At 46.0% G+C, this 140966-nt stretch overlaps 4 protein-coding genes and 1 long non-coding RNA gene across 9 annotated transcripts in view; 2 read left to right on the forward strand and 3 right to left on the reverse strand.

The window, feature by feature from the left end:
• The window catches only part of LOC119703449 (telomere-associated protein RIF1-like), a 29094-nt gene extending 4927 nt beyond the window's left edge, over window positions 1-24167 (reverse strand). The window contains exons 1-29 of one of the 2 annotated variants that reach the window (XM_038143367.1): window positions 23202-24167; window positions 21975-22053; window positions 21134-21230; window positions 19497-19627; window positions 18903-18997; window positions 17147-17336; window positions 16248-16340; window positions 16027-16165; window positions 14915-15066; window positions 14151-14268; window positions 12920-13093; window positions 12584-12694; window positions 12281-12343; window positions 11490-11590; window positions 10568-10654; window positions 9115-9188; window positions 8842-9022; window positions 7107-7214; window positions 6687-6836; window positions 5315-5414; window positions 4423-4687; window positions 3326-3368; window positions 2839-3041; window positions 2562-2661; window positions 2082-2225; window positions 1615-1757; window positions 861-950; window positions 728-782; window positions 1-167 (exon numbers count right to left, since the gene is read on the reverse strand). The exon at window positions 1-167 is cut by the window's left edge and continues 2431 nt beyond it. In XM_038143367.1, coding sequence (XP_037999295.1) covers window positions 1-167; window positions 728-782; window positions 861-950; window positions 1615-1757; window positions 2082-2225; window positions 2562-2661; window positions 2839-3041; window positions 3326-3368; window positions 4423-4687; window positions 5315-5414; window positions 6687-6836; window positions 7107-7214; window positions 8842-9022; window positions 9115-9188; window positions 10568-10654; window positions 11490-11590; window positions 12281-12343; window positions 12584-12694; window positions 12920-13093; window positions 14151-14268; window positions 14915-15066; window positions 16027-16165; window positions 16248-16340; window positions 17147-17336; window positions 18903-18997; window positions 19497-19627; window positions 21134-21230; window positions 21975-22053; window positions 23202-23374 — 3626 coding nt within the window. In that variant the 5' untranslated portion in view covers window positions 23375-24167. The remainder of the gene's footprint in view (window positions 168-727; window positions 783-860; window positions 951-1614; window positions 1758-2081; window positions 2226-2561; window positions 2662-2838; window positions 3042-3325; window positions 3369-4422; window positions 4688-5314; window positions 5415-6686; window positions 6837-7106; window positions 7215-8841; window positions 9023-9114; window positions 9189-10567; window positions 10655-11489; window positions 11591-12280; window positions 12344-12583; window positions 12695-12919; window positions 13094-14150; window positions 14269-14914; window positions 15067-16026; window positions 16166-16247; window positions 16341-17146; window positions 17337-18902; window positions 18998-19496; window positions 19628-21133; window positions 21231-21974; window positions 22054-23201) is intronic. The other variant, XM_038143366.1, reaches the window with a different exon arrangement.
• A 1831-nt stretch (window positions 24168-25998) lies between these two features.
• Window positions 25999-44322, reverse strand: TNFAIP6 (TNF alpha induced protein 6). Its single transcript, XM_038142659.1, has 6 exons — window positions 44220-44322; window positions 34150-34287; window positions 32323-32484; window positions 28414-28642; window positions 27425-27465; window positions 25999-27090 (listed from the first exon to the last, which is right to left on the reverse strand). Exons 1-6 carry the CDS (start codon window positions 44311-44313, stop codon window positions 26936-26938), a joined length of 819 nt encoding a protein of 272 aa, XP_037998587.1. The 5' UTR covers window positions 44314-44322; the 3' UTR covers window positions 25999-26935.
• Window positions 44323-62147: 17825 nt separating this feature from the next.
• NMI (N-myc and STAT interactor) lies at window positions 62148-71530 on the forward strand. Of its 3 annotated transcripts, none has more exons than XM_038143431.1 (11): window positions 62148-62457; window positions 62551-62667; window positions 63621-63671; window positions 65000-65077; window positions 65353-65499; window positions 67023-67118; window positions 67655-67829; window positions 68321-68427; window positions 68537-68732; window positions 69164-69270; window positions 70724-71530. In XM_038143431.1, the coding sequence occupies exons 3-11, from the start codon at window positions 63627-63629 to the stop codon at window positions 70943-70945; spliced, it is 1173 nt and encodes a 390-aa protein (XP_037999359.1). In that variant the 5' UTR covers window positions 62148-62457; window positions 62551-62667; window positions 63621-63626; the 3' UTR covers window positions 70946-71530. The 3 variants fall into 3 exon arrangements, with proteins under 3 accessions (XP_037999359.1, XP_037999358.1, XP_037999360.1); XM_038143430.1 differs by having other exon boundaries at window positions 62150-62457; window positions 67020-67118; XM_038143432.1 differs by lacking the exons at window positions 62148-62457; window positions 62551-62667; window positions 63621-63671; window positions 65000-65077 and adding an exon at window positions 65086-65234 and having other exon boundaries at window positions 67020-67118.
• Window positions 71531-74475: 2945 nt separating this feature from the next.
• Window positions 74476-80810, forward strand: RBM43 (RNA binding motif protein 43). Of its 2 annotated transcripts, none has more exons than XM_038143503.1 (4): window positions 74476-74622; window positions 77497-77587; window positions 79313-79407; window positions 80043-80810. In XM_038143503.1, exons 1-4 carry the CDS (start codon window positions 74620-74622, stop codon window positions 80760-80762), a joined length of 909 nt encoding a protein of 302 aa, XP_037999431.1. In that variant the 5' UTR covers window positions 74476-74619; the 3' UTR covers window positions 80763-80810. The 2 variants fall into 2 exon arrangements, with proteins under 2 accessions (XP_037999431.1, XP_037999430.1); XM_038143502.1 differs by having other exon boundaries at window positions 74477-74622; window positions 77401-77587.
• Window positions 80811-138236: 57426 nt separating this feature from the next.
• The window catches only part of LOC119703572, an 8856-nt gene continuing 6126 nt past the window's right edge, over window positions 138237-140966 (reverse strand). Inside the window, exons 2-3 of the long non-coding RNA XR_005257663.1 lie at window positions 140406-140489; window positions 138237-139170 (exon numbers count right to left, since the gene is read on the reverse strand). This is a non-coding gene — a long non-coding RNA (uncharacterized LOC119703572). The remainder of the gene's footprint in view (window positions 139171-140405; window positions 140490-140966) is intronic.

Raw genomic sequence — 140966 nt, forward strand, 5'->3', positions numbered from 1 at the left:
GCTGAGGCCTCCTGGGGAGCTGCTTCCACAGAACTTGTGGAATCCAACCCCTCTCCGACGGACGTTTCCTCTGCGATCATCTCAGCTGTCTCATTTTTGGCCTCCCCCTCGCTGCTGCCGGCTGGGCTCTCCTCTGAGTGACATCCTTCACTCCCCACGTTTTCCTCCTGTCCCAAAAACATCAACAGCAAAAGGTTTGTCCCTAGGAATCAAACGGAACAGTTGGACTCATCCTATGAATATAATACAGGAGTCAGCTCCACTTCTGGTGCAACAGAACACAACTCACCCACAAGGCTTTTCTAACCACCCTCCACATGATTTATTGTCTGTGTTCTGAATGTTATAAAAGCCACTTTTTAAAACCATTTACTCCCAAGCCAAAGAACTCCAAAAATGCTCCAAGTTATGCAGTATTTCACCTGGCCTGACTGGCACTACAGTTCCAAAAGGAATTCAGGATTTACAATCTTTACCTCAATAAAATACTGGGGGTGATCAGAAACTGCTCGCATAAATCCTCCCATTCTAACATCAAATACCCAATGATCCGGCCTAAATGATATTCTAATTAATGCTCAAGGAATCCATTATATAAAGCAGAACACAGCACTGCAATGGTGTTAAATTTTCTCTCACTTGGTGCTGAGAGTGGAAAACACATCACAAAACCTCTCCTGTTTGGCAGAAACTCTGATTTAGTCCCCATCAGACAATGGGAAGTTACCTGAGGTTGGTCTGCAGGGTCTTCTTTGGCATTTTCTGCTGAAGGTGGCATTTCCCTGGAAGAGAATTACTGAAATCAGTGTTGCTGCCAAAGGAGAACCCTGAAATGACCACAGCTGGGCACCTCTACTCACAAAGAATCCTCCTGGCTCTGGCTGTACTGGGAAAATGAGGTGGTGTCCTGGGAAGCATCCAAGTTGTTGTACATGGCAGGAATGTCAGCCCTGGAACAACACCAGGAATGGAGTCAGACTCTTCTCTGGAATTTATTCTCTCTTTATTTCAAGGCCATTCTTATCAGCTGCATTAAATCTTTGTTTTTGGGGAATAAAAGCTGTGATTGGGATCCCCCTCTGCAAAGAATTGACCACAGCCCAGAGAGTTCCTGCCTCAAGCCCCGCTTACACTGCTGCTGCTGCCTGAGCACAGAAAACACACCAATGTTATCTTCTCAAATCAAAAGAGATCATTCTAAAGATTCTTTTCCAATCAAGATGAGTCTTGGGAATATCCTAATTCCTGACGTGCTGCTGACTCAAGAAATCCTTTCCTCAGATTGTTTAACCCAATCTTTTAATTTCCATGATTTACGAAAAATGACATTTTTATTTCACACTCTGAGTCACAAAGCAAAAATCTGAACTCCAAACTCCAAAGAGTACAGAGAGAGTGTATTTAATCAGAGGAGGAAATGCAATTGCAAGAATAATTTGGCTGCTTTAAAACAGCAAAGCAAGGAACTCTCTTAGCTTTAAACTTCATAACTTGCATGGAAGAACAAGACTCAATGACCTGTGCTGGTGTGAGAAACAGGAACTGAAGTGAAGTCAAGCTCAGCTACTCAAGGAATGACATTGCACATTAAGTTTAAAACAACAAATGACAGACCTCTTTGACCTAAGCACTTCTTTCTGATGTTCTGTCAATATTCTTGGTTTTGTTTCTGGAGGAATAAACACAAAATCAACAGACTTCTCCTCTTCCAGAAGCGTCTCACTTGTTGTCTTAGCAGATGAAAATTCTAGCTTTAACTGCAGAAAGATAAAAAACCCAAGTCCTGGGTTAGGAATGAGAGGAACCGAAAATCAGCAATTTCTGAAGGACATGACCTGTCTCTGTGGGGGATCTGCCAACCCCAAAGCCCACCAAAACCCAAATCTGTCACAATCTCCTCAGAGTGAGGACCAAGGTTCCTTCCTGCCACCCTCCCCAAACCTCAGCACAGAATTCTGACAGGAATATTAAATCTGGGCGGCCCAAGTCGGAAAGAAAAAGATTTCAGCATCCCCAAAGTCCTGATTTTGTCCTGAAGATCCTGGATTTGATTCCAGGACCCCTCTCTGGGCACACTTTACCTTTGCAGGTGTTGCATGCACGTTGCTGGACTTGTCTTTGCCATCGCTTTTGGGGTCAGCTGTCTGTGCCAATATTGAATCCCGTTTCTGTCCCACCTTCACCTCCATTCCACTGATCTTTGCATCCAGCTGGGAATTCTCCATCTGTTCAGACAGAACCACACTGAATGCACTGTGGCAAGGAACTCCCAGCTCACAAACAGTCTCTGTTAAGTTCTAGAATAAAATCATCCCACGCTCACAAATTTCCTGTGAGCTACATAGAGGACAACTTAAATGAATTATTTCAAATTAATTTCTAGAAGTCAAAATTTACAATGCAGGAAGTGGCAAAAACCAGCAGAGTCCTTTGACAGTGCTCACCCAGCAGAGTTTATCATCCTGAACATGAAACCACTGCAGGTCAATCAGGTGAAAAATCCCAGCTGACCTTTCACTCCCCGCTGAACAACCCCCACAAAATCCCAACAAAACATTTACCAGGTCAGAGAAGGGCCCACTGCACTCCTCAGACACCTCGATGCTTTCAAACCCAGGCAGCAGCAGAGGGATTTTCTTTTTGGCTTGGCTTAGCACAGACCTGCTCGACAGCAAAAAATAAAACCTGATTTTAGCTTTATGGGAGGGGAAAGGTGCAGAAGAAGAGCAGCAGCTGGCAGTAAAACCATGCCCCAGCTTGCACAGGGAACCAGAGCGGTACAACAGCACTTGTGAGCTCTTTCTGAGAGGATGCAAACAATGAAAACCCGTTTCTTACTTGAGTTCCTCGGGGTAGGTGAGGGAGGAGGCCTTGGCAAAGGTGCAGTTCCAGAGCTGGGCGCTCTGCTGGCGGATCTGCTTGCTCCTGTGCTGGAAGGCCACGCACAGCACGGGGCTGAGCTGCTGCAGGAGCTCAGTGTCACAGGAGCCCGGGCAGTGGCACTGCAGGCACTGCAGGATCTCTGCCAGCAGCTTCTCCAGCTCGGGGAGAACAAAACACAGGGCTTTTAATGGAAATTCTCAACCGAAATCTGAAATATCTGAATTGTAAGTTAAAAATTAACTTTATTTTTACAGCCCGAAATGCCACATCGCATAGAAGTCCCAGAGCTGAGGGCTCCTCACGTCTAGAATTTAAATTTTAAAGAATTTAAAAAATTAAATCTCAACCCTCACCACATTTTTTTTATTATTATTACAGAAGAAATAGCAGAAGTCTGCTGTTCCACATCCCCCAAGCCCAGTGATTTCTGCAGCAGGTTTACCTTGTTGTTCAGGTTGCTGTAGACTTTGGGTACCTCAGGGAGCCTGCCAAAACAAATCCAATTCATTTCTATTTTGCTGTCTCATTTATACTCAAACATAAACTTTAACAGACAATAGATTCCAGCACTGCACACTGCTTTTAGTGAGTAACTAGAAGGAATCATTTTGTGAAATGAGCCTCAGTTGGGGATTAAACAATTTCCTGATGGAGTTTCCCAGACCTTCCCTTAAATTCCATGGATACTGATATGCTGACTTCAGCAGGAATTAATGGAAAAGTCAGTGGTAATCAGCACAAATTTAAAATTAAAGCTTTTCTTGTAAATGAACTTCTCATTGCACTCCAAATGCTCTCCTTAAACACATTTGCATTAAAAAGCTGAAATATTGGCATTAAAAAGCTGAAGCACCACTAAGCAATTCCATAAATGAAGCAATTCTATATAATAAATATATGAATAGATACGTTCCATGTAAATAAATATATTCCACGTACAAAAAAATCCTTAGGTACAATTAGCCAGAGAACTGTGAGCAATCTGCATTTTTTAACTCATTTTGTAAGCCTGGGATCTCCAAGCTGAAGAGGTTCCTAAATTTGATTGGCTTCCACATGTCCTCCTTCAAAAATATTTATCCAACTTCTTTAAATAAATCTTTTAAAAAAAATGATGCTCAGAACAGAAACTTTTCCATGCTCAGAAAAGAAACTTTTCCATTTTTATGAATAAATGCAAGGAAAACAATGCTCAGGATAAAAGCACCAAGCAATGTTTTTCCCAGTATTTCCTTTTGCTTCAAAACTTCCAGGATTTTGGTGCACATCAAGAAATTATCATTAATTTCCTAGAAAATTTAATGCAAAAAATTCTATTTTTTTTCCTAAATATTTCCATTTCTTTCTCTCAATAAATATCTTCAGTGCAGGGCAGATTACCAGCAGGTGGAAATGAAACCGGAGCCTCGCAGAGACCCGAGAGGGGCAGCGGGGTCACTCTGACGAGCTCCGAGTTTGAAACCCGGAGCTTTCCTCGAGCCCCGCACACCCCGAGCTCCACCCCACGGAGTTTTCCCCAGGCACCCCGGCAACACTGACTTGGTTTTCTGGTAGAAGAGCGCCAGGGGCTGGGAGAAGGTGGCCAGGGCGGCGCCCAGCAGGGAGGGCAGCGCGATGCGGCCGATGGCGGCGTGCAGGGCGCCCAGCAGCGCCGGGCCCAGCGCCAGCAGCGCCTCGGCGTGCTGCTCCCCGCCGCTCAGCTCGTGGAAGGAGTTCAGCAGCAGCAGCAGCAGCTTGAACAGAGAGCTCAGCTTGCCAAGGGGCTCCTTCTTCTTCTTGGCCCAGTCCGTGGGGGTCTGCGGAGCTGAGGGTCAAGAATTCCATAAAAAATTGGGTTTTTTTCCTTACAGCTGAACATTGAGTCCACACCAGAGAAAAAACTCTGTCCCAAGCCAGATCGACATGTGAATAGTTTAAAAATTGATTGAACAACTTCACCACATTTTAATGCATAATTATACATGGTTTCTATTCCTATTTATACTTCTGGCTGCTCAGACTCCGCTTTTAAGGTTTTAATGCCTAATTGAAAAAAAAAAACCACTCCTAAGACAGCACCTGACTCACAAATTCTGTGAGCAGGAGGGAACGAGGAATACATTTTTTTAATTATTTATTTGGAAGTGAAGTTTACATTATGTTATTCCCTCATCAACATTTCCAATTAAAGTATTTAATTCCTTCAGCAGCCCAACACTGCATTTTACCACTTCAACAAATTCCCGTGGGGCAGGTCAATTTTAACTACTTTTTTACCGAATTTTGCTTTTTTAGAAATTATTTCTTCAGCTTTAACAATTTAAGTGGGAACAGGAAACAAACCAAAGAATATTTTATACACAATGACCCCTTCGTCTTCTGTTGAACTCTGATTTTAAACCAACTCTTGAAGCCACACACAGACACCCCAAATTTTAAGTTATTTCCTTACATCTGTTTTTGGGCTGGAATTTCGTGCCATAGGGTGCAAAGTTGATGCAGTCAACCATGACTGACACAAGGTGGGTGAGACCTTCCAGCATGGAAAACACCTGAGGAGGAAAGAGAAACAAAAATCAGCCAGCAGAAACAGAAAACAAGCAGAAAAAACCAAAAATCAATCAGAAAAAAACCAAAAATCAAGCAGAAAAAAACCAAAAATCAAGCAGAAAAAGAGCAACTATACAGAAAAAACCACCCATGGTGATCAGGACAGCAAAGAAACAGCTTTTAATTAAAGGGGGGTGTTGATCTGCACGATCAGGTGAGAGTGATAAAAGTCCATTTTAAATATACACCTCCACTGAGGATGGGCTTCCCAGTCTAATAATTAGGATGAGCAGTGGCAGGCAGCTGGGAGAAGGGGTCACATTCAGCATGAATCAATAAAATGAAGGGTCAAGGCTCCCTGTGTGCTCGAGGACAAAGCCTGCTTGCCACAAAAGTCACCACAGGCACAACAACTAAGCTGCCATTAACAGTCAAAGCACTAATTATTTTTAGTGCATGGAAAAAGATGAGCAAAGCTGCTTTCTTACCCCCTCAATCCATCCACATTTCCCTAAATGAGGCCAAACTTGCTTTAAAAGGGACACTGATATTGTGAGCTAAAATTAGTTGGAATATAACGTCCCACTGAACTTTTAAATTGTTTGTCTTGTTTAGTAATTGCTGATTTTTAAAAGTGGTATTTATCACTTTATTTATTTATCAGGATACAGCAGCACCCAAAGTAGGTTACAACGATGCAATCCTCTCAATTCCAGGTTTTTCAATTCCATTTTTTTTGGTGTTTTTCACAGTATTTTTTCCAAAGTGAACTTTATGCATGAAGGATTTTATATCCCAAACTAAACGTTCATCCCCCTCCCCTTGTGGGGTGAGTTTGGGAATAGGCAATTTAGGCAACAAAACCACTGATTCTTTCAAAAATATTTCTTTTTTATACACCTTTAGGAGTAAAATCCTTTAATTTTGGTGCACAAGGCTGATGGTTCCATGCTCTCCTTCCCAACTGCAGAGCCTGGGTTGGTGCTATTTATAAACACATTTCACCTGACAAATCCCATCTACCTCCACCACGACATTCATTATTATTAATTAGAGACAAATCTGCTTAACTATCTGAATATTTAACCTTCACACTTATTTTCACTCCCTTCTTTCATTTCTCTACCAACTCCTGCCAGCAAAAAGAATTCTTGAAGCTTCCAAGTCTCCCCCAAGCCACTCCACGCTGCAGGAATCATCACAGCAGCATTTACAACACGCATTCTTTGATCTAATTAGAAGGAGATCTGCTAAGTGATCAGTTTTATACTCACTACTGGAGTTTCACCTTCTAGCCCAGATAATATTTTGGCACAAAGCTCTTCACAGCACAGGTTTTCTTCTGCTGTTGCCACCAGGGCAGCACAGCGAGCAAAAGCTCGATACAGGTCAGACCAGGAGCGCAGCAGGGATTTCAGGGTTGGCTTGAACAGAGAGAGAAAAAGTTGGTGAATATCAATATCTGGGACAGAGAAAAAGAAAAAAAAACTTTGTTTTCTTCTGCTGTCAAAACCTAGGGGATTTTTTAGGGTTTTAAGCTGTGGGTTTAGGGTTTTAAATGCAGGGTGTTGTACTGGACCCAAACCCAGCTGAGTGAACCCAAAGTCAGCTCTGAGAGTTGAGAGATTTTATAAATCCCAGAGATTTTATAAATCCCTCGTGGTTTTGAGTTCATTTGATTCATTTTCCCTTACCTGTGGGAATCCCTGAGTGGGGAAAATGTGGGATACTGGCAGCAACAAAGCACTGTACACGGCACTGAAGTTGTGTTCCAGGGCATCCCCCTGGTTCACCTCGTTATTCTGCAACAAGAAAAGAGTTTCATGCTTCAGTATGATTCATTTCTTCAGACCTGGGAACACTTTGCTTGTTAAATGAATAGTTTTTTCCACTCTTCTCCAAGGAGATGATCTCCCAAACACCATTATCTCCCAGATTATCTCCCAAACACCATCATCTCCCAGATGATCTATCTTCTGGGAGAAGAGCTGTTAAAATCTGCTTTTTCAGAAGAGACCCCCTGGGAAAGTCACCTCCCAAATTTTGTCTCAAACTGGGACATTTGAATATTTAAGCTTTATACTTATTTTTACTCCCTTTTATTTCTCTACCAACTCCAGTCAGCAAAAAGAATTCTTCAAGCTTCAAGTCTCACCCGAACCACTCCATGCCACAGAAACCACCACATTAGGATTTACAAAATGTTTTTGTGTCTAATTTAAAAGAGATCTGCTAAATTATGCTTAGCAAAGCTAAAGCTGCAAAATTGGGCTGGCAAACAAGGCTGCCCCTGATTCACTGTGATAAATACAGTTTGCAATCAGATGTTCTGCTATTCCAAGAGCTCAGGAGGATCCTGCTAGCAAAGGGTAAAACGCTCTGTTTCTAAAAGCCAAAATACATCCTAAAATTCAAACCAGTCTAGGAAATGTCTGGTGTTCCTCACTCATTTCAGCTGCAGTAAGTGATGAGCACCCCACAGACCCTAAAACTCATCCCAACCCCACTGATCTCACCCCACACCTCCCACCCTCCAGGCTGCTCCAGCCTGGCCTCGGGCACTGCCAGGGGTGTTCAAGGCATGGAAAGGCAAAGAGGTCCCACAGCCAAGGACCACAAGGAAATGGTTGTTAATCAGGCTGTTGTTAATCAGGCTGTAATTAATTTTTCAGGCTGTAATTAATTTTTAAGTCAGCCTTGTTGCTCCAGTGTGGGATCAGGCTCTGACTTGGCCACAGCATCCCCTCACTGAGCACCCTGAAAATGTGAAGCAGGAATCATCTTTATGGATGTTTTACTTCCTGGACACCAGATTTTACATTTGCTGATCAGTAACACAAATTTCAGGAAGGCAAAGCTCCTCTGGGAATTCCATTCCAGCCCCTTCTCCCCTCCCAGGCAGGAGTTCCCAATTCCCAACATCCCATCCATCCCTGCCCCTGGCAGTGGGAAGCCATTCCCTGTGCCCATGCTGCTGTAAATGGTCACAGCTTCAAGACTTTCTTCATAAATTCTATGATTTTTAGATCTAATAATTAATGAGGAATAATTAATCAGCAACTCCTACATTACAATCAACTTATTTCTAGCAAATAAGGTGGTAAATCTCTTAAATATTCTAATTTATAAGGCTTTTATTACGCTAAAGAGGTCTAACATGAGTAAAACTGAGATGTTCAGGATGTAATTGGACCAGTCTGGGATTTATTTGATTTTTCAAACCAAGCAAATCCAACCCATGGTATTTGAAAATGAACAGGTCCTGGGGGAAACCATTCCCTGGTTTTCACCAGCAGGAATATGCCGAGCTATCCAATTCCAGTATCACCTCAAGACATGGAATTCCTTAAAAAAATTAGAAATGCTCGGCAAAGTTCTCCCGTGGGGGTGGGGAAGAGAACCAAATCCAGTGATGAACGAATGAATTACCTGGTTAATCCAGTCGGTCAGAGGGTTGACAACAATGCTCCACATCCTCCAGAGGTGCTCCTTGCTGCCCACCTGCGCTGCGCTCTGAGCGATGACGCAGAGCACAGACTCGCTGAAAGCCAGCGCAGAGGTGGGCCCGGACAGGGCAAAGCCCACCAGAGCCTCCAGGATCCCAAAGAACCTGCGGAGGGAAATCCCACAGGTCAGAGCTGGCTTTTTCCCAGCTGGAACGAGAGGGGCAATAAAACCGGGGAGGCGTTTCCCGAGGGGTACCTCTCATCCAACACGCAGCACGGCAAGAGGTTGTTCCGGAAGGGCAGCTGGATCAGGAACAGAGCCGGAGTTCCCTGCGGAGAGAGCGGACGAGGCTCAACCAGCACCCAGCAGATGGGGCTGCCCTTCCACAGGATTTCTGACTGCACTCAGCTCTGAGCCACAGCTCACAACTGTCAATATTGTTAGCCAAAAATTCACTATTATCATCGTTATTATTAGCCAGAAATTCACAATTATCGTTATTATTGTTAGCCAGAAATTCACAATTGTCATCGTTATTGTTCGCCAAAAATTCAATTATCATTATTATTGTTAGCCAAAAATTCACAATTACCATCATCATTACTGTTCGCCAGAAATTCACAATTGTCATCGTTATTGTTCGCCAGAAATTCACAATTGTCATCGTTATTGTTCGCCAGAAATTCACAATTGTCATCGTTATTGTTCGCCAGAAATTCACACTTATCATCCTTATTGTTAGCCAAAAATTCACACTTATCATCCTTATTGTTAGCCAAAAATTCACACTTATCATCCTTATTGTTAGCCAAAAATTCACACTTATCATCCTTATTGTTAGCCAAAAATTCACACTTATCATCCTTATTGTTAGCCAAAAATTCACACTTATCATCCTTATTGTTAGCCAAAAATTCACACTTATCATCCTTATTGTTAGCCAAAAATTCACATTTATCATCCTTATTGTTAGCCAAAAATTCAATTATCATTGTTAGCCAGAAATTCACAATTACCATCATCATTACTGTTAGCCATAAATTCACAATTATCATTATTATTATTAGCCAGAAAGTCACAAGTATCATTAATATTATTAGCCAGAAATTCACAATTATCATTATTATTATTAGCCAGAAAGTCACAAGTATCATTAATATTATTAGCCAGAAATTCACAATTATCATTATTATTATTAGCCAGAAAGTCACAAGTATTATTAATATTATTAGCCAGAAATTCACAATTATCATCATTAGTATTGTTACCCAGAAACTCACAACTATCATTAGTATTATTAGCCAGAAATTCAGAATTATTATTAGCCAGAAATTCAGAATTATTATTAGTATTATTAGCCAGAAAGTCACAATTATCACTAATATTATTAGCCAGAAAGTCACACTTATCATTAGTACTATTAGCCCGAAATTCACAATTATCATTAGTATTATTAGCCAGAAAAACACAATTATTATTAGCCAGAAATTCACAACTATCATTATTAGCCAGAAACTCACAATTACCATTATTATTATTAGCCAGAAAAACACAATTATTAGTAGTATATTAGTTAGCCAGAAATGCACAATAATAATTATCATTATCCATATCAGCAACCTGGTAAGCTGGGGATGCCAATAATGGAATAATTTGATTTTTCAAACCTTTCAGCATGAATGAAGCCCCAGAATTAATTGAGACTTACATTTAAAAGATCCATATCAGCAACCTGGTAAGCTGGGGATCCCAACACTTTTGGAGGCAACTCCCTGACAGTGATGTCAATGAGAGACTAAGTGGGGAAAGAGGAAAAAAATATATTTAAATGTATTTTTTTTCTGAGGGTTCAAATATTTTAAGGAAAATGTAATAAATACCAATAAAATAAAAAAAAAAACCCAAAAAACCCAACAAAAAAACCAAAATTTAACAAAAAACCCCCGAAAAATTACAAAAAAATACAAAAAACCCAACCCCCCCAAAAAAAGAAAAACACAAAAAAAGCCCCAACACCCCCCAAAAATACAAAAAAACTCTAAAAAAAACCCCCCAAAAATCCCCCCCAAAATTACAAAAAAATTACAAAAAACCAGAAGATAAAAAAAAGTAAAATACAAAACCCCCACAAAAAAAATATTCCCCCAAAAATACAAAAAAATGCAAAAACCCCCACAAAAATACAAAAATTACAAAAAAACCTCCAAGAACCACCAAAGCCCCCCAAAAACTTCCCCAAAAATGGCAGGAAAAAATGGCAGGAAAAAAATGGCAGGAAAAAAAGGCAGGAAAAAATGGCAGGAAAAAATGGCAGGAAAAAATGGCAGGAAAAAATGGCAGGAAAAAATGGCAGGAAAAAATGGCAGGAAAGGGCAAAGAAAAAGGCCAAAAATGGCCAAAAAATGGCCAAAAAATGGCAAAAAAAAGGCAAAAAAAAGGCAAAAAAAAATGGCAAAAAAAAATGGCAAAAAAAAATGGCAAAGAAAAATGGCAAAGAAAAATGGCAAAGAAAAATGGCAGAAAAAAAATTGCAAAATGAAACAATTTCCTTCAGCTAAAAGGTGTTTTTGCAGCAGAGCAGACCCACGCAGGCAGCTGGGCTGTTCCCTGGAAAGGCTCCCAGAACTCACCAGGACTCTGGGCACAGGCAGAGCGTTGGAGCTCACCGTGTTCTTCAGGGCCTGCAGTAACAGGGTCAGGATCTCTGAGCCCTGCTTCTCCTTCTTGTTTCCTGCAGGAAAGAACAGCTCCAGTCACAGCAGAATGCTCCCTCTGAGCATCATCCAAAATTTAGTGAAAAAGCAAAAGAATTCTGTGGCAATTTGGAAAAATTGATCAAACCCTTCAGAGATTCAGGTACCAATCCCTCAGAGATTCAGGGACCAATCCCTCAGAGATTCAGGGACCAATCCCTCAGAGATTCAGGGACCAATCCCTCAGAGATTCAGGGACCAATTCTGCTCGTGACAGAAATGAAATGCCTAATTTAAATAAAAAATTTTCAAGTTTAATTAGGAAATGGAAACACCTTTGTTTTGTTAAGGATTTGAATTTTGATACATTAATGTTGTTTGATTTTCAATAAAAAGTTTGGATTATTGAGCAGATTCTGGGCTTTCCTTGGATAAAAGATATTTTAAAAATAGGAATCAACTTTTGTACACCTGCAGCCTCTACAGTTTACAATGGAACAGAATCTCAATGAAGAATGAGTAAAAAACTTTAATTTTTGTCTCCATTCCTCAACACTGAAGACTTGAAGAGGGGTTTTCTTCTGAAATTGCTTTAAAACAGAGCAGAATTATTGATTCAGACTAAACCCAAGCAATGAACAATGAACAATTTTGGTCTGGTTTAAAAATAAACCACCTCTGACTGCTGAGCAATGCCAAATTAAAGAAAATGACCCTTTTTTTTTTACCTGCTTCAATTGCTGTTTTTACATATCCATTTATGTCCTTCCAGATAACATTCAGCAAACAATCTGCAAGGTAACAATGGCTTTATTCAGTTTGCAACAAAAATATTCAACAGAACTGCAGCTAAAATACAAACTGTGCTAAAGGACAGATTTGGATTGAAGCCAAAATTAAAATTTCAATGCAAGGCAGAAAAGTTCTACTTTTTATAACACCAGGACATCACACAAAGTGTGGAATTCTTATGCCTCCCTTGCCCACTTGATTTCCCAGAAAATGTTTAAATTTCACCACTGAATTCTTACCAGGAACTTCTTTTCCAATCGCAATAAAGCCATCCTGAACAGCATTTATCAGAGTGCTGGCATGCTTACAAAAAAAAGAAGGGCTACTGATCAGTGGGTACTGGAGAGGCTCTACAAGAACAAAAAAACACAGTCCATAAACCTGTTATTTGCAGTTTACTGGGAAAATAAGCCTTAAAAATAATCAAGTATTTGTGTATTTACAGCATTTTAAACATAAAGAGATCTTAAAACTGATAACACTTACAAGTTTAAATTATTTCACTCGAACAGAAAAGGTTTGAGATGACACGAATGTATTTTTTACAGTTAAATAGAAATATAAAACTCCTATACCTAAACTGAGCACGAGCTTGTTCTGCTTAGCAAAATCCACAACTTGAGGTCCCATGAGGAAGTGGAGCAGCATCTCCATGCCCAGGAGCTGGATGGAAGGGAAGAGCTGCCCTCCTGCTGAGCTGCTGCTCACGGCCATCCTGGGTGTGCCCGGGCTCACGAACAGCAAAGCACCTGAGGGAGGCACACGGATCAGAACAGCACAGGAATTGCAGGGAAAAGCCCCAAATTCCCCAGGAAAAGGACAAATTGTGGAGTGCTGCTGACTGAAAGGCACCTCTGACTGCCAGGTTTCTCAGGTAAGTGGGGTTTGCTATCACAGCCATATTTTTTCCTGTATTTTAAAATATCTGCCCCAAAATTGTCAATTCTGGGGCACCAAATTTTATTTTGGCCACAGAAATCTCCATGGAAGCCGTGGCTACACAGCCACTGAACACCTGCATAAATCTGCTGCTGCACAACAGCTTCCACTGGAAATTGTCCCCTGGAACAGAAATTTAAGAAGTCTTGGCAAAATAGTTTGACCAACTCAGCTGTGATCTCACAGGACTAAGATGAACTTTTTAAAGAAGGGAAAACTCCCCAAATCCAGGGTCCCTGAGGCTCCTGAGTCCAGCAGAACAGAATGGTACAAGCCACGGATGCCAGCAAGGGAAGGAACACCAGGAGTTCCTTACTGGATAATTACATACAAAGCTCAAATCGAGGTGGTTGCACAGATTAAAATTCCTGATGGATCATCATCCCTGGGCAGGGTTTGTGGGATATTGGGAAAGAATTCCTGGCTGGGAGGGTGGGGTGCCCATCCCTGGAAGTGCCCAGGGCCAGGCTGGCCGTGGAAGGTGTCCCTGGATGAGCTTTAAGGTCCCTTCCAACCCAAACCACTCCAAGGTTCTCTACCATTCAGGCAGAAACTAAAATTGCTACAGAAATAAAAGGGCAGATATAAATAGCACATAGACTCACAGATGAAAAAATAAGATTTCAAAGCAGAGCTCCCTTGCAACAGGGAACACAGTTCAGGCCATTAAAACTGGTCCCCAAACTGTGACTGGCACAACTTTTGAAACTTTAAATAATGACTGCAACAGCCTCGCCTTCCCCAATATAAATCATGCAGAAAAATCACTGTCTTGAAGAACAAGCATTATAAATGGAAAAGCAGAACATGCCAAAGAGAAGAGGAGTCTGTGCATGTGACATGGAGCTGGAAATGGTGTTTCAGTACCTGGTTTCTGCCCAGGGGTTGCTGAGCCCAGGCTGGGGTTGTTTGGCCGTGAGGGCGTTCCCGGGAATGCAGCAGCAGGATCCACACTCAGGGTACTCTGGATGAGCGGGACACAAACCTGCAAAGGGACCCCAGCAACAGCTACAACACGTGCAAGCCACAAAGAACTCATTCCCATCACACACGCTGGGCTGCTGCTCACAAACCAGAGCTTCTGGGTATTCAGAATGAATGACAATGCCCAACCAAACAAAAACTCCTGCTGGGTGGAGCATTTTAATAATCCTAAGAAAATACTTTTCCCTCCCTTTACTCCCATCTTGAAGATGAATTTAATGAAATCAGGTGTTGAACAGAAACAGGTCCATTCCACCTACAGTGGGACTAGAAATGGAACACCTGCATCAGTTTTCTTTCCATTTTCCTAAATATTTATGGTCTTTGCACCAGTTTTCCTGTGGCAGCCTTTTCCAAGCCCACATTTCCTTGGAGAAAGGAGAAAAGAGCCTCTATTTAACATGTTTATAAACCATGACTGCACTCAGGGCAGATTTTCAGAGGTGCTCACAGGACATTCCCACAGACTCTCCAATATTTTGGGGCTGTGAGTCCCAAATATCCCCTCTACACAATCTGCGAGTCACACACCAGGACAAATCAGCTCCTTGAGGGAGTCTGATTTCAGCAACAAAGCAGAAAGGGATGAAGCAGGAATATTTTACATCCTGCTGCACAGGGATCAGGACTGTTGTCACCTGAGTTACCTGCTCAAAGTTTGAGGGCAGGTGAGGTCCCAGCCTCATCAGCAAATACCACCAGACCTCCAGCTTGGTCAGGGCCAGAGCCTCTGTCCTCACGTGGATGGAGCTCAGGGGCTGCATCAGCAGTTTCAGCCTCTTAGCACTGCACAGGATGTCTGGGAGGATCCAAAATGTGCATTTTAAACAACACAGATCACTGGATCACAGCTCAGCAAAATCTGATTCAAACATTATGGTTTGTTTTCCCAATATCTTTTAGCTTCAAATTCAATTAACAGTAACTTGCAAAACTCAACCACACCAACCTTTCAAATTCTCTTACTGCTCCAATTATTGCTTAAAACATCTCTGCAAAAATCGAGTGTTTATATTCAATGCAAAGACTGAAATTAAAGTTTCTGCATTCCAGTGTGACCCCACTCGAGAAGGGAGGCTGGACCCAACCTGACCCACGTTGGGATTGTGATAAACAGAAATTCCCTCTTGCCTGCTCTGTTAGGCCCCATCTGCTCCAGGGACAGGAAAATCAAACCCTGAGTTTTCAGAGGAGCACAATCAAGGTAAAAAATATTGTATTTTGACACAAAGGCAGACTAAAAACCTGTCCAGGTTCAGGTTACACCTTTAAAACAACTTTTTTTTTAACACCTCTGGAATCCTGAAGTGTTGCCTTTCTCCAGTTAGACCACACCATCCAAAATAAAATAGACAGAATGTTTTATTCTCTATTTCACTGCTGTTTGGATCATTTATAGCACTACAAACCACAATTTACTCATCTTATTCTAGTTCTAGCATTCCCAGCAGAAAAATTAGGATAGAACAAATGATCAAACTATCCCCTTGCCTCAAAGAGAAACGAAAACAAGGAAAAAGCCAACCAAAACTTGAATTTTAGCTATGCACACAGTGAACTTTTCTGCACCATGATGTGGATATCCAGTGGTAAACAAACAATGCAATGACCACTAACAGATTATTTTTTCAGTTATGTATTAATACATATTTATGAATTCAGGTTAAGTATTAAAGTACATATCCCAGAGTGCACATTTTCCCAGTTATGTATGACTTGTACTAACACAAATCGGGGTAAATATTTTATTTTAACCTACCTGGATTTAGAGCAAAGTTGTCAATGAGGCTCTTCCAGGCAATGAAGGCAATTTTCTTCACCACAGGGGAGCCGCTGCGGAAGCCCAGCTCCTCCAGCTGCAGCAGGGAGTTGATGAAGCTGCCACTGCGATGCAGAGTCTGAGCAGGAAGAAATTCGCCATGAAAACAGACTGCTGCTCTTCAGAACCCTCTGCTAAAGATTGATTCCTGTCCTGCTTACCTTTCCAAGCAATCTGACAAACAGGGGCCACAGTTTTAGCACGAAGGTCTCGTTTTTGGAAGAAAACAATTTCTGAAGTTCGGAAATTAATTTCTGCAGGCAGAAAGAAACAGAATTTCTACAAGAAACCAATTTAAAATATTCTAAAAACTACACGCTCATACCAACGTCTGGGGACACAACCAACAGACAAGATTGGAGATCATGCAGATGTATTTTTTCCAATTAAACACATATATATATATAACTCAGATATCTAAATTAAGCATGAGTTTGTTTTGCTTAGCAAAATCCACAGCTGGAGGAAGTGGAGCAGCATTTCTGACGTTCCTCCATCAGGATTTCATTCTGTACCACACAGCATTTGCTACCACCTGATTCTCTTTTCTGCTGAAGTTTATGGCTCTTATTGGCAGTGGCAACCAACAAAACAAAATTCATGTCTTCAAATATTTCCACTTCCTCCAACTCTGAAGTCAAAACACGCCCCGACCCCAAACACCCCCTTGTTTGGTTGTGTTTTTGGGTTTTTGAGCAGAAAATAAGGTGAAATAAATGAGCCAAGTAAGGCCAGTCCTGGCAGTGAAGGGGAACATGAAGAGCTTCATCAAAGACACCCAGGGGCTGCTGCTGCACAGGATGGGGACTCTTGAAGGACATGGAAAATGCTGAGCATCCTCTGCTTTCCTGCCTCCCTCTCCACCCTCAGCCCTCCAAATCCTGCCTCCCATCCCCTCTGCTGCTGGGCGCTTTTTGGCAGGGAATATTTACATTTCCATTTTTTTCCCACTACCACCACTGGCATCAAGAAGTTGCTGTCAAAGCACAGGAAATGAAATGACTGCTCCCCAGCAGCCCCACGGGCTCCTGCTGCCCAGAGGCCCTGCACTGTCACTCACTGTGGTCATCAGGTGCTCGGTGACAGCTGCCACCTCCTGCTGCTTCTGCAGGAGCAGTGGCATTCCCATCTCCAGGGCAGTGGCACCTCTTAGCTGCACTTTGTGAGCCGAGTGGACAACCAGGGGGATGATCAGCTTTGCCCACCTCACAGCCTCTTCTCCCATCTGGGCCGGGGCTTGCTCCATTAAGCTGGATCCAAAAAAAACCAGGGATTAGAGTTCTCCAACAGACAGCTCAGGCACTCAAGTGATCTTTGGATCATCAAAAAATGCTCTAATTCAATCCAGGGTTTATACAAAACCATCCCATTTTTTTTTTATCAACTGTATTTTGAGGTTGTACTAAAAGTGCAGAGTTCAAGTGTTATTTCAGATAAATCTCTTCAAAAGCACAACAGCCTGACTTGAGAGCTGTGCTTCCCATTTTATCACAACAATTCGGGCACAGGAGCTGAGAGCCTGACAGGAATGCACAATGCCCAAGGAAGGTTTGGCCATGAACCATCCCTGGGAGTTCCCAGGAGCCCAGGCAGCTCCCACACAGCTGGGAACAACTCCCAGCAGCTTCTGGACAAATCCCAAGCCAGGTTTGGACAGGCTCCACGAACACTGGCCTGGTCAGAGCTCTGATTTCTCCTCCTATTCCCAAAGTGTTAGAGCACAGCATGACAAAATTCCACACGTTTCCAGCAGCCCACCCACACCAAAAAACATGCAGAAATGGGAATATCTGGAATATATTCATGTTAGGCTGAATCTAGGAATCCTGGAATTTTTTTAGGTCCCCCTTTTCCCCAGGAAAGTCAAATCCCCATCCCTACAGTTTATGGAGAATTTGCTGCACTAAGGAAAAGTTCTGCCTTTCAAGTCATTTTATTAAAGCCAGAGGACAAGAACTGTTTAAAAGAACTTTTAAAATGGATTTGCAGCTCAAACCAGATGCCGAAAGTTTTCTCTTAAACTTAAAAAGGAGTAAAAATACAAGCTCAATGTACTTACTAGCACAGAAATTAAATTAGCACTAAGTAAAGATGAAATTAGAATATTTCAGTTCTGCTGACCAGAACAACCTGCTCACAGTGATGGTCCCAAAAAGTCACTTTTGGAATTAGACAGGAATTTCAACAGTGTTATGGGAAACATTGCACTAACACGTGCTGCCAAGGAGGTATTTCTAAATAAGGTATTTTTAAATAAACCCCCAAATAATGGCAGAGAATTTCTCAAGCAGGCAAGTTCTGGAAACAAAATGTAAGAACATGACTTGGGAAGCACAGGCGAGAGGGGGGAAGTAATTCCTAAAGAGCCACTAAAAATGAAAGCAGTATTGTTTAATTTCTGCATCAGAATGATGACATTATTATTAAGACAATACTTTAATTAATTATAACACACAAAAGAAGCGGTGCACAGCCCAGCAGCTCCCCAGTTCAGCCCTGGGCACAATTCCATGGAATATCAGCTGTGCCAGCTGTGTCCCCTCGTCCTTGACTTGGAGCAAACTCTGCTCAGCAAGAAGGAAAACACCCCTGGTGTTCTCAACACCATTCCCATCCCAAATCCCACCCACTGCACTCAGCAGCCACCTCCAGCCCAGTGAAAACCAGGGCAACGCTGGAGGAAAACAATCCTCAGCACAACAAACAACTCAAGGAGCTCTGGAGTTTTTCCTTTAGTCCATTCAGTGCCACTTGGGTTTTGTCTGAGGTTTCCCCCTTCAACGAAGGCTGACAGTGGAATATTGCAGAGCACCCACCGGATAATGACATTAAGTGCTTCATATTCGACCACAACTGACTGAACTTCTCCTTTAGTCAGGATTGTTTCCAGGGTAGAGAGAATATTGGACACCTGAGGAACCAAGAGAACAGCACAGTGAGCACCTGCATACAAGTCATTCCAGGAGGAGCTGGAATTGTGACATTTCACTTTCCAGGATTGTGTTTGGATTATCTTGTTTTAAACATCATTTTTCTCCCCTGTGGTATTTCACAGCTTTCTGATAGGACTGCTCACATTACAGGTTTCCCCTCAAGGAGAGCAGTTATTTCTGGCTCAGGCTTTCCAACAACTGATATTTGGCTGTCAGATTTGATGGGGAACAACCTTCAGGTTCAAAAGCTACTGAGAGGAGAGCGACAAAGAATTTGCCTCCTCCCCCTAGGACAGGACAGCACCAAGATGAGAACTGAAGAAAGCCACCTTCTTTTAAACAATTTCTGGAGCCTCCTCTCTGTGAGAAATGAGGCCACCAAAAGAACAGTGAAGAAACTCACCTCCTTTCTAACAATTCTTGACAGTGAAGGAACTCACCTCCTTTCTAACAATCCTTCACAGTGAAGGAACTCACCTCCTTTCTAACAATTTCTGGAGGAAATGCCTGCTTGGAGATGACCCAAAGTGCCCGAGTGCGAGTGTTCTTGTCCGAGGATTTCACAGCAACGCTGTTCACTGCTGCCAGCAGCTCCTGCATTTCAGTGCCTGAAAGAGAGCACACAAAGCCTCAAAATCCTCTTCAACAGGTCACTCTGCCCACTTCAATGAGCCCAGAATCCATTCAGCTGCAAGCCCCAATGATTTATTGCCTTAAACATCACTTTGGAGCAGTTTCTCTCCTACTAAAGCAGCCAGAAAGCTGAAAATGTTATTAATTAACATTATTAATACACAAATCAATACACCAATATTAATTATTAATATAGAAATTATTAATATAATAATCAATACACAAATACTAATAATGCAGTGCATCTGTACTACCTGGATAAGAATCCATAAAATGAGAAGACAGCTTTAGCTGAATACACCTGAGCTAAGGATGAAGTATTTAATTACTGAAAATTTATTGGATTTTAAGTGAATTTAGCAGCACTTTGGTCATAACTTGACATAAATTTATTTTGGAGCCTACAAGAGCTTTTTGTTACTGAAGGTGGTAAAATTGTAGCTCATTACATAAAAATTAATAAGGTTAATTAATATAGGACTTAGATCCAGCTAAGAACACAGATGGAGAAATCATGTGCTCCTTTAAAATTCCAGGGTGAAAAGGTGTGATTCATTGCAATTCTGCACTTTGTGGGTGAACGATCTGACAATGAGAGAAATGGAAGGACACTTCCACTCCTCTGCCCTGAGCAAAAGCACACCCAAAGGTACAGGAGCTGCTTGTCCTCTCTCCCTTTTCAACTCCCCATTGTTTCCAGGGCTTTGTGACTTCTGGAGCCTGACATTCTGTGGTGAAACTGTCATTTATCAACTGGTTAGAAAAAAATGAGAGGAAAGAAAGATCCCACACAGACATTATTAGAAATGCCTCGTTCTCACAGGAAGTCAGGGGGAATTTTGCACAATGGGAAAGCAGAAGACACTGAAGAAATGGAGGAGAACCAAAAAAACCAATTTCAAACAGGAAAAATGCTCTCTCCCCTGCTACCAAAACCCTGTGGTCTTACCTTGAGGCAAAGGTAAAGTTCTCAAAACCAAAAGCTTTTTTGAAAGGGGTTTAGCACTTTCTAGGAAGGCAGAGCATAAGATTTTGGATTAATCTGAAATAGCTGGGGCTGGACTAGATGACCTTTAATGGTCTCTTCCAACTCAAACCACTCCATGATTTGAGGGAACAAAGAAATCTCCAAGAAAAAGCTGGAAAATGTGGAAAAGCTCTACTGTGCACTCCCAAATCCTACAAATAGGCCCTTCACTCTTTTCCCACAAGAATCTCTTTTTCTGATCACTAATTCCACACAACTAATTAGTGTACTAATTGCTACCAAAGCATTTAATGAAACCAGAAGTCAGTGAAACAGAATTGGTGTGACAGCACGAAAAAACATCACCACACTTGTGTAAAAGAATTAATGAGCTGATTACATTGCTCAGATTACAGAAAAAACCTGGTCAAAATGAAAGCAAATGCTAAAAAACCATAAAAAAAGAGCTCTGAGGTATATATTTATAGTAATTTTATATTTATTGCTTGCTTACCAGATAATTCAGCTGTGTTGTTTGAATTAAAAGTGCAGAAGCCCAAGGCCTGCAATGCTGCATTACTGAGCTCCAAGTTTGGACTGGAAATGTGTGCCTGGAAAAAAAAAAACCACAACCCAAATCCACAGAATCTCAGGTTAGAAAAGGAACTGAGAAATATTGAGCTTATTGTCTGAATACCAACACTGCTGGGAAGCTGGAAAAAGCAAAGACTTGGTGAAAAATCCACCCAGGCAGGAAACCCTCCCTGGATTCTGTACACACCAAATCAATACAGCAATTCGAGGTGCTGAAGGCATTTCTGCTCCCTGTAATAAAAACATCTTTAATGAAATAAATCCCAAACATCCCAAGTCTTTCACTTTGGCTGGGTATATTATGGTCTCTCACTTGACTCTCCAATTGTTTTTAGGTTGCTGAAACAGAAGGGAAAATGGCTAAGAACAACCTTTACATCACTCCTTAAACCTCCTCTGCATATTCTGAATTCTGAAATGTTTCTAAGGCAGCCACAACACACTATCTCTCCTGGCTGGAAGATTAGATTTGCCTGTGGGATGCTGCCTGAACACATCCAACCCAGCGTTTTGGTTTTTAATGCAGTAATTCCTCATCACAAGAATGATCTATTTCACCTAAAAACCCCTCTCCTGCTCTGCCACTACCCTGCATTCCCATTAAAGGTTGGATTCCATGACTCGGAGATTTTCCCAACCTTAATGTTTCTGTGACTCCATAAATGAACTGAAATTGGAGTCTTTCAGTGCCCACTGACCTTGCCCACCAAAATAAATCTTTGCTCACTGAAGTGTGAGAGAACGGAATGGAAGAACCATACCTTGAACACCTTGCAGAGCTGAGGGAAGTGTTTCCTGAAATCTGCAGTGAATGCTTTGCCTCCTTCACCACTCAAGCGGCTGCAAGGAGCAGGAGGGAAAACAAACAATATTTACAGGTTAAATACCTTGTAACTGACTTAACTTTCCACTTGTGACACACAGCAGCGTGTTTTCCTGAAGGGAATCGACACAACACCGAAGGACCTAAAGAGCAAAAATGCCAGCACAAGGTCTGACCCAGCAGCAAAATCCCGTGTTACAGCACAAAGTGAAAAATGAATCATTTTCTGCTTCAAGAACACGCATAAAAACATTAAATGTTTCCATGTTTTGGTCAGCTTCTATAAAAACATTAAAATTTAGCATGCAAACTTTAAATGGCTTGCTGCAAATTAGAAAAAAAACGGAAATACAGGAGCTGAAAAAGCACTTTTCCTGAAACAAGCAGTTCCAGAACGCAGGAAAATCCCGGTCTGACAAGCAGCAAGGATGACTTTGCACACACGTGAGGAACATCCTCGCAGAAAAGCTGTAATTATCCCATAAAACATTAATCATCAGCTTCTCGCTGCAAAACCCAAACCGTGCCGAGTTCAGCCATCCAGGGACAACCTGAGAAACCTGTTGTTGTTAACACTTACATCGAGAGGGGTTTTTTGCTGTCAGCTATTTCTAGAAACCTGTAAAATCTGCCACGCGACTAGCTACAGCTTTAAATTCAGCGCAGAACCGAAGGGAGACACCGAAAGAGCCGGTGCCTTTGCACATGGCATATTCGGACAGATGCAGGTACAGGCACAGCCCCACGGGCAAGAAGCGCCTTCCAGAAAGAAATGCAATGGAAACACGGCGAACGCCAACTAAAAACTTCACCCGTCCAACCATAAAGCCGCAAAGCTTTGTCATTATAAGAAAGTTATTATTTCCCAGCGTTTTCTTCACCCACCTCTGACGATCCCCCCGGAATCCAAGGGGAAGGGAGGCTCTGCGGTGCGCAGACCCCGTGGTGAAGATGCGCTCCTTCCTTCCTCCCTCCTCTTCCTCCCCTTCCTCCTCCCTCCCCCCAGCCCCGCATGTCTCCCGCGGTGTCCCCGCGGCCACGCCGCCCCACCGGGCCGGCAGGTCCCCGCTGCCATCGCCCTGCCGGCTCCGTCTCTCTCCACTGCGGGCCCGAGCCCTCAGGCCGCCCGCTCCCCTCCGCCAGCGTGCGCGTCCCCCGCGCTCACCTGACGATGGTGAGGTGCGCGTCCGTCAGCTCTCCCGGCGGCGCGCCGGGGTCCTGCAGGGTGCGGAGCAGCGGGCCGAGGCTGGAGCCGGCGTTGGGCTCGGGAGCGGCGGGGGCGGGCTCTGGCCCGGGGCCGGGCGCGGCGGGCTCGGGCTCGGGGCCGGGAGCGCTCATGGCGACGCCGCCACCGCCGCCCCTCAGCCCCGCGCGCCTCCCGCGCTAAGATGGCGGCGCGCGCGGGCCCGGCGGCGCGCGGGCTCCGGCCAATGGGAGCGCGGCCCGGAGGTTCCCGCGCCCCGCGGCAGCCCCGCCCCCCGGCGCTGATTGGCGGGGGCGTGGCGGGAAGGGCGGGGCGCGCGCGGGGGCGGGGCCGGGCCGGCGCTGAGGGCGCTCGGTCGGAGCGGGCGGCGCGGTGTGAGGGAGCCGGGAATAGCGGCGGGACACGGGCATCGCCCGCCGCCGCCTCCCGGCCCTGCCCGACAAACCCGCCCTGAGAACGCTGTCCAAACGCTCCTGCAGCTCCGGCGGCCTCGGGGCCGTGAGCGTTCCGCGGGGAGCCTGGTCGGTGCCAGACCACCCTCTGCTGGAAGAGCCTTTCCCCGATTTCCCACAGAAACGTGCCCTGACACGGCTCCGGCCATTCCCTGCCTCCTGTCCCCGGTCACGAGGTCGGAGGTGACCCTCGGGAGGAAGCACGTGAGGTCAAATCCCTAATTAAGACTGGAAATGAACTCCAGCTCCATAGGAGCTCCAGCCGGAGTTCCCTGAGCTCCCCTGGGGTGAAATGGGAAATCCCGAGGTGTTGGAAAGCCCTGGAGCTCCGGGACAGAGCCGGGCCGTGGCTGAGGCTCGGTCACCTCCAGGGCTTCCCTGTGCCACCGGAGATGCCCAGCGGGACTGGCTGACCTGGGTTTCTTCCCCCAAAAAATATCCCATGGAGATTCCATCTGTTCCCTGGTTCTCATCCCTATCCATCCAAGACTTGTCTCTTCCCAGTTAAAGAAAGAACATCAACAAAAACCCCGCGCCGAGGTCATAAATAAAACATTGACATTCTCCCGCGCCGAGGGTAAATAAAACATTGACGTTCTCCCCGTGCTTTTTTCCTTATTCTCTTCCCTATGGGCAAGCGCTGCGGCTGATCCTGGGAAATGGGAATGCTGTTGTGCAACACAAGGTGGCAGGATTAAAAAGCACATTTTGAATCCAGTTACATCCCAGAAATGCGGCGATGCCAAACTCCTTTCGTGGAGTGTTGGAAATAACCAGGAGGGGAGCTGCGATGTTGTTCTCCAGTACAGCCAGAAAGCAGCATTATATTCCCAGAGAAATGACAAAGCTCAGAAATGAAATAAATTAGAAGAAATAAAGCAAAAAGTGGGCTGATTTGCTTAAGAAATTCCTTGTGCGAAACTATAGGGATTTGTGAAGGAATTTTGAACGAGTTAGAGACAGCACCTCTGAGTTTTCTAGATGATGGGATTCATTTTTCTTCTGCACAGGCAGGAAGGGTGAATTTGGCTCACTCCTTCACTGCATGGCTCAGAGGGTCCCAAGACCCTCAGTTACGAGACTTTTTAAGGATCTATTGACCAATAAAGCACTGCCAACAAGGAGATTGATGCTTTTGGCCCAATCCTTAAATATTTTGTCTCATGAACTCATGTGTAAGCTTTCTTAGCCAGTCCTGTCATGACACCAAACCCACAGTGCTGCTTTCTGAGCTCCTTGGTCACCTCTGTAACTGCTTTTATTTTTTCTATATTTTTATTTATCTAATATTAAACTCTAAAACTCTAAACTTTCTTCTACTTAGCTTAACATGTCTCTGCTTTAAACTATAAATCCACATTCTTCTAGCACCTAAATTTAGAACCCTTTTCCAAGGTCTCAGATGAAATCCTGTGTTTAATTCTGAACTTTGGCTTCCAGGCCCAAAGCTCTGAGAGTTCCCTGCGTTTCAGATTCCAACACAAACCATTCCTGATGAATTCAGGTGATGAGGAGTAGAAATGCTGCAAAAAAAAAAAAAAAATGGAATTCACAGGAAAATTCTTAGTGGGCATTAGATTTCGGCAGAGCTGGAGTCAAGAAAACACTCGGGAGGCAAAACTTATTTATCCTTTAGATAAATAAAATTAATGAGGTTTGCAAGGAACAAAAATAACTCACTGCAGGCTTGGTGGGATTAGACCAGAGGTAGCTTTAATGCTGCTTCAGGTAAAAACATTTGGAGAAGGATTTAAAATCAGCAATTTCAACTGGAACAGTCTTAAATATTTCAGTTCAGCAATTTCAACTGGAACAGTCTGAAAGGATTCTAATTTCAGTAATTTAAACTAGAACAGTCTGAAAGGATTTAAATTCAGCCATTTCACCTAGAACAGTCTTAAATATTTCAGTTCAGCAATTTCAGCTAGAACAGTCTGAAAGGATTTAAATTCAGCAATTTCAACTAGGACAGTCTGAAATTATTTTAAATTCAACAATTTAAACTAGAACAGTTGTAAAGGATATAAAATTCAGCAATTTCAGCTAGAACAGTCTGAAAGGATTTAAAATCAGCAATTTCAACTGGAACAGTCTGAAAGGATTTAAATTCAGCCATTTCAACTAGGACAGTCTGAAAGGATATAAAATTTAGCAATTTCAACTGGAACAGTCTGAAAGGATTTTAAAATCAACAATTTCAGCTAGAACAGTCTGAAAGTATTTAAATTTAGCAATTTCAACTGGAACAGTCTGAAAGGAATTTGAATTCAGCAATTTCAACTAGAATAGTCTGAAAAGATTTTAAGTTCAGTAATTTCAACTGGAACAGTCTGAAAGTATTTAAATTCAGCAATTTCAACTAGAACAGTGTAAACAAGGTCCAGCACCTCGGTGGTGTCTTCTGAAGGTGCTTGGTGAGAAGTTCCTCCTGCTGCTTCCTCTCAGCACTTTTATTCTCTTTCCCAAGTCATTCCTTTAATTCTTTTGAAAGGATTTCATTCTCTGGATGAGGAAACCCTGACAGAACCCACGGATCTGACAAGAAAATGAAAATGTGGATCCAGCTGGTCCTGTGCTCTCCGTGCTGCTCCCCAATCTTCACCTGGTGGCTGCCAGGCCATCCACAAGATGAATTTTTGTGTCTCAAAAAATAACCTTACACTGAAGGCCCTTCCAGTTCAAGACAATCAGTTAATTTAAAAAATAATAATGTGCAGGGAACAGGGGGAAAAAGCAACAGTCTAAAAAATAAATATGTAGAAATCAAGGGGAATAAGGAGAGAGGAGCCTGTAAAGCTTAAAAATAATCAGGACAGACACACAAAAAGTTCATTCAAGTGGTGAAAGAAATGAGGTGAAAGAGCAGTTTATATTATATTTAAAAAATTAAAGTCTTTGGTAGCAATGAATTCTTCAGATTTTTACAGTACTTGTATTCTAAAAATAATTCTCTGTTATCCATGTAAGTATATTTTATAATTTATTCCCTAGTGTCGTTTATTACTGAAACATAGAAAAGCCAAAGAGAAGCACTCGGATAGAGAAATGAAAAAACTCAGAGAGAGATGAAAAAAACCCAGAAAGAGATGAAAAAAATCTCAGAAAGAGATGAAAAAATGTCAGAAAGAGAAGAAAAAAACGTCAGAAAGAGATGAAAAAAATGTCCGAAAAAAATGAAAAAAATGTCAGGAAAAACCAGAATAATGTTCAGTCTGGAGCCGCTTTGTGTGCCTGCTGCTGTGCTCACATAATCCCAAATTTTCCAGCCTGGAAGCTGCTCTTGGCCTGGGCTGAGGCGTTTTTGGGCTGGGCGGGCGGGTCCAGGCTGGAGTAGCGGATCTGGAACCCCCCCGCGGTCACCGAGGCGTCCGTCAGGAACTTCAGCGTCATCACGTTCCCTGTGCAGGGAAAAAGCAAAATTATGGGATGGGGTGGCAAAAAAATGGGGGGTTTCACAGGGATTTGGGGGGGGTTTTAATTTTTTTGAGATCTATTTTTTGGGGGTTTTAAGGTTTTTTTAGATTTTTATGGGGTTTTAAGTTTTTCAGACATATTTTTGCGGGGTTTACTTATTTTCAGAAAAATTGTCGGGGTTTTTATGTTTTTTCAGACACCTTTTTTGGGGTTTTAAGTTTTTTTAGGGAACACTTGGCTCTAATTAGGCTGATTTAAATTTATTTCAAAGCAATTAATTGGCTTTTTGATTTCCCACAAAGAGTGCAAACAAGTTACCTGTGCTGATGATGTCATCTGGCAACTCATCTCCACAAAACCTGGAAAAAAAGGAAATGATGATTGTGATGTAATTGATAAATGATAATAAATAATATATAATACTAGATATTATATATAATATATAGTATACTATATCTTATATATTATATAGTAAAATATAAACTATAAATTATATTGTGAAATATATATTATGATATACTATACATTAGATATTATATATTATATAGTATACTATATCATAGATATATATAGTATAATATATATTATATATTACAGTATAATATATATTCTATTATATATAATATATATAATTTTGTATATAATATATATAATACATATATAAAATTATATATAATAATGTATAATATATAAAATAAATAGATAATAATAAATTAAATTAAATTATATATTATATATTATATATTATATATTATATATTATATATTATAATATATGTAATGTGTATATTGTATATATATGTATGTATAATGTATATATAATATTTCTAATTATAATATAATATATGTGTATAATATATACAGTATATATTATTCTGTATATTATATATTATATGTATACTATAGTATACTATATACTATATACATTTTATACTTTATACTTTATAGAATAGCTGATATATGATACATTAAATAATAAATATAATATATAGTATATATCATAGTAATATATAATATGTTATATATTCTATCATATATATTCTATATATTGTATATTAGATCCCATATATTATATATCTTATATATTACATATACTATATAGTATATAATATATAGTATATTATATATACTATATTATATATATGTTATATGTTATATGTTATATGTTATATGTTATATGTTATATGTTATATATATTATTTTTATTACATTTATCACATAAATGTTAAAATTGATAACTTTTAATCAGCATTCTCCTGAAGGGGGGGCACAAATTACCCATAAATTTCCCTGTGAGCTCTGCCTTACCTGCCCACAAAGCCGTTGACGTCGTCGTAGCTGTCGTAGACCTCCAGGAAGTCAGCCAGGCAGGCAGTGTCCTCCTCCACGTCAAACTCCAGGAACTGCAGGTGGATCCTCTGCCCGTACCTGACGCGGATGTGCCAGTAGCACACCTGCTCGTTCTCGTACTCGTTCGGGTAGCCCGGAGACTTGAAAACGTGCTTGGAATCCGTGAAGACTCCGCCGCACTCCTTTCCTAAGGGGGAGATAAAAGCAGGGAGAGTTGGAGCTTTAATTCTGGCCACGGTTTGGATCTCCGGGCACTTGGAGCTGGAGATCTCCAGGGAATCACAGAGGGATATCCAGAGAGACAAAGCTTCTTCTGGATCTCCGGGCACTTGGAGCTGGAGATCTCCAGGGAATCACAGAGGGATATCCAGAGAAACAAAGCTTCTTCTGGATCTCCGGGCACTTGGAGCTGGAGATCTCCAGGGAATCACAGAGGGATATCCAGAGAGACAAAGCTTCTTGTGGACAGGCTTAGCAGCTGCTCTGCAGGCCAAACAACTGAGTTAGCAGAAGAAGAAATGGATAAAATACGAATTTATCCACAGCACGGAAGAAAGCAAGGCCGTTAGCATGGAAACTGATAAAATAGATACAGAAGGGATATTTGCAGCCTTAGTGAGCAGCTTTCATGCCTTAAAAATTTGTTGTAAACTCCTGCCAATTAATTATTGACATTAATTGCTTTGTACCAATGAAACACAATAAGCTACTGCTTTGTCCAGTGAATACAATGAGCTGGTTTGATGTAACTAATGACTTGGTGAATCCTGTCACCATCTGTCAGAGCTGGGGCAGTTATCCTCTGCTCATGGGGCAGTTTTCTTTATCTCTCCCACAGCCAATCCTCCCTCCAGGAGATCTCTGCTGTTCATGGGCCATTAATTATTAATTATCTTCTGCTCATGGCCAGTGAGTGTCCCTGCATGGCTGATACAATTCCATCATCCCATGGGAGATGCTCTGCCCAGGGGAGGAGCCAAGCATTCCTGCCTGGATACAATCTGAGCTTTGGAACAACAGAAACAGCCTTTGCCCCCTGCATTCCCAGAGGAGCAGCTTTCTTCTCACTGCATTCCCAGAGGAGCAGCTTTCTTCTCACTGCATTCCCAGAGGAGCAGCTTTCTTCTTCCCTGCATTCCCAGAGGAGCAGCTTTCTCCTCCCCTGCATTCCCAGAGGAACAGCTTTCTCCTGCCCTGCATTCCCAGAGGAGCAGCTTTCTTCTCCCCTGCATTCCCAGAGGAGCAGCTTTCTCCTGCCCTGCATTCCCAGAGGAACAGCTTTCTTCTCCCCTGCATTCCCAGAGGAATTCCAGGCCCATCTCCAGCAGCCCTGGAGCTCCAGAGGAAAACTCCCCCCTTGTGCAGGATCCCTGCTCCAGCAGAAGCACAGCTGGCCCTGCAGGAGGGCTGAGCCACCATGGAATGGCACTGCTGCCACCACCCTGACCCACAGGGGGTCAGCATGTTCTGACTCTATCAATGCTTCTTTTTTTTTTTTTTTTTATTTGTACTATTGCATTTGTATTTTTATTTTCCCTAATAAAGAACTGTTCTTCCTATTCCCATATCATTACCTGAGAGCCCCTTAATTTCAAAATTACAATAATTCAGAGGGAGGGGTTTGCATTTTCCATTTCAGGGGAGGCTCTGCCTTCCTTAGCAGACACCTGGCTTTTCAAACCTAGACACCTAGATTTTGGAAGGAGATATTTTGGAAGCAAGAGGCGTGATCCAAACCTCACTGAATGCACAGGAAAAGTTTTCATTGCCTTGAGTGGGTTTGGGACCAGAGCTGTTTTAAGTGAAAGGCATTTGGGATTTCTGGCTCTCTCAATCTTTACAGCTGTACTTGCAAGTCACGCTGACACTCACATTCATCCCTTCTTCTTCAAAAACCCCTTGCAAGCGTGTCTCAAACAAAAACCAGCTCGTGATCACAGACCTGCTGTTGTACTCCTGCTGTTCCTGCTGCTCCACATTCCCTTTGGGATAAAACCACTCCTGCTTTGATCCAGGGGCTGTTTGGGCTTTGCCAGCTCCCTGCCAGTGGGGCTGACCAAACTGGGAATTCCTGCCTGAATTTAGGATTTATCCCAGTTCAGAGCTGGGGAGAGGGAGGTGCTGTGTCAGGATATTCAGGGCACAGGGATCAGGAGCACTAAAATGGATGAACCCCATGAACCCCCTGAGTGTGTACATTGTCCACGAGCCCGGAACTTCCCAGCTCAGCTCCACTCCAGCACCTGCAGAGCTCAGGGGCTGCACACAAAAAACACCTGGAGCTGCTGGAGAGAGCCCAGAGGAGCCACGGAGCTGCTGCGGGGCTGGAGCCCCTCTGGAGCCAGGCTGGGAGAGCTGGGAATGTTCCCCTGGAGAAGGGAAGGCTCCAGGGAGAGCTCAGAGCCCCTGGCAGGGCCTGGAGGGGCTCCAGGAGAGCTGGAGAGGGACTGGGGACAAGGATGGAGGGACAGGAGCCGGGGAATGGCTCCCAGTGCCAGAGGGCAGGGATGGATGGGAGATTGGGTACTGGGAATTCCTGGCTGGGCTGGAATTGCCAGAGCAGCTGTGGCTGCCCCTGGATCCCTGGCAGTGCCCGAGGCCAGGCTGGAGCAGCCTGGCACAGTGGGAGGTGTCCCTGCCATGGTGGCAGGGGTGGCACTGGATGGGCTCTAAGGTCCCTTCCAACCCAACCCATTCCATCATTCCATGATCACTGCTAGGTGGAATGAACACTTTAAACACTCCACAAGTTCCTCTTGCCCTCTTTGGCCTCCTGGAGCAGAGCACAGGCTCCGTTCTGTCAGGGATTTGTCCCTGTCCCTGCAGCTGCTTGTGTCCCGCCTGCAAACAGCCCAGCCAGGCTCCCCAGCCCCTGAGCACCAGTCCCTGCGGGTTCAGCCTCGTGGCTCTGCAGTTTTGGCAGCTCTGGTTTCCTTTTGAGCTCCGACCAAACTGCGCAGCAGCTCCCCGTGGCCCAGAGCAGACAAAGGAACCGTCCCACGCCGAAATTCCGAGGGCAGGAGTCTCCCTGCAGCTCGGTGTGAGTGTGTGGAACATCTGGGAGGCCCCCACCCCACGGAGCTATTCGGTGAGCATAAACAAGCCCTGGGAGCACAAACAAAATGTGCACAGCTGTGCAGACGTCATGGCTCTGCCAGGCCAGGGAGCAGCAGCAGGGCCAGGCTGAGCTTTGCTGCCCTTCCTGGTGCCACCTCTGCCCTGTCCCCTGCTGGGTGAAGGGACACCAAGCCACCAGTGGCCACGCGGGTGTTGCTGTCACCTGCAGAGCAGCGTGCAGGGGTTGGGGGCATGTCTCTGCTGGGGTTCTTGTCAGTCCTGTTGGAACTCTGATCTGCTCTGGAGATGCACTTTTCCTCCTCTAATTACACACAGAGCACCGCTGGGAGCTGGTGGGAGTTTCTCCCAGAGAATCACAGAGTCACAGGATGGTTTGGATGGAAAGGGACATTAAAACTCATCCCATCCACCCCTGCCTTGGCAGGGACACCTCCCACTGTCCCAGGCTGCTCCAAGCCCCATCCAGCCTGGCCTTGGGCACTGCCAGGGATCCAGGGGCACCCTGTGCCAGGCCCTCCCACCCTCCCAGGGAACAATTCCTCCTAGCAATTCCTCCCAGTTCCTCCCTAGCACAATCCTCCTAAGAATGCCAGTCCCAGGCAGGGCATTCATTTTCAGAGCTGTTCCATCTCAGACCAAAAAAAGATGGTTTAACCCTAAATTTAGCCTGTTGCAGGCAGAATACCTCTGATTATGGGCAGAAGGCCCTCAGATTATTCAGATAAATTGTGGACTAAATGCAAAAGAGGACAGAAGAGGACAGAAGGCAGCCCTGTGGTTGCTCCTCACCGTTGGGGTTGTAGCAGTAGGCGTCCCATCTCTCGCTCCTGTTGAGGCGAATTCCATAATCAACAATCCCAGTCTTGCCAAAGCCACAGTTGGCTCCAGCTTTTACTATGGGATAGCCAACTCTGCCCTTGGCCATCCAGCCAGCAGCACACACGTGGAAACCTGCAGCAGAGGGCAAAGGAGTCAGAAAGTGATCAGTCCTGGGCTGCTCTTATTGCACAAAGTCTTACTCAGTGTAATTGTAATTGTGTAATTGGCCTGATAGAAATTGAGCTACACGGGGAACAGGACGTTGAGAGGATAATTTTAAGTTCAGAGGGTAAAACTGAATTGTGTTCTCCACAATGTGATTACTGCTTCTTCATCTGAAGCCCCAAATCAAATGCAGATGGACTGCACAGTCAGGTTTAAGTGCTCTACCAGCACTTGTAATCAAATTATCCATCAGATGAGCTTTCCAAGGGTGTTCTCTGTGTCCCTTTTGAAGTCAGACAAATTTACTCAATCCCATCTCAAGGGTTCTCAGCATTGAGTTCTAAAAATAAATAAAATACTGCAGGCAGCTAAAATCCCCAAGCATTTGCTTAAAACACTTTCAATTCAAATTTAAATACCTGAAATGCCTCAAGGATTTCTTGCCAAACAGAAAGATCCCCTTAATGCATTTTGTGGCTGAGAACCCAACACCAATAGCCAAAGAATGCAATGTTGCAGAGACTCATCCAATGTTTTCATGGAGAGGAGCTGGAACATATTTGTGGCATCTTAGGGCTCGGAGCTCCTCAGAAGAAACAAAAGTACCCTTTTCACATGTGCTGGTGCTGGGAGCCAGCTTCTGACTCAACAGCAGAGTGAAAAAAAAATGTCTGGAGTGGAGCATATTTTCCATTGTTTTCCCAGTGCTCTGAATGAATGAAGAACTTCTTAGGAATCAGCTGGAAATGCAGGAGAGCCCTCACTCAGCTCCACTTTGCACTCCAAGCACAGAACTCATTCCCTTGCAGACAAAATATATTTATGGAAATAAAAGTGGTTGGAGCAAGTCCAGAGGAGGTCAGGGAGATGCTCCCAGGGCTGGAGCCAGGCTGGGAGAGCTGGGAATGTTCCCCTGGAGAAGGGAAGGCTCCAGGGAGAGCTCAGAGCCCCTGGCAGGGCCTGGAGGGGCTCCAGAAGAGCTGGAGAGGGACTGGGGACAAGGCCTGGAGGGACAGGAGCCAGGGAATGGCTCCCACTGCCAGAGGGCAGGGATGGATGGGAGATTGGGAACTGGGAATTCCTGGCTGGGAGGGCGGGCAGGCCCTGGCACAAAGGAGCTCTGGAGTGAGTCCTGAGGAGGCCACGGAGATGCTCCAAGGACTGGAGATTCTCTCTGGAGACAAAATGCAGCGAAATAATTGCTCCAAAGATCTCCTTTTCTTACCCCTCCCTGCCTTCTCCCCATGGTGTCTCCCAGATCCTGATGCTGGACCAGAGCAGCACATGGAACTGTGGATGGTGTCTGGAGAGGGAAAGGCTCCAGGGAGAGCTCAGAGCCCCTGGCAGGGCCTGGAGGGGCTCCAGGAGAGCTGGAGAGGGACTGGGGACAAGGCCTGGAGGGACGGGAGCCAGGGAATGGCTGCCACTGCCAGAGGGCAGGGATGGATGGGAGATTGGGATATTGGGCAGGGATTCCTGGCTGGGAGGGTGGGGACATCCTGGCACTCATCCTGCTCCTTACCAAAAACCCGCGGAGTTTCCAAAGAGCCCCAGCGCTCAGCACAGAAACGACAACACGCCCCCAGCCCCCCTCAGAAGGAGCCCCGTGAGGAGCCCTGCGTTTCTCCAGACCTATTTTCCGAGCTGCCTCCAGCTGCTGGAGCGTGGCCAGGTGTCCTCCCTCGTACTCGCACACGGCGCGCGCCTCGGCGAAGGTCAGCCGGTACTTGCCGGAGCGCGCCTCGCGGTGGTACACCCCGGCCGCCCGCTCTGCAGGGGGACAGGGCACAAAGGGTCAGCTCTCACCCGCCCCAGCAGCTCCCACAGCCCCGCAGGGCAGCCTGCTCCTCAGGAAAACCGCTCAGGCTCCGCCAGCGTGGCTCAAGGATGCAGCCCCACGTTTCTCTTCACGGAGAAAAGCGAGGCACGGTTCTTCCCCAGAATATTTCTGGGTTTCACGTTCTCTGGAGCTCAGAGAAGGGAAAAACAATTCTTGTCGTTTGCTGTGCCCGTGTTTGTGCAAAAGCAGGATGCAGTATGGGGATTGTTTACCCAGAGTGATGGTGTTTTGTTTCCTTGGCCTCTCAGGGCCAAGAGCGTGTGTGTCGGGACTGTCGGGGACAGTCACGAGATTCTGTGCAGTGTGAGCAGGGTTGAGTGCTTGGCAGGTTCAGTTTTAGATGTATAGAATAATAAAGTATAATAAAGTAATTAATTAGCCTTCTGATATCGATGGAGTCCTCCTCATCATCCCTCCATCATCAGGGCCTTCTCAGCACAGCGATAGAGGGACTCTTTCATTCCCAGTTTGTCCCATGTTCAACAGTCACTGATGGGATGGTCTCCTTGAGTTAGGTCTTAAGAGTGCTTGGAGAAATAGATCACACTTGAGATGGCTCAGCTACTTCAGATGGCATAAAATTAGCAGGATGGTTTCTGTGGTAGTGTTGGAAACAGAAAAGTTTTAATAATGGCAAAATAACAAAGCTCTTCACAGAGAAAACCTGAGCTAGGGGCAAGAGGCTCTTGTGCCCCACAAAATTGATTAGTTCTTTTGTTCTTTTTCTAGTGAATTGCTTAGGCAAGACTTTTTGGCTTCTGTCTAATTAGCTACCCTTGAGTTGGAAGTGAAGTCCCTAAAGTCTTCTGAAGTGGCTTTTTACCTAACAGAGGAGAAAAACTTCAGGGCTTTTTTCCTTTCTAAAGAGACAAAAGGTAATTTAGTCACTCCATCAACAGAGGGCACATTCCTACACGTCACTGGTTACAGACACGAGTTTAGCTGGTGACCCTGGCAAACTTCTGGCATCCAACAGCTTCTGTTGTTCCCTTTGCATGAAGAGCTACCACTCTCGGGTCATTTGGAAGCTGGTACTCCCTTCATTTGATTTTTCACTAGTTCCTAAACTGCAGGAGAGAATGTCGTTCCTTGAGAAGATGTAAAAAGTTTAATGAAGGACGATAGGAGACAAGGGTCATGGAGCAAAGGTTATTGCAGCCAGGTGCACCTTGGCACTCAGCTGTGGCAGCAGCTCTCTGGCCACAGAGGGAAACACACAACTTCCCAGGGATTGTCATGGGAAAGGCTGTGAGGAGATCAGAGAGAAGAATGAGAAACAGAATCACAGAATCACACAATTTCCATGTTGGAAGAGACCTTTAAGATCATCGAGTCCAACCCACGTTCTAACACCTCAACTGGATCATGGCACCAAGTGCCACATCCAGTCTGTTTTTAAATACATCCAGGGATGGTGACTCCACCACCTCCCTGGGCAGATGATTCCAGTATTTGACCACTCTTTCTGTGAAAAACTTCCTCCTCAATTCCAGCCTGGATCTCCCTTGGCGCAGCCTGAGACTGTGTCCTCTTGTTCTGTCTGTTGTTTTCCGGAGAAAGAGACCGACCCCAGCTCAGCACAGCCACCCTTCAGGAGGCTGCAGAGAGTGACAAGGTCACCTCTGAGTCTCCTTTTCTCCAGGCTGAACACCCCCAGCTCCCTCAGCCGTTCTTCACACGGCTCGTGTTCCCAGCCCCTCTCCAGCCTCGCTGCTCTCCTCTGGACACGCTCGAGCCTCTCAACATCCCCCCTAAACTGAGGGCCCAGAGCTGGGCACAGCTCTCGAGGTGTGGCCTCACCATTCCTCCTCTGGATGCTCTCCAGTGTCTCAATATCCCTCCTGAACTGAGGGGCCAGGGCTGGGCACAGCACTCGATGTGTGGCCTCACCATTCCTCCTCTGGATGCTCTCCAGTGTCTCAGTGTCCCTCCTGAACTGAGGGGCCAGAGCTGGGCACAGCACTCGAGGTGTGCCCTCACCAGAGCCGAGTACAGGGCAGAGTGACCTCCCTGCTCCTGCTGGCCACACCATTCCTGATCCAGGCCAGGATGCCACTGGCCTTCTTGGCCACCTGGGCACACTGCTGGCTCGTGTTCAGACGACTGTCACCAGCACCCCCAGGTCCCTTTCCACCTGAGCACTGTCCAGCCAACAATTCTTACCCTAACCTGGTGTTGAACACGTGGAATGTGGTATGGACATTGTTTACCAAAGGGTGGTTTCTTAATTAACCAATGGTTAGTAAAGGACCAATGAGGTCCACGTGTAGTGAACTAGGGTAGAAAAGAGCAATGGGATTCTTAATAAAGAATATAATCCACCTTCTGTAGTACAGGGAGTCTGTGTCAATTATTCCCTGGCCAGTGGTCTTTGCTGTCACACTCAGCCAAGACTGCTTTGTTATTTTTGGGGATATTTCTTAAATAGTTTTCTTACTACATCAGCTTGTTGTATATTCATAGACTCTTATTGGTAGTAAACTTTCTTCCTAAACTAGTTTATATGTTCTAAGAATTGTTCAGTGTGCTTCTTTTTGGGGTCTGGTTGTTTTAGAGTATGTGTATTTTTTGGTTGTGGTTTTGGTTTATTTTTATCACCTCTAATTTCTGAGCCTTGGTCTGCACTGCCTTCAGACAGTGAGTGCTGATAGTTGGCAGATTTGTAGTAGGTGTCTTTTTATATGTTCATTGGATGTTATTTTATCTAAGTAGGTATTTGAACACAAGCATAGCCACTTTTCTACTATGTCTAAGCTTAATCAACAACAGAAATAAAAACTGTGTCTTTATAACAAAGTTACTTTCACATTACACATATGCAATCTATTTGAATATTTACAAAAAGCCAGTATTTTAATAATTTAAAGCCAATACTTTAATTTCACCTGTAAAAGAGGTGAAGAGGAATTTCCAGGTGAGGAGGAAATGTTCAGCTGTGCCACGCAGGGAGTGTCAGGAAAGCTCAGCCCTGCAGACCCCACAGGGGTGTGTGTGACACCCCAGGGGATGTGTGTGACCCACAGGGGTGGATGTGTGTGACACCTCCAGATTTTAGCTTTTCTATTCTTCATGTATTTGCAAGCCTGCAGTTCTTTGGTGTGGAACTCCAAACTCCGTGTCCAGGATCAGCTGCTGTTCTCCCATTTTGTCAGACAAACCATTTCTCTCCAGGCCTGGCAATCAAGGACACCTCAGGCCCTGAGAGATGAAAACAAAAGGGAGTTGGGGGCAGCAAACTTGGGGTAAATTTCTTCACTACCTGAAGCTGTAATTGGAACATTAACCCCCAATGTGCAAATGGACCAAACTTATAAAACCCCTGAGCCATCATCCGCTTTTGGGTGTAGCCCCTGGGGGGCTTTTTCTGCCTTAAATGTACCTGAAGGCCCTTCAATAAATAAACTGCTTTTTATTCCCTTAATTCTGTCTGGCCTCTGTTTTTAGGTAGCCCAAAAAGGGGTGTGTGTGACCCCCAAAGGGATGTGTGACCCCCAAAGGGATGTGTGACAGCCAGAGTTAGGATTTGGGGTGGGAGAAGTTTAGGCCAGAGCCAGTCAGTGCTTGGAGAGTTTGGGAGGAACAGAAAGTCAACAAGAGCTGGGGAGGCTCCCCTGGGATGCTGCAGGGGCAGAGGTTTGGGAACAGTTTGGAGCCAGCATCCCCAGCCCTGTGTGTCCTGTCTGACTCAGGGAAGCTCCTCCTGGATCCCTATCACAGCATCCTTCTGGCTGGAACTCCCACAGCCTCTGGAAGATGAATCAGAGCTTTGTTTTGAATCTCCAGAGAAGTGAAATCACAGCTACTTGGATAGAGGAGAGGCAGAAATTAAAGGGGGGGAAAATGTCAAATAAAAATATCTGAGCGTGTGTCACAAAGGGCAGGACCAGAACAATTCCTGGCTGACATTTCTGCTGCACGGAAAATTAAAGCAATTTCTTCATTATTTTTTTACTCTGCCGTGGCGATTCCGAGCTAAAACAGCTTTCCAAGGAAACCTAGAAACTGGCAGGGCTGCTCCAAGCTTTACAATCTTTGCGTGTTGCACTTGTCTGGTGCCATATGTATGGAAATCTGTCCCAGCAGCAACCTGCACGTCTCATCTCAAGGGTTTTTTGTTTAGGTCTCACTTACATTCAGCAGAATCTGAGAGGAATGGCTGTTTGCAGCTCTGCCCAGCCAACGTGGCTGAGGAAAGATGGAAAGCAGGCAGCACTTTTTAAAGTAGTTACTTGCAGCAGAAAAATAAGGAATGTGTTTTCTGGGGACACGCTTGGGGTCGGTGCTTTTGGCTGGGCCAGGGGAGGTTTTTAAAAAAGCCACAGAGTTGTGGGTGGGAATGGTGAGAGCCCTTAACAGACACAGGGTGGGGTTTGTGCCCAGAGAAATAAATTATATTGCTGACAGCAGTCTGAGGAGAGGGAGAGCCTCCTTCTGCAGCATCCCTGGGAATGTCACTGGCATGGGACAACAGATCCTCCATGGAAAAATCTTCCTGAAGGAGCCTGACAACCCACAGCCGGGGGATTGTGGCATGTTCTGGTACAAAAACTCCTTTTAAATTAAGAATTTATTCACAGGAGTTCATTCATGAGGTCTGATTTTTAAATATCCTGTGAAAGGAGCAACATCCTTAACCAAAGATGGATCTTTGCCGGGATAATTCAATTTGACACAATAGGTCACGTACATGGATCTCTAATTCTTGAGGCTCAGGGATGCCTTGGGAAGGTGAGGAAGCCACTGTTCCCATGCCTCCACCAGAATCCAGAGATGACTTGGGGATGATCCCATAAAAGTGCCCGCTACAGCTTCTGGAATATCTTTTGGGATTGGCCAAACACCCACTGGCACACCAACCAAACAGGTGGGAAATGGTTTCTTGGGGGCTGTGTTGGACAAACACTTGGTATCTAAGCCTGAAGCATTAGCCAAAGTCACCCAAACGTTTGGTTCAGGTTGGCAACCTGGCAAACCTGCATGGCTAAAAGCAAGCAGAGCCAAAAAGCAGAAGCACAACTTTGGGTTTCTTCACAGGAAGTATTAATTTTCAGTCACTCAGCAGTCTGTCAAGGCTGAGCCCATGAGAAATCAAGATAAATCAGCTCAGTGTGTGTGTGCAGAGCTGGGAATGTGGGGTTGGGAATGCAGGGCTGGGGAATCCCCGAGTCCCCCAGGAGCCAGCTCAGTGCCCGGCCTGCCTGCATGCTCTGTAAATATTTTTATTTTAACTGGAAGTTGGTATTTACAGGTGCAGATGATAAAAAAGCTGATACTTTGCTCGAGGTATAAATTGTGTTTTTATTCTTTCTTGTTGGGTTATGCCCTTTTCTCACTCAAAAGCTTTTTAAAAACCTTTTTTCTATTTTTAGTCTCATGAGAAGGGTGAGACGACCCAGATGTTAGAATTCAGGTTATTACAATTAGAAGCTAACTACTTTTTAATTACAATACACTCTAAGCATAATTTAATTTTCCAGAAATCCATTTCCCACGTTTCTCAGATGACAGTTTTAAAAGTTGGGATGATTTTTTCCCCACGTTTATCAGATTGGGGAAGGGTCTGCAGAAGGCAACAAGAAATGGTCCTGGAAATGTCTGAGGCACAGAAAATGGTGTTGATTTTCTTAGAGAATTCAACACATCAGTGATTTTAAAGCACAGTGTGAGGGACAAGGACTAGGGACAAAAGCTCTGAAGAATTCCTGAAAGTTTTTAATTTAATTTTTTTAATTTCTGAAAGTTTTTCATTACACAAGAGTTTGTTCTTAGTTCTGAGCATGACAAACATCAATCATTGGCCTGGAAGCCTGGAATCCTCATTATTGATCCTCGCAGAGCCCAGGGAAGGGGGTTGGAAACCACTCATTGTATTCCCTGAGCTCTCAGAGCTGCCACTAAAATCTCACCATTTTCAGTTGGTTTTTTTCACCTGGCAGTGTTATTTTCAGATCTCATCTAATCTTATCTAAAGGTATCTCCCCTCACTTACTGCTGCAATGTCACCATGGACAGGCAGCAGGTTTTCCAGAATATTTGTAAGAATTTCAGACTCTCTGCACTGACCTGAGGCCCTGGAGAAGCTTCCAAAATGGAATGACAGAACTGGGATTGTGGGGGTGGAGTTTGGATAGAAGTGTGTGACATCAGAGGGGGAGAAACTTAGAGTTTAAGGGTTTAGAATATAGTAATGGATATAGAGCAAGGTGGAGGGTTTAGGGTGGAGGCTGGTCCTTGTTCTCCTCCTTCTCCTTCTCCTTCTCCTTCTCCTTCTCCTTCTCCTTCTCCTTCTCCTTCTCCTTCTCCTTCTCCTTCTCCTTCTCCTTCTCCTTCTCCTTCTCCTTCTCCTTCTCCTTCTCCTTCTCCTTCTCCTTCTCCTTCTCCTTCTCCTTCTCCTTCTCCTTCTCCTCCATGGGTTTGGGTGGTTTTGTGTAATTGGATAAAAAGTCCCCGTTTCAGGACATGAGTGGTTGGTTATTGGGTTAAATTGACAATAATTGAGGTGTCATTTCTGAATTGGGCAGTTGATCCTTCAAAGGCCTTGCAGAGAGAGAGCCAGGGCTCCATTTGAGTGTGTCAGAGTGCAGTGCTGCAGAGCTCAGGGTTTGTGAGACTGTGACAGAGATAAGCACTAACAAACACCTGAGTCCCAACAAGAAACACCAACTCACACATTTAACCCCAGCCTTGGCAGGAAAGAAGCAAAAGAATGGACATCTCTCTCTGGGGAGATCAGCCCTTCACAGAGTCTGGCGGGCTGAAAGCAGCAGCAGCAGCACCACCCTGTGAGGAGCAACCAGCTCCATCCCTTTTATTCCTCTGCAACATGACAAAACTGCCTTTGGGTAAAAAGAGACCACACGCACTGCTCTGGGAGCTGCTGCTGGCTCTGGGGGTCTGTCCCACTCACTGGGACAGTGACACTGCACTCCCCGGCAGAACATCCTAATTAATTGATGGGGTCTTGCTCTGGCAGTGCTCCCCCCTCCCTCCTTCGTTCCAGGGAAATAATCTCAGCATCAAGCTCAGAGCCAGGTCAGAGCAGGGTTCACTCCTCCTGTGCACACTCATGGCTCTGGGTGTGCTCCCATCCCCACATTCTCGGGAATTGCTGCTCATGGAGGTGAGCTCAGGCCCTGCAGGAAATGTTGATCTTTCTGGCAGGCGCAAGCACGTGCCACAGGGCCGTGGGTTCCGCTTCCCAAAATGCCTCCTTGGAGCCCAGGGACAGCAGGATCCTGCCAGGACAGTGACCCTCAGCTCTCCCACAGCAGCAGGAGGGGGTGAAGAGCAGCCAGCCTCTGCTGCACGAACACAGGCAGCACGAAATTTGGCCAGTCAGGTACCTGGAAGATGCGTGAGACCCATGCTAAATGCTGAATTAAGAGGAATATTTCACTTTTAAGCAGAGGGTGGCCACGTAGAGCTCCTGGCAGGGGCCTCTGCTGCTCGGAGAACTTCACCAAACGGGGTCGGTGCAGCCCCTAAACCCCCCTGAGACAGGGAGTGGGAATGGGAAAGGAATTGGGATTGGGAACAGAGGGCAGCAGCTGTCCTGGAAAACCCCACAGTGCTGGGAACTGGCCCTGGAGTGAGCCCAGGAGCACATCTGGGCAAGGCTGTGCCAACCCCCACAGCTGGCAGTACAGCCCTGCTCACAACGGGCTGGTGGCAAAAGGGAGCAGCAGCAGAATGCCAGTGCACCAGGAACACATCCCCAAGGATGAGGGGTTTGGGGGACGAGGGGCAAGAGGGGCTTTGTGACAAGGAAAAAGGTAAAAGGAAAAAGGTAAAAGTGAAAGGTAAAAGGTAAAAGGAAGATTTACAGAGTGACAGCAATTTAAGATTTATATATATATATATATATATATATATATATATATATATGTGTATATATATATGTATATATGTATATATATTTTAAAAAGAGAAATATATTAAATACATTATATATTACATATTACACATTATATTTTATATTATATAATAATATAGAATATATACTATATGATATGATTATGATATATATGATATATAACATAATATATAATATATCTAATAAATACATAATCTATATATAATTAATATATAATATATTATATGTAACATAATGTATAATATGTAATATATAATATATTCTATAATATATAATATAATGTATAATGTATAATGTATAATGTATAATGTATAATGTATAATATAATATAAGATAATGTAATGTATAATATAATATAATATATAATATATAATATATAACTTATAACCTATATAGCATATAATATAGTATAATTATATATAAAAATATATAGGTATATTTGCTAAGGGTTTGTGGAGGAAAAAGGTAAAAGGGAAATTTTCCTGAATTTTGGGTTTAGTTCTTTATCAGAAGAGGAGAAAAGCAAAGCTCGGATGTCACTGGGCACCCCCAGCTTTTATTCGAGCACAGGGAGGCTGAGGTTGGGGTGACTTCCTTTACTATTCAAGTCATTTTATTTAAAATGCAAAGAAGCATGAATGGGTGGCTGTGAATTTACCAGTTTTATCCTCATTTATATACAGAGTCCCTGAATTCCACTGGTGAGTGAATTACCTGCACTCTGAGGTTCACTTCAGTAGTGTTTTTGCTGCACTCACACAAGATGGTGCATTTCTGTTTTGGTTTGTTTACTTAGAGGAAGCCATCAGGTTTTTTACCCCCTGCTTTATTTTTATTTACTCTCGGGGTAAATGCTTAGAGGTGTCGCCAAACAGAATTTTATGATGCATTCCAATTAGCACACAGTTGCCCCATTTTAAAGCATTTAAAAAGATTTTTCCTTCCATTTGCCTTCAATTCATGAAGCTGCTCAAACGATGGCTGTTATCCCAAATTTCTGAAGAGCAGAGGTGGAGCCTGGAGCTGCCAAGCTGCTCTTTCCTGGAGCCCTCCCTCCCCACCTGAGGAATTGTGAGGCAGAGCCCGAGGTTCGGGGATGGAAAGAGGAGCCTTTAAAAACGTGCAGCCAAATGGAAAAAGATCCTTTCTGTGCCTCATCTGTGCTCCTGGTGCTCTGCAGGCTCCTCTGAGAGGGGCTGGAGCCCCGCGGTGGTGGCTCAGGAGACACCTGAGCACTGCCAGCTCCAGGGATTCCTGGAGATCCTCAGGGAAATACACACCATTCTACAGGGCATGGAGGATTTGGGAAGCGTTTGTCTGGAAAGCAGAGCACTGCCTTGATTTTGGCATCCTCTGGCAGGCTCCAGCCTGAGTTAGCCCTGTGCTGTAATGGATAATTACGAGGAGCTATAAAAGAGCCCTCAGAGCTCTTGAGACCCTCTGGGGGTACCAGAATCCCTTCCCACAGCATTTCTGTCTTGCCCTTTTGAAATCTTCCCCAAATGACGTGAAGAGCCCAACCATCCCCATTTCTGCACCCTTCCAGAGTGCCAGGAAATGTTATCACTGTTTTTTCCAGATCATTTAGTTTCACATGCAGGACCCCAGGCATGGGAAGTATGCTCATGCAGAAAGTAATTCATTCCTTTGGCAAATGTTTCTTTTCAGGCTCGTTTTCCCTCAAAACAAAGCCACTGTTATTTAATGAATGCAGTTTTCACCCTACCTCCCGCTGCAGGAAAACACACTCAGATGAAATGTTCTATAATTGCATTTTAAATAAATAAATCCCTTCTCCTGCAGCTCAGTGAAACTGCACAAATAGTAAGCCTGTAAAAAGGCACAGTCGCCATTCAGATAAAGCGATTTCAGTGAATTTCAGTGCAGATAAATATTGACACCCAGGCACAGCTGAGCTCCGTGCTGCTGGCTGCTCATCCTCGCCCTGCTGGGCAAACACGGGATGGGTGCCGAGCGGGTATTTCTTACCTAGCCAGATGGAGTTGTGCAGCACGCCGTCCCTGAAGCCCCAGGCTCCAGCCTGGCCACACAGCAGGGCAGAGAAGAGCAGCAGTGCCATCATCTCGGGGCAGCAGTGAGGGCCGGCAGCGTCCCCTGCTCTCCGCTCTGCCTCCGCGCTGCCCCAGCCTCCCGCAACATCTGGGAGCCAGATCTTAAATAGAGAGCTCAGCCGTGAGGTCACGGGGCTGCTCCAATTGTGCTGCTGCGCTTCTTACCCAACCTCTGTGGTGGCCGCAGTGACTCACGGCTGGCTCTGCTCCTTCCCAGCCCGGCCAAGAATCCATCCCGTCCCGTCCCGTCCCGTCCCGTCCCATCCCGTCCCTCAGTGCTGCAGCACACACGGACACTGCCCCAGCCCCGCTCTGCTCGTTCCCCAGCACTCGCTGCCTCCAAATGCCACACAATAAAACCAGGAGCCAGCCCAGCTGCTGGGAGTGTTCCAGTCACACCTCACAGCAGCCACGAGATCCACACACTGCCCCTCATCCCCACGGAAACATTCCCTCCTTCAGGAGATCCCACACACTGCCCCTCATCCCCATGGAAACATTCCCTCCTTCAGGAGACACCACACACTGCCCCTCATCCCCACGGAAACATTCCCTCCTTCAGGAGATCCCACACACTGCCCCTTATCCTCATTCCCACCTTCAGGGGATCCCACACTCCCCCTCATCCTCATTGAAGCATTCTGTCCTTCAAGGGATCCCACACATTCCCTCTGATCCCCATTTCAACATTCCCTCCCTCAGGAGATCCCACACTCCCCCTCATCCTCATTCCCTCCTTCAGGAGATCCCACACATCCCTCTCATCCTCATTTCAACATTCCCTCTTCCAGGAGATCCCACACTCCCCCTCATCCTCATTCCCTCCTTCAGGAAGTCCCACACATCTCTCTCATCCTCATTCCCTCCTTCAGGAAGTCCCACACATCCCTCTCATCCTCATTCCCTCCTTCAGGAAGTCCCACACATCCCTCTCATCCTCATTCCCTCCTTCAGGAGATCCCACACATCCCTCTCATCCCCATTTCAACATTCCCTCCCTCAGGAGATCCCACACACTCTCCCTCATCCTCATTCCCTCCTTCAGGAAGTCCCACACATCCCTCTCATCCTCATTCCCTCCTTCAGGAAGTCCCACACATCCCTCTCATCCTCATTCCCTCCTTCAGGAGATCCCACACATCCCTCTCATCCCCATTTCAACATTCCCTCCCTCAGGAGATCCCACACACTCTCCCTCATCCTCGTTTAATCCCACACCCTCCTGAAACACCATTGGAACCCCAAGAGTTAGAGCTCCTGGGCTCTGTGAAAATGCATTTTTGTGTTATTTTAAATAAATCAGTCTGAAGCTGGGGATGTTTCTCCCTATCCCCCCGTGTAAAAGAGTCAAACCTTTTGGCACAATTCTGCTCCTGGCAGCCTTTCTGAACCCAGTAATGCCCCCCCTGCTGCCATCAGGAATGGGTTTGGCTCTCCTTTCATAGAGAATTTGGGGTTATTTTCCTAGAGGATTCATTTTCATGGTGCCTTTATTTTCCCAGTGACCTGATCAATGAAAAGAAGGCAGCAGAGAATATTTTGCACGGATTGTTTGATCTCCCTTTCCCTGCACGGGACCTGGAACTGCAAATCCAACTCCTGCAAAGTGTCAGGAGCAGCTGCTCTTTGTTCTGCGAGTGGGAAGCCAAACTTCCCCTGCAAAGCAGAGTGCAGGCTCTGATTCACAGGCTGACAGCTGTCTGCCCGCCTTCCCTCCTGGCTGCCACTGCGTCCTGCAGCTGCTCCTGGAGGCTGGGGGGGACAGACAGGGGAAAGGGGGGACACCAGGGGACGGAAAATGGCCTAGGCTCCACGCTCCTGAGCAGCCCTTGGGAAGCTCTGTGGTCCTGGTTGACTGCTGAGCCAGGAGCTGTGCTGACCCCCACGCAACACCCAGCTGGGTGAGAAGGATGGAGAGGGAAGGGTGGAGGTGTCTGTGCCCGCTCTGATGATTTGTAGCCCTGAGGAAGGCTCCTCACCACTGCAGCCCCTGTGGTGGATGCTCAGCAGCCAGGCCTGGTGCTTCATCAGTGCTTGTTTTCTGTTCTACAAGGCCTGGTGCTTCATCTGTGCTTGTTTTCTGCTCTACAGAATCCCAGGATCCCTGGGGCTGGAAAAGCCCTCCCAGCCCATGGAGTGCCATCCCCACCCTGTCCCCAGCCCAGAGCACTCAGTGCCACCTCCAGGGGACACCCCCAGGGCTGGGCACTGCAAACCTCCCCGGGCAGCCCCTGCCAAGGCCTGAGCCCCCTTGCCAGGAGGAATTTTTCCCCCAAGATGCAAAAATGGGACTTTAGGGACTTTCAGGGCTCCTTTTCTGTTGTTGGTGTGAAGAGTTTGGAGCTGTGGGGGAACACAAAATGCTCCCTGCCAGAAGGGGCTGGGGCAGGGACAGCTCTGCTGCTGGGGCTGGGATTGATGGATATTCCCTTCTGGAACATTCCCTTCTGGGAAAAGCCTTGGGGATTCTGGTGCTCAGGATCCCAGGAATGAGGCTGGAAAAGAGCTCCAAGGTCCCAAAGTCCCAGCTGAGCCCATGCCCACCCTGTCCCCAGCCCAGAGCCCTGAGTGCCACCTCCAGAATTCCTGGGACACCTCCAGGGCTGGGCACTGCAAACCTCCCTGGGCAGCTCCAGTGCCTGAGCCCCCTTTCCATGGGGAAATTCCTGCTGTGCCCACCCTGAGCTGCCCTGGGCCAGCCTGAAGGGCTGTCCCACACTCCAGGACCTCCATGGAGAGCTTAAGAACCCTCAGATCCCAACCAAACGCCAGAAATAATTATCATTACATGCATTATTTACCCAGCCTGAGGCCATTCTCTCTTGTCCTGTCCCTTGTTGCCAACCTGTCAGGGATCTGCTGAGAGATTTGTTACAGTCAGAGGTGAAGTTGGTTCCTTTGATGGACTAATTGGTGCTTTTAATCAATTATACTAATTTTCTAAAACCTATAAAAGTGTACAAAATGGGTTTTGTGGACATCCTTCCATAAACTGCCCCTGAAGGCCCCATGGGGACTCGTGAGATGGTCAAAAAATCCAAATTTATTGTGAAAACTACAACTGCTTATCTGCCTGTTCTAGGGAGGCTAGGAATGTTTTACACCAGTGATTGGGTTAAAATCACATAAACAAACTTAAACATTTTAAACACCTCTTGCAATTTTCTTTTTCTGGTAAGTCAGTCTGATTTGAATCTTCTTGCAATTTTGATTTAATCCTCAGGGTTCTGTCTGCTGTTGCCAAGGCATTTTGTCTATCAAATCTCTTATCCTAACCAGGTCCAAAGTCCATCATCTGTCTTGTGTATCCCAATATCTCCTCCTTCTCTTTTCCACCAAAACCACCCATTTAGTGTCCTTATTAATTAATCTCTGCACACACTGAAAGGTATCATGATTAATACAATGATTATCAAAATTACCACATACTAAAAAGAATTTTTATACATTATACATGATTTTTATACACGGAGTGATAGGGAGAAACATCCCAAGCTTCAGACTGATTTATTTAAAATTAACACAAAAATGCATTTTCACAGAACCCAGGAGCTGTAATTCTTGGGGTTCCAAGGGTGTTTCAGGAAGGTAAGGGATCAAATTTGATTTGATTTGATTTGTTTTCCAAAATTTTCAGTGTAAATATTGGTGTAAAGCTCTGGAGGAGCTCTACACCTCCAGGGCAGGAAATTTTCTACCTGCGAATCCCAGCAGAGCCTCTCCCCACCAGGAGGACATTCCACAGCTGGACACAGCATCCAGCTGACATTCTTCAGCTTTCTTCCAAGTTTCCCACATTTAAATATATCCCAGACAAATCTTACTGCAACTGCAGTGGGATTTGTTAACTCTTTCCTTAACTTTTTTCCTTAACTCTTTCCTCACCAAGAAATAGTTGGAAAGTTTTTCTCTGGGTTTCGCCAGCACTCAAAGTAAACCCTAAACCAGCTTTGGGAATCACTGTAACCACCCTAAACCATCCTAAACCACCTTTGGGAATAATCTAAACGACCCTAAACCATCCTAAACCATCTAAACCACCCTAAACCACCCTAAACCATCCTAAACCACCTTTGGGAATAATCTAAATGACCCTAAACCATCCTAAACCATCTAAACCACCCTAAACCACCCTAAACCATCCTAAACCACCTTTGGGAATAATCTAAACGACCCTAAACCATCCTAAACCATCTAAACCACCCTAAACCACCCTAAACCACCCTAAACCATCCTAAACCACCTTTGGGAATAATCTAAATGACCCTAAACCACCTAAACCATCCTAAACCACCCTAAGCCACCTAAACCACCTTTGGGAATAATCTAAACTACCCTAAACCACCTAAACCATCCTAAACCACATTTGGGAATAATCTAAACCATCCTAAACCACCCTAAACCACCTAAACCATCCTAAACCACCCTAAACCACCCTAAACCACCCTAAACCATCCTAAACCACCTTTGGGAATAATCTAAATGACCCTAAACCACCTAAACCATCCTAAACCACCCTAAGGCACCTAAACCACCTTTGGGAATAATCTAAACTACCCTAAACCACCCTAAACCACCTAAACCATCCTAAACCACCCCAAACCATCCTAGACCACCCTCAACCACCTTTGGGAATAATCTAAACCACCCTAAACCACCCTAAACCATCTAAACCATCCTAAGCCACCTTTGGGAATAATCTAAATTACCCTAAACTACCCTAAACCACCTAAACCACCCTAAACCACCTAAACCACCTTTGGGAATAATCTAAACTACCCTAAACCACCCTAAACCACCTAAACCATCCTAAACCACCTTTGGGAATAATCTAAACCACCCTAAACCATCTAAACCACCTAAACCATCCTAAACCACCTTTGGGAATAATCTAAACCACCCTAAACCATCTAAACCATCCTAAACCATCCTAAACCACCTTTGGGAATAATCTAAACTACCCTAAACCACCCAAACCATCCTAAACCACCTTTGGGAATAATCTAAACTACCCTAAACCATCCTAAACCACCTCTGGAAATAATCTAAACCACCCTAAACCACCCTAAACCACCTAAACCATCCTAAACCACCCTAAACTACCCTAAACCATCTTTGGGAATAATCTAAACTACCCTAAACCACCCTAAACCACCCAAACCATCCTAAACCACCTTTGGGAATAATCTAAACCACCCTAAACCACCTTTGGGAACCACCTTTGGTGATTCCCAAACTGGTGTGACACCCACAGTGATAAAAGAAAGGAAGAAAACCACACAGGAGTTTAATGAAGGATGAAGGGATTTTAAAAAAACAAGTGTATGTGGGTCATGAATCTCTTTGCATTAATTTAAATATCAAGCATATCAAGCACCTAAACTTTTCTCTCTCCTTCTATTTATATGCACAGGGAGAATATTTACTGACCAAGTTTAGCTTTTAGATTTTGTATTCATATCTTCTTATTGGAGGTACAGAATATATTACATCGTTAATGGCCTTGAGAGTGATGCCAAGAACAATCCCAAAAAAGATGGATTTAAATGGAAGGAATGCAGTGAAAAGCCTTTCATTGGGAATTTTTCTTTTTAAAGAAACTGTAATCTCATTCAGAAAAAAAAAAAATACTTGGAGGGAAGTGCAGGGAAAGGAGCGCAGGGAAAGAGGGAGTGGGAGAATTAAGGTTAAGTTTTTTCTTAGGAGAAAAAACCTAAAAATTGAATTTACTATTTGAATTTACATTGGGGGAAACCTGGGAGTGGAGGAAGAGATGTTGAACCTAAACAGAGGAAAAAGCCTGACAATAAAACCATCCCCTTCCCATCCCATCCCATCCCATCCCATCCCATCCCATCCCATCCCATCCCATCCCATCCCATCCCATCCCATCCCACTGAGAGTTCAATCCAGGCTGAAAAGCTGAAGATAATTTCAAGCCAGAAATTGAGATAAATTTTAATTACAGCCAAACAAGAGCACCTGATTTATTCTGGATATTTGAGGAGGAACTTGGACTTGATGTTCTTTAAAAAGAGGCCGTTCCACCCCTCTTATCTTTATCCCATTTTAAACCAACTTGGTTTTATTTGAAACTTTCTTCCATAAACTGTGGTTCAAGTTCAAGGGTTGTCCCAGGACCTCCATGGAGAACTTCAGACTCCTCAGATCCCAACCAAAGGGCAGAAATAATCATCATTATTGATAATGATGATGATGATTATTAATCATTAGCATTATTAATAATGATTCATCCTTCATTCACAATGATATCATTATTGATAATGCTGCTGATGATTATTAATCATTAGCATTATTAATAATGATTCATCCTTCATTCACAATGATGTCATTATTGATAATGATCATTATTGATGATCATTATATATATCAGTGGCAGAAATAATCATGAATTATTCCTGCTGGATACTCAAACCTTCCTCCCCCAGAACATCTGGTATTAACTCAATCTGTCCTGCTGCAACTTCAGCTTATTTCTTCTTTTTCCCTTCAGCAATTTAACACATTTTTTAGTGCCTCTTCATAGCAGGAAAATCATGTTGCAACTTTAATTGTCTCTTGTTTTAGGTCTCCTTAAAAACCACCAGGCTGCCCTTTCCATCCTTCCTGCAGCTCAAATTTTCCAGACTCTGGGGTCATTGTTGTTCCTGTCCCTGCTCCTTTCCCTGGTGTCCTGCCTCCTTCTCTGAGGGGATTTCAGAAGGAATTAGAGAAGTCACTTTTGAGTTTTTAGATGATGCAATTTATTTTTTTAATCTTTTATATAGCTAGGAAGAGTAAGTTCAGCTCACATTTTTATCACATAGTTCAGAAAGTCCCAAGACCCTTAGTTACAAGACCTTTTAAAAATTCATTGACCAATAAAACACTGCTAACGAAGATATTTAAGTTTTTGATTAAATGTTTAAATATTTCATCTTATAGTCTCATACTACAGCGTAAGTTTTCTTAATCATATTATGACACACAAGCCCACAGTGCTGCATTCTAAACTTCTTGTTTGCTTTTATCACTGCTTTTATTTTTTCCTATATCTTAAACTCTAAAACTCTAAACTTTCAAACCTACACACAAGCCCACAGTGCTGCATTCTAAACTTCTTGTTTGCTTTTATCACTGCTTTTATTTTTTTCCTATATCCTAAACTCTAAAACCCTAAACTTTCTCCTTCTCAACATGTTTTTGTTTTAAACTATAAAGCCACATTCTCACCTCTGACACCTGAGTTTAGAAGCCCTTTTCTGAAGTTTCAGATCAAATTTTGTGTTTCATTCTAAACTTCAGCTTTCAGACCCAAAGCTCTGAGATTTCCCTGCATTTCAGATTCCAACACTTCTGGAAGGGCCACGCCAAGAAGGGAACACAGAGCTCCAACCAAGTCGATGGATATTTATGGATATCTTGTTGTTTAGACACAAGATTTCTAAATTTTTCACACGTTTGTTGTACTTAAGGAAAGACGGGAGAATTTTTAATGATATTTCCCAACTTTTTCTGTCCCTTATAGGCTCCAGATGATGAAATTTCAGAAGAATTTGATAACGTGAGAACTTCTTGGCCAATGATGTTGCTATTTACTGTCCCAGGGTTAAGTTAATCTTTCAGGGAGGATTTTCTCTTGGAACTAAATATTTTTAAACCTCCTCTCCTTTGTCTTGTAGTCGAATTCTCCTTGAAACCATTTTTATCAGCAACATCAATGAGAGTCAAGAATGGACCATTGTGTGTAGTGGTGCTTTGGTTTAGAAAAAGCAAACAAAAACCTTCGTGTGAAAGCTGAACAAACCCCAAACATTTGGGATTATTAAGAGCAGATGTGAGCAGAGAAGAATGGATTCACTCATAAAAAACCTGAACTTTTGCCAAGTGCAAATATTTGAAGCCCTGTAGTGACAGTTGCTCTCGAGAAAAGAGCTGAACATTTAAAATGTATGTACCAGATAGATATAAAGTAGATATAAAATTAACAAGTGTCTCAGGGATGTCCTTCTGCGTTTGCATTTTAAAACTGCAGAAACCCAGTCAGAAAGGACAAAATGCTGTAAATAGGGCCTGTGGTACTGAGGAATAGGTAATGGAGTAGGGGGGTGCCAAGACAAACAGGCCCCAAGGATTGCCAAGAAACTCTGAAAATTAAAAACAACTCGCAGCTCCAGCCAGGGCAAAGCCAACTGCAACAGCTTGGGGGGGTCATGAAAATATGAATGTTCAAGTGCAAAATTAATGTATGCAAAGGGTCAGATGTACAGAATTTAGGCCTTTGGCAGCACAGGTAGGAAGGTAGGAGATGTGAGATTTGTCCCTTGGGTATTAAATAGACACCAAATAATCAGAGGATTAAAAATTATGTCCTTTCACAAAATGTATTCTATATTATTTCTTTCTTTATAGATCATCTATCTATAAATATAGAATATTATAAATATTTATTTGCTGCTGGAGAAATGTCCTTCAGGAATAAGTCAGGTGTTGAAAGCATCTCTTTCACTTAAAATGAAGTTGCCTTAAGCAGGAAAATGCATCCAAAATGAAAGCATCCAATGGGATTTGGCAGGCCTAATGTAATTTTATATTTATATATTATGTTTTTATATATATGAAAATAAAAATATTACTGCCTGGCAGACGTGCATGGAACATCTGGGATTTACATTGCAGGAATTTTTAAAGCATTTCATATTAATTATTTTCACAGTGGTGAAAGGAAGGTTGGAGTTGAATCACTGGTGAGCATTCAAGCTTGTGGAGACAATTTTTGGGAAAAAGACTCTCTGTTCAAGGAGTTTGGGGGAAAAATTATTCCTGTAAGCTCCCAAGCTTTAAAAATAGGGAATTCTAAGAAATCCTCCCATGTGTGAAATAGTAGAGATAATAATTTGTGCCTACAAAGGCACAAATAAACTGCAAGGAATAATTACTTCTGAGAAAGGAATAACAACAATTCCTTTCATCCCCTAAGCTGTGCATAGGCAGGCTGGGAGTTTTCAGAAGCACAATATTGCCGTGAATTTGGGAATGATAAATTGAGAAAATGACATTTTTGGGAATGATAATTGAGAAAATTTAGACAGGTCCATGAATACTTGGGGAAAATCTGTCTTTTTAACCATCATCCAAATGTCTCCTGCTCTCTGTTCCTGATGGGTTGTTCCTGATCAATATTCCTGGTAGATGGATTAAAAAAGGAATTTAATAGTCCCAGGATGGAATTGGATAGCCCTGCATTCCGTCATTCCTCCATAAAATCTGCATTTTGGAAAAGCTGGAGAGCACTGAACTCCTTGGTGTTTCTTCCAGAGCAATCCAGAATCACCAAGGTTGGAAGAGACCTTTAGGATACTCAAGTCCAGCCATAAAAACACAGCTGTGGAAAACACAGAAGGATCTGGAGAGTGGGGAAAAGGGAGAATCCCTGAGTCTCCAGGAGCTGCCTGTTCAGGCTCTCTCTTCCACTCTTTCCTTGGGATTCCTTGAGCCTAACGCCTTCCGACGCTTTGGGATGCAGAATTCCAGCACTGCCAGCAGCTCCTTCCACAAAATCCAGGCTAAGAGCTGCTGTCCTCCTCCTGTGCCCACCATGGGACAAGGTGTCCAGCCACACTGTGAATCCCAGCTGGACAATGGCCACCTAGGTCTGGAAAAGGAGGATTATTAGGAAGAACCCCTCCCTGGGCCATGTCCTGGGCTGGTCCTCCAGGAGATCATCACCAGGTTCCTTCACTCCTCACTTTGTGTGGTATTCCAAAGTTCGTGGCTGAATCCAGGGATTCTCCACAGGGACAATCCAGATATTATCTCATCAGCCTGGACACTGATGTGGTGGTGGTGGAATCTGTCCTTGTAGAAGGTCAGCTCAAGGGCAGAACCTCCAGCTCCAGAAAAACCAAGTTCACACCCTGATCTGCTTTGAAGTTTCACTCTAAATTCTTCCTGAATCCCAGCAAGATGGAGCTGGTGATAACGCACTGGGATTGGTCTCAACAGGCATTGCTGAAGATAACCCTTCATGTCTGCAGCTCTCATTTAAGAGAATGTTCCCAGTTTAGGACAAAAACCCCTCCCTGTGTCCTGGTCTCCCAGCAAGGCCATCACCAGGTTCCCCCACTCCTCACTTTGTGTGGTATTCCAAAGTTGGTGGCTGAATCCAGGGATTCTCCACAGGGACAATCCAGATATTACCTCATCAGCCTGGACACTGATGTGGTGGTGGTGGACTCTGTCCTTGTACAAGGGCAGAACCTCCAGCTCCACAAAAATCAAGTTCACACACGGATGTGTTTGCAGTTTGAGGCTAAATTCCTCCTGGATCCCAGCGAGAAGGATTTGGTGACAACACACTGGGATTGGTCTCAGCAGCATTGCCTAGGATGTCCCTTCATGTCTGCACACTCATTCCCCACCCCCTGCCCGTGGATTTTCTCTCCTCCGTCCCACTGTCTGCTCCCGCTGCTGAGGAAATTAACTTTCTGTCTTTTTCTAATGACTCAAGATTTTATCAGCTTTTCTTGGGTACTCTTAATTTATTTATTTTGGTGCGATGTGTGAGATCTCTGTCAGCATTGCCTAACTTCTGTGAAGGCTTGGGCTGTGGGTTTCCTTATACCCATGGGCATGGTTCCCATCCTGTGGGCTCGGGAGAAGCCAGCTGCTGTCTCTGGCATGGCCTCACACACGGAATTCCACCATTGCAGCATCCAGTGGTGCCAACTCATGCTCCTGGCCTTGCCTCCTAATCCTGGAAATTCCTGCTTGCACAACTTGGCTGGGAATGGGTTTATAACGTCTGGATTATTCCATCTTCTTCTGAAATAATGCTTGGAGTTTCTCCTCTAGGTGGTCCCACTCAGCACCTTCCCTAGGGAATGCCCTGCTGGAGAGGTCTGGGCTTCCAAAGGAGGCAATCCCAGCTTTTCAGCCTGATGATTTACCGAGTAGATGATTTGCCGTGGGTAACTCACACTTTCCTCTTCTCATCATCCTGTGCTTCAGATATTTCTTTATTTCCTGTGCCTCTGAGCCACTGTCTCCTTCCCAGATTACCCTGGTGTGCGTGGGTTTTTTATGGAGTTGGAATTCCCCTTCCTTTACTTCTTTTTTAAAGTCTATTTTCTCTCCTGTCTTTCTCACTATGAAATGAAATGGAATATCCTATCCCATGGTAACATCACTCAAAGTAATTTTTACATGACTGTGGCCTCAACCTCCTCTTTGCACATTTATTAGAATTCCCCTTTGCTTTGTTCACACACTTGGCAGGCTGTGACTGATCACATTTTATTTTTATAACAATAATTTGTCTTTATTTTTCATGCTCTGACTGTGCTTCTCTTAATCTGCCAGCTTGAGAGCCATTAGAATGCTTCACTCCTAAATAACAATTCCAAGGGCAAACCAATCCCCTTCAGCAAGATTAATTCCATTGTACAAATACATCCATGAACTGGAGTTCTTTTAAATCAACACCACATCCAAAGTGTCAAAAACTGATCAAAATAACCCAGCTAATTGTTCTTAAACATTCCCAGTCATTCTGAGGCTTCATTTGTGAATGGCAAATACAAATTCCCTGTTATTTACAGTAGAATTGATGAATATTCATCTGATATTTATCTGGCCCAGGAGTAAATATTATTAAACACCACTCCAGGCACTGTGGAAAAAAATACCAGTGGGGTAATAAATGGAAAATTATATTTCTTGCCACTTGAAGATGAAAAGGTAAAACAAGAATCCTTGCAGCTCTCACAAATTAAGTGAAAAGGATTTCTTTTCTCGGTGTGAGGAGTTTTTAAACAGCACCAAAGTGCCCCAGTGGGGTGTGAATTGCTGCATTTGAAGATGGACATTCATGAGTTTACAATTTTAGGCAAATTTTGCACTGTCATAAACCCAGTGGGGCTGATTCAAGTGACAAACTGGGGTTTGCATCCGGGCCAAAAGCAGGATGGAAATTCAGCCTGAATTCAGGATCTTGGAACAAAAGGATCTTTAAGGTCCTTTCCAACCCAAGCCTTTCATGATCACATGACCTCAAAATATTCAAATTGAGACACAGAAAGACTGATCATCAAAGCTTTCCTTGCTGTCATTGCCACAATGGACTACCCTAATGAAAATCTGATTAATTTTTGTTTCCCTCTGTTCTATTCCAGTTTTCCTATTTTTTTTTCATGTTTGTGCTTCCATCCTGGTGGAACGTGTGGAGTTTGATATCCAGTGGTTTGCAGAACAGATCCAGTTTTTTTTCTGGAATCCCAACCCAATTTGAGCAGATTTCCAAAGCTCCCCAGCTGGCAGTGTCGCCCCAGAAACTCCATTCTGTCTCTTCCCTGAATGGCAGCAGCTGCATCCCATTAAATAAATCAATATCCCAAATTTAGAGCAGGGAGATGAGAGCACAATGAATCATCTTTCCCCAAAAGCTGGTGATACAAATTTACCAAAATTTACTGTCTGTGGAATATCCGAGCCTTTGATGATATTCCTCCTACCAGCACACTCATCCTGGGCAAGGTAATTCCTGAGGAATTCAATATATTTCAATATATTGTCTTGCTTTCCGTAACTGCTTTTTATCCAACTTTTTAAAAAGTTTTCTCCTCCCTAAAACTTAATCAGTTCTGCGTGGTGAAATAATAAAAGCACAAATCCATTCAGTGAATTTTAAGGCTGAAATAATAAAAGCACAAATTCATTCAGTGAATTTTAAGGCTGCGAATAACATCAGAGTAGATACTTAATGTTGAATTAACGTGAAACTTGTCAGATCTAAAATAGAAAATTGAGGATTAGGAGCCACTTCTTTTAGAGCTGGACACAGGAAAGTATCTTCAGCCAGAATCAGTGCCATAAAAAACAGAGTGGAAAGAAATCCTGTAAAAATGGAACAGTTTTTAGGAGTTGGTAACAATTGGAAATGAGCTGGGCTGAGAGCTGTTGGTGCTTTATGTACTGGAGTGAAGGCAGAAAGTGAAACATGAGTGCATCCAAAACAGTTCAGCTCCGGGTTGTTTTGGGGAAAATTGGAAAAAATTAGAAGGTATGGGAAAAGGGGAAAGGAAAAGGGGAAAGGAAAAGGGGAAGAGAAGGGAAAAGGTAAAGGTAAAGGGCAAATGGAAAGGAAAAAGAAAAGGGGGAAAGGAGAAGGGAGAAAGGGAAAGATAAAGGGAAACAGAAAGGGAAAAGGGAAAAGTAAAGGGAAAACGAAGATAAAAATAAAAAGAAAAAATGGAAAGCAGAGGGGAAAGAAAGGAAAGAGGAAAAAGGAAAAGGAAACACAGGCCCTGAAATCTCCTGTATTTCCCCTGCAGGGCCTGTCTGTGGAGGTGTCCCCGTGGAGAAGGAAGTGAGATTCCCAGAGGAGGGAAGGAATCTCTCCTCCATCCATCCTTTGAACCCCTCCCCGGGCAGTGCTGGGCACCCCCAGCTCTCTCTGCCCAAGCCGGCAGGCTCGGCTGGAAGGAGGAGCTGCATCCCCTGAGCTCGGGAGCTTCTCGCTGCCAGTGCTCCCAGTCAGGGATGGTGAAGTGGGAGATGAGTCTGGGATGTCAGGATACAGGTGAGATCCCGGGGTTTGTCTGGACTGGGGAGTGGGATGAGCTAAACCAGGGGTGTTAATGAACCACCCCCAGCACAGCCAGCTCTCATTAGCAGCTTCTCAGAAATGACCTCTCCTCGCCACTCACAGAGTTTTTCCAGGAACGTGTCAAGGACAGAGCTCTGGAACACTGGGATTACTCTCCTTCCTAGAAATATCTACACGAGCAATTCCCATGTTTTAACTTGCACATACTCACTTTTAAATTCCTCTCAGCTGCACCGTGGCTTTCCATTTAGGACTCTCTCTTTGCTTGACACTCAGCGAATGTTTCTTTCAAGAAGAATTGATTGTATAAAATAATTTTGGGGAATCAAAAATAAAAAGGAGTGGGAATGTCACAATTGCTTTCAACAAATAATTTCTAGAGACTGAGGCACTTATTTAAATATTATCAAAAAGATTATCTTGGTAGTTTTCATTCGGAGTCATAATCTTGCAGAAATCCTGCTGACTACAAAGTTTGGCAACAAACAAAAAAGGTGGATTTTTTTTTTAATAGGATCATGGAATTCCAGAGTGGTTTGGATTGGAAGGGACATTACAGACCATGGGCAGGGACACCTCCCACTGTCCCAGGCCGCTCCAAGCCCTGTCCAGCCTGGCCTGGGACACTTCCAGGGATCCAGGGGCAGCCACAGCTGCTCTGGGAATTCCATTCCAGCCCCTCCCCACCCTCCCAGCCAGGAATTCCTTCCCAATATCCCATCCATCCCTGCCCTCCGGCAGTGGGAAGCCATTCCCTGTGTCCCACAGAATGATACTTTTGTCAGGCACATCTCCACACCTGCTCTCCTGCTTTCCCTGCCCTCTCATTTACATCTTCTCAGCACAGAACGGGCTGCACTTGGAATTCATTCTGCCTCAGTAAACCACTGATCCTCCCTGCAACACCAACAATGCCATTTGCAGTGACTTTAATTCATTATTTCATTAACACGCAGTGATTTTCCAAAGAACAGGAATGGGATTCAGGCCTGCCAATGTGCATCTCAGAGGATTCCTTCTGCATTGTTTGCTTTCAGCAGCCGAGCTGGGATTCATTCCTAGCCCAGGGCATTGCCTCATAGCGCTGCTTCCCGGGAAGCACACAGCCTAGGGAAGCTGGAACACCCCCAACTCCTGCTGGAATCCTTCCTGGGAACCATGGAGATGGGTAGAGAGCGTTCATTTCATCCTCCTGCTTGTGTTGGGAAGGCAATTTATGAGGCAGGCAGGTATTGACACCTAAACTCAGGGTGTTGGATGTTCCTTGTCAGGTCTTTTTTCCTCTTTTGCCTTGCTAGAAATAAAAAGGGCTGGAAAAAGGACTGGGTTTGTGCTGCCTACAATGTCAGCCCCTTAAAACACAATCTAGAACCTGTGCTGGGTCCCCTGTCCCTCCTCAGAGGAGAGTGAAGCCCTGTCTAAGTTATCCCCTGAACTAAGTTATCCTTCGCCCTCACTGAGCTGACCCTGCTGCGCGTCACCAGGATGAGCTGGAGTGGAGAAACGAGCCAGCTAAACCCAGCTTAATTCTGGGTCAGTTTTGAAGCTGGTTCATTTCCCAGCCTGGACTGGCTGCGTGAATACTCAGGAGAAACAGGGAGTTGAAGGGCTGGAAACTTCTTGAGGGACCCATGTGTTTTTGGAGTCTCGTTGACATCAAGGTCTGATAACTCCAATTTCTGGTGCCTCAGCAGCGAGATCCAGAACTCATATCCTGATGGATCTTCATGCTGCTTTCTGAAGCCTTAGTTATCACCTACGGAACACAATAAATGGAAGATCCCGACCCGCTCCTCAACACTGGCACGGCACCAAGGATAAAAAGATTTCTTTTCTCTCTGCAGGGTTTTTTCTCAGTAATTTAGTTGGGATTCCTGAGGATGGGAGGTGGTACAGCAGTCACCACAGTTGTGTCCTGCCTGTGTGACAACGTGCAGCTCCTTAAAGAAGAACCTGGAAATTTATTTCCTTTTTCCCAGGTACTAATAAAATAAAAAAGCACCACAAACTACAAAAGGCCCATTTTCCAGACTCTGAAAATCCTGGAGATGAGCAGGGAAGACACCACTAATCCCCAGGCATTTAATTTCAGTTTACTTTCCTCTTTGAATCTGTTGTAACTTTAAAATTTTTTTTAAAAAAATCTGTTGTAACTTTTAATTTTTTTTTTTTTAAATTTTCTCCCTCTGAAGGTAATGCCATGAGATTCTTAACTGAGCTATGGTGAAACAGTTTTGGTACCAACAAAAGGCACCTTATGGCTGTGAAACCTCCTCCAGCTACATCAGAGTATTTCTTGCTGTAGATGAGTCCTGATCATGATTTTCTTCTCAAGTTTCCAGTTCAGCTTCCTGGGCTCGTCCGGAGTTTTTCAGGCTCCTGAAGAGCACGTTTGGAATCAATGCAGGCAGCTCAGAGAGTTGTAAAGCTTCTTCCCCTTTAGCAAAACTCCTCAGAGTTATGAAATCCACACTTTTCCCTTTACTCTGCTTCACATGTGGCTAACACCATAAATCCACAACACCCAGAAATGCACTAAGACATCAACTCCAAGTCAACCCCATTTCAGTTAAGGAACTTGGCCCAGGTCAGCATCTCCAATAAATTCCCTTTCCCAAACAAGCACAAACACATTGTTGAGCTCAAATCCCAAAGCTGGCCGTGTAACCAGGCTGACGTTGCTCGTTCCCTGGAGTTCGGGGAAATAAAGCTCCTTCAGATCCCAACATGACCACGGTCACTGGAGAGCAGCCCACCACTCTGACATTTGAATCTGAAAATCTGTGGGGCTTAGGTCATAACAGAACCACCTCCTCCTCCCTGGCTACTCCAGCAAACCTCTCCCTTTTACTCATTGGTAACCAACTTTGTGTTTATAAAGCAATAGTAAACATTGTTAGCCATTGTCAAGGCAGAAAATAATAACAAAAACAATAATAATAAACCCCCAAACGCAGGGTCAGAGTTTCATCCACTTATCTGGAAAAACAGATAAGGACTTTTGAAGCTGCCATAACAATCACGCTGTGGGTAAAACTCCCAGTGAATTCAGTGGCATGAGGTGATCACTATCCAAGCAGGGGGCAATCCAAGATTCCCTTTGTGGAGCCACTGAAAACAAAAATTCTGAAGCCCTTAATGTGGCTGCTCCAGCCAGACTTCCTCCAGTGTGCTCACAGAGCCCAACCAGTTCCACCAGAGCTCCGCTGTTATCCAGCTCCATCTGCTTCTTCTCCAAGAGTCCACATCTGCAAAGTGACAAAGTCAGCGTTTACACTTGCCCCGACTATTTGGCATATTTTGAATTTTTGAGGATTAATTTCGTGAACAGTCAGCGCTGTTTGACTGCAACGCAGACAAAATCCTTTGGCCAATGAGTAAAAGTCTGTTTGCAATTTTGAGGGGAACACTAAAAGATCCATCAGCTTAGTTTGAAAGGAAACCTGAAAGTAATATACATAATTTTTCTTCTTAGTCTAGGATACGGACTCTTCCTTTAGTTATCTATGTGGAATCACGGAATGGTTTGGATTGGAAGGGATTTAAAGGTCCCATTCCAGCCCTGCCATGGCAGGGACACTTCCCACTGTCCCAGGCTGCTCCAAGCCCTGTCCAGCCTGGCCTGGGACACTGCCAGGGATCCAGGGGCAGCCCCAGCTGCTCTGGGAATCCCAGCCCAGCCAGGAATTCCCAGTTCCCAATCTCCCATCCATCCCTGCCCTCCGGCAGTGGGAGCCATTCCCTGGCTCCTGTCCCTCCATCCCTTGTCCCCAGTCCCTCTCCAGCCTTTTACCCTCCTTTGGATGAGAACCCAGTGCTTTGTCTTCCTCAAAATGATCACCACTGAAACCCAAGTGGGTTTATTTTTCCCAGCCACCTCTTTAGAGGTCACAATTCGGTGACAAAGCCAACACTCGCTTCTCCAGAATTCTTCTATCCGTTAATTCATTGGAATGCGGCATCTCCATCCGCAAGGGCTCTTTCCGTCCGCGATACTTTTTGCCACAGAAGGAAACCACATTCCTTATAATACACCGCGTAACCCCAGAGAATTACAAGTAAACAAACACACAAACAAATTCGGCAGAGTCCAAGTTTGTGTTGATTGATTTCACAGCCGAGCGCCGCCGGGAGAGGCGAGCAGCGCCTCCGCCATGAGGCGATGGCCGCCCTCACGCCCGCCCTCAGGGCGCTGCCCCAGCGCCCTTTCCCCGCCTCTTCCCGGGATTTCCCCGTTTTCCCCACATTTGTGCCCGTCAGCCTCATCCGGGCTCGGCTGAGGGGCGGCCGGGGCAGCAGCTCCTCCCTCAGCCCACAGGGATACAGCCAGCACACCCCGGTTCCGCGGCGCTCCCCGGGGTGTGAGGGGGCCGGCCGGGCCCCGGTCCCTCCCTCCCCCGGGCCGGGAAACGAAAGCGAAAGGCGGCCCCGGGAGGGCTCCGGAGGTGTCTGAGGAGCCGCCGGCAGCTGCGGCAGCCCCGGCCGAGCCCCCAGCCCGTCCCGGCCGAGCCCCCTGCCCGTCCCGGCCGTGTCCGCCGGGAGCCGAGCGGTGAGGGAGCCCTCGGGTCCCTCGGAGGAGTCGCGGATAAACCGAGGGGAGCTATTGTTCATTTCTGCTTTCGCTTTCCTTTTGTTCCCGCAGGAAACTGTACAGAAGTCTGTGAATTTTGGCTGTTCGATTCAAACCAGAAAAGCATTCCGAGACCCAAAGCCTCAGTTTCAAGGCTCCGAGTGACGGCGGTGTCGGCTCAGAATCAAGGTGAGGGTTCCCAGGTGGGAGGGTCGGAAGTGCCCGCGTGGGTCGGGAATTTGGGCTGCTCCCGCTGGGATTTCAAGGTCAGACCTGTGGAGTATCCAGCCTAAACCTTCAGAGGATCCAACCTTGCCCTGGCAGCCGCAGATTGGCTTGGGAGCCTCGGCACCTTGGCACCTCCTCCTGGTCGGTGGCCTGGGAGCTTCCCCAAATTCCTTTTTGTCTGTGATCCACAAAATGCTGTGGCAATAGATTCCAAATTTTAAATTATCTGCTGTGTGAAAGCGTTTCCATTTGTGCTAAGCAGGTTTTGTAGAATCCTAGAATGGTTTGTGGTGGAGGGGACATTTAAATTCATGCAGTGCCACCCGTGCTAGGGGCAGGGACAACTTCCACTGTCCCAGGCTGCTCCAACCTGGCCTTGGACACTGCCAGGGATCCAGGGGCAGCCACAGCCTCTCTGGGAATGCTATACCAGCTCCTACCACCCTCCTAGCTGGAATTCCTTCCCAATATCCCACCCAAATCTCCTCTTTCCCAGTGGGAAGCCATTCCCTGTGTCCTGTCCCTCCAGGCCTTGTCCCCAGTCCCTCTGCAGCTCTCCTGGAGCCCCTTCAGGCCCTCTTCCCTTTTCTCCAGGCTCTTAGGCACAGAACACACAGGCTGTTCCCAGGTGTGTAACAGCACAGAAGTAGCCTAAAGGTAAATACAGAACTACCAGAACAGCAGAGTTTGATTTGTGCACTGCAGAATTCCTCACATCTGTCTCTGGCTTTTATTTCCTTGTAAGGAAGGAGGCTTTAGATATCCCGTATCTGTCACTTTTACATAGGAAATTATACACGTATGTTTAAAAACTCTTTCAGCCCAGCCCAGCTTCTGATATTCCTGATATTCTATTGCATAAAAAATCCCCAAACAACACACACAATGTTGTAATTTTTTTCCTGGTCCCTCAGGTTGCCATGGATTTTACAAGCCCCCCGTTATCTCTACATGACAATGGTTTTGTAAGTATTTCCTGGTGTGCTGCCTGGGAGTAAAATCTGTATTTGGCTTTTGTATCTGTGGCTGAAGGTCTGTGCTCCCACTGCTTCTGCTTGTCTCACCTTCTTCCACCCTTCAGTGCTTGGGACATTGCCCATTTCCACCTCCTGTTTCCATAGGGAGAATCCCATTCCCAGGGTTCTGCATCGCAGATCCTCCCAGAACCTTCTGTCCTGCCTCTCTTGCTCATCTTTGTGGAGGATTTCAGGGGAATTTCCCTTTTCCTGGGATTCAGCTCCAGCAGTGCACAATGGTTTGGATGGGACTTTCCCTGCTTTTTCTTGTATTTTCTTGGGTTTTTTTTTTCCTTCTTTCAGGATGGAAACTGTTGTGTGAAACCATTTTTTTTTTTTTTAGTAAAAAATCCTTTTTCTTATTATCTTCCAGCTGTTGGCACGTGCATTCTTTTTATTCCCTGCGCTCAGTCCCTGGAGTGAAGGAATATTTTTCCCACTGTAACTGAGACACGGATGGGTATTTCCCTGTTGCTTAATTTGAAACTGGAAGAAACACTTTGTATTTTATTATTTTCAGGAAATACCCAGCATTATCAAGAGAACTGACAAGATCATCTGATTCAGATCTTTTCCATGGATTATCTAATTTAGACCTTTTCTGTGCCTAAATTTCATGGTTCCCATTCAAGCTTTATGTAATCTTGAGTAAAAAGGAAGGGAATATTTCAGCAGATCTTTTTGGATTTATTTTATTTTTTTCTGCAGATTATTGCAGCCATAGAAACAGAACAGAACAGAGATTTTCTCTCTCTTTGGGCTTTGTGGTTTCCCTGCCCTTGTGAACTTGTGCCCTGCATTTCAATTCTGAAATGGTTCTTTTATCCCCTTCCTTGATATTACCTTTTATTGTCCAATCTCCCTGAGCTTGGAAGATCAAAATCCCATTTTCACTTTTATTTTTTTTTATTGACACCTCCTCCTGGAGGAGCTGCTGAGAAAGCACACAGCTAAACATTTGTGGGTTTGAGGGGCTTAGTTCTGTGTGGAAGAACATGGAGACAGCGTGGTTTATTATTTAGCTAAATATTAACCTGTGCATTTTAGCAGTTAGATAATTAGCAAATAATAATGGCTGGCCAGTAATTCACAATTTCACAGGTTTTTGTCCTGTCCAGCCATTAAAATAATTCAACAATTCGACCTTAAGTGAACCGTGTTTGAAATTTTTTTGGTTAAACTTTTTAATTTTTTAAAGCTTGTTTTAGAATTGTTTGGGGTGCCTCAGTTGTTGGCCAACAGAGGAGAAAAGCGATGTGTTCCTCTTCTGTCTGCAGAGTATGGTACCCCCTGCTCCACATGGGACTCCCCTGGAAGAGATGGAAAAACTTAAGGAGGAGCTGAGGAAGTGGAAGGCAAGTTCTGTAAAGCACGTGGAATCATGGAAATTTGCTAAAAGACAAAGATTGGTGCATCCTCCTAAAATCAGATCAAACCCCCCACATTTATATATATAACATCTTTAATTTGTTCTGTTCTTCCATGCTTCGTGCTGCTGTTGATCCCACTCTTGTAAGTTGAATATTTACCCAAAGTGTTAAAAAGTACAAATGGCTTACTCCAGATTTTGTTTGTTCCTCTAGAAATAAACCCTTAAAACATTTAAAATCTTCTTCTTTTTGCTCTCCAGACAAGAGTTGAAGAGGCTGAAGAGATAAAATCTGACCTTTTTCTCTCCAAATTAAGAGCTGATGCAGAGTGTGATAAAGCAGAGAAGAAGCTGGCAGAGCTGAAGGAGCAGGAGAAGCAGCGTAAGGACAGAATTGCCAGCTGTGAGGTGTGTGAGGAGGGGGCTGCTGGTGTCCGCAGGGCTGGGAAGGAGCTGTGGGGAAGGAAAATGGGAGGAACATTCCCAGTTTCACTGGCTTTACCAGTGTGCAGCTGTACTGGTCGAATGTTCCACCCGTTTTTAGCTGCGTTTTTCACTGGAAGGCAAAGAGACCGTGCAATAAACTGAATCTGTTTTGGGGTGAAACCTGACAAAGCCAGCCTTCCTCTCCCAAGGTTCAAAACCAACCTTCCTCTCCCAAGGTTCAAAACCGACCTTCCAAGGGACCAAACCAACCTTCCTCTCCCAAGGGAGCAAACCAACCTTCCTCTCCCAAGGTGCAAAACCAACCTTCCTCTCCCAAGGTGCAAAACCAACCTTCCTCTCCCAAGGTGCAAAACTGACCTTCCTCTCCCAAGGTGCAAAACTGACCTTCCAAAGGACAAAACCGACCTTCCAAGGATCGAAACTGACCTTCCTCTCCCAAGGTTCAAAACCGACCTCCCAAAGGACAAAACCAACCTTCCTCTTCCAAGGTTCAAAACCAACCTTCCTCTCCCAAGGGACCAAACCAACCTTCCTCTCCCAAGGTTCAAAACCGACCTTCCTCTCCCAAGGGACAAAACCGACCTTCCAAAGGACCAAACCAACCTTCCTCTCCCAAGGGACCAAACCAACCTTCCTCTCCCAGGGTTCAAAACCAACCTTCCTCTCCCAGGTTCAAAACCGACCTTCCTCTCCCAAGGTTCTCCCCTAGAGATGAGTTTCAGGTCTGGGTGAAGGGGATGAAGCCCAGTGGGGTGATGCCACTGCTCTGCCAGCTCCTGTTCTGTGAGAGGTCACAGCACCCAAAGGATCAGCATTCCTTAAGTGCCAGTGAGCTGGGCAAGAGCCAGGGCCTGGCTGAAGAGGGTTTTTCCTCCTAGAGCTGCTTGGTTCCAGAACCCCTTGGTTCATTCCCTCAGTATTCCACGTGCAGGAACAGCAGAAGGTTCCACAGGCTGCCAAGGAGGTGCTTCCAGTGAGCTTTGGTGACTCACTGATGAGAAATTACAGCTTCAAGCTATTACAATGTAATTAATAGCTTCAACACACTCAGGCTGGGGGAGATTTTCTGAAAGCTGATTTTGGTTTTTTAATCACAAAAGTTTGGATTTGTAGCCAGGAAAGGTCATTGTCACCATCTGGCTTTGGCCTTCAGCTGATGGGAGGTGCTCCAAGTGTCTGCAGTGGTTGCTGACTTCCCAGGAGCCACCTTGTGATTGTGGCTGGCTGGAGCTGAGAACATCTGCTCTGTTTCCTTCTCATCCTCTCACGTTCCCTGTCCAGGAAATCCTGGATTTGCTTACAGAGCTTTGTGTCCAAGCAGGATTCCTTGTTCTGGAGGAATTACGGAGCAGATGGGAGGAAGGAGAAGGACATGAAGAGGGAAGAGCAGCAGCATGGCAGAAACTGCTCAGATGTTGCTGAAATATATTTCTGCCTGTATTTAAGTGTTTAATTTTTCATTTCATCTTCTTGGCCTGTAGCAGGAGCTCTTGCTGCTGAAGCAAGAAAACACTGAGCTGAAAAAGGAGATTGAAAAGCTCAAAGAAGACCTGGAAGAACACAGTTCCCGGGATAATCCGGTAAAGGAGGTGGAATATCTGGAAATTGGTCTCTTAGGAGGGCAGATTTTTATTTTCAGAGAATGGTTTGGGTTGGAAGGGACCTTAAATCCCATCTCATTCCAACCCCAGGGTCACCTCCCACTGTCCCAGGCTGCTCCAAGCCCTGTCCCAGCTGGCCTTGGGCACTGCCAGGGATCCAGGGGCAGCCTCAGCTGCTCTGGGACACCTGAGCCTCCCTGCTGGATCTGTCCCTCTTAAAGGCTGCTGGGGCCACTTGTTCAGCATTTGAACCTCTACTAATTTCAACATAAAATAAAAATAAAATAAATAAAAAATAGAATTAAATAAAAAAATAAATAAACCTGAAAGTTTCTTGTTTCTCCTGGCAAGCCAGTTCGAAGCAGGCAGAGGATATGGAAATAAATCCAAGCGGTTCTGGAAGTGTGGGAGGAATGAAAACAAGCAGACATTGATTAAATGGAAGCCAGTGGAATCAGAAATATTCATCAGGTTGGTAATTTTCAAGTTTTCTTTTTCTTGTGTCAATTCTAAAGTTGGAGATTAAAAAGAAGGTGGCAGAAATGAAATTGAAGTTCACTCACCTGGAGGAGATGAAGGATGATGGGGCAGATGTGGATATGGACACCCACTGTGTCTTTGGGGTAGCCACAAAAACCCCCTTCAGACTCAACCAGAACCAGGCACTGCTGACTTTTGAAGATGAAGAAGGTAGGATGTGTATTTTCATTATAAAATGAATGTCTCTGATGTATTTCACCTGGTAGTGGTGTGGTTTTCCCCCAAGGGTATTTTGAAAGGGTTAGGAAAAAAGTCTTGTGTTAATATTTTATACAATAAGAGCATCTTCTGACAGCTTAAAAGTTTTAAGTTTTTAAGTGGGACTAGTTTTAAAACTAGTCCCACTTAAAAACTGTTTCTATATCTATAATTAATAATATATTTGCTATGTTTATTGTATATGGTTTTAATAAAATTGTTTGTTATTATTAACATTAATATAATATTTTGTCATTATATTATTTGGCCTGCTTGAAATCACAGAGATTGTATGGAAGTAGACATGGATGCTTGGGATCTGGTTTCCTAATTATTATTTATTTCTCCTCTACTGATGCAAAAGGAGATGTTTTTAAGAGACTGGGGAATAATTTGGGGTTTACAATGATCAAACAAAGCTTTTGGTATCTGATTTCCCTCAGTTGCCCAGAAGCTGACAAAGATGAGCAAGCACTGTGTGAACCTGGACAGCAGAACAGCAAATGTGACAGTGAAGCCTTTGGAACTTGACATGGGATTCCAGTTTGAGGTAAACAACTGAAGCATGCAACTCTCAAAATCTGAGTTCTTCAAAAGTTTTAGGTTCTTTTCTTTTTCCAGTTTCAGTCACAAAGTGCACAAAAATTTGATATTTTTAGCTCCATGTCACTGTCTCTGGAAAGAAGATCAACGTTTCAGACATACCTGAGCTTCCCATTCCTGAAGACTGGATGAGAGACAAACTTGAGCTGCATTTCTACAAAACTCAGCAGGCAGGAGGAGGAGGAGAAATAGAAAATGTGACCTACAACAAGGGGTCTGGGACAGCTGTCATCACATTCCTCAAACCCGGAGGTAGAGCCTGGAATATTTTCTTACCCAAATTCAGGCCCAGTTGTCCATCCTGGGTTCCATTGTGAGGTCCCCACTGAGTGCTGCAAACTCATCCCACGGGGAGCTCATGGATCCCCCAGAGATGGGGGGGAAATAAAGCAGTTTTTCATCACGTTCCAGCTGGATGGAATTCCATGATCAATTCCACATCCACTTCGAGCAGCTGCTTTAAGTTTATTTCAGAGCTTTGTGGGCATTTCATGATTTTGCTTTTTGTTTTGGAAGTGCCAAATAAGCTTTTTGCAGATTTTTGAAGAATCTACAAGTGTGCCATCCTACGTTAGTTTCTACATCCACAAAGATGATCCTGGTCTTTGAAATGTTTATAAAATACTGGTTAAATTATATTAAATAATTAACTGGTTTTTTTTTTTTTTCTTATTCTCTTACAGCAAGCTACAACTTTGTGGGATGTACTGAATACCCTTTCTGTGCAGAGGAAAGGCAGTTCATCCTTTCTGTCTCCCCACATTTTGATTTCCACTTGAGGAGGTTCCAGGTAAAAGAATCTACTCCAGGCTGATAGAGCAGATACGTGGGAAATAGGAGGGTGGGCAGAATTTTCACTCCTTTTGTGTGAGCTTCACAGCCAGTGTGGGTGTGAAATAGGCTGTTGAGTTCATGTGAAGCTGCAGTTTGTTTTTAAAGGATGTGCTTGTCTTTCCCTGATGGAATTATCTCAGCGCTCTCCACATGGCTGTGCTGGGCTCTTTGGGAAGGAGGTGAAGCACAAAGCTCTGCCAGGATCCCAGAGTCCCAGCAAATGCAACTTTGCTCATCCATTCCTTGATTTCACTCCTCCATTCAGCCCAAATCCTGACTCTGGCATCAGAGCTGCCTCATCACACTCTCCCTCCAGCTGTCTGCTGCTTGAGGAGTAGATGGTGATCAGGTCAGAACTGTGTGTGTAATTAAGCCTTTGTAATTAATGCATGGGCTGCAGGATGCCCAGCTGCTATGGGGCATGTCCTGGCAGGGATTTTATGGGGTGGGGCTGTCTGGAGCCATCAGAGCTCCCCAAATCCAGACTGTGGCTCATTAAGGACTGCAGGACACTCCAGTCAAGGTGTGGGCTCAGAATCATGGAACCACAGAATCTCCTGAGCTGGAAGGGACCCACAGGGTCATGGATCCAGCTCCTGGTCCTGCACACCCCAAAATCCCACCCTGGGCACCCCTGGGAGCAGTGTCCCAACCCTCCTGGAGCTCTGGCAGCCTTGGGACCGTGCCCATTCCCTGGGGAGCCTGGGCAGTGCCCAGCACCCTCTAGGGGAAGAGCCTTTCCCTGAAATCCAACCTAAATCTGCCCTGGCCCAGCTCCAGCTGTTGTTCCTCTGCTCCCAGAGGGCAGAGATGGGAGCTGTCCCTCAGGAGGAAGCTCCAGACTGGGATGAGTTTCCCCTCTCCTCCAGCAAACCAGGTGCCCTCAGCTGCTCCTCCAAGACCCTTCATTGCAGTGTGAATCCAGAATTCCAGACCCTTCATTGCAGTGTGAATCCAGAATTCCAGACCCTTCATTGCAGTGTGGATCCAGAATTCCAGACCCTTCACTGCAGTGTGAATCCAGACTTCCAGACCCTTCATTGCAGTGTGAATCCAGAATTCCAGACCCTTCATTGCAGTGTGGATCCAGAATTCCAGACCCTTCACTGCAGTGTGAATCCAGACTTCCAGACCCTTCATTGCAGTGTGAATCCAGAATTCCAGACCCTTCATTGCAGTGTGAATCCAGACTTCCAGACCCTTCACTGCAGTGTGAATCCAGACTTCCAGACCCTTCACTGCAGTGTGAATCCAGAATTCCTGCTCTTTCCAGAGAAATTTCCACTGTCTAAAATCTGAACCTCATCAGAGCTCCCAGCCACACCTGAGCAGGGAATTCATCTCCCATCTCCCCCAGTTCTTTGCGTGCATGGCTGCTGTATAATCCAGGTTTGTTCTTTCCTCCCCAGCCACACTGCAGGGTTTCCAAGAAAACCATTCTGCTGAGAGGAATCCCAGAGGTGGAGGAGGATGAAGAAAGTGTGCAGGACATGATTGAAATTCACTTCCAAAAGCCAAGCAATAGCGGGGGGGAGATAGAGAAAATCAAATACAACTCCAGAGGAGCAGCCTATGTTTGCTTTGAGGAGGATACTGGGAATGCCACCTCAGAAATCCCAGGGGACTCATGAAGTGCTGAGGTTTTGTTCCTGTAGGTACTGTGCTTTAATGCTCTGAAATTGATACTGCAGCAAAGGAGTCCTGCCTTCCTGCTTTGTCTCATGGCACTGGCTTTGCATAGGAAGTCAGCAAAACTCCCTGCAGATTAAAGGCACAGACCAAGCCTTGAGCAGCCCCTGAAACAGCTCAGGTTCTCTGCAAATTTGCATATTTTATACCTTGCAGATTTTAAAGATACTCCAGAGTGGGATGAGTGGATTATTTCTGACATTCTGGATACAAAAGCCATATTTAAGCCCAACCCAAGCCTCCTCCTAGTCCTGCTTTGTGAAGTGCCAGAGCTTCAGAAGGTGGCTCTGACACAACTGCAGTCCTGCTGAGGTTGCTGAGTGCTGAACTCAAACACCTGAAAGCATCCTGTAATTTCACCGTATCAAATTAGTGATAGAATGAAAACAGAAAATGGGGGCTGCAAAAACGAGAAATTGCATTTAAGAAGGGGCCTGGCATTTGCTTCCTTTAGCTGTTCATAGCCTGCTTTATTGTTTGATTTTAATATTTGTTTCTGCAATTAAAATTTTCATAATTTTTGCTCATGATTGTGGTTATTTTAAACTGTTTCAGCCAAGGATTGAGCTGGTGCTGTACCTGGTTTTGTAACAGTGTGGGGAACAGCCCTGAGGGATCTGGTGATCCCAGGCCTGGGAGGGTTTGGAGAGAGTGGTTTTCCAAGGAGGAATGGTTTTCCTTTTCTGCTGTTGTCCTTGGAAAACAAATCCTCCTCTGACTTTGCCATCCTTGGGGGCTGAAATGGTTTGACCCTAACAGTCTTTACTCCAAACATGAGCCTGACATTGGAAATTATTTTTGGGGTATTTGACATCTTGATGTGCAGGGAAAGGAGAGGGAATACCTCAGGGATTATTTATTCCAGACAAACTTTTAATTTGCAGTGGATAAAAGTTGAATGTGGAAAATTGAAAGGCTGCAAACGCCAGAGTTTATTTTGAATTTGCTGTCGAGTGAGATACATGTGACTGTAGCACCTCTCACTGTTCAGGGCATGCAAAGGCAGGGATTGGTTACCTGACCACTGTAAAAAATAATAATAACTTCAAACAGAGTAGTGCTGAAGAATTTACAGAAATTGTGCACTTTTGCACCCTCAAAAACTATGTAAGACCAGACACCTTAAAAAGAGAGGGGAAAAAACTTGAGAAAGGTAAAAAATGTCATGAATTTCAACTGTGTCTCACTGGTAAATACTGAGAAGTAAATCCTTAAAAAGGAAAAAGCTTAAAATTCTCATAAGGTGTGACTCATGAGCAGTGAGAAGCTGCAGGTTTCAGAGCCCAGGCAACAAATCAGATATTTACACTTTAAAGACAATGTCTGTAAATGTCTTGCCTTTGTCCCTGACGAATTATGGCTTGTGATGATTACCCTGTTAAATTTTAAAGCAGCAGTGGTGCTTTAAAGGCTGGAGACTGGTTTTAATGGTGAAAAATAAGAATAAAGCATCAGAGATGCATCTATAAATGTCAATATCCTTTTTTTCCTCCCTGCTGGGGTGACTTTCTCTCGGGCTGGGAGGTTTTTATTCCCAAATTACACACAGGGACATTACCCAGCTGCAGCTTTCACCCCAGCATCGGTGACCTGCCAAACACGGGGCTGTTTGGGGCCACGGCAGCTGTGCAGGCACAGCCTTTGGGGTGCCAGGGGTGTCCCTGGCCGTGTGGGACAGTGGGACGGAGTTCCTGCCTGGGAGGGTGGGCAGGCCCTGGCACAGGGTGCCCAGAGCAGCTGTGGCTGCCCAGGATGCCTGGAAGTGTTCCCTGTCCATGCGTGTCCCTGTCCATGCGTGTCTCTCTCCATGCGTGTCCCTGTCCATGCGTCTCTCTCTCCATGTGTCTCTCTCTCCATGCGTGTCCCTCTCCATGCGTGTCCCTGTCCATGTGTGTCCCTGTCCATGCATGTCCCTGTCCATGTGTATTTGTCTCCATGTGTGTCCCTCTCCATGCATGTCTCTGTCCATGTGTCTCTCTGTCCATGTGTGTCCCTGTCCATGCATGTCCCTGTCCCAGTGTGTGTTCCTCTCCATGCATGTCCCTCTCCATGCATGTCCCTGTCCATGTGTATCTCTCTCCATGCGTGTCCCTCTCCATGCATGTCCCAGTCCACACATGTCCCTCTCCACTCCTGTCCTTCTCTAGGTGTGTCCCTGTGTGTCCCTGTCCCTGCCTGTCCCTCTCCACACCTGTCCTTCTCCCTTGTGTCCCTGTCCCTGCATGTCTCTCTCCATGCATGTCCCACTCCATGTATGTCCCTCTCCATGCGTGTCCCAGTCCATGTCTGTCCCTCTCCATGTGTGTCCCTGTCCCTCCCCATGCATGTCCTTCCCCCTTGTGTCCCTGTCCCTGCGTGTCCTTGTCCATGTATTTGTCCCTGTCCCTGCGTGTCACTCTCCACATGTATCTCTCTCCATGCGTATCCCTTTCCATGCCTGTCCTTCTCCATGTGTGTCCCTGTCCACGTGTCCCTCTCCATGCATGTCCCTGTCCATGTGTGTCCCTCTCCATGCGTATCCCTCTCCATGCCTGTCCTCCATGTGTGTCCCTGTCCCTCTCTGTGAAAAATCTGTATTTTATGATTGGCTTTTTGCAAATATTAGGATGAATGTTGTATGTGTTATGTTAGAAAGTTATGCTGTATTAATTTTCTCAATTATATAATAGTTTTAGGTTATAACACAATGTTAAAATAGAAACTATGTATGTGGGATATTTTTTTTAAAGAAAGGAATGAGGTGCTCACACCAGATAGCAGCCACAGGATACCTCAGTCTTTCAGAGAAACAGGATTTATTGCTCCCTTATCAGAAGAAACCAACTTCTTCCCACTTCGCCCAGCCTTGAAGACACGTTAGGATTAAGAAGAAGAAGCTGACACTGACCAGACAGAATCCTTTGTTTGTATGGAATTGATGCATCATGGATGAGGTGTATGAATTTGCAACAGGCTGTTGCTTTTAAGGGTTAATCCTCTGTAAACGTGGGTCCTTTTTCGGGCTTATTTTGCCCAGTAAAGGCACCCGGACCGTCTGTAACTCTTTGTTCTTACTGTCCTAATCTCAATTGTTCAAATTTTTATTCCTCTAATCATATTGCTATTTTTATAACCATTTTATTACTATTAAACCTTTACAATTTTAAAAGCAAGTGACTGGCGTTTTTCGCGCTCTCCATGCACGCCCTTCTCCCTGTGTGTCCTTGCCCCTGTACATGTCCCTGTGCGTGTCCGTGTCCGTGTGTGTGTCCCTGTGCGTGTCCCTGTCCCTGTGCGTGTCCCTGTCCCCGCGTGTCCCTGTCCATGTGCGTGTCCCTGTGTGTGTCCCTGTCCCTGTGTGCGTCCCTGTCCATGTGTGTGTCCCTGTGTGTGTCCCTGTCCCTGTGTGTGTCCCTGTCCCCGCGTGTCCCTGCCCCTCCCGGCTCCCGGAGCCCGTTCCAGCCGGGAAGGGCGGGCCGGGCCGGGCCGGGGGCGGCCGCAGGGGCGGCCCCGCCGCTTCCCCGCCGCTTTCGCTTTCATTTCCCCGCCGGGCCCGCTCGTTCCAGGCCTTTCCCGGTGAGATCCCGGTCCCGGTGGGATCCCGGTCCCGGTGGGATCCCGTCCCGGTGGAGCGGCCATGGCAAGTGCCGGGGCCGGGGGAGCGGGGGCCGCGCACCGCGAGGGGCAGGGCCGGGAGGAGCTGTGGGAAAAGCGCTGGAAAAGGAGCTGGGGACGGACTGGGGACAAGGCATGGAGGGACAGGAGCCAGGGAATGGCTCCCACTGCCAGAGGGCAGGCATGGGTGGGAGATTGGGAATTCCTGGCTGGGTGGGATTCCCAGAGCAGCTGGGGCTGCCCCTGGATCCCTGGAGTGTCGGACACTGGGGCTGGGAGCAGCCTGGGACGGTGGAAGGTGTCTTTGTCCGTGGCAGGGCTGGACTGGGGACATCTTTAAGGTCCCTCCCAACCCAAACCAGTGTGGGATTTGCCGGGGAGCCCCAGCAGGACCCGCTGCCAGCAGAGCTGCTGCCCCATCCCATCCCATCCCGTCCCATCCCTCCCCGTTCCCTGCCCGTCCCTCAGCGCCATCCCTGCCGCAGCAGCTGCTCGGCGCGGCCGCGTCTCGGCAGCGATTCAGCACAATCCTCGTGTTCTTGGCTTGTTTTTTTTTCCCCTAACCCCACTAGCAGGCCCGGGTGCCGCTCGCAAACACCAGCTGGGGAGGTGTGAGGGCTGTCTGGCAGCCGAGCCGAGCTCCGGCTGTGCCAGGCGTGAGAAAATCCCGCCTGCATCCTGGAGCCTCCCTCTCTGCATTCCCTCTTTCTCTGCATCCCCTCCGTGCCGCCTCGGCGCAGCCGGGGCTGCCTCTCCGGGATAATTTAATTGGCTGCTGTAATTAATTAAAAGTTCCTGGCTCTCGGAATTTGGAGGAGCCTCTCGCTGGGTTTGTCTGCAGAGCCGTGGTGGTGCCCAGGACTGTGGGCAGGCATCGCTCCCTCCTCAGCACCTGCTTATCGAGGCTTAGGCAGCCCAGGCCCAGAAAAAAAACCTTAAGAGAAGTTTAAAAGTTAAGTTTAAAAGTTAAGAGAATATTCAGATGGAGTGGCTGACCTCAAGTGCGGTTACTGACAGCTCGTTCCCACAAGCCAAATTTATCTCCTTTCTGGCAAAAACTCGGTGAACTGTTAAACGTAGTCAGTGCTCCACAGTGATATCGAATATCAGAATCAGGGGAAACCACGTTACCTGTGGGACCCTCCAGGTGAGAAAGTGGAATTTAGTGCTCATTTTTCCTGCCTTGAGAAGATGCCGAGAGGGTTTAAATGGCTGAGATCCTGAGAAACTGGAATTTAGTGCTCATTTTTCCTGCTTTGAGAAGATTCCGAGAGGGTTTAGATGGCTGAGATCCTGAGAAAGTGGAATTCAGTGCTCATTTTTCCTGCTTTGAGAAGATTCTGAGAGGGTTTAGATGGCTGAGATCCTGAGAAACTGGAATTTAGTGCTCATTTTTCCCGCTTTGAGAAGATGCCGAGAGGGTTTAGATGGCTGAGATCCTGAGAAAGTGGAATTCAGTGATCATTTTTCCTGCTTTGAGAAGATTCTGAGGGGGTATAGATGGCTGAGATCCTGAGAAACTGGAATTTAGTGCTCATTTTTCCTGCTTTGAGAAGATGCCGAGAGGTTTTAAATGGCTGAGATCCTGAGAAACTGGAATTCAGTGATCATTTTTCCTGCTTTGAGAAGATTCTGAGGGGGTATAGATGGCTGAGATCCCGGCTCTCCTGAATTTAACAGGGAATCTGCCCCTTCCACTCTGCAGGGAATCCTGTCTGAGCACCACACGTAGTTAAAATTTTTATTATCTTCTGATGTTAAATATCAGAATCAGAGGAAACCACATTACCAGGGGGACCTTCCAGCTGAGAAACTTATATTTAGTGATCATTTTTCCTGCTTTGAGGAGATTCTGAGAGGGTTTAAATGGCATTTAAAACCAATTTTTAATGCAGGTGCCTGAGGCAGCCTGGCAGGCCCTGAGATCTGATCGGGCAGGATTAATTAACCCCTAAATGCACATTGCAAAGGATCCTAAAACAACCAAGAAAATGAAAAAAACCAAACCAAACCAAACAAAAAAAAAGGAGGCTGTTATTCATACCATTCATACCTAAAGCCTGAATTTTATGTTTTGAAAACCAACTTCTCTCGCTACATGGAAGCATCAATATTTATTTCTATAATACATATATTTCATTCATATATATATATATATATATATATATATATATATATATATATATATATATATAATATGTATAAATTAGATATATAAAATTATAATATTATATAAATGGTATTATTATATATAAAATTATTATATAGAAATTATTATATATTAATTATATGTTGTATATAATATATAAAGCAAGAAATTATCTATATTATATAAAAATAATATATAATATATAATATCTATTATATATAATAATATATAATATATAATATCTATTATATATAATATATGTAATATAGTATATATTATGTATATAATAGTCTATATTATATAATAATATACAATATATTAATGTATATATTATATAATATATGTAATGTAGTATATATAATATATATAATATATATAATAGTCTATATTATATAATAATATATAATAAACTAATGTATATATATTATATAATATATATCATTTTTTCAGAGATTATGCATTCTTCATGGGTACTTTTTTGTATTGCTGCTTGAAAAAACGCATTTCCAAACTTGAAAAATGGGTGTGAACAGCGTGTACCAATTACAAAAACCCCAAAAAATCCCAAAAAAAAGGGGGAAAATTGCAGAGGGAGGGGGAGCCCCTGCGGGGTGGGAATGCGGGGTCCCTGCTGAAGCTGCCCTCTCTGCCCAGGCTGGCAGAGGCACGAGGACGGTTGTCGTCGCTGGGGTCCCCGCTGGCCTGCTGCAGGACGAGCTGCTGGCTGACATCCTCACCATCCACTTCCAGAGGTCCAGGAACAACGGCGGGGACGTGGAGCAGGTCACGTATCCCACGCGGAGGAGAGGGGTGGCCTTGGTGACCTTCGAGGATGCCCAAGGTACTGAGATGAGCGTGCTCCGAGGTCAGCCGTGCTGCTGGGGGACTGGCCCCGGAGCGATTGGAAACTGGGGTTTTACGGGGCCAAGGGGGGGCTGTTCCAGTTTGAAATGCAGAAAAAGGCTGGGAACTTGAAGCTTGGAAGGTGAAGTTGAAAGTTAAACACAAGATTTAATTGGGAACTTTGAAAAAAAAAAGGGCTTCTGAACTTAGGTACTAAAAGCAAAAATAGAAATTTGTAATTTAAAATGGGAACACAATAATTAATTAATTTTACATTATTTTTAGAAAGCACATCAATTTTTAAAAAATTTAAAATTAACAATAAAACACTAATTTAAGAAAAATTTAAATATAAAATATTTTAAAATAAAAATAATAAACATTTAAAATACAACTCTAATGTTATAAATATTTTAAATATACTGTTTATACCCTAAATATTATAAATACTATATTATAAACATATTTAAACTACGTTTTAAATATATTATCTAAATATAATATTACTATATTATTTATTTGTATTATATTACTACTATATTATAAATATTATAAATATTAAACATTTCTACTATAAATTTATAAATACTATAACATACTTAATGAGAAAAAACTTACAGTAGACAATAAATCTATAAAACAAAATATTACAAAATGAAATCAAAAACATAAATCTCTTTATTCAGATATTGAATATTATTCAGAATATTATTCAGAATACTTTATTAATCAAGAATTCTTTAAAAAGTCTTATAACTATGCTATATAGTATATATGGTATAATATATATACTATATATTATACTATAATATGTATAGTGTAAATCTTAGAACAATATAAACTAAACTAACCCTTGTTTTCTATAAAAATTTTAAAAATACATCATCTGAAAAACTCAACAATCTTATTTCTGACTTACTCAGAGCTCTTTCGAAAGTCCTCAGGAGGCTGAAGCCTCTCTGGTTATTGGGCCAGGTTTCAGGATTTTGCTGGTTGAAGTAATGACTCACTCATCGTGCAAAGCTTTCGGTTTGTTTTTTAGGAGCAAATCTATGCCATGAATAACGTGTTGTTTTTGTAGCCAGGCTCTGGGGGATAAATCTCTGCCAGTTACTGTGCCAGGGAGACGGGCTGGTGTCTGTGAGCAGTCAGGAGTAATAGATGAAGTCTGAGGTGAGAGTGGGTGCTCGTGTGAGGGCACAGGAGGGGCTCCAGCAGGCTGGAGGTGACTGTTCCACTGCTCCCCTGATGCCTCGGGTTCAGCTTTTCTATGTTTCAGCCTCTGTGCTGCTTTAGTGTGCAGCTCTGAGCTTCACATTCAGCGCTGCTGAGCTCTGTGCACAGAGCAGGGAGACAAAACAATTCCTGCTCCAGCTGGGCACCAAGGACAAATGATCCAAAGCTCAGGCCAGGAGCACCAACAGCGTGGGCTGAGAGAGAAAAACAAGCAGGGTGGGAGTGCCTGGGCTAAAGCTGGAACTGGACAATGAACTGCAAGGTGCAAATGGAGCAGAGCTGAGCCAAGGCAGAGACCCCGGGAGCGCTCGTGCATTTTGGGACCATTTGGGTTCCTCTTGGCTGCAGCCCTGGCTGGGCTCTGGTGCTGCCCGAGGTGAATCCATGGAGGAGATGCTTTGAATAAATCCCTGCTTTATTCTGTGACTCTGTTTAGTCTCTGTTCTAAGTCAGCCTTCACAACAAGTGGATCTGGGTTTGTTTTCAGTTGTGGAGCGCGTTCTGAAGAAGGATCAGCATCTCCTGCAGGACCACAGGCTGCCCAGGCCCTTCCCCCTGACAGTGACCCGCTACTGCCACAACGTGAGCTCCTCCCTGATGTCATTACCCCTGCTTTAATTGAAGGGATGGGACCCCAGTTGGGCTAAAAACAATTTATTGCTCAGATAAACATCAGTCTCAGAGGCCGTGAGATTTAAGAGAGCACGCAGTCGGCCATAAAAAATGGTCACAAGTTCTTTGTTACAAGGCAATGTAGAACTTTATAACCCAATGGACAGTTGCCAAAAAGTTTATTTTGCTTTTCTAACCTATCACCTTTACTTACTTCTGCTGCAGTGAATATACTTTCATCCAGTTGGTTACTGTCACTTGTACACACAGATGCTTCTGTTGCACCTTCTCATCTCTCACCTTACTCTGTACAATTTCATTTCTCCATTATAAACCCTTCACCATCCTATCAATCGTTTTTTATTTAAGTTACTTAAGATGTTTCTTACTTCTCACTCACAACTATAGAAACGTAGGTTTATGATGTTTCTGCTTAATGTCTGCGTGCTTTATTTTTACATCCATCCAAGCTTCTCCCAAGGCTGCAGATCAAACCCTCCTGTGTCTCTGGAAGTTTCTGCCTTCCCATTTCCCACACCCAATTCATCTAATTATGCTTAATGCCTCATTAGCCGCTCCTTAACTTCTCCCATTCACAATTCCAGGCCTTCCTCTGGGTCAGGTCCACCCTCAACATGGCTGTTTTCAGAGATCACTTGGTTCTAGAAGATTTGGTGGAAGAGATGAAGAAGCAGAGCCCGGATTTGAGTTTTGGGCCCTTGCAGCGCGACGGGCAGATTGCTGTGCAAGGCTCCTTCCCAGCCCTCCGAGGGCTGAGAGAATTCCTCTTGCTGAAGGCAAAATCCCTCTCAGAGGAGGACAGCAGAGAGGGAAAATCCCTCCAGAGACCGAGGAGGAAGCTGCAGGAGCACAGAGGTGCTGCAGAGATGAGGAATTCCCCCCAGGAGGCACTGACAGAAAAGCAAGTGCTGGTTCTGGACACGGATATCTACCACTACATGAAGTGCTTTCTTCCCAGGGTTCTCCAGGGAAGTGGTGTTGTCATTTCTGGGGTCACTGATGGTGACATCACCACGGTGTGCATTGAGAGTCCTGGCAGCAAGGCCGGTGCTGCACAGGGAGCAAAGGCCAAGAAGATGATTGAGAATCACTCCGTGGAGCTCCAGAAGATTTTACGGAAGGAAAGGATCCGCTTCAAGGAGCACAGCAGAGCTGAGAAGCAGAGGTACAGACAGCTCTGGGAGAGGCTGAGGGCACGCTACCCCGGAGTGCTGGTCATCCCTTACGACACCCACTTTGACCTTGTGGGCACTTCTGTAGATGTTTTTGGGTTCACAGAGGAGGTGAAGAGGCTCTCCAGGTAGGAGTGAGGGTTCCTGTGGTTTGGGTTCCTCAGCCAGACTCTGCCTGTGGCACTGGCATGTCACTTTGTCCCTCTCACAGGCTGGCAGCTCTGCACAGGAGAATGACCAAGCCCAGCCCCCTCCAAACACCAAATTAAGGCCAGAACAAAAAATCAATGATTTTTGCATCTTTCTTGAACTGGGGACCTCTTCTGCCCAGAAAGAGCCACATTTCCTTTTGGTACCTCGGTGCATTCTCATCCCAGCTTGCTGTCAAGCAGCACATGATGAGAAAAGAGATTTTTTGTTTGAAGCTGGGTGTGCCAGCCGTGTAGGAAGCACTGCAGGGAAGTTCTGTGTGAGGCTCTGTGAGGAGGTGACCGCAGCAGCCAGGAATGGGGACCTTTTCTGGGCCTTCCTCTGCCTTGAGAAGAGAGCTGGGCCACCTGGCAGAGCAGAGGGCTCGTGGACTGGACAGGCTTGAGAAAGCCTTGGTAATTCTTCCCTGCAGCAGACGGGCAGGTTTGTTTTCATAGGAGCAATAATGGGGTTTTTCCCAGCTGTGCAGGCTTCTGCAGCACCTCCTGACAGCTCATTATTTAGACATGAAAGTGTGTCCAGAGATCTGATGGGAAGATGTGGGGGCATTCAGACTTTGTCATCAGACTCTGTTTATGCAGATCTGTTTCTGTATCCATTACAAGGGCACAAACGGGGGTTTTTTTTTTAAAGCAATTTGGAAAACAGCTTTTATTTTGTGATATCTGTGTGTTTAGAATAATTTCTCGAAACATCCAGAGCAGTTTTTCTGTCTGGTGTGTGGGGAAAGTTTTATGCCATTAAAGAAAAGAGTTGTCCAAAGCATTGCGTCTGTGTTTTTTTAACCAAATCCCAGATTTTTGGTTGGAAGCCCAAACCTGAAGCCCAAGAAATGCTCGAGGCATTTTCTTGTCATGGCTGATCCTCCATTGCAGTGGAGCCAGTGAGAGGTGTTAGAGCACCTGCGTGTATTAAAAATGTATTAAAATGAATTAAAATGAATTTAAAAATTTATTAATGAATTTAAAAGTTTATTAAAAATGACTGTCAGAGCAGCAAGCTGATGAGCTAAAGTGCTTTGCTGAATTGGAAGAGGGGAGCAATGTTTAAAGGTAATAGTAGTTGTAGTAGTAATAATAGTAATAATAATAATAATAATAATAATAATAATAATAATAAAAAATATTTCATTTCATCCTTTCCAAGTTCCCCCATGCTCTGCAGCTTCTCCAAGGGGCTCAGGGATGGGAAACTCTGGAAAACTCCCCCTGGAGCTGTTTGGGGTCGTCCCCACAGAGCTCAAGCAGAGATGGGACGTTTTTCAACCTTGTCAAAGAGAAAATCCTCTATGCAGGATAATCCTTTAATGAAATTAGTGCTGTTTTCCAGTGTCCACATTGAGCTTCTCATCTTTTTTTCTGGAGAGCCTCATTTTTAATTTTTTATTTTTTTTTCCTGATTCAGAGCTTTGGTATTTCCTATTTTTTTGCTCACCAGGCAAACCAGCGGCGCTGGTGTCTGTGAGCCCTGGCTGAGGGTGGCTTTTGAGTCACTCTTGGCATCAGCACGGCTGGCAGCAGCACTCCAGGTGTCCTTCAGCTCTGGTTCTCTGCCAAAAAAACCCCTTCCCACCCAACGATCTGCAGCCGCCACCTCAGAACCTTGAAACCACAGCTGAATAAAATGTTCTTTTTGAATCCTGGCTCAGCTGGAGCAGCTCCTCTTCCCATTCCCTTTGCCCCCACGGCCCTGGCACCCCTTCAGCATTATCCCATTGTTCCCAGGGCTCTCCATCTGCTGCTCTCATTCCCAGGATGTGCTTCTGGAGACAAAAAGAGCTTTTTTGGCCTCGGCTGTTTTGTTCGTGGAGTGCTTTGGAGGGAGGCATCTGGGAAAAGAGGAGCAGAGGAGCTGCTGTTGTGCTCCAGGGCTGCTTTTCCAGCTTGGGTTTGGCTGGGAATGCCCCACCTTTGGCCCTGGGATGGATCCAGGGCTGCTGGTTTCTGAAACACAACCAGAACAACACCAGCAGATTCCAGGGAAAACAATGGATGTTTAACTAAAACCCCTCCAATCTGGTGACTGCTGTGAATATTCCAACAAATCCAACCAAACAAACCTGCAGATTCCAGGGAAAACAATGGATATTTAACAAACCCCTCCACTTTGGTCACTGCCGTGAATATTCCAACAAATCCAACCACACAAACCTGCAGATTCCACAAAAAAAAACCCCAAAAAAATTCCAATCTGGTCACTGCCATGAATATTCCAACAAATCCAACCAAACAAACCTGCAGATTCCACAAAAAAAAAAAACCAAAAAAAATTCCAATCTGGTCACTGCCGTGAATATTCCAACAAATGCAACCACACAAACCTGCAGATTCCAGGGAAAAACTATGGATATTTAACTAAAACCCCTCCAATCTGGTCACTGCCGTGAATATTCCAACAAATCCAAACCTGCAGATTCCTGGGAAAACAATGGATATTTAACTAAAACCCCTCCAGTTTGGTTACTGCCATGAATATTCCAACAAATCCAACCAAACCTGCAGATTCCTGGGAAAACAATGGATATTTAACAAACCCCTCCAGTTTGGTTACTGCCATGAATATTCCAACAAATCCAAACCTGCAGATTCCTGGGAAAACAATGGATATTTAACTAAAACCCCTCCAATCTGGTCACTGGCATGAATATTCCAACAAATCCAACCAAACCTGCAGATTCCAGGGAAAACAGTGGATATTTAGCTAAAACCCCTCCAGTGTGGTCACTGCCATGAATATTCCAACAAATGCGACCAAACAAACCTGCAGATTCCATGGAAAAAACCCCAAAAAAATTCCAATCTGGTCACTGCCGTGAATATTCCAACAAATCCAACCACACAAACCTGCAGATTCCATGATTCCACAGAAAACAATGGATATTTAACTAAAACCCCTCCGGTTTGGTCACTGCCATGAATATTCCAACAAATCCAACCGAACAAGCCGGTGCTAGGGCTGCTCAGGGATTTGCCAGCTCTCTTTCTCACAGTTATTTTCATGGCAAGCAAGGCTCTGCTCTGCTCTCTCTGTGAAATTCCACGTGCAAAATATTTGTGTGTGTTGGACAATATCCGGGGAAACAGCTGCTATTCCTGGATCTGTTGGTCGACTCAGGACTCTCAGGTTTGCACATTAATTTGAATTAAAAACTTGCTCAGGAGACCTCAGGAAAATATTTGTGCCCTCATTCGCTGCCCTTCCCCAGAAGGGGAGAGATAAGAGTTGCAAAAACACGAAGCCTAATTTTGATTTGAGGCACAATTCCCACTGGAGAATAAATTTTTAAAAAATTCTTTAAAAGCAGCAGAATGTGAGCTCAGATCCTGGCAGCACCTGGCTACAGTCGGTGGGGAAAACACATTAAAAACACCCTAAAAACACCTTAGAAATGCCTTAAAACACGAGGATTGGAGGGATACCCCTCAGCGGGAAAATCTTGGCCAATTTGGAGGCCAGAGCAATCTCCTGGCTGTCCTGAGGGGCTGGGGGAGGCGATGCAGCAGGAATGATTGACTGGAATCCTTCAGCATCCCTGGCACAAAGGGCTGCTCCTGCAGGGAGGGAGGACAAAGCCTCCCCTATTCCCCGCGGTACCTGTGCCTCTCGTTATGCAGCAGGAAGGATGGAGGCCATTCCTGCAGGAAGGAGGGTTTTCCATGAGTTTAAAAAAAAGCCCTTTTTGCAGGTTTCTTGTCCCCAAAGCTGCCCCTGCCACCTTGGAGCTGCGCTCTAACTTTGTGTGTTTGCTCCAAGAGCACAAGCTGAAGAAGAGCTGTCACGTCTACGGAAAAATTGTAATCCCTGAGGGATATTCTCTTCAGAATATCCCACTTTTGAGAACTGTTTTATTTAAAAATAACCCCCGGAACGACGTGTAAGAAAAATAAACAGAGTTAATAACAATTATCTCATTATCTGAGGCAACTTTCACACCCACACCTTCCTCAGGCCACGCCGGAGACTGGGAAGCATCCAAGCCAGAGGAAAATGGGAATATTTCCCAGCTGGGGGTGGCTGGTGAGTCCCATCCAGGGGCTGGGGGAGAGGAGATGGATTTAGCGGGGGGATCTCCCTTGGCTCCAGGAACAAAGACAGAAACAAACTCGTGTGTGAGAGAAAAGCAGCTGTGACCCTGCCCAGGAGGCTGGAAAGGCTGGGAAAGGATGGGAAAGGCTGTGAGAGGCTTGGAAATGCTTGGAAGTGATGGAAAAGGCTGGGAAAGGCTGGGAAATGCTGGGAGAGGCTGGGAAATGCTGGGAGAGGCTTGGAAAGGCTGGGAAATGCTGGGAGAGGCTTGGAAAGGCTGGGAAATGCTGGGAGAGGCTTGGAAAGGCTGGGAAAGGCTGGGAAAGGCTTGGAAATGCTGGAAAAGGCTGGGAAATGCTAGGGAAATGCTAGGGAAGGCTGGGAAAGGCTGGGAGAGGCTGGGAAAGGTTTGGAAATGCTGGGAAATGCTGGGAAATTATGGAAAAGGCTGGGGAATGCTGGGAGAGGCTGGAAAAGGCTTGGAAAAGCTGGGAAATGCTGGGAAATGCTGGGAGAGGCTGGGAAATGCTGGGAGAGGCTTGGAAAGGCTGGGAGAGGCTGGGAAAGGTCTGGAAATGCTGGGAAATGCTTGGAAATTATGGAACAGGCTGGGGAATGCTGGGAGAGGCTGGAAAAGGCTTGGAAAAGCTGGGAAAGGCTTGGAAATGCTGGAAAAGGCTGGGAAATGCTAGGGAAATGCTAGGGAAGGCTGGGAAAGGCTGGGAGAGGCTGGGAAAGGTTTGGAAATGCTGGGAAATGCTGGGAAATTATGGAAAAGGCTGGGAAATGCTGGGAGATGCTTGGAAAGGCTTGGAAAGGCTAGGAAAGGTTTGGAAAGTCTGGGAAAGGTTTGGAAAGGCTGGGAAAGGCTGGGAAAGGCTTGGAAAGCCTTTCTGGCTGCTCAACCCTTCCGAGGTGGCTTCTCCCTCACATCCAGGGTGGTCGGTGCTCCAGGATCCACGGCTTAATTCCAAAGAACTCCTTGGGGCTCCTCCCCTTCACTTGCTGCAGGTAGCACTGAAAAGACCTTTCCCACCCCTCTCTTTTGAATTCGGAGCACAGAGAAACCCCATGGGTGTACTTCACCACCTTCACCTAAATTAGAGGATGGGAGTCTTCCCTGATTCCTGCAGCCACTGCCCAAAGATAACCAGGCACCCTGGCCAAGGGGATGAAAAATAGTCATTAATTTGAATTATGATTTAAAGCAAACCAGAAAAAAATCGAGTAAGACTGCACAATTCACGACTGACAGCACCTGGTCTGCTTCTATGTTTTCCTTAGTTGTAGGAGTTGTAGAACATCTGCTGGAAAACAAATCCCTTTTTCTACTTCCCTAAGGCAGCTTTCCTTTTGTCTCCTGACGCCCGTTAATGACCTTTGAAGAAATCCCCTGAAAGGAACTCAGCTAAGGAAAAGCAGCACCTCTGCAGGCAGCAGCACCAGCGCTGGGGTGTTGCACTGAAAGCAGCTTCCAGGTGGATTTTCCCTGTCCCCTCTGCTCCTGCCTTTGCCGTGGGAGCAGTGGGGATCAGCAGCTGTGGGAAATGAATTTGAGGGGAATTCTCTCATGGCGTGGCCAAAGCTGATGGGCCAAGCAACGCTTATAAAGTACTGAAATTAGGAAATAATTGTGATGGCGTGAGTTATAACATCTGTACTGTCCCACCCTTCTCATGAGACTGAAAATGGAATGAAAGTTTTTAAAACACCTCTCAGTTACCCCATCTCTAAGTCAGAAAAAGGCTTAGTCTGACAAGCACCTCAGAATACCAAAGGGGAAAAAAACCCAGGATAAAATGCTGGAAAAACAAAAAGTTCTGTTGTGTTTGCACAGCTGGAATAGTTTCACACTCCTGAAACCCCTGGAGAAGGAATGCCGGGCTGGGATGTACACATGGCATCCCCATGGGATGGTGCAGGAGGGGAGGGATTCCTCCAGGCTGGGATTTTCTCAGCTCACCCCTGGTGGAGCAGGCAGTGTGTGCTGGAGCTGCTCATCCCATTCCCTGCTCTCTCTGGGGCGCTCCCTGCGAGCCCCGAGGTCCTTCTGGGGTCACTCTGGGCTCTCAGCGCCGCTGGATCCCTCCTCGGGCTGGACACGGGGACACGAGCAGGTGCCACCGCCCGGACCTTGTCCCATCCTCCTCCTCCTCCTCCTCCTCCTCCTCCTGTCAGCTCGGCAACACAAGAGGGAGCCAGATGCTTTGGAGCCGGAATTCCAAGGTCTGCGCCGGGCTCCTGCCCTGCTGCGGGAGGAGGAGAGCCGGGAGCGGGTCCTGCTCCATCCCGGGGCTGCGGGAGCCCAGCTCGGCTCACCCTTCCCTGGAGATGCTGGGATCAGGTCCTGGCTCAGCTCACCTTTCCCTGGAGATGCTGGAGTCAGGTCCTGGCTCAGCTCACCTTTCCCTGGAGATGCTGGAGTCAGGTCCTGGCTCAGCTCACCTTTCCCTGGAGATGTTGGGATCAGGTCCTGGCTCAGCTCACCTTTCCCTGGAGATGTTGGGATCAGGTCCTGGCTCAGCTCACCTTTTCCTGGAGGAGATTTTGGGATCGGGTCCTGGCTCAGCTCACCTTTCCCTGGAGGAGATTTTGGGATCGGGTCCTGGCTCAGCTCACCTTTCCAAGGAGGAGATTTTGGGATCGGTCCTGCTCCTTCCTGGGGCTGCGGGAGCCCAGCTCAGCTTTCCCTGGAGGAGATGCCGGGATCAGGTCCTGCTCTATCACAAAGTTTTGGGAAGCCGAGAAGCCGATCTCAGCTCTCCTTTCCCTGGAGGAGATGTTGGAATCAGGTCCTGCTCCATCCCCAATCTCAGCTCTCCTTTCCCTGGAGGAGATTTTGGGATCAGGTCCTGCTCCATCCCCAATCTCAGCTCTCCTTTCCCTGGAGGAGATTTTGGGATCAGGTCCTGCTCCATCCCGATCTCAGCTCACCTTTCCCTGGAGGAGATTTTGGGATCAGGTCCTGCTCCATCCCGATCTCAGCTCACCTTTCCCTGGAGAAGATGTTGGAATCAGGTCCTGCTCCATCCCTGAGCTCAGCTCTCCTTTCCCTGGAGGAGATGCCGGGATCAGGTCCTGCTCCATCCCGATCTCAGCTCACCTTTCCCTGGAGAAGATGTTGGAATCAGGTCCTGCTCCATCCCCAATCTCAGTTCACCTTTCCCTGGAGAAGATGCCGGAATCGGGTCCTGCTCCATCCCGATCCCAGCTCACCTTTCCCTGGAGGAGATGCCGGGATCAGGTCCTGCTCCATCCCTGAGCTCAGCTCTCCTTTCCCTGGAGGAGATTTTGGGATCAGGTCCTGCTCCATCCCGATCCCAGCTCACCTTTCCCTGGCGCTGTTTGGAGCGGCTCCTTCCCCCTTTCCCTGCCCAGGATGCTCTCCCAGCTCCTCCTCCCAAGGTCCTGGGAAGCCGGGGTGTCCCGCTGGGACCGTGGGTGTCTGAGAGGAGCAGAAGCTGCGATTAATCCCTCATTAAACCCCATTATCCCATCCCTGGAGCCAGGTGAGCTGGAAGAACACAGACTGGGAGGATCTTTAGGGTCCTTTCCACCCCAAACCACTCTGCTCCCCGTGTGGGATGCCCCCTTTACCCCCACTGCTCTGATCCCGGCTTACCTGGGCTCCTGATCGCTCCTAATCCCCTCCCATCTTTCCAAACACGAGGATTTTGGAGGAGAGACACCTCCAGCTCCACCGCACCCGAGGAATTTAACCCTTGCCTTCTCCTCCAGGCTGCAATGGCACCAAAACTGTCACTTTAGACACCCTGAAATACAAATTTAACCCTTCCCTTCTCCTCCAGGCTGCAATGGCACCAAAACTGTCACTTTAGGCACCCTGAAATACAAATTTAACCCTTCCCTTCTCCTCCAGGCTGCAATGGCACCAAAACTGTCACTTCAGACACCCTGAAATACAAATTTTCAAATCTTTCCTTCCACTTCGTTGCGGATTGTGGCAAATTTTTCCCGGTGGAACAACAAAAGCTGCTCCTCTCCTTAATGTTACAGATAACTGTGCTCTGCCTGGCCTGCACTGGGAGCTTGTGTGCATAAAATATCATCTCCACCACCACCTGGGTGCTTTTATTTTTCAGCAAAAAGCTCTTGTGTGGATGCCAGCAGTCCCGAACAAACGGAAACTTTAATTCCCACGCTAAACCCTCCCTGAGAGGCTTTTCCCCCTCTGCTGGATGAACACCTGCCCCAGGAGTGAAGGCTTTGGCATTTCTCTCAGCACCCCCCAAACTTTCTGAATAGCACCCTCAGGGACTCCAGCACCGGCTGTCCAAAGGAGAGCAGGAAGGATTTTCCAGGATTTTCCATGTTAATTCCTGGCATTGGCAAGCCTGGATGGGCTGGAATGGGATTCCCATAGGGGAAAAACAGCCTGGGGGGAATGCTGGGATGCACAGAAATTCCTGCAGGGGAGGGGGCTCATCTGGATGGAAAAAAAGCCAGGAAGAGGGAGCAGAGTTTCACTCAGATATGGTTTAACCTGAGCTCCCAAAACCACACAAAACCACGGCTGGAAATGCTGTGTGGGAACCCAGGACACCCCTCTGGGTGCCCTGGATGGCCAGAGCTGCTGGCAGGGGGCTCTGAGACCCTGGCAGCAGCCAAAGACACACGTGGGGTTTGGATCTTAGCCCGTGGAGCAAATCACCAACTCTGGTGAATTGGAGAATATGGAGAATATGGAGAATTACAAGCCACACACACAAGTTCAGGTGTTGTAGTAGAAGTAGTCACGAAGTGAAGGGAAGGGTTTTTGAGTGCTGTACGGGGGGGTTTAAGCCAAGGGGGTCCAAGTTTTGTCCATGGGGGTCAGGGGTTCTAAGATGGAGGGATTTGGGTGTGCCCTGTCCTCCTTCTTTCTCCTTCCCAGCCTCCATGTCTTTGGTGATGTTGGCACTCACAGATTGGTTTAGAGTAGAAAGTCACCATTCAATATGGATAGCAGGCATTGGGGAAAAGGTACAAACATGTAACACGTAATGTGTGATATAAAAGATGGCACCAGCCCCCTGGGAGGGCAGTGTGCCTTTGTCTGAGCTGCTGAACGGGCCACAGCAGCTCAGGAGAAGAATCTTTAGATAACCAACAATAAACAACCTTGAGACCGGACAACAGAGGACTGCTGAGTCTCTCTTTGAAGGCACGGGTTGGAGGAGGGACTTTTCCATCTTTCGGGGTCACCCCAGCCCGGGGGTGAGACCCCACAATGCTGGCTCCTGCCTGCTGCAGGGTTTCCCCCATTCGTGGAGCTGCTGGAGACCAGACCAGGCCAAATCAGCTGCAGAGGAGAGGAAGCTGAAGATGGAAAGATGATGAAAACCCACAAAACAACCGCATTTAAACCCTCCCGAGGTCACAGCGGTGTAGCTGCATTTATTCAGCTGCTGGCTCTGCTGGTGGCAGCGCTGTCCCCACAGTGTCACCACGTCCCTCCATCCCCATGCCCGGCCCGCTCTGCGCCCCAGGGTGCAATGTCAGCAGCCTCAAAGCTATTTGAAATCTTGCCAATTTGGGGCTTGTTAAATTTCAAGCTGTTTTTTTTTTAATTATTATTATTTGTTAAAGTTTTTTTTGGGTTTTTTTTGGTGTTAAATTCTCAGTTTTTTAATGTGAGTAACCTTGAAGAGCTCCCAGACTTGCAGTGCTGCTGTGGGAATCACAGATTGAATTCCTAATCAAACGAGAGATCCTCAAGGATTATATTTGAATTAAAATCAGAAGAAATGTGGGTGGGGAGGGACCTTAAAGCCTATTTTTTCCAACCCCTGCCACCTCCCCCTGTCCCAGGGTGCCCCAAGCTCTGTCCAGCCCAGCCTTGTCTTACCTTGGCAGAATTTTTAAGTCATTTTCCTGAAATAATTGTGGTTTTGGTGAGGACAGGCAGCTCTCCTGAAGGGTAACTGATTCCCCCTGGATCAGGTGATCTGCTGTCTTTAACTCTGAGTTTTGGGAGTGCTGGGGGAGCTGGCAGTGCCTCTCCTGCCCGTGTCCCCGAGCAGGGACAGGGTGCCAAGCTGCCCCACCTTCCATGCACAGCATTCCCTGGCACCACGGACTGAGAAAGTGCTTGCTTCAAAAACAAAAATTTAAATATTTCCCCTGGTTTTGGACACGACACGACCCCTGGCACAGCCAGAGGACCCCTGGGACAGCTACCCCAGCGTGTCTGGTCTGAGATTCCCGAACTTTTCAGGTGCCCTGGGGCTGTCCCAGCCCTCCCAGCCCCCCTGCCCAGTTCCCGCAGGGAATTGTGCTGCCTGCTGGGAGTCTCACCCAGCTGCAGCCTCACGGGAGCCTCATCCAGCTAAAAATGGGTGACATGAGCAGCCCCTCCAGCCCTGAGCCTTCTCTGCTGCCCAACCATCCTGCCTCTGCATCAGCCCGAGGCACAGCCACCACCACTCACTTTAAAAATTATTATTATTATTATTATTATTATTATTATTATTATTATTATTATTATTATTATTATTATTACTATTACTATTACTATTACTATCATTATTACTATTACTATTATCATTTATTATTATTATCATCATTATTACTATTATTATTACTACTATTACTATTATTTATTATTTATTATTATCATAACAAATAACGGTGATGATCAAGACTAATTATTATATAATAAATGCAATAGTTATATCAGAAAAATATAATAATTACTATAAAATTATTAAAGTAACAATTATTATAAATAATATAATAATTCCAATATTGACATTAATGATTATCCTTTATAATCAATGTACATATTAATAAAATTATATTATTTATATATAACTTATATATTTATATTTATTTATATAAAATATATATGATTATCTTATATAATTTTATTTATTTATTTTTATATAATATTATTATATAATAATATTTTAATAATAATTTTATCCTATTCCTCTGGAGTTATTTCCCACATCAACATGGAATTTGGGCTCCCAGAATAACAGGATTTGGGTTTCCAGGGATTTCCTGCTGGGAAATTCGGGTTCTACCTAAATTTCATCCTATTCCTCTGGAAGTATTTCCCATGATAGTCCAACATATTAACATGGAATTTGGGCTCCTGGACTAACAGGAATTGGGTTTCCAGGGGCTTGCTGCTGGGAAATTGGGGTTCCACCTGAATTTTATCCTACTCCTCTGGAAGTATTTCCCATATTAACATGGATTTGAGCTCCTGGAAGATCAGGATTTGGATTTCCAGGGGTTTGCTGCCGAGAAATTTGGGTTCCACCTGAATTTAATCCTGTTTCTCTGAGTTATTTCCCCTGACAGTCCAGCACTTTACCAGGGAACTTGAGGCAGCGCCTCAATTGTTTGGAAAAGTGAGCATTGTGTGAAAGGAGCGCAAACGATCCGTGTTTTCAGAGCTGCCAAAGTATTGGAATCTCTTTGTTATTTCATGGATTGAAAAATGGAGGCAAGGAGGGCAAATGCTGGCCCGGGGCTGCGCATTCAATGGGAGAATAAGAGCTGACAATGGCGCAGTGAGGTCAGGCCAGGGAATGTGAGCACTTTGTCAGGAATTTGGGAAGCGCAGGACACCAGACCCCACACAGGGATTGTGTCCCCAAAGTCCCCGTGCTGAGCTCTCTGCCCTGGGGATGCATCCAAAACCCACCAAAAATTCAGCATATTCCCAGCCTTCCAGCTGCAGAGATCAACACCCCTGGAAGCTGAACCAATGGAAAAATGTGGCAATGTCCACTGTGGGAATCTCGGCTGGAATTCCAGCCTTGGTGAGGGTGGAAATTCCCCCTGAGATCCAGCCCAGCCATCCCAGCCCTGCCCCTTGGCCTCAAGTGCCACATCCACAGGGCATTAAATCTCTCCAGGGACAGAAATTCCCCTCCTATTGTCAGGAAAATCAATCCACAAACACCAGAGCTTTATGTCCAGAAAGGAGACAGAGGAGCGCTGTAACTTTGTTCAAATAAAGGGAGAGGCCATGGGGCATTCCCCTGGGGGTCTCCAATTTTTGGAGGATGCAGCCTCCTTTGTATCCCAATTTCCCTCCCTCTTTCCCCATTCCTGAGGTACTCGAGAGGTTCAGACTTCCCAAAACACCTGATGCCAAAGATTCCCCTCTAATGTACAACCCTGCCTTTTAATTTTTAATTCTTACGGAATTTAGGGGTTTTCCCCATTGTTTCTTTCATCTTTCAATGTCCAATTTCATTTATCAGCCAGCCTGGAGTTTATTTGTAAAGGCAAATCTCCTTTTCCATTCATCAAGCAGTGGAATCCTCCCCATTGTTTCTTTTATCTCCCAGCGCTGGTTTTATCCACCGGCAGAGCCAGAGCTTGTTTGGAAAGACAAATCCACTGTTCCTCTCAATATCCCACAGGAACCTTCTCTGGCACAGCTCCTGGGGCCTGGCTTGTGTTTGTCAGAACTCCCAGATTGCTCCAGGCTGGGCTCCTGGAGTGCCATGAAATCCAGATTGCTCCAGGCTGGGCTGGAGTGCCATGAAATCCAGATTGCTCCAGGCTGGGATGGAGCTCCAGAAAAATCCAGATTGCTCCAGGCTGGGCTCCTGGAGTGCCATGAAATCCAGATTGCTCCAGGCTGGGCTCTTGGAGTTCTAGGAAATCCAGATTGCTCCAGGCTGGGCTCCTGGAGTGCCATGAAATCCAGATTGCTCCTGGCTGGGCTCTTGGAGTGCCAGGAAATCCAGATTGCTCCAGGCTGGGCTCTTGGAGTTCCAGAAAATCCAGATTGCTCCTGGCCGGGCTGGAATGCTGGGAAATCCAGATTGCTCCAGGCTGGGATGGAGCTCCAGAAAATCCAGATTGCTTCTGGCTGGGCTCCTGGAGCTCCAGAAAATCCAGATTGCTTCTGGCTGGGCTCCAGAAAATCCAGATTGCTCCTGTCTGGGCTCCTGGAGTGCCATGAAATCCAGAATGCTCCAGGCTGGGGGTGTCCCCATCCCGTTCTTGCCCATCCCAGGAATGCTGTCCCACAGCCCAGGGCACCAAAGGCCCCTGGGGCACCGCCTGGGGTTTATTCTGCTTTATTGGAGTTTTACAGCACAGCCCCTTTGGTTCTATTCCTTCATGTTGGATTTTTAGATCACAACCGCTGCCAAAATTAAAATGCATGGAATTCCCAAATTAAACTGCCTGGAATTCCCTAATTCCTCTTTGAAATGCCTGAAAATCCCAAATTAAAACACCTGGAATTCCCTAATTCCCCTTTAAAAGGCATGGAATTCCCAAATGAAACTGCCTGGAATTCCCAAATTAAAATGCCTGGAGTTCCCTAATTCCTCTTTAAAATGCCTGAAAATCCCAAATTAAAACTCCTGGAATTCCCAAATTAAACCACTTTGAATTCCCTAATTACCCTTTAAAATGCATGGAATTCCCAAAATTAAAAGGCCTGGAATTCCCAAATTAAAAGCCTGGAAATCCCAAATGAAAATGCCTGGAATTCCCAAATTAAAACATGTAGAATTCCCAAATTCCCCTTTGAAATGCCTGGAATACCCAAATTAAAATGCCTGGAGTTCCCAAATGAAGACCCCTGGAATTCCCAAATTAAAAGGCCTGGAGTTCCCAAATGAAGACCCCTGGAATTCCCAAATTAAAAGGCCTGGAATTCCCAAATTAAAACACATGCAATTCCCAAATTCCCATTTAAAATGCCTGGAAATCCCAAATGAAAACACCTGGAATTCTCAAATTCCTCTCTAAAACACCTGGAAACACCAAATTGAAACTCCTAGAATTCCCAAATTAAAATGCCTGGAGTTCCCAAATTCTCTTTTAAAAAAACGCCGGGAAATCCCAAATGAAAACGCCTGGAGTTCCCAAATGAAACCACCTGGAAATCCCAAACGGAGCCCCTGGAATTCCCAAATTCCCGGGAAGAAGGCACAGGGTGGCTGCCAGAGCATCCTGCCGGGCAGGAAACCATGGCAACGGCTCCTCTGAGCATTCCTGGCCTGGCTCACGCAGCCCAAACTCTCCGGGCTGGTTTATTTCTTTCCCCTCCAGCTCTTTTCAATATTCCCATTTATTTTTTTTTGTGGATTTTAACAGCCTGCCCCGAGATCTTTGTCCCACTGCAGCTGCGGATTTGAGGCATCTTGGGCACCTCTCACTAAAATTCCTGGGGTGGGGAAGAGCTCGGCTTAACACAGGCGGTGCCTGACACCTTTCTGAACCTTTGAGACGGGCTTAGCAAAGCTCAGACTAAGACAGGGCTGCCGGCCGAGGAGCTGAGGCTGGGTTTTTCTGGGAGCCTCCGCTCCCATCACTCCAGCCAGGCAATTAAAGGAAGAGCAGGAAGACTGTCGCTGCCACATTCCCTGAAAAATCCTCTTTGTCCAGGATTCTGCTCCTGGGAAGCTGGGAGACGTGAAAACAACAATTATCTGATTTGCTTCTGCTGTGTTCTGCTGCTCTGGAATGTGTTTGGAGATCGTTTATCCACAACTGGATAAACAATGGTCGTTGTTCGATTGGCTTCGTGTGAATTGTTTTTGTTTAATGTGTCAGACTGGAGAGAGTCACGAGTTTTCATCCTCATTCTTGTCAAGCCTTCTGTGTCTTTATTCTTTAGTATGGTTTTAGTAAATTATTCTGTAATGTAATATAATGTAATGTAATATAATATAATGTAATATAATATAATATAATATAATATAATATAATATAATATAATATAATATAATATAATATAATATAATATAATATATATAATATAATATAATATAATATAATATAATATAATATAATATAATATAATGTAATGTAATATAATGTAATGTAATATAATGTAATATAATGTAATATAATATAATATAATATAATATAATATAATATAATATAATATAATATAATATATAATATATAATATAACATAATATTATACAATATAATACAATGCAATATAATATAATAAAATACAATATAATATACAATATAATATAACATATTATAATACAATGTAATACAATGCAATATAATGAATATAATAAATATAATATAATATAATACAATACAATATAACATAACATAACATAATATAAAATAATACAATATACAATATAATATACCATAATATAATACAATATAATATAATATAATATAATAAATACAATATAATATAATTAATACAATATAATATAATACAATACAATATAATGTAATAATAAATTATCCTTCTGAGAACATGGAGTCAGATCCATCATTTCCTCCTTCCTCCTGGGGACCCTGCAAATTCAACACCCCACAGTGACATTTTGGGAGGGGCTGGTGTCACCCCAAGCCCTGAGCTCCATCCACAGTGACATTTTGGGAGGGGCTGGTGTCACCCCAAGCCCTGAGCTCACAGATTCCCAAATGTCACCATCATATTATCTGAGAAATCCCTTTGCCAGGGTTTCCTCTCCTGGGAAGCTGAGAAGCCTCGGAGAAAAATGAAAACAACAATTATCTGATTGCTCCTGCTGTGTTTTGCTGCTCTGGAACGTGTTTGGAGATTGTTTATCCAACTGGTCTTTGTTCGATTGGTTTCGTGTGAATTGTTTTTATTCAATGCCCAATCACAGCTCAGCTGTGCCAGACTCTGGACAGAGTCACGAGTTTTCATTCTCATTCTTGTTAAGCCTTCTGTAAGCGTCCTTTCTGTATTCTATAGTATGGTTTTAGTATAGCATTCTATAATAAATGTAATATAATAAATATAATAAATATAATATAATATAATACAATACACTATAATATAATAAAATACAATATAATATGCAATATAATATAACATAATAGAATACAATATAATACAATGCAATATAATATAATAAATATAATAAATATAATATAATATAATATAATATAATATAATATAATATAATATAATATAATATAATATAATATAATATAATATATAATAAAATAAATATAATATAATATAATCAATATAATATAATATAATACAATATAACATAACATAACATAATATACAATATAATAGACAATATAATATAATATAATATAATATAATATAATATAATATAATATAATATAATATAATACAATATAATATAACATAACATAACATAATACAATATACAATATAATATACCATAATATAATACAATACAATACAATATAATACAATACAATACAATATAATACAATACAATATAACACAATACAATATAATTAATACAATATAATACAATATAATTAATACAACATAATATAATACAATACAATATAATTAATACAATATAATATAATTAATACAATACAATATAATTAATACAATATAATATAATTAATACAATACAATATAATTAATACAATATAATATAATTAATACAATATAATATAATTAATACAATACAATATAATTAATACAATATAATATAATTAATACAATACAATATAATTAATACAATATAATATAATTAATACAATATAATGTAATAATAAATTAGCCTTCTAAGAATACGGAGTCAGATTCATCACTTCCTCCCTCGTCCTGGGGACCCAGCAAATTCACCAGAAGCTCGGCCGAGGAGGGAGATGTTTTTGACTTGTGCAGACCCTTTTTCGGTGCCATTAGCCCCAAGAGCAGCCATCCCACTGAATTCCCACTGAACTCCCGGGGTAATGACTCCAGCAGCCCCAGCTCTCCCGTCTCCCAGCACTTTTAGCTGCCTGATCTCCAGATTGCTGGCAAGACTCGGCTGGATGTCAGGTATAAAAGCTTAATAAGTGACATACTTTACATTTTTTCGGTGCAATCGAGTCTAAAAGCTTCCACTCAGTTCAAATTACCAGAGGTAATTTCAGCACAGCTGTCAAGGCTTGGTGGGGTTTTTTTTTTTTAGTTTTCCTTTTTTTTTCCTCCTAGAAATGAGAGTTTTTCCTAATGTGCTTTCACGTCTCAGGGTAATTCCTTTGTGTGCAGGTACTGCAGGGAGAGGTGAAGCCTCACTTTCTGCTGGGAGGGGTTTTTTTTTTGGTCCTTCTGTCACATCCCTGCTGCTGGAAATGATGCCCAGAGTTCAGCTTGGGCTGGATTTAACTCTGGTCTCCAGGTCTGAATTTGTGGGGTCAGAGTGAGGAAGGCTGAACCCCCAAAATATCGGTTAAATTCTAAAAAAATATTTAATTTTTTTTTTTTTTCTGCACAGCGAGGAGCTGCAATGCCTGGGGTGCTCCTGGATGGGCGCATGGAGCCCTCCCAAATCTGCATTTTGAGGGAAGATGGGCTGGAATCCCTCACACCTGCTCAGGTGGAGGAAGGGTCCAACCCCTCCACACCTAAGGAGGAAAATCCCAAATTTCAGCGCCTGCAGCTCCTGGGAAAAGTCCTTAGGGTGGGTTTGGGGTGAGGAAAATCGACATTTCCATGTGAACAGGCAGGGCTTGAGCCATTCACCCTGACAAAACCAGCGCTTAACCCCGAGTTTAAGCTTAAATACTTAGCTAGACCCGGCCTTATCAGCACTGACTTTTAAATATTCCATTTTCTTCGGCACCTGGGTGGCTTATTTTGGGACGCTGATGATCCTGGAAAATCCCCTGTTGCTCTTGCAGGTCCTGCTGAACCCCGAATTCCATTCCTGACACGATCCAAGATGCTTCATCATCCCAAAATATGTCTCTCACCCTTGCAAAGGAGCGATGGGGGGGATTTTATTTCTATTTTTTGGGGGGTGGTTTTGGCTCTGGGGAAGCCGTGTTTGGATTGCCTTGGGGCAAACTGGGGGTGCTGGAGCATCTCTGGGGACACGGACAGCTCTGGACCCCAATTTCCCCAAATTTCAGCAATCTCTGCCGTCACATCTCTTCCCCCTTTTTTCCCATTTTATCCCCTTTTCCAACCCTTTCTTATGTGCCATATTTTCCCATTTCTCCCCCCTTTTTCCCCCCTTTCCCCCCCTTTTTTCCCCCTTTTCCCCCTTTTTTCCCCATTCCCCCCTTTTTTGCCACATTCTTTCCCCTTTTCCAACCCTTTCTTTTGTGCCATATTTTCCCATTTCTCCCCCCCTTTTTCCCCCTTTCCCCCCCTTTTCCCCCCTTTCCTCCCTTTTTCCCTCCTTTCCCCCCCTTTTCCCCCTTCCCCACCTTCTTTTCCCTTTTCCCTCCCCTTTTCCCCTCCCCATCTCTTTTGTGCTATCTTTTTTCCAATTTCGCCCCTTTCCCCCTCCTTTCCCCCCCTTTTTCCCCCTTCCCCACCTTCTTTTCTCCTTTTTCTCCCTTATTTCCCCCCCCTTTTTTTTTGTGCCATCTTTTTTTGCCCAAGTCCCAAACGCTGCCCAGGGGGAATGTTTTCCCCTCACAAAACCCTCACGGAAGAAGGCTGGAAACCCACAGATAGATTTAAAATGTTGATGAAAATAAGCATTAAAACGGGAAAAAAAGAGGGAAGGGAAGGAAATTATTCCCCATATTTAGCTGAGTGAAGTGGAAGAGCGTGAGCAATGAATTTGTGGAGATTTTTAAAGTTTGATAGAAGGTTTATATATTTGGAGATCAATTATCTAATATAGATAATATAATATCTAATATCCAATATAGATGTATATATATCATATTTTTATATTATAGCGAAGGTTTATTTATACATTTATTTTATTTTTGTATTTGTATGTAAAGTTTGAGGTAAAGAATGTTGATTTAGAACTATCATAGCCTTGATTTTCTGAAGGAAGGAAGGAAGGAAGGAAGGAAGTGTCGGAAGGAAGGAAGGAAGGAAGGAAGTGTCGGAAGGAAGGAAGGAAGGAAGGAAGGAAGGAAGGAAGGAAGGAAGGAAGGAAGGAAGGAAGGAAGGAAGTGTCGGAAGGAAGGAAGGAAGGAAGGAAGGAAGGAAGGAAGGAAGGAAGGAAGGAAGGAAGGAAGGAAGGAAGGAAGGAAGGAAGGAAGGAAGGAAGGAAGGAAGGAAGGAAGGAAGTGTCGGAAGGAAGGAAGGAAGGAAGGAAGGAAGGAAGGAAGGAAGGAAGGAAGGAAGGAAGGAAGGAAGGAAGTGTCGGAAGGAAGGAAGGAAGGAAGGAAGGAAGGAAGGAAGGAAGGAAGGAAGGAAGGAAGGAAGGAAGGAAGGAAGGAAGTGTCGGAAGGAAAATGGGAATTCTGGTTGTTTTTCCGGGGTTTGTTCCCCAGCAAACAGAGTTCAGGAGCGCTGTCCCATGCACACACCTGCCTCAGTGGTGACAAACTGATTATTACGATTATTTCTCATTCTAAAAATAGAATCCCAGGCATCCATTCTGGCAGGTGGATAATGCTGGGATTTGCACGACTTGACACAAAAATGACAGAGCTGAGGATTCAGAACTTGCCAGTTTTGTTCTGCTCACTGCTTTAAATGATTTTTTTTTCCCCCTTTGCCTTTTAAAAAATCTCTTTTTCCCGCAGTGGAGAAAATCCCACAGCTGGTTGATCACCAGTGGTGAAACCAAAAAAGTCTCCACAGCTCAATTCTGCTCCTATTTTTAAAATTTTTTTGGGGGACAGCAATTATTTTTTGTTAAGGAGAAGTTCCCAACCACCTGTGCCAGCTAAAAATTAAAAACCAAAGAGCAGGAATAGAAACTTCCAAGAAGTATATTTATATTTATATTTATATTTATATTTATATTTATATTTATATTTATATTTATATTTACATTTACATTTACATTTACATTTACATTTAATTTATATTTATATTTATAGGTTTATTTTTATTTTTATTTTTATTTTTATTTTATTTATAATTATATCTATATTTATATTTATATCTGTATTTATAGTTATATATTATACTATATGTTTACTTATATATTTATAGTTATATTTAAATATTTAATTTTTATTTACATATTTATATTTGTTATATTTTGCATTTTAAATTTTAAAATATTTTTAATTTTTATATATATATTTTTTAAATTTTATGTCCATGATCAAAAGAGTGGCCAAAACATGGTATGAGTGGAATGTATGGAGAGAAAAGGTCTTGAAAGAAAATTTCTTGAAAAATTTCTGTATCCAGGCTCTGTGGGGTTAGAGATTAAAATAAGTTATTCAAAGAATCCAGGAAAAGGCAGCTTTTGGAAATGTAGCAGAAATTTAGGATATGTAGGAAGCCAACTTGAAACAAAAAATAGCATTTTCTGTAAAGTTTTGTTGGCCCTGAAATGAGAAATGCAGAAATTTGGAGGATTTGAGGAGCAGCTTTGTGTAAAAAATAAAAACGTTGAGAATTCCGGATTTAGAAGGGGAAAATAGAAGGGAAATGTGCTTGGAGCAATCCTGGGAGGTGAAAAGGAAGGGATGGGAAAAGTGGAAGCGAGAGCCACGGAGGGCCAGATGGAGGCTGGGATCACAGTAATGGGATTAACAGCGATTAAAGAATCGAGGGAAATCTCATTTATTGGGCCCTGACCTCTGAACCCCGCTGGGGGAGGTTAAAGCAGGAGAAAATTCCCTTGGGGGATTTTTGGGAGCAGCCCTGGATGGGGTGGAAGGAAGAGGAGCAGCAGGAGCAGGGATGGGCTCCAGATTCCTTTAAAGAAAATCAAATTCAGCCCGAATTTCAAGCCTAGCAGCTCATTGTGGTCATGTCGGGGTGGGGAGAGGGGAAATAAATATGGAATTAATAAATCAATAAATAGGGAATAAAAATCCTTGGAAGCTGGGGCTCCAGGACACGCTGGGATTTGCTGCCCTGGGAACTGCTGGGGAGGGAAATGAAAAAAAAAACTGCCGGGAAGAGCTCGGCTCAGGCTGCACCTGAGAGCCTGGGAATGATTCCTGAGAGGATTTTCCATCAGGACGGGATGCAGAACCTTCTCATTTCCTTGGGAAGTCTTTTTTTCCCCTTTTCCCCCCTTTGTACATCCATTTTTTCTCCTTTTTTTCCCTTCCCTTCCCCTCTTTTCCCTTCTTCTTTCCCCTTTTCTTCCTCCCTTTATCCTTCCCTTTATTCTTCCCTTTATTCTCCTTCTTTCCTCATTTTTCCCCTTTTCCCCCTCTTCCCCCCTTTTTCCTCCCTTTTTTTCCTCCCTTTTTCCTCGCTTTTTCCTCCCTCTTTTTCCTCCCTCTTTTTCCTCCTTTTTTTTCTCCCTTTTTTCTCCCTTTTTTTTCTCCCTTTTTTCTCCCCTTTTCTCCCCTTTTCCTCCCCCTTTTCCTCCCCTTTTTCTCCCCTTTTTTCTCCCCTTTTCTCCCCTTTTTCTCCCCCTTTTCTCCCCTTTTTTCTCCCCTTTTCCTCCCCTTTTTTCCTCTTCCCCCCCCCTTTTTTCCCCTTTCCCTCCCTTTCTTTTGTGCCATCTTCTTCCCCTCTTTTCCCCTTTTACTCCCCTTTCCCCCTTCCCCCTTTTCCCTCACTTTTTTCTCCTTTTTCCTCTTTATTCCTCATTTTTTTTCCCCCTTCCCCCTCTTTTCTCCTCTTTTCTTCCCCTTCCTCCCTCTTTTTTTGTGCCATCTTTTTTCCCATTTCTCCCCCTTTTCCTACCCTCTTGCCCCCATCTCCTTTTTTCCCCTTTTTTTTTCCTTTTCTCTCCCTTTTTTTCCCTTTCCCCCCCTTTTTTCATTGCCTGGAGCATGTTGACCAGCACCAGTATTTCCTGCCGGGTACCCAGGAAAGAGGAAAGAGGCTCCTGAAAATAAACTCAGCTTAAAGATTCCGTAATGGGGAAAAAAAAAAGGATATTAAAGCACTAGAAATTATCTATGCAAGGAAAATTAAAATACTCCTATCAAAATTAGCATATAAGGAATAATAACCAGCCAATGTGCTGGAAAATGGGTGTTAAATATAAATTAAATGTAAAAAAATATATTTATAGAGGTCTATATTTGCATATATTATAATGTCTGTATGAGGAATTTCTGGGATTTTAAATATCACATCCACTGGGGAAGTTCAGCATATTCCCATAAAATATGGGATTGAGACTGGAGGACACCAACTGGACTGGAGAGCACCAGTTCCTGGGAAATCCCATTCTCCAGGAGACCCAAGGAATATTTCTGCCCTTATTCCAAACCTCTTCCAAATGTGCTTTGAAATGAGACCTCCAAAAATGAGATTTTTTTGAGGAAAATCCGCACGGATTTGGGAGCGCTTCCATGATTTATTTATTTTTTTTTGCACATCCAACAGCAGCAGTGGCTGTGCTGGATTTCTGTGGAAAATCAAGGAGTGGGAGCCATGAAATGGGTTGGAAAGCTGGAAAAGTGGGAAAATCCGGGTGCACAGGGGGTGCTCCCAGAGATGGAAGTAGCGGGAGGTTGGATCGGGATCGGCCGCGGGAGGGAATTCCCAGCTCAGCCCCGGCTTCAAAGGGAACCTGCTGGGACGGGATGCAAATCCCATGTTTAATAATTAAGGAGAACAATCTGTAAGCTGCAAAGTGGTGCCTGATCAACCTAATTGCCACTTGGAGAGAGGGAATCTGCAGGGGGGGAGGAGGAGGTGTGGATTCCAGGAGAAAGGTTGGAAAGGGGAAGGAGAACCAGCAACTTCTGGAGAAGCACTCGAAGGCTTTTGGTTTATCCAACATGGAGAATGTAAGAGGGAAAGGCTTCACGCTGAAGGAACGTTGATTAGATGGGATTTTGGGAAGGAATTCCTGGCTGGGAGGGTGGAGATGGAATTCCCAGAGAATTCCCAGATCCCTGGAAGCGTCCAAGGCCAGGTTGGACATCGGGGCTTGGAGCAGCCTGGGGTAGTGGAAGGTGTCAGAGGTGAAACTGGATGGGCTTTAAGGTCCTTCCAACCCAAATTCTGTGTCCCTGTGAGTCTGTGAAAATGAGGCTGAATTCCTGAATTCCTGAATCACTTCCCTGGCAGGGCCAAACACTCCTGTGGCAGCCATGGAGTGTCCCATGCCGTGGACTCCCTTCCTTCCCACTGAGATTGGAGCAGTGAAAAATGACGCTTTCCACCCAAAATGACGCTTTCCACCCAAAATGACACTTTCCCACCCAAAATTCCAGCTGATTTTTTATGAACCCAGACAAACTGGATTTCACAGCTCTTGGGGAGCAGCGCCTGCCCTTCCACTTCCATATCTCTCTCCAGATCCTGTCCTATTCCTTGTCCAGCAGGAACTGCAGCCACCACCCCAAGCTCTGATCGGCACTAAAGCAGTTGCTGAGCAACCAGAGAACCTCCCTGCAGCAGTCTGGGAACAAAACCTGGGATTTGTGGGAAACGGGGACAGCTTTGGAAAGGCAAAATATCCTCTGCCCAGCTGCCTTGCACCTCTGGAGTGTGGCAGGAGAGTGTGGATGGCCAGGAGTCTAGCCCACGGTAGACCAGGCCCTTCCCAGTTCCTTCTGGGATTATACACCTGGAATGGAGGTTAGGTCCTCATTGGGTTCCTGGGAATCCAGCCCAAGATAGACCAGACTCTTCCCAGTTCTTTATGGGTGATATCCCTTTAATAGGGATTAAATCCTGATTAGGTTTCTGGGAATCCAACACAGACTCTTCCCAGTTCCTTATGGGATTATACACCTGGAATGGGGATTGGATCCTTGTTAGGTTCCTGGGAATCCAACGTCGGCCAGGCTCTTCCCAGTTCTTTATGGGATGATATCCTTTTAATAGGGACGAAATCCTAATTAGGTTTCTGGGAATCCAACCCAAGATTGACCAGACTCTTCCCAGTTCTTTATGGCATGATGGACCTGGAATGGGGATTGGATCCTCGTTAGGTTCCTGGGAATCCAATGCAGGCCAGTCTTACCAGTTCCTTCTGGAATGATATCCATTTATTACGATTTAAATCCTAATTAAGTTCCTGGAAATCCAACCCAGGGTTGGCCAGGCTCTTCCCAGTTCCTTATGGTATGACGCACCTGGAATGGGGATTGGGTCCTCATTGGGTTCCTGGGAATCCAACCCAGAGTTGACCATGTTCTTCCCAGTTCCTTCTGGGAAGGTATCCCTTAAATAGGGATGAAATCCGAGCTATCTCTGTGTGTCCAACCCAGGACTTGGACACATTTTCCCCAGTTCTTTCTGGATGATGCACCTGGAATGGGGATTAGGTCCTCAGTAGGTCCCTGGGAATCCAACCCAGGGCTTGACCACGTTCTTCCCAGTCCCCTCTAGAATGAAACCCCTTTAACAGGGACTAAATCCCAACTAGGTCCCTGGGAGTCCAATCCAGGACTTGGCTGTTCTTCTCCCAGTTCCTTCTAGGATGAAACCCCTTGAATGTGGATTAAATTCTAATTAGGCCTCTGGGAGTCCAATCCTGGACTTGACTGTGCTCCTCCCATTTCCTTCTGGAATGCCATCCCCTGAATGTGGATTAAATCCTAACCAGGTCTCTGGGAGTCCAGCTCAGGGCTGGACCGTGTTTTTCCCAGTTCCCTCTGGGATGAAACCCCTTGGATGTGGATGAGCTCCCAATTCCCATTCTCCAGAAGCCACAATGCCATCCAGCGCTGGTGGCACTTGGGATGCCCTCATTCCAGCTGAGCTGGGAACCCCTGAGAGGGTCAAGCTCCATGGGAAGGGATGTGCCAACCACGAAACAGCTTTTGGCGCCAGAAACCAGAGGGAATCCCAAAATTTTGGCTGCTGGGAGCATGGATTGCCCTCAGGGTGTTGCTCCTGTGAACAAGACAAGGAGCAGAGCAGCTCCCCTCGGTGACAAATTGTATGATGTGACAAAGAAGAAAAAGAAACAAACCACTGCACAAAAATTATTAATCCTGCCGTGCTGTAGGAATATGAATTTTTGGGATTGCTGCATTTGGGGCCAAAGATTTAGGGACCTGCGTGAGGTGCTGCAGGGTTTTATTTTAGGAAAAGCTCCTCCTGGGACAGCAGGCACAGATTGACTGGACCTTGCGGCAATAATTTGGGGTTTTTAGCATTCCTTGGTTAATTTATGAGAAGGATATATGGAGCTCCAGGGACAGGAATTGCCCAGGGAGCACGGGGAAGGGAAAAGCCCTGGGGTTGTAGGATTGAATTCAGGAATGTTTGTTTTTCCAGCAGAGCCTGCAGCCATCAGATATTTGCCATCTACAGGTGCAAGACTTGGGAAAAAAGCAACCTGGGATTCCCATGTAGTCTTCAGTGGCTAAAACCTGAGATTTTTAGGAATGAATAGTTGCAATTTTGGAGCTGCCTTTGGAAACCTCCTGGGAATTCCGTCTCCTCCTGAGCTTCCCCCTGCCAGCTGAAGTGGCCCAGGACTCCACATTAATAAAACCTCAGAGTTTAATTAATAAAACCTCATCGTTTAATTAATAAAACCATCTCAAGAGGAGGAGCTCAGTGCTGTGCCAGGGGAGGGGGACAGAGCTGGGCCTTTGCGCACATCAAACCTGCTGGGGGAACTTGGGAAGCTCCAGATTAAACCAGCCCGGAGTTCTTCCAAAGCTCTCTGCTGAGAGGGTCCCAGCTCCGTGGAAACTGTTCCAATATTAATTGGGATAGGGCTGGGAGTGCAGGTGTTTCCCTCCTCTCTTTTCCCAGGCCTCCCTGGTGAGGCTGCTTGGCTCTTCCCGCCTTTTCCTGCTGAATATTCCGTACGCGGGGTTCAGCTGTGCACGGGCAGCTGGGAGATGTGCCACAAATCAAGCGAAATTCCAAAGGCAGGGAAGAGGAAGAGCTGGCTCTAAAGCCCTGTTTGGCTCCGGACTCCCCTGCAGGGGCTGAGCACTGGGGGCCGTGCCCTGGGATGCTCCTGGGAGCTGCAGGGAGAAGGCACGGTCGTGGTTGCATCTTACCAGAGCTGAACCTCTATATAAATTAATTATAATTATTTTAACTAGCTAGAGAGAGAGATTGCACACTGATAATTCTGTTGTTCTGCTGTTTCTGGGCACACAGGACTAATCCCAGGAGTTTTAGGAGCTGGGATAGTGCAGCAGGAGTGGCAGAGGATGTGCTGCCCGCTGAGGGCATGAGGCTGAAAGAGTTGTTTCCACCCTTTCCAGAAAGCAGGGAATCCTTTCCAGTCCCCCTGCATGGATCCTATGCCCACAATAAAATGATAGAAGGATTTTTTTAGGATTAATCCGTCCTGGGAGTGTGGGATGGGAGCATGTGCTGTTCTCAGTGATACTGAATGAAAACAAGAAATTAATCTGACAGTGATGTTTGGATTACAGGTTGGCATTTCTGCCAGGAAAGGGACGTGCCAGGAGTGGTTGGCAGCCCTTCAGCCCAGAACAACCTGTGCTCTGGGTGTCCCACCTGTCCCAGATCCATGTATTTTGGCCCAACATTCCATGTTATCTCCATCCCAGACCCAACCCCACCCTTTCTGGGGAAGCAGGATGGTGCTCAGGGCCTTGTCCCCAGCTCAGGTGCCCGTCCTGCCCCAGGACCTCTCCAGGTGCTGCTGGAGGAGTGGCTGTCACCTCCCAGGGATGCAGGTGTGCTCCTCCAGCCTCCCAGGACACCCAATATCCTGCTGGGAAGGTTTCCTGCTCAGCCTGTGCTGCCCAAGGGAGCAGCCCCATGTGTGGGTTAACTCGTGGGGTGCTGGGCAGCAGCATTTCCCTTCCCACCACAGATGAGAAACACTTCCCACCTCCCTTGGAGCAAAACTTAAGTTAAAAAAAATATCATTAAAGCTTTTAAAAATCCTTCTGTTTTGACAACATTAATTTTTTTTCCTGTTTTTTTTTTTTCCTGAAATTTTGATTATCTGCAAGCCACTTTCTGCAGGAATTGTTTTGGGGTTGAGAAGGCTGCAGATACTCCAGCTCCAGGCTGATATTTGAGCAGGATCAAGTCCCACACGGAGCCTGGGCGATGGATTCCAGATGTCTGCAGCTGTCACGTGGTAGCAGCTGATTTCATAAGCAACAGAGCTCCTTGAGTATCTGATTTTGGCAGCGAGCTCCACTTTTGACTACAGAGAAACTGCAGGAAGTTAGAAAGTACAGGACAAAGGAGTATTTTTAGCTAGGTCAGCTGTGAAACTGCAGAGGGAGGCAGGGCTGGAGTAGCAGCACGGGGATGTGCTGAGGGCACTCGCTCAGGTTCCTGCTGCTCGGGGCACAAAATAAACATTCCTTCCCCTCACAGCCTCTGCCAGCATTGAGGCTTCCCCAGGGCTGTCCCTGATCCAGCTCTCGGATGAGTTGCTCTCCATAAGGTGCCTCACCCTTTTCCTGGCCCTGCCTGTGGGGGCACCAAGATCCAAAGGCCCTACCCTCATTCCCAGTTCCCAACAGCTTCCTGAAAACCCCTTTGGTGGTATTCCTGTCACTGAAGCGGCATCTCCTGACCACAGGGCTTGTTTAGTGCAGGTCCTGAGATCCCAGGGGATGGAAGGGACCTTAAATCCCACCCCATTCCAACCTCAACACCTCCCACTGTCCCAGGCTGCTCCAAGCCCCAATGTCCAACCTGGCCTTGGACACTTCCAGGGATCCAGGAGTTCTCTGGGAATTCCATCCCAGCCCCTCCCCACCTTCCCAGCCAGGAATTCCTTCCCAACATCCCACCTGAATTTCCCCTCTTTCACTCTGATCCCATTACACCTCAAATAGAATTCCTCCAAAGGCAGAGCAGCTCCTCAGCCGTGTTCTTGTCTGCTGACAAACCACCAGAGCTCTCCGAAGGGCACATTCCAGGGGGGAACACAGCCTGGAGCATCCCACCATCCATCCCACCTGCTGCACTGCGTGAGGAACACAAACCACAACCAGAGGGCTGGAAATTGCTCTTGATTTATGTTCCACGTGTGTGTTTCTAAAACGGCCCCGTGGGACCGGTGTGGAGGGGAGAAACAGCGGTCCAGAAGGGTCAGTCTGGATTTGGGAAAGGGGGGTCTGGAATCAGTCAGTGGATGGTGAGAAATTGCTTTTAAAAATAATAATTAAAATTATTATTATTATTATTTCCATTATTTCCATTATTTCCATTATTAAGCTGTTCTCATCTCAGCGTACAAATTTGACTTTGCTCCTCCTCCCCATTCCGCCAGAATGGAGGAGAAAAGTGAGAAGCTCCGAGGATTTTCATCTCCAGCTGGGCTTAAAACCCACACATGGTGGTGGCACCTGCCATCGTGGTGGCACCTTGTGTGGTGGTGGCATCTTCTCACAGGGGCACCTTGCATGGCAGCAGCACCTTCTGTCACAGTGACAGCTCGTGGGGTGGTGGCGCCTTCCGTTACGGTGGCAGCTTGAGCGGTGGTGGCATCTGGAGTGGTGGTGGCGCCTCAAGGGGTGGTGGCACTTTCCATCGTGGTAGCACCTTCCATCCTGAGAGCACCTTGAGTGTTGGTGGCACCTTTCAAAGAGGTGGGGCCTTGTGTGGTGGTGGCACCTTCCGTTGTGGTGGCGCCTTGTGCGGTGGTGGCACTTTGAGTGGTGGTGGCACCTTCTCACAGCAGCACCTTCCATCACGGTGCCACTTGGCGAGGTGGTGGCACCTTCCACTGAGGTGGTGTCTTCTCCCTGGGTGCCACCTTCTCCAGCCTCCTGGTGGTTCTCCAGCTCCTGCTCCTGGCTCCAGCTGAGCCTGTCCCCAAGCTGTCCCCATGGCCACAGACCCTTTGCTGTCCCAGCATCTCCCTTCAACATCCAGGTGGAAAAACCCCTCAGGGATTTGCTGGCAGCACTCAGCTGTCACCCACAGCTGGTTTCTGCCACATCCAGGGTGTTTTATGGACACATCCCTGGACTCCTCATTGCTGGCCACCTCTGGTGACACCACGCTGGAGAAACTCTCTGTGTTTACTGACAAAATTATTGCTTGATGAGCAGAGCACAGAAGGAGGGCAGCGGGGTGATGGCACATTAATACTCGATAAGGTTGGCAAAAAGCCATCGTGATTATCCGGCCTGAACTCCCGTGTAAAACATGCCTGGGGATTTTTCTATTTGAATTAAAGCTTTAGGTTTGGAAAGGGGGGAAAAAAAAAAAAACCCTCTTCAAATCAGGAGATCTCTCAACGGTTGTTTCAGTGCTTAATAACCCGCACTGCTAAAAAGGTGCTTTTAATTCAAGGCTGAATTTTAATCTCGCAGGCACGGGGTTGGGTGTACTTTCATCTGCCTGGCCAGGGAGCCCTCTATTATCACATTTAAATTCCAGAAGTAATTAGAGGCTGCCAGCGGATCCTCTCTTAACCTTCTGTTCGTTAAGGAAAACAAATTGAGTTCCCAGCGTCTTTCATTATCGGCCGAGATGCTCCGCCATCCCCGCGGCTCTGCTCTGAAACCGCTCCAATTTAATGATTTCCAGCTCTGCTGGGGGATGGCCCCTTCCACCTGTGGGATCCCGGGGGTCCTGTCGTGGAAAAGCCAGCTCGGTCTTTCCTGTGGAAAACAAAGAAATGCTGTGGAACGGTTGGGATGGAAGGGACCTTTAAGGATCGGCGAGTTTGAGCCCCTGTCGTGGGCACGGCCAGCACAGGAGGCCAAGGAAAAGCAGGAGCATGTGGCAAAATCCTTGTGGGTTAAAGTGGCGAATGCAGCTTTTCCAGAAGCATTCTTGGAGCTGGAATGCTCTGGTGTCCCTTGGCATCGTGGCAGGTCCGTGAACCATGGCAGCAAACCTGGGGGAACGAATCCAGGGAAGAAAGGCTTGGAGCTCTCCTGAAGGCAGGGGTTGGCTCTGTCCAGCTGAGGTCACAGTGGGGACAGCTGGGCCACCGTGGCTGTCACCTGAGCAGGACCATCACAGGGTTGGTTCTGTCCAGCTGAGGTCACAGTGGGGACAGCTGGGCCACCATGGCTGTCACCTGAGCAGGACCATCACAGGGTTGGTTCTGTCCAGCTGAGGTCACAGTGGGGACAGCTGGGCCACCGTGGCTGTCACCTGAGCAGGACCATCACAGGGTTGGCTCTGTCCAGCTGAGGTCACAGTGGGGACAGCTGGGCCACCGTGGCTGTCACCTGAGCAGCACAGAGACAGTTTCCTGTGCAGACCTCCGGGGATGAGGTCATTATTCCTGGGAAAAGAGGAAGTTTTCCTTCCAGTTACCACCTGCTGGTCACTTGGCAGAGACGGATTGATGAAGTAGTGGAGGGGGAATTTTCCTGTCTGATGGGAAACTCTGGATCCTGCGCGGAGGAAACGCAGTGACAGCCAGCCTGGGCTTGTCATGGTTGTCATAGAGACCTGGAATTGCAGCTCTCTCCAGGATTTACACGGATCATTGAATCCCAGAGTGGGTTGGGATGGAAGGGAACTTAAAGCTCACCCCGTTCCACCCCTGCCATGGGCAGGGACATCTCCCACTACCCCAGGCTGCTCCAAGGACTGTCCAGCCTAGCCTGGGACGCTTCCAGGGGCAAGCACAGCTTCTCTGGGATATAGGTCTGAACATATGGATCACCATGGCACGTCAGGATCCGCCCAGGCAGCGAGCTGGAAGCGGGGAATTCGCTTGCTCTTTAAATGCAGACGATGTTATTAAAGCCAAAATGACTAAAAATGGCTAAAAGCAGGAGAAGAGAGGCATTAAAATGGAAACGACTCTCTGAGTGCTTTGATATGACGATAAAAGCGGGATTTTGATTGCGGCTCTCCCAGCGGTACCCGCCACCAGCACGGGAACCTCAGGGCCTGCGAGCCTTTGGAAGTGCTCCTGGCACGCTGGGAATGTGTGGATTCAGGCCAGGGAGAGGCTGGGCCTTTGTGTTTATTCAGGAAATTAATGAGGATGTTGGAGAGGTAAATTTGCCGTTCCACGGAGCTGCTCCGGCAGGATTCCACGCGGTTTTCCAATGGAATCGGGGGTCACGGGGCTGAGCGAGGGCTCTGGGAAGGTTTATCCCTGATACATTCAGGATTTGATGTGCTGGGTATCAGGCACCCTGTTCTTGTATCCAGACCCCACCTGGGAATCATTGCGTATTTTTGGGAATTTTTCCATGATTATCATTGTGATTATTATGATTTCCTTTTCGGGTGGTGGAGGCCCTGGTTGCACAGAGAAGCTGTGGCTGCCCCTGGATCCCTGGAAGTGTCCATGGCCAGGCTGGATCTAAAAATACAGAAAAAATATCCAAAACAGTAGAAGCGTCAAGAAACAAGAAGGAAAAATATTCAGCACTGAAAACAAGAAAGCAGAAAAAGATTCAAGAAAAAGGTTTCCTCTTTCCAGTAATACAAACCCCACATTTATTCACATTTATTCACATTTATTCACATCAGATCTTTACCAGGGGATTTATTGAAGGATTTATTGAAGGCTTTAGTATTTATTGATCCTCCTGAGCTGTGGTTCTGGAGATTCTTCTCCTCCTCACGAGGAGATGCCCAGGTCCTGCAGGGCTTTGGGGAGGACCCCAAAACCAGATCCACAGCAAAATCCCCCTCACTCAGACACAAGTTTGTGTTTGGAACCCACAGCAAAGCCAGACCCACAGTGCTGGATCTAAAAATACAGAGAAAAACCAAAAAACAGTAGAAGCACCAAGAAACAAGAAGGAAAAAATTCAGCGCTGAAGATGAGAAGCAGAAAAAGCTTCAAGAAAAAGGTTTCCTCTTTCTAGTAATACAAACCCCACATTTATTCCCATTGCTGTGTAAATAATACAGATCTTTCCCAGGTGATTTATTGAAGGATCTGTCTCCCAGCAAATAAAGGAGCTGCAATGGGGAGCTCTGATTGCTTGAAGTTGCAATAAATGCAACGCTGCCAGCCCCGTGCCAGCAAACGTCTCAGGGAGCTGCTTAAATTCCACATAACCTGAGCCACATCCCATAATTTATATAGTACATATTGGTACAGCGTGTTACAGCAGAGTTTATAATAATTTATTAGGGGAGAAAAAGCTATCCCCATTAATAATTGATTCATTATGAATAATGGATTAAGAAATGCTCCTTTGATTTAAAGCCCGTGCTGGTAATGTATGCTAAACTCCGGTGCTGTTTGATGGCAATAAATCCAGGGAAACCTTGGAAGATTTGCATCCAGTTTGCCCGTTTCTGCTGGGGAACAGAGGAGGGCAGGTGGGAGCCTGGTGGGAAAGAGGTTTTTCATGGAATTGCCATGGGAAATGTGGGTTATGAGGCGGAAAACTGCAGAGAAAAAGGGAAGATGAGTTTTGATACAGATTGATTTTGGTGGTAGGATAAGGGAGATTTAGGTGGGATATGGGGATGGAATTCCCAGAGAGGCTGTGGCTGCTCCTGGATCCCTGGCAGTGCCCAAGGCCAGGTTGGAACACCCTGGGACAGTGGGAGGTGTCCCTGCCATGGCAGGGGTGGGATGGATGGGATTTAAGATCCCTCCCAACCCAAAACTTTTTGGGATTCTGTGATCCTGCAGCAGGAACGATTCACTGCAATCAGCCCCTCACAAACTGCCCTGCTCTGTTTGCACACACAGAAGGGTTTTTCACACCTGAATCTCAAGCACCTGCTACTCTTCACTTTTACTCTCACACAAATTCCACGTTTTTATGATTGGGATACAGCAGAGCTGCAGGAGAGAATGTGAGAAGGCGCATTCCACAGAAAGCAGTCCGACAAAAACTATGCTTTAAACACCCGAGATCTCAGGGTTTGTCAGGAAATATTGACAGGAATTCGTCAGCAGAGACCAAGAGTCAGCTCTGGCCTGGAGCTCCCAAAGGCACTTTGCATTAATTAATTTATTAACAGCAATAATCCCCGTTAGTCTGGAGAGCAGGGGCTCTGCACAGGCTGCAGGAGCAGATGGAGGAGTTTCATCCCTTTAAACTGCTGGGATGGTGACAGGCAGGACACGGTGTGGGAGCCCAAACCTCCGTCTGCTGCTCACACCCCTTCACACCAAGCCCTGCTGGGGCCTCCCCTCCCTCCCAGCCAGGAATTTCATCCCCATATCCCACCTAAATCTTCCTCCTTTTCCATTCCCCCTTGTCCTACCACCAAAACCAACCTGTATCAAAAGGCATCTTCCCTTTTTCCTTGCAGTTTTCTGCCTCATAACCCGCATTTCCCATGGCAGTTCCATAAAAAACTTCTTTCCCACCAGGTTCCCAACTGCCCTCCTCTGTCCCACAGCAGAAACGGGCAAAGTGGATGCAGAACTTTAGGATTTCCCTGGATTTGTTGCCATGAAATTTGGGATTGCAGCACATTTTGGGGACTGGGAGTATGGAAAAAGCAAAGCCTGCAGGTTGTGGCCCACAGGTATCAAGAGAAAACTACATCACATGGCAGGGTTGGGTTGTTATCTATTAATAATATTAATAATAAAAGGTTTTTTTTTTTTGTGGCTGAGCTCTCTTCTGTGCCACAGAATGACAAAAACCTGGGCGTTGAAAGGGAGTAGAAATCCCTTTGCTGGTTTTCCCTCATTTTGCCCAAATCCTGGCTGGGATTTAATCCATCCCTGCTGCTGGCTGCAATGCATTAGCCTAAGAAAGCTGAATTTTTATGAGCCATCGCATTGGCCCCGTGTTTGTAAGAGCTTGTCAGTACCTAACGCTGTGTTTTTAAACCATTTGACTAAGCCCCCTTCTCTTCCAGCCTTCAGTCTCCTGTGGTATTATAATCTAAGTTTCCTTCCCTGTCTCCCAGGGCTGACAAGACTTTAATTTCTAATTTAAAAACTGAGATAACATTTATTCTTGGAAAGGAGGCTTGGCTGTAAGTTTGCTTTGTGCAGAACGAGAAAGGAAAAGGGGTGAAAATGAACTGTTTTCATTCCTGAGACATTTTCCTATAAAACATGGGAACATTTCCTCCTACATTGGCTCAGCTGACGGATGAATTCATCATCTCTGCACTTCCAGAACTTGCAAATCACGGAATTCCAGGCTGGTTTGGGTTGGAAGGGACATTAAAATCCATCTAATTCCACCTCCTGCCATGGGCAGGGATACCTTCCACTATCCCAGGCTGCTCCAAGCCATCTCCAAGCTGGTCTTGGGCACTTCCAGGGACAGCACAGCCACAGCTTCTCTGGGAATTCCATTCCAGCCCCTCCCCACCTTCACAGCCAGGAATTCCATCCCATCTCCCATCCATCCCTGCCCTCCGGCAGTGGGAAGCCATTCCCTGTGTCCTGTCACTCCAGGCCTTGTCAAAAATCCCTCTCCAGCTCTCCTGGAGCCCCGTTAGGTGCAGCACAGGGATGATTTTCATTTAGCTCCCATTTCCTTTATTAATTTGTAATGGGTAATTTGGGATGCACAAGCACTTACTGTCAAAACCCAGCACCAGACACTTCCCTGGCAGGCACAAAACCCCAGCTCCTGGGATAATTAAGGCAGTGGGAGCATTTATCAAGCTGTCACTAAATTTACAGCCCCTCCCTGAGGTCTCTCCTCTTGCCTGGTTCAATGCTCTGAACCTTGGAGTGATTCCCTGGGCCAGCATTCCCTGGGGATGGATGCTGTGGCTGAGGGGACAGGGACATCCCAGCTGCTGGTTCTTGGCTTCTTTTTCCTGCCAAGGTCGGGGTTAAATGTGTGAGTTGGTGTTTCTTGTTGGGACTCAGGTGTTTGTTAGTGCTTATCTCTGTCACAGTCTCACAGACCCTGAGCTCTGCAGCACTGCACTCTGACACACTCAAATGGAGCCCTGGCTCTCTCTCTGCAAGGCCTTTGAAGGATCAACTGCCCAATTCAGAAATGACACCTCAATTATTGTCAATTTAACCCAATAACCAACCACTCGTGTCCTGCAATGGGGACTTTTTATCCAATTACACAAAACCACCCAAACCCTTGGAGGAGAGGGAGAAGGAGAAGGAGGAGAACAAGGACCAGCCTCCACCCTAAACCCTCCACCTTGCTCTATATCCATTACTATATTCTAAACCCTTAAACTCCAAGTTTCCCCCCTGTGATGTCACACACTTCTATCCAAACTCCACCCCCACAATCCCAGTTCTGTCATTCCATTTTGGAAGCTTCTCCACGGCCTCAGCTCAGTGCAGTGTTCTCCTGGGGGTCGGTGCCTGGCAGCACTGAGAGTCTGAAATTCCCAGCAGCCAAGGTTCCCACACCCAGCCTGGGATTTCTGCAGAAATTCCCCATTTTCTCCTTGGAAACCTCAGGGAAAGTTTCCCCCCCTCTCTTCTGGGCTCTCCACAACGCTCAGCATCCCGAAATTCCAGAGCCGGCACTTCCCAACCACAGCCAGCTCCGCTCCAGGTCTTCCCATGGGTTTGAAGAGCTCGGAGAAGCAAGGAGGGGAAATGTGATGTAAACCCAGGGCTGAGAGCGGCATTTCCATTGGAAATCAGCTCCTGGGGGTGGCCGGCTGGAGCCGCCTCCCCGGGAGCATCCCCGGGGACACCCGGGGCTGTTCGTTCCTGGAATGTTCCTGCTATTGATTTAATGGGAACAAGAGTCGGTTCATTATCTGTGCCTTTGTTTTGTCTCTCTAATGGCTGGGGCTGTTGTGACCGTGCACTTTAATGGCTTTCAGATGCCAAAGGTTTCATTTGAAGCCCGGACCACCAGCAGAAAACAAACTTGTTGCTGCTTTGAGGTTACAAAAAGCAAAGAAAATTATGTTTTCTCCCCAGCCCAAGTCCCCAGCGTATTTTTGTGAGTTGGTTTTGTATCAGAAGAGCGTTTTCCTGATGTAATTATGAGAACTGATCTCGTCCCTGCACAGGTACCTCTATAAATAATTAGATGTATAATATTTCCACAGCTGTGCTCTGCCAGATGGCTCTCTCTCTTTTTTTTTTCCTTGTTTTTTAGAGCTTAAAGCAACTTCCTTCCTTTTCAGCGGGAAAAGCCAACTCTGTCAAGTCCTATAAACTCATCCTTTGAGGAGCAGACAGGTCCTGGAGACCTGGCTTTGAACCTGGAGGAGTAGAAACATCCCAGGGATGGAGCAGCCAGGGACTGAGCCCTGAGAGGGGTGGGGGAGCGTGTGGGAAGGTCCCTGCTCCAGCCCTGTCAGCTCCAGATGTTTGCAGGTGATGCTCGCTGCAGGAACCAGGCCCACCTGGACATCAGGACCTGGCTCTTCCCTAGGGCCGGGCCATAAACACAGAATTATTAATTGGGAATTATTAATTGGGCAGCGGAGCTGGGGAAGGGGCTGGAGAATTCCCGAGGGAGCTGGGAAGGGGCTCAGCCTGGGGAAAAGGAGGTTCAGGAGGGACTTTGTGGCTCTGCACAACTCCCTGACAGGAGGGGACAGCCAGGGGCATTGGTTTCTTCCTTTCTTCTTCATGGAATTCCTGTTTCACTGAATCCCAGCCTGGTTTGGGTTGGAAGGGAATTTAAAGCTCATCCAGTGCCACCCCTGCCATGGCAGGGATACCTTCCACTGTCCCAGGCTGCTCCAAGCCCTGTCCAGCCTGGCCTTGGGCACTGCCAGGGATCCAGGGGCAGCCACAGCTGCTCTGGGCACCCTGTGCCAGGGCCTGCCCACCCTCCCAGGGAAGATATTTATTCCCAAAATCGAATCAAAACCTTCTCTCTTGCAGTTCAAAACCATTTTCCCTGTCCTGTCACTGCCTGAGTAAAAAAAAATCCTTCTCCAGCTCCTCCTGCTGCAAAAGCCTGGCAGGAAAATGTCAGGGTTTAATGGGAGTCACCTCTGCCATGGACAGGGATGTGTGGGCAGAGCAGAACTGCAGAATTACAGAATTAGAGAATCACATAATTACAGAACTACAGAATGACAGGATCACAGAACTACAGAATGACAGAATTGAAGAAGCACAGACTCAAAGAATCACAGAATCTGAGATTTACAGAATCACAGAATTACAGAATCACAGAACTACAGAATGACAGGATCACAGACCTAAAGAATCACAGAATCAAAGAATCACAGAATCAGAGATTTACAGAATCACAGAACGACACAATGACTGAGTTAAAGAATCACAGAATTACAGAATCCCAGAGCTGCTGTCACTTGGCTTCTCTGTGCCCAGCTCTGCAGTAACTCTGAGCTCCCCAGCACAAGCTCCCTTTCCACACCTTGGGGTGCTCCTCGTCCCGTGTTCCATCCCTGGAGCTGTGTGGGAGGCTGGATTGTCCAGCCATTCCTCCCTCCCGTGCCTGGGACTGCCTGATCCAGGCAGAGGTGCCAGAGCTGGCAGCAGCAGATGAGGGGCGAGCTCAGGGTGGGGCAGGTCTTTGCTGGGTGCTGGAACTGCCGTGTGCTTTCCCGGCAGGATTTCATATCCATGTTGTTCCTCCTGCTGCTGGAGCTTTCACACCCCCCAGGAGATGCAGTGGGGACTCCTCTGGGAGGGCTGGGGCACCCTTGGGTGCTGGGGTTGTTGTCTCAGCCTTCAAAGGGGGTGCACAGCAGGTCCAGTCATGTCAGATCCTGCTCCTAGGGAAAAACCCTTCATCCAGCAGGGGAATCAGGAAAACACACATCACCTTCCTTGGCTTGCTGTGTTTTAGCTATAAATCCATGTTTCAGCCTTGGCCTGCCATGGGAAGTGCAGATTCTTTGCTTTTTTTTCCTGCCAAGGCTGGGATTAAATGTGTGAGTTGGTGTTTCTTGTCGGGACTCAGGTGTTTGTTAGTGCTTATCTCTGTCACAGTCTCACCAACCCTGAGCTCTGCAGCACTGCACTCTGACACACTCAAATGGAGCCCTGGCTCTCTCTCTGCAAGGCCTTTGAAGGATCAACTGCCCAATTCAGAAATGACACCTCAATTATTGTCAATTTAACCCAATAACCAACCACTCATGTCCTGCAATGGGGACTTTTTATCCAATTTCACAAAAACACCCAAACCCATGGAGGAGAAGGTAAAGAAGAAGGACCAGCCTCCACCCTAAACCCTCCATCTTGCTCTATATCCATTACTATATTCTAAACCCTTAAACTCCAAGTTTCCCCCCCTGTGATGTCACACACTTCTATCCAAACTCCACCCCCACAATCCCAGTTCTGTCATTCCATTTTGGAAGCTTCTCCACTCCTCAGGTCAGTGCAGTGTTCTCCTGGGGGTCAGGGCCTGGCAGCACAGAGAGTCTGAAATTCCCAGCAGGAGCCAGGGTTCCAACAGGAAGAACCATCCAACTTGAGCAGGATTTCTCTGTTTTCCCTCATTGCTCACTTTCCAGGGCCTGCCTGCTTTAATTACCCCCACTCCACGTCTGGGAGCGCTGCAAAGCAAACCCTCGCCCCGTTTTCCCTCTGCTCCCCTGAACCCACCTGACAATTCAGCCAGCAAAAGGCATTTTGAGGGCAGGGCAGAGCTGCAGCTGGGCTGTGCAGCTGCCTGGCTGCATCCCCACCTTCCCAATTCCTGGGATGTGCCCAGTGACCCTGCTGCTTTCCATCACATTGGCTCCCATCACCTGGGCTGGGAAGTGACAACAGCGCTTGGGTTTTAAGGCATCCCTTTTTTTCCCATCCAATCGTTCCCACCCCTGCCTCATAATTAGGTGTAATCCCTGGATAAGCTATTTCCCACTGCTGTCACACACAGCTGCAGGCCCAGGTGCCTTTAGAGAAGAGGTTTTGGTTTGTTTTGGTGCTATTCAGCATCGAGGGGCTCTTTGCTGAGCTCGTGGAGCATTCACCAGGGATATGATGAGGGGAAATGGCCACCAGGGGAGGTTGAGGTTGGATATTAAGGAGAATTTATTCCCTGAAAGAGTGATTAAACATCAGACCAGGCTGCCCAGGGCAGTGGTGGAGTCACCATTGCTGGAAGTGTTAGGAAACAAGATGTGGCACCTGGGGACATGGTTTAGCGGGTGAAAGTCGGACTTGAAGGTCTTGGAGGTCTTTTCCAACCTTAATGATTCCATCATTCCTCCTGAATTCCAGCCTCGATTTGTCCTTCACCCCTCACTGAAGATGCCCAGAGGGGGAAGGAGCTGAGGTCTCTGTTTTGTGGCTGAGGAAAGGGGTTGGTGCCTGCTGATGGGGCCGTGTTGTTCTGGGGTCAGGACACAGGAACCTTTATCTGCTGCCCCCAGCCCCACCCCACTGATCCCACAAACTGCCACATGTAGATATGGGATAAATTCTTTTTTTGCTGTTAGAACCTCCCAAGCTGCACCTTTGAAAGCCTTTTTGTGGTTGCACAAGGACACAGTGGAAAAATACAAAAAATAATAATTTAAAAATAAACCCTGACACTTTATCTCTCTTTTATCCTCAGCTGTTCACATCCCCCTTGTTCTGCACCAAATTTGTGCTGAGGAAACAATGAAAATCTGTAGCAGAGCATAAATTTTAGGGTCTCTTCCAGGTCACTGAGCATTTAGGGTGGAAGGGCTTTGAAGGGGGCCCCAAAAATCCCTGCAGAGGGTGCTGGGCAGCTACCCACAGCTCTGCTCTGCCCGTACCAGCACTGCAGGTTTTCCCTGCTCCAGACCTGCAGGAATCCAGGATTCAGGATGTTTAATCCTTGCAGGCAATTTTGGCAGGGAAATCCCTGTGCCATGGGTGGCACGGGTGTCCCAGCCACGAGAATTTGGGGACGTGGCTTAGAGGTGGACCTGGCAGTGTTGGGTTCATGGTCAGACTCAATCCCACAGGACTTTTCCAACATTTAGGATTAAAATTTTCACAGCTCTACCCATTAATTTGCTTTAGTCCTCCAGATGCTGTTTGAGGTGTTCTAGTGAAGCCAAAGCCACGTGGATTTTATGGTGGCCCGGCATTCCTGGGGCTGCAGTCATTCCTGGAAGCTTGGGGAAGGGAATTTTCTGCACCTTCCAGCTCCCACTGACCAATTCCAACCTGAGGATGCTGCTGGGCATTCCCACAATCCTGGTGTGGGCAGCGGGCTGCAATGGGAGCAGGGAGCTGGAAACGAGCTCTTTGTCATTCCCAGGAATTCAGAGGTCAGTGAGGAAGGGGCTGGAGCTGCTTCCCTGGCAGCGGCTCCACGTCCTGTCCCTCATTAGATTCTCTGCTCGGGTCGTTAGGCAGGAGGGGCGGAAAGGGCAAAGCCGGGCTCAGCTGGAGCGCCGCTGATGACAGACACGGCTTTGGGGACAGACATGGCTTGGGGGACAAATCCCGCTTTAATGTCACCTGGGCCACGCTGGCTGCTGCCCCAAGACATCCCCAGCACCCAGCAGGGCACCAGCTCTCATCCAGGGAAAACCAGGGACACCAGGAACGCCAGCTCTGGGCGTGTGGCGAGATTTCTCACCTTAATTACAAGCAATAAACAATCTCGTGGATTATTCCATTACTACCATCCCTGCTCGAGCCTCCTGCGGATCATGGGAGCGGGCTGCGGATAAATCAGGCCTGGGCACTGCTGGGGCCCCGTGAAATGAATCCCAAATCCTGACATTTGTTTTGACACATCATCTCCTCGTGCGCCGCAGCCGCGGGTTTCGCTCGCCCCGCCGCACCTGGGGCCGCGGGGCTGAGGTCAGCACGCAAAAATGTGAACTGCCTGTTTGCAAATTAATAGCACATGGCCTCAATCCCTGGGCTCTTGGGCCTAAGTTCAAAAAAATAGAGATATAAAACTTGGGTGATTTACTGGAGCTTTCCTGGACTGGAATGATTAATGGGCTGATTTACTGGTCCCATTTTTTTTTTTAATGCTGAAACAGATATATAAAAATTAAAGGCAGTGCAGAGGAAATGGTGGTCACAAATGCCTTTCTCGTGTTGCTAAGGAGAGGAAAATGATCTTGTGATGGATAGATTTTTAAATATTAATTTTCTGATTTGTTCCTGCCGAAGGGGGAGCGGTGTCTGACGCGGACACGCTCGGCGTTAAATGTTTGAGGGATGTGATTCCTCGATGTGAGCCAGTCAGCTCAAGTTAAAATTCCCTCTCTAACCAGCCAGAAACGGTTCCAGGCCATGATGGAAAAACACCTCCAAGCCCAGAGTGGAGTGACAGCAGCTGGCACAGCGTCTGTGAGCAGCGAGTCAGGAAAGTCATCCCGGGGGTTCCATGAGGATGGAAGATGGAGGGCACACGATTTGCCTTTGGGGTGTTTATTCAGGTGGCAAAACAGCAGAAACATTCCAGCACGGGAGTGTTGCGCCTTGCAGGCATCCTGAGGGGAGCTGGGTGCTGCTTGGTGGTGCCAGCCCTGCCCTGCTCCCATTGGGACATCCCTGTCACAAGAGCTGGTTGCACCCTCTGTGCATCACCAGCTTCTCCTCTGGAGCTCCCAAGCCTTTCCATCTCTGTTCAGCATTAGGATAAGATGTCATCATATTTGTTTTCCAGCTAATCCCAGTGAGGAATTCTTCTCCTGGCAGCAGTTCCTTGGCAGCAGCTCATTGTATTCCTTGCACATGGAATCACAGAGTTGTGAAGGTTGGAAAAGCCCTCCCAGACCATCCAATCATTCCCCAGCACTGCCAGTCCCATCTCTAACTATGTCCCCCAGTGCCACTTCCACATGGCTTTTAAATCCCTCCAGGAATGGGGCCTTCACCACTGTGCCAGGCTGGACAAGCCTTTCCATGGAGAAACTTTCCCTACGTGCAATCTCAACCTCCTTCTCTTTGCTCAGACAGGACATGGAGCATGGGGAGCAGCAGCTGGATCTGCCCCTCAGAGCTTGGCTGGGCTGGTCCCACCTTCAGAGCAGGGGGATTCCTGCCACATTAAATGGATGCACTGCAATGGGCAGGATAGTAAAATAATAATAAATAATAAATGCTAACACAGCCAGGATCAGATTCTCCTTAACTCAGGTTCAGATTCTCCTTAAACCAGCAGAAAAACCCACACACTGATTTCCCAGGCAAAGGGGAGAAACCTCAAGTTACTAAAAATGAGTTTAGGTGGGTGAGGGGGTTTTGTCTTTCCTTGTTTGCAGCGCTGGTGGCTGATCCTGGCAGGGATTTCTCCATTTGAAACGCAGGGAAGAGTTAATTTTCTCAGTTTGGAACATCTATCTGTCATGTGTGGCTGCTCTGTAATTATGACTTTTTCTGCTTCTTAGAAAAAGGTTATTACAAGAGCCTTTTAATCTAAAAGGCCAATTATATTAAAACAGTGGCTTCCATACTTAGATCCCCCTTTACACACACGCTATTGTGTTTGGGATAAATTTAGCAAATTATAGGGAAGCTTTGCTTAGTGGGAGCTTCAAAATACGATCCCTGCTTGCATCAGTGTGAAGAGCCCTGAGAAAATCCGCTCTGTTATTTATTGAGTGCAGCCAGGAGCCCCAGCCACGCTCGGATTTAGGGATCTCATCCAGAACTAGGGGCTCAGGATGTCTTTTTTGCTCTGTTGTGTGTTGGAAAGGCTGCTGGCTCCAGGTTTGGGAGATGCTGGGAAGCAGGAGAAGTGGAATTTGTGGCTGATGGGTTCAGGCGAGGTCTGCAAGCCGCAGGGAAAGAGCCCAAAATGTTCATCCGTGCGCTGCCTCCTGCGGATCTTCTCAGCCAGGCATGAAACCCACAGCAATTCCAAGCCCTGCAACTGCTCCCTGCTGAAATCCCACCCAGGAGGAGCGTGTGGAAAACTTCCCCATGTTTTAAATCCTGTTTGCACCGTCTGCAAGGGGAAATGCTTCCTTCCCAATAAAATAATGGTGTTTTCCCTGAGCTCGGATCTTTTGGGAGGGATAATTGGCTTGAAGGGCAGGCAGTGAAGGGGGTGGAGTTCCAGAGCATCCCCTGGATGGTGGGAATTGATTCCAAGCACAGCTCCTTGGGAAGTGCTTGGTGCAGATACCACAGAGAGGGAACGGGAATTTTACAGGAAATTCAGGAAAACATCCTCCTGTGGTCCTGTGAGCTCTGTCAGCTTCTCATGACAGTTTCTCAAACCATGATGGGTCATTTGGTGGAATCCCAGGATCCCAGACTGGTTTGGGTGGGAGAAGACCTTGATTATCCCATTCACCCCCTGCCATGGGCAAGGACACCTTCGACTATCTCAGGCTGCTCCAAGCCTCATCCAACCGGGCCTTGGACATCTCCAGGGATCCAGGGGCAGCCACAGCTTCTCTGGGCCACAACTTAAAGGTGTTTTGTCCCTTTTACCTGGGAGAAGAGTCCAACCCCTGCCTGGCTCCAACCAGGGACCTGGAGCAGGGTCCAGGTTATCCCATGGGAATCCACCACCCTGCTTCCCTCAGGAATCTTTTGGACCACGCCAGATTCTCTGGGGACACAGAGAATGGAACCCCTTTGGTTGTCTGGGAAGCTTTAGGAGATCACACAGCAAAGCTCAGGCTGTTTTATTAACACTGTGCTCATTATTATTGTCAGGAAGGAAATTGCAATGTGTGAATTCAAAGGCTTTGGGTGAGCTGACAGATGATTTTAATTTAGAATCACAGCTTTAGAGTCTGGAGCCCCCGAATTTCCTCCCAGTGCCTTTACCAAGTCACTGGTGCTGGGTAAGTGTTCACTGCCTACATCTTTTAGTTATGCATTTATTTAATCTCGCCCCAGCCAGGGAGGTGTTTTAAGATTAAAATATTCCTTATCCTCCAAAGTTGTGATAAATATTGATGCAGCATTTCAAACAGGCCGTGCTGTGCTCAGGCAGGTCTGGGTGAGGACTGGAAGGCAGCCAGGACTGCCTTGGAACACTTCAATAAAAAGTAGCTCCAGAGGGTGAAGGTGAATGGTGAGCACAGGCTGAGTATCCAGTGAGTATCCACTGAGCATTCCCAGCAGGCAGGAAGGAAAGGCTCCATGCAAATTATTTTTGACTTTACATCAGTCCCGTGAATTGGTTTTACAAGATCAAATGGAAATACTGGAAAATGGGAGATCCCATAATCTCAGTGGCAAGCCCAAGGCTTTTGTTTCTGATAAATGGACAAGCTCCTTCAAGCCTGGTAATTAATCTGATGGATCTTTTCAATTTGATCAGCCCCTTCTGTGACATTATTCTTTAATCTGCACGGCTCCAGCTTTCATCAAAAAACAAACCCAGTGACAATGAGGTAAAACTGCTCAAAATGCAGCCCCCAATGTCTGCTGCTCGGGCAGGTCCCTGGAATTGCTTTTCCATGGAAAGCAGCATCCCTGGGGATGTCAGAGCTCCTGGAGACCGTAATCAGGGGCTTTACAGCTTCCTACAAATCTCTTGTCAGGAGAGAAGGACTTGGTGGTGATCAGGATTTTTGGGAAGGGTCTGTTTTTCTTCCAGCTCTTGTTGCTAAATGAAATTATGGCCTCAGGGACAGGGGGGTGATGCATTTACTGCTTTCTAGAAAGGACATTTGTGGCCCAGAGAAGCTGTGGCTGCCCCATCCTGGGAATGCTGGGGCCTGGAGCAGCCTGGGACAGTGGAAGGTGTAGAACAAGATGAGGTTTAAGGTCCCTTCCATCCCAAACCATTCTGGGATTCCAAGATTCCATACAGGCTTTCGAGCTGGAAACACTGGAGCTGAAATTCAGGGCTCCCTGTTCCAGGCTGGATGTGATGCCATGAGAATTTACAGGCAACCATCAAAGCAGAAGAGGAAAGACGGGAATCCACGCTTTGAAATTGCTTCCAGAGCAGGATTTATTGGCATTTTTTATGAGGGAAGCTGTAAAGTTTTTAAGAAGCTGTGGTTCTGTTATTCATGGAGCCTTTCATGGTCGAAAATGGGGTTTGTGGTTCTTCCTCTCATCAGCCAGGCTCAGGTGATGAATTCTGTCACTCCTGATCTCCTTTTTGGGGTGAATTCTGTCATTCCTGCTCCCCTTTTTGGGATGGGATGGCAGTGGTGATAAAGGGTGGATGTCCCCAAATGTCCTGACAATGGTGGCAGTCACTGAGGCCACCTGGGGCTGTCCCCAAATGTCCTGACAATGGTGGCAGCCACTGAGGCCACCTGGGGCTGTCCCTGCGAGCTGCACCAGGAGCTGATTGAAGCAAATTAAGCTCCTGTGTAAATTGAATTAAGGCCACCTTAATTCTGAAAAAGGCTGTCTATACCGGGCTTTAATGAAGTTTAACTAATCCACTTTAGAAATTGACTCAGATGAAGTTCTCCGTGTCCCCAGGTGCCAGGCTGGGAGGGAGGAAGGACAAGGACGTTCCACCATGGGCTCCTTGAGGCGAGAGGCCTTGGTGCTGGCGGCGAAGCCAGGGCTGCCTGCAGGCCTCAGAAAAGCCAAAACCCCCTCAGAACAGAACAGCAGCTTTCCCTGGGACTCCCTCTCACTGACCAACTGCATTTATAGGGGAAAAGAAGCAAAATTTTCCACAGACCAAGTCCCTGTGTCACCAGGGATGTGACACTCGCGCCGGGGACAGCCCCGCACGGTGAGGCCGAACGCACCTTTCTTCTCCCTTTTGCTTTTTGCTTTTTCCCTTTTTTTTTTTTTCCCCCACTAAATGCCAGACAGGAAATGTCTTGATGTAATATTTAACACGGGGGCCTGGGGGACTCGGCGTGATTGAAGACAGGATCTTCATTTTGACAGCTTAATGCATTTTACATGACGAGGCCGCCGCATCCTCCGATTTATGCCGAGCGATCCCGGGCTGCATCTCCTTCCCCGAGTCCTTGCCTGACATCCAAACCTTGTCCCTTTGCCCTCCTGACCCTTTTCCTTTATGAGCTTCTGGTTGCCTCAAATCTCTCGGGCTTTCACTGGGTGTAATCTGGTGATAAGGAGGAGCAGCGCCCAAGCAAAGCCGGGTTTCCCTGATAATTCCTTGTGTGACATCTGGTTATGGGATTATTGTGGGAAGAAGCCTCGGGATGGAGTGGATTAACCTTATCCATGCTTTGATATGGGCAGTGAGGCATTGGCTGGGTGTGGGTTTGGGGTTCTGGTCAGATTCTCTTGAGACAATAATGATAATAATTGGGAAGATCTCTCACTAAGAGGAATTTGGGGCTGCAAGGACTGCAGTACTTGCAAAGTGTTTGCTCAATAGTTAGAGGAGAGAAGAAGATAATTAAATCTCTAGGTGTATAATGAGAATTTAATGAATTTAGGCTAATTTGGCTCATTATTAGGGTCTGCTGGGTGTACACATTACACACCTCCATGGCCTTACCTACAAGTGTGTCTCAGCCTTTGTGTAAGGGCTGCTCACTCTCTGTGTGACAAAACAAGCCACAAAGAGCCCAAATTCAGCTTACAGCAAAATTCTTAAATAATGTTTAAAGCCACCTTTAGCCTAAATCATACTCAGAGTCATTTAAACCTGTCCATTTGCCTACTGCAGGAATATTTTGATGTAGGAATTGGTGGCCAGGGCGGGAGAACTGCCAAAAATGGCTGGTTTGTCATGCTTTGCTTTTTAAATTTTTTTTCTGTGAAGACAACCTGGATTGGGGATTTTGGAGCTGCTGGAGGCAGAAAAGCCACACACATCTGGCTGCCTGTGATGTGCCTGCAATCAATAGTCAGTGAGCAGGATCTGAGCCCCCAGCCCTGTCCCCTGCACAAAGGCACCAGTGATAAGCAGCTGCTGCTGCAGAAGGACCTGGAGCAGGAAAAAAATGTCCCCGCAATCCTCGATGAATAAATCCAATATATTCCGTATAAATCTCTTGTTATAGCCTGTTTTATTGAACCAACTGGAATGTTTCTCCTCTGGAGAGACCGTGGAGAGCTTTATTTATTAGCACTGCAACACGAGAGCCTCCCCATGCCTTTGTCTGCTTTATCTTGCTTGTCGCCACATGGCTCCGGGCCCTGGGCCGTGATTTTGGGACCTTCATCATTCAGGAATAAAACCTTTGCTCCTGAAAAATGGGAGGCATCCGCTGTGCTGATGGGAAGGGGGTGTCTTTGGGGGATTGATGGGGGTGATGCTGGCAGCAGGGGGACCACGGTGTCACCTGTAGGGTGAAGCATCTCTGCAGGTGGAGGGATTGTATCTGAAATCAGCATCCAACACCTGGAGCTTGGGAAGGAGAGCTCGTCACCACTGCTGTGTCTCTGTGCTCATAAAACCTCAGATCTCACAGGGAATCCTGGTCTGTTTGACCGCTGAAAGGGTGGTCAGGCTGGGGAATCACCATCCCTGGGAATGTCCAGCAAATGTGTGAATGTGGCGCCCGGGGACATGTGGGTGACCTTGGAATGGTTGGCCTCGATGGCTTTTCCAGCCTTAATGATTCTATGATTCCCTCTGGAGCAGCTCAGCACCCAGGGAGTGGAGCTCTTGTCTCCCCCTGGATGTCCAAAGTGAGCTTTTCCTGCACAACCTCCAAAGGGAGGACAGTGTGTGACTTGGGAACAGAAATCCTCTGTCTCCTGACAAGGTGAATCTTCCCAGGAAGATTTGTGACTCCAAAATGATCCAACAATTATCCCTCTGCCAGACAGACCCAGCTTCCCAGAGGATCTTCCCCTCCAGGCTCTGGCTGCCACCACCACAGGCATGCAGGAGGTGACTGGCTCCAGTTAAACCCTCCAGCACCTCCAGCCTTGGAGTTGGCAAAGAATTGAAATCTTGGATTGCTGAGGGAAATGGGAAAGAGACACCCACCAAAATCCAGGTTTTCCCACTCATCTGTGGCCTTGCTGAGCACCGCTGACCCCAACCTTGCTGGAATTCCACACCACCTTTGCAGGCAGCACTGGGAATGCTGTGGGCGTCAGCATTCCCATCACAGAGTGGTTTTTATCTCCCTCATCTGCTCGTCCTTCAGGAGGCACAGTGAGGAATGTCAAGGACTGAGAAACACAGAACTGCCTCTGGCTGTGCTGCTGAACATGATGAACACAGCAAAACCAGCACTGGCAGTGAAGAGCTTTCACCCGATGATGCAAAGGTGCAAAGTCCTGGTGTAGTACGGCAAATAATGAGGCAAAAATTAATATTGAAGCCCTTAATAAGGCAAAAAATAATATCACAGCGCTCTGGTTTTTAAACATTTTTCCAGGAATCCATGCTGGATGTTGTTCTGAGAGCACAGCTTGGGAATATGACTGGAGAGACACTGCTCCAGATTTATATTAAGTTTCCAGCAAAGGGAGGGAATATCAGCCTGTCTGACCCAATATTATGTTGATTCCCAAGTAATTACATTTGTTATTTGCAGGATCTGTAGTAAATCGAGTTGTGGCAGTTATGGGGATGCTTCACAGAAGCAATTTCAGAGATCATTAAATATATCTTCCATTGGTTACACATCACATTAACCCCTCCAGCGCCTCCAGACATACGACATCCCTTCAGCAAAGAGGCAATTTGATGGGGTTAGATGCCAAAGGCAATCCGATGCAGATAAATCCCAGAAATTCATGCAATTACTGCTGGCAGAGGTCTGTTGTTCACTAGAAACACATGAGGATTAAAAAGTTTGGGCCAGGCTCAAACTCCAGGCAATCTAATGCTGCTGTGGGGTGAGCTCTGCAAGGATGAGGAGCCTGGGGAGGTTTTTGCCTCATGTCCCATCCCAGGATTCACCTCTCTGCCTCAAAAAGAGAAAGTCGGAATTTGAAATTTAGGGAATTTTTAGAACTTTGGGGTTGTAAGTTAAAGCTTGGAATTAAATGTGAGATTTGGTTTGAGGCTTTAGGAAAGGTTTCTAAATTGGAGTGCTAGAAGTGAGAACGTAGATTTATAGTTTAAAGTAGAGACATGTTAAGTTGAATAAAAGAAAGTTTAGAGTTTAAGATATAAAAAATAAAAGCAGTTACAAAAGTAAACAAAAAATTTAAAACACGGTACTAGAAATTTGTGTGTGATAACATAATTAGCTTTAAAAGTTTATACTGTAGCATAAGTCTATAAGATAAAGATTGGGTTAAAAGCATAAATATTTTTGTTAGTAGTGTTTTATTAGTTAATAAACTCTTTAAAAGTCTTGTAACTTAGGGTCTTGTGACCTTCTGGACTATGTTATAAAGATGTGATGTGTGTGTCACCCTTCTCACTTATATAAAAGATAAGAAAAACAAACCACATCATCAAAAACAAGTCAGAAATCCCATCTCAAATTCCTTCAAAATTCCTCACAAGCAAGAGGGGTGAAAAATAACATTTTTCACCTAGCCCTGCTCTCCGGCAGCTCCCTCCCCAACTCAACACATTTCTGCTGCTTGTTCAGATTTGAAAATAATTTAAAAATACCCCGGGTGCATTCAGAGGGCGGAGGGGGAACATGAACTGCTGTTTCCTGCAGGATGGGGAAGTTCCTGACCACAAACCCCACTGCAGGAGCCTGCCCTGCCCCACAAGTGCTGCTGCTTCCTCCTGCCAGTCCTGGAGGGCTTTTCCAACCTAAACCATTCCATGATTTCAAGATGTCCTTGTGACAAATACTCAAAGTCTCACCCCGTGCATGAGTGTAAAGGGTTGGGGTTTAAACCATCATCAGCGCTGGAAAACCTGGAGGAGAAATTCTCCTAGGATCAGCTTTGTTTAGTCTGATCTAATTCAGCTCTGGTCTAAGGCAAGGTTTAATGTGGTAACACAATTTTGGCCCATCCTCGAGATGTGCTGGGCCTTGCTGGGCTCTGGCTGCCTCAGGAGTTGTTTTTATTGTTGGGTGCCACTTTAATCCCTGCTCTCATCAATTGCTGCAGTAAAAATGGGATCAGCAGCTTTTTTCCTCGGCCCTAATAAATGTGTCCTGGGATTCCCACCGGAGTGGGAATGGTGGTTCATGAATTTCCAGGAGATGGACATGGCTCTGCCAAGCTGAAATTATTGCAGCCAGGCCTTGGGGTGCCCATGAACTCAACTCCAGTGCTCCAGTTCTTCCACTCTCTCTTATTTCTCCATCACTCCCACACCTCCTCGTGCAGTAAATCCCCAATGGCCACAGCAGCCAGGGGTTTCCACCTCAAAATGAACCCAGTCCATGTCTGCTGCCTGCCAGCATGAAAACACTGTCACTGGGCACATTCCTGGGGATTTCCCACAGCTCTGATGAGGTTTTTTGGTGCTGTTGGTGGCCCCCAGTCTGTGTGGCAGCAGCTCCTTCCCTGCTCCAGGCTGGGTGAGGCATGCCCAGCTCCCCGTGGCACAACCCCACAGTTCCATCCGTCCTAGCAACACAAACAGAGGCTAAAAACACCCAGAAATATCTTCCTTCCACACTGCAGAGCCTGAGCCTGCAGCAGGAAGGGGAACCCCTGCCCTGGAGACCTGAAATGCCACAGAAAATGAAAAAAAAAATGGGGAACAGGCATTGTATTTTCCTCATTTTGCTCAACTCATTTTTAGGTAAAACCCCAGGTGTCTCACACCTCCAGCTCTGAGGTATTTGCCAGCCTTTGGGCTGTAAAAATATGCCCTGGACCTGCCAAGTTTTGCCCACCCCCAGCTCTGGGTGCTGGGGTTGGGCACAGCTGGGTGCTGAACAGGCAGAAATTATTTTGATGCTCCCTTTCACCTTGTTGGAGCCACATCTGGGCTGGGTTTGTGCAGCTGAGGAGAAGCTCCCTCTTTGCTGGATTAGTCACAGAGCAAGATTTAAGGGAAGAACCCCTCATGGCCATGATTAACTGTATCTGAAAACAGGAGTTTTGGAGATTGGGGCATAAAGCAGATTTTAGAGCTGCTCTGCACTATAAAGCCCAGCTTTAAACACTTGCTGGGAGAGCAGGGCCTAAAAGGAAATATTAAATTGGAGAGGAAGCAAGCACAAAGAACAGCTGTTAAATCCTTATTTCTGAGACTCTTTTTCTGGAGCTGCCCTGTTCCATGGGATGAGCTCTGAGTGTCCAGGGAGTGCCAGTGGTGCTTTAGAGGTGCCAAACTTTGGTGTTTTCATCTTTCTTCCCCTCAAACCCAGATTTTGATGGGCCTCTCACAGACTGCTGGTCCAGAGCGAAAATCCCAGGTAGAATCCCAGGTATAATCATGAGCTTCCAGCTCTGGGGTGTCCAGAAGGACCTGGAGCTCCTGGAGAGAGTCCAGAGGAGGCCACGGAGCTGCTGCAGGGCTGGAGCCCCTCTGGAGCTGGGAGAGCTGGGCATGTTCCCCTGGAGAAGGGAAGGCTCCAGGCAGAGCTCAGAGCCCCTGGCAGGGCCTGGAGGGGCTCCAGGAGAGCTGCAGAGGGACTGGGGACAAGGCCTGGAGGGACAGGACCCAGGGAATGGCTCCCACTGCCAGAGGGCAGGGATGGATAGGATACTGGGATAAATCCTTCCCTATGAGGGTGGTGCTCAGGCAGGATGGACTGAGCTGAATCCAGCCCTGCCTTGGCTGGAGGTGCTGGGACTCTCCTTCCTCATAGTTTTAGAGCTTTTTTTTTTTGCTTCCCCCCCCCCCCCCCCTTAACTCTCCTCATGAGGAACATATTTGCAATAATGCCCTTGGAAGGAGCCCTCGGTGATGGAGTGGTGTGGCTGTAATTTGCCTGCTGCTGAGTGTAGTGTTTCAATCCTCGCTGAATTTGTGCCTATGATTTATGAGTTAATGCTTCCCCTTGTAAATTATATTGAAGAGAAAAAAACGAGTCTTATTTTTCCCTGTTTTTAGCAAACTTAATGTTTATGCTTTATGTGCCATCAGGAGGAATAAAGCACTCTGAGGTTTCCAGAGCGTGTTTTCAGCAGGTAAAATGCAATTATTCAGAGCAGGGAGCTCTATTTGATCCATGAATAGGGGAAAATGAAAAGGCATTCAAAGGCTGAGCCAAAGCCTCTTTAAATCTTCGGGAGCCTTTTTTTTCCCCTTGGGATTATAGAGCCACACAAAGGGGAATGGGATCCACGTCGTTCCTCTCTCTGCAGGGCTCTGCCACAGCTCAGGCTTGGATTTCACCCTTAGAAAACGCAGATCTCAGAGTTCCCAGTTTGCCCAGCATTTTCCCTGCGTGTGCAGTGCACTTTTCCCATCACATTAATTCCTGTGGGAGCTGTTGTGACATTGTGCTGGGGCTGGTGGAAACACGAGCGCTATTCCAACACCTTCCCGGGAGTGTGCCGGCGTCTCCCGCTCTGTCTCACCTGGCACGACCCTCCCCAGTGCCACAGCTGTCACCTCCCATCCTGTCACCTGCCCAGATGGGACTCACGGGGCTCTCTGTGGCGAGGGATGGCGCAGAAGTGTCCTGGCGGTGATGCCTTAAGTTTTGGCTTTTTTATTTTTCACCTCTGTGCAGCTTTAGTGTGCAGCTCTGAGCTTCACATTCAGCGCTGCTGAGCTCTGTGCACAGAGCAGGGAGACAAAACAATTCCTGCTCCAGCTGGGCACCAAGGACAAATGATCCAAAGCTCAGGCCAGGAGCACCAACAGCGTGGGCTGAGAGAGGAAAACAAGCAGGGTGGGAGTGCCTGGGCTAAAGCTGGAACTGGACAATGAACTGCAAGGTGCAAATGGAGCAGAGCTGAGCCAAGGCAGAGACCCCGGGAGCGCTCGTGCATTTTGGGACCATTTGGGTTCCTCTTGGCTGCAGCCCTGGCTGGGCTCTTGTGCTGCCCAAGGTGGATCCATGGAGGAGATGCTTTGAATGAATCCCTGCTGTATTCTGTGACTCTGCCCAGCCTCTGCTCCAGGGCAGCCTGCACAAGGCATCAGCAGCACCTGGAGCTTTCCTGCTGGGATCAGGCTCCTCCCCAGAGTGCTCCATGCACGTGGAGCTGCTGCATCCTTTGTGCATCACAGGAGGCTTCCCAGTCCAGGAGACAGCACATTTTCCCACTGACCAGTTCCACACATATTCCCAAGGGAAGGGAACACAAGGATCATGGATACAACTCCTGGCCCAGCCCAGGACAAACCCAAAAATTCCACCCTGAGCATCCCTGGGAGTTCTGGCAGCCTTGGGAATGTGACCATTCCCTGGGGGAATTCTGTGCCCAGCATGCTCTGGGAGAAGAACCTTTTCCTGACATCCATGGACTTTTAGCAGGAATGTATCAGTGCACACCCCAAACTCTTTGTGCTTTATTTCCTTCCTCCCGGTGATGAAGGATCACCCTCAGAGTGGGTGATTCCAACATTTTGGATTGACCATGGGTGCATCCAACTCTCCTCAGAGGCCTGGAGGTGTCTCCAGTCTTGTCTTCCACTGAGCAGCACCATGAGCTGCTGAAACCAAATATTCCATGGGAAACGGGTTTGTAACGGGATGGAAAATTGGGAGCAGGGGACACAAAGGTCAAGGGTGATCATCTCGTGCTGGAAAGCAGAGCCCAGCATGGGCTGACCTGTGGGGTGACACCACTGCAAACAACTGCTCCTCTCACATCTCACCTTTCATATTTAGCATTTCCCATTTATTTCCTATTAATTTCATATTTAATAGTAATTTAATGAGGGAAAAATTAAAGAAAATGGCTTATTCTTTGTCAGACTATCAGGAAAGATTAAAAAATACCCCAAACAAAACCCCGCCTTGGTGTGGGTCTGGAATCTGTTTCAGCTTATCTCAGTTTTAATCTTTGAAACCTTTCCTGATTTTATGCTGGAAATCAAAATAAAAATACAGCACAAGCAACATCCAGGCTTTAAACTGGAATTAAATATTTTTTTCCTTTTGAAAAGAAATTATTTCCTTGCCAGAAGTCTTCACTGGATCCACCAGGAATGGTTAATGGCCTCCATGCAGATTTGACTTATTTTCAAGGGAATTCACTGCAAAGCTGGTTTGAAAAATTCCATTGAAATTGGGATATTTTTACATTTCAGTTTGCCTTCCCTGCAGCTATTTGTTTCTGGAGTTGCTTTATTTTTATTTTTTTTCCCCTGCAAACTCCAGGCTGGTTTTTCTGAGCGCGAGCACCAATCCAGACTCCACAGAAAGGGAGAAAAAGGACTATTTTCATTTTTCCGATTTTCTTATCCCTCGCCAAGCTCCTTACAGGAATTTTGATCAAGCAGATATAAACTCCAAGTGATCCCATCTTTATGCTGAATAAAAGTACTTGCAGGGGCTTAACTTTAAATATTTCCTATTTGTTTCTGTCACATAATTTGAAGATGGTTATAGCCTGGAGAAGCCCCTGACCTAATTCAGTCAGAGAGGAGCAGAGCTGCGCAGGAATCAGTCCCGCTGCGGCCTCGGCACAAAATCCCACAAGCAGGAAAGTTTGGGGGGAAAATCCTTGTTTTAAAGAGTATTTGTCATGAAGTTTTTCGGTGGGTTTAAACAGAAAAAACAACGGAGAGAAGGAAGTAGGGAAAATCCCAGAGGAAGGAGGTGCTGGAGGGAAAGGGGAGATTAATTTGGAAGAGTTTTTTCACATCATCACATCCCTAGAAGTGTCCAAGACCAGCTTGGATGGTTTTGGAGAAACCCGGAACAATGGCATGGCAAGGGTTGGAATTTTGAGCTTTAAGGTCTCTTCCATCCCAAACCATTCCATGATTCTGTGATTAAACCACTGGGCTCTCCCACAACTGATGTGTGAATGAAATTTAATCTTTATTCCTCCCCACATCCTCTCCCTTGCACTTCCAAACGTATTTCCAGGCTGCTGGGCTGTGTTTTAGGGGACAGGACTTTGTCTCTGTACCTGTGACGTGTGTGGGGACTCAGGGAGGAAATCTGAATTTATCCATTTCAAATTCCTGCTCCCAAACTCTTTATCCAAGGAAACAAAGCCCCCTTTGCCCAACTCCCATCCTCACACAGCCCAGCGGTAGCAGACGAGACACTTGTGCTAATTAATATTTTATAGGCTGATAGACTTTTTTTTTTTTTTCCCGCGCCTCGGCAGCTGGTCTTAAATAAAGACCAATTTGCAGAAGTGTTAATTAACTCTAATTACAAAGCGCATTGTAGCTGCTCCGAGGATTTCCGTCTGGAGGATGCCATGGAACCGCTCAGCCCCTGGTGCCCAGGGAAACGTCACGGCGGCTTTTCCTAGGGATTCCGTGCGCGCTCAAAACTCCAAACAAATACAGAAAGGAGTGAAAAACAGGAAAATAGGGAAAATATTGAAAGCTGGACAGGGATTTTGGACAAGGGGTGGAGTGACAGGATAAGGGGGAATGGCTTCTCGCTGAGGGAGGGCAGGATTAGATGGGATATTGGGAAGGAATTCCTGGCTGTAAGGGTGGGAGGCCCTGGCACAGGTTTCCTGGGTTACCTGACATTTGCTTGCCAGGCTTTTGCAGCAGGAGGAGCTGGAGACGGAATTTTTACACAGGCAGATGGTGGCAGGACAGAGGAGAAGGGTTGGAAACTGAGAGGAGGTTTCAGTTTGGTATCGGGAAGGAGTTCTTGGCTGTGACGGTGGGGAGGCCCTGGAATGGCATTCCCAGAGCAGCTGTGGCTGCCCCTGGATCCCTGGAAGTGTCCAAGGCTGGGCTGGAACAACCTGGGATAGTGGAAGGTGTCCCTGCCATGGCAGGGGTGCAATGGGATGGGCTTCAAGGTCCCTTCCACCCCAAACCTTCCGTGACTCAAGGGGTATCCCCTGATTCAACCCAATGCCTTCTGCTCTGACACCACCTTAACACGAGCTCCCTAATTAACTTTCCCTCTCCCATTTCCCTGCCTTTCCGTGCCCAGCTTTCCCTCACCCATCTCCCCATATTCCAGATCCGCCGCGCTTCACCCCAGATCTATCCCTGCAGCGGCATCGCGGCGTTAATGAGGAGGAAATCAATTAGGAGCTGCGCCACGCGGGCAATTAGCGCTGTCGCTGCGATGACACGGCGGCGGTGTCACTTCCAGCCCTCCCCTGGCTCACAGCTGCTGCCACTCTGGATGAGGATGACAATTCCAGCTTTCCTGCCGCTGGAAAGCAGCCGAGGGTGGGAACTCCTCCGTGCTGGCTTTAATTGGCCTGAGTGGGGCTGCAGGGCTTCATTTCCAAGTGGGGTTTTCTTAGTGCTTAAAGATCCTGGAGAGGATGGAAAAAGGCATCTAAAGGGATGGTTTTGTGTGGTCCTAACCAGCCTTTAGATGTCCCTTTAAAATCTACAAATTTATAATTTGTATTGAATAATTTGTAACAATAATATTTTATATTAGTGTGGGAAACGATAGTGATGATGGTGATGGGTCACGGAGCAGCATGGGATAGGGGAAGGTTTCCCTGCCCATGCCAAGGGGTTTGAACTGGGTGATCTTAAGGATCCCTTTCCAGCCAAACCGTTCCATAATTATTTATTATTATTATTTATTATTATTATTATCATCATCATTGTCATCATTATCATAATTATCATAATCATTCTCATTCTCATTCTCATTATTATTATTTGCAGCAGCTTTTAGACAAAGGAGCTGGGAGAAGAGTCCCACTGCAGCTCCACTCGAGGCTGTGTAGCCACTATAGATTCAGACTTTGAGCTCCTTTCTTTTTGAGCTAATTTTGGGCTACCAGCCCAAATTCTTCTCTCAGCTCCACAGGGCAGTGCTGTCCTGGAAAGAAATAAAAGGACGTGCAACAATCTAGGCAAAAAACCCAGTTTGAAAGAGGATGGAGAAGAGGTTTTGGTGTGCTGAAGCATGTTTTCCCCTAAATTAATTTCCCAATAAATAGATATATTCAGTGCTGTTAAACAGTCGCTGTAACCACCTCCACAAAAACCCCTTAGAAACAGAAAAAAAAGGCCTTTTGCAGCATTAACTCCTTCGCACAAAACATCAGCACATTAATAAGCACCAGGCGTGGGGGTTCCCTATTGAGCATTATCCTGGCGCCGCTCATCCCAAATCCGGGATGGGGCAGGTGGGAAGGGCTCCCATTCAGGGAGTGGGTGGCACAGCTCTTAATTAGCTGCTCTGCCAAAAGCAGCCTCCTTTTGTCCATATGCACACGCTGCTTCGCAACTTCCAAAGGGCAATTCAGGAACTGGGAAAGGCCTGGCAAATTAATAATAATGAGCTAATTTCCACGCCATCTGCTAATCGCTCTCCTCAGCAGCGCTTGGCTCCCAAAACAGGAGTTTTTCCCACTCTCCTTCTGTCTACCAACAGGAAATAATGGCATCCAACTCGACTCTTTTGGAAGGGATTCACTTGGTATTTCGTGCTGCTGCATCAGCACGGAGTCATTGCACATCCTCTCCTTCGGTTCCTTGAGGGAAAATTCTCCCCAGGGAAAGGAGGGGTGGGTTGGGAAGTGTGGGGTTGATCCCTCTCCTGCCCTCCTTCCCTAAAGTGAGTTCTTTGTGCTGTTATTGGGGTGGATTTTTGTGCCGTGCGATCGGGGTGGGCAGAGCAGGAGCGGGGTGGTGGGCTGGGATGACAAGCAGGGCGCTGCATTTATGGGATGTGGAGACCGTGGCCATAAATGCCAGCTGCTGATCCTAAGAGGAGCTGACTTGGCTTCTCTGGAAAGGTCAGGGCCATGGGGATGCAGCGTGTGGCTGTGCCCTGCTGGAGGATGCAGGATGGGGGAGGAATTATCCAGAGCATCCAACAGCCCTTCCCGACCCTCTGTGGCACTGCTGTGATAGTCAGAGAATCACGGAATTGTGGAATTCCAGACTGGTTTGGGTTGGAAGGGATTTAAAACTCATCTGGTTCCATCCCCAACACCTTCCCAGTTTTCTCCAACCTGTCCTTGGACTCTTCCAGGGATGTGTCTGTGTCTCCCCAGCCTCACAGGGAACAATTCATTCCCAATTTCTATCCTAAATCTCCTCTCATTCTGTTTTAAACCGTTCCCCCTTGTCCTGTCCCCCCTGCCCATGGAAAAATTCCCTCTTTATATTTTTTTAGAAGTTTCCTTTATCTATTACAAGTGCAATGAAATGATGCCTGAACACCCCAATGCATGGAGCATTATTCCCATTCCCTGAGGCTCCAGAATCACCTTTTCCACATGGAGCACCAGCTCCAAGATCAGATGTTGGGCTTGAAACTGGTTTTAGGGCTCGAGAACAACAAAATTCCTGTTGTTCCCTGAATTTCCAGGGCTTTTCCTGCCCTCCTTCCCTTCCCCTCACAGCTGCTCACTAATGGGAAGCAGCAAGTGGATTTTTCCCTCCTCCCTGACTTATTGCCTGCGTGTGTTTGTAGGCTCAGGATATTACACCGGGGATCTATGGATTGGTTTATTCGGTTTATATGGAATTTGGGAGAGCAGGAAACACATTTAACTCCAATCACCCTGGGAACAGGTCACACAGCCCGTGGAGTCATGAACCTTTCATAACAAATATATGTGGCCAGGTGTGAGGGAAAATGGATTCCATATGTGCCACATGGGTCGGGCCAGGAGAAATTTCCTCGAAGCCGTAAATGGGATGCGTGTGGATTTCTCCACATCCATGGAATGAGGGGCAAGCCAAAATGGATCCTTTCCTGCCAGTTTGGTTTGATAGGATGAGTTTCGGATTCTCTTTTCCAAACAGCCCCCAGGCCTCTGGGCTCTCCTAGAGACAAACCCATGGATTGAAGGATTCCCAGCGGGAGTGGCGCTGCCTTTCCCAAGGGTTTGGGCTGTGCTCTTTATCTGCTGGCTGTCACCATGCCACTGGTCACACATGGAAGGGAAGGAGGGCTTGAGGCTCTTGCAGGTTGTTCCAGCACATAGGAGAAGATCTGGGAGGCAAACTGGGAGCAGCGGGATACGGCTGTCCGAGCTGTGCAGCTCTATCCATGAAAAAGGGCGGGATTCCAACAGCTCTTGTGCTTCCAAGCTCAAATTTTCCCATCAAATATCACCTGTGGCACCAGAATGAGAGCGAGGCACGTTCTGCATCCATGTGGGATGAGCTCCTGCCGGGCAGGTTTGGGATGTGGGCAGTGGGGAACACCAAATCCCTGTGTCCACCTCCGGTCAAAGCCTGGATCTACAGAAACTGCATCACTGAGGGCTGGATCCTTTCCCATGGATCCCAGGAGCTCCCTGGGCATGGGACATCCCATGGAGAGGGGTCACAGGCTGCAGAGCTGTCCTCTCTGAGGGTGGCACTGAGGACAGAGTCTGCCACTCCCCAGGGTGATCCCAGGAGTCTCCTGAGCCATGAGGGGCCTTTTCCAGCACGACCCCCAGGCCTGGGGGTGCTCAGAATCTCACGGAGAATCAAAATCTCCATGTTTAAAATGGAACCCAGGCTGGGGGCAAGTTGGTGAGGGCTGAGATGTTCACGGGGAATTCAGCCATGAGACAAAGGTGGAAAACAGTGGTTGTAGCCCCTGTGAATGCCCAAAAAATTAAATTGGGATGGGCTAACAGCACTTCCCATTCTGTGGATGTGGAAGGGGAGCAAATGGTAGGGAAGAACCCATGGATATAGGAATAACCTCGTGAAAAGATAACTGGGAACAAACTGTGACAGTGCTGGATTAAATGTTTTAGTAATAAACATCAGCTTTTCTCTGCAGTGGAGAAACTGAGGTGAAGAAAACAGATTTGTAAATAATATCTTAGCAACTGGACATGATGGCTTTAAAGTCCTTTCCAACCTAAAGGATTTTAAGGTCCTGTGACTGTGAAATCTTCTCCCCAGCCAGCAGCAGGTCTGGACCACACCACAGTGTTTGTCCAAGAGCTCTGCAAAGCCCAGGGAAGAGAGATCATGGAATTTCAGACTGGTTTGGGTTGGAATGGACCCTAAAGCTCCTCTCATTCCACTCTTGCTATGGGCAGGACACCTTCCACAATCCCAGGGTGCTCCAACCTGGCCTTGGACACTGCCAGGGATCCAGGGGCAGCCACAGCTGCTCTGGGCTCCCTCACAGCCAGGAATTCCCTCCTAATCACAAATCTAACCCTGCCCTGTCAGTGCGAATCCATCCCACTTGTCCTGCCACTCCATGCTCTTGTAAAAACCTTGTTTTACCACGTTTTTTCCTGGATTAGCTCTTGCAAGTGGCTTTTTGGTGCTTTTCCTTTTCTCTGCCCCACAAGGGGTCTGGATGCAGATGTTAAAGTGCTCCAGATGTGCTGTGCTCACCTGCAGCCAGTGCTGGGACCCCATGGAGTGATAACATCGTTCCCAGTGACCTCCTGACGAGCAATAAGGGCTTGGACATTTCCCCTGGGAAAGAAGGAACAATGCCACAGGAAAAAAATAAAGGTTGAGAATAAAGTGGTTTCAGGAAAAGGTTATTGACTCACAATTGTCCTGAGGGCTCAGAGCAAGAGGGAGGAAGTTTGGGCTCCCCAGGGGCTCTGCTTGTCCAGCCCAGCCCATCCCACTGGAACCTGATGCAGGATTGGGAGGGACCCCACTTTCAGTATCAGCTGTGTGTACAAGCCTCACACTCTTTATTTTTGATATTATTGCATTAATTACTGTGGAATTTCCCTGTTCTGGGCACGATCCGCCCTCCAACAGTGAATTAATTCCAAGAGCTGGCTGTGGAACACTAGCAGCATCCAGCAATTCCAGCAATGCTCCATTCACCCGGGGAGCTGCCCAGAGAAGGAATTTAGAACTGGGGAATTGTTTAGGTTGGAAAAGATCCCCAAGATTATCAAGTCCAACTTCTTCCCCGGCACCGCCAAGGCCACC

This window comes from Motacilla alba, chromosome 7 (assembly GCF_015832195.1).
Source record: "Motacilla alba alba isolate MOTALB_02 chromosome 7, Motacilla_alba_V1.0_pri, whole genome shotgun sequence".
Lineage (NCBI taxonomy): Eukaryota > Metazoa > Chordata > Aves > Passeriformes > Motacillidae > Motacilla > Motacilla alba.

Bases quoted from the DNA above. Each gene is read 5' to 3' on its own strand.
- TNFAIP6 (XM_038142659.1), bottom strand. From the start codon at position 44,313: ATGATGGCACTGCTGCTCTTCTCTGCCCTGCTGTGTGGCCAGGCTGGA. The intron at 28,643-32,322 runs GTGAGGAGCAAC...TCTCCCCCTTAG, and splicing joins CTACTGCTACAACCCCAACG to GAAAGGAGTGCGGCGGAGTC. The intron at 27,466-28,413 runs GTAAGGCAGAGC...CTTTTTTTCCAG, and splicing joins GTCAACGGCTTTGTGGGCAG to GTTTTGTGGAGATGAGTTGC.
- NMI (XM_038143430.1), top strand. From the start codon at position 63,627: ATGGATTTTACAAGCCCCCCGTTATCTCTACATGACAATGGTTTT. The intron at 65,078-65,352 runs GCAAGTTCTGTA...TTTGCTCTCCAG, and splicing joins AGGAGCTGAGGAAGTGGAAG to ACAAGAGTTGAAGAGGCTGA. The intron at 67,830-68,320 runs GTAGGATGTGTA...GATTTCCCTCAG, and splicing joins GACTTTTGAAGATGAAGAAG to TTGCCCAGAAGCTGACAAAG.
- RBM43 (XM_038143502.1), top strand. The intron at 77,588-79,312 runs GTACTGAGATGA...GTTTGTTTTCAG, and splicing joins GACCTTCGAGGATGCCCAAG to TTGTGGAGCGCGTTCTGAAG. The intron at 79,408-80,042 runs GTGAGCTCCTCC...TCACAATTCCAG, and splicing joins TGACCCGCTACTGCCACAAC to GCCTTCCTCTGGGTCAGGTC.